This window comes from Camellia sinensis, chromosome 1 (genome assembly GCF_055761805.1).
Source record: "Camellia sinensis isolate YWXY chromosome 1, ASM5576180v1, whole genome shotgun sequence".
Taxonomy (NCBI): Eukaryota; Viridiplantae; Streptophyta; class Magnoliopsida; order Ericales; family Theaceae; genus Camellia; species Camellia sinensis.
In genome coordinates this window covers 99,937,867-100,082,045 of record NC_138961.1, presented here as the reverse complement: position 1 = coordinate 100,082,045, position 144,179 = coordinate 99,937,867, and the positions used below count along the sequence as shown (strand labels likewise).

Genomic DNA, 144,179 nt, shown 5'->3' with positions numbered 1-144,179 from the left:
AATCAGTTTTCCAAAATGATTTGCCGGATTTGGACTCTTTGGTGATTTATCAATCTCACATCGCACATTGTGAGATCAGATTAAGAACCATGACAATTTGAGTCCGAACTATAGCATAAGGCCCTCGGGGCGCGTCTACACCAGCGACCTTCGAAAGAACACTCACCACCGACTTGGCAATCATACGGACTAAGCAAATAAACTAACCGAAGCAAAGCAGCATTTCGGCAACCCACATCGGCGCACTCTGAACCCACCACGAAAATGATGAACACAGAATCGCTGGTCAAAACCTGCAAAACCGAAACAGTGGCAACCACCCCTCGAACCAGCAAAGTTTAGATTCGCCCAATGACGCAACCCAATAACTTTCCTAGTAACCAACCAAAAACCAACAAATAGCAAAAACCACATGAACAAACCACAAGGAACAGCCCTTGAACACGCAACAGTTACCCAAACTTCAACCAGAAAAACAAACGACGACCCACACTGCGACAAACCAAAGGGTTAGATCACTGATAGATCAGCACCACTAGACCAATACTATGGATGGCGATACCACAACCTGGAACAACGGAACCTGAACTCTCCCTATCTCTTGGAAATCCAGTCCAGAACCAAGGCACACCAGCCTCACCGGTGGTGTCCAAGAAATTAAAACACAACGCCGGCAATGCACCAGTGTCCAACCATTGTAACGAACCAGCGATACACCACCAATCTGCAACAAAATCAGCCGCCGAAAACATGGTCTACCAACAAGAAACCAATAAACCAGTAGACCAGAAGAACCAAGGCAACCATCTCGTAGCACCCTGCTGGACGGCCACCAAGCTTTCCAAAAACCAAAAGAAAAAACAACCAAACCACAAAACATGCCAACAATGACCATGGCAGTTTGACCATCAGGAGCAGACATGGGGTACCCCTCGTCGATGAGACAAACATCACCAGTCATGGCAAACCACAACTCACATAAGCTATGGAGGACGGAAATCAACTGGGACATAAATGCAACCAAGAAATAATAGGGGACTCCCAAACAACTAAAAAAAAAAACACAACAAAGATCAGTACCACCCCTCAATGGGGCTTAACAGACTTCATACCTACTCACTCACCCACAGATTCTGGGTAAAGGAACTAAACAAACTGGCCAGACCTACACCAGACCTTCACCACCATGATACACCACCGGGGGGAGCTTTCTCTCTCTAGAATTTAGAGAGAGAAGCTCTGCTTTCTTTCCCTCCTAGTACTTGATCCTCCATCCTTTTGGACTTGAGAATTGAGAGGTAGGATCATTTCTATGAATAATGTGATGAAATCTACAGGTGATAGCTGGTACTTGTCACAATGGAACCTGCCATCAACCATCATGAAATTGCCCCCACATTCAACTGTTGGGAGAGGCTTTAGAGATGTGAGCGCACCTATATTGAAGGTTGAGTGAAGAGAGCATATACTGAGTGTTATCTAAATGTTTGTTCTTTTGCAGGTTCTAAAGTTTGTCATATATTTGATGTTGATAAATCTAAAGACTAGAGCGGGAAAGTCTCATTATGGGTTGAGTGATGTGAGCCAGTACATGATTCACTATATCTGTGGGTTGAGAGATGTGAGTCTTACCAAAAATGGTTTTCTAATGTTTCTTTATATATGTTATCTCTTTTCTCTTTTGCAGGATAGGAATGCACTCAACATTTTGTTACTAATCCAGATTGTATCTAAATGTGTGAGTTGTGGGTTAAGTGATGTGAGACACTATATGGAGAAAAGAGACATATTTGATTGTGGGCTGAGTGTTGTGAGATCTTATATAAAATATGTCCTTTTTCTGCTTCTATTTAATATAATATACAGTCTAAATTTTTGTATTTGGCTGGATATGGTTCGGGTTCACCTTACCAAGTATAGGTGGAGAAGTCGTGGCTGCAATTTGCGCGCCTCTGGGAGACGAAGCAGTGTCTCGTGTATTTTTTCAGCAATGGCTGCAAGCTGCGCCTTGCCAAATTATTTGCAAGTGATTACTATGAGTCTTAATTACATTTTGTACATATCTATTGTAATATTTTTGTCAACCTCTATGTATTGCAACGTCTATAATCCCTATGGTCACTGTAAGGGGGTTATAAGTAATTGGTTTTTGATAGCTTGGAATGCCCACAAGATGAATACTCTCTACATGTGTGGTGTGACTGCTGGGACTGAAGTAATTTCAGTATGGCCTCCCATTCCGTTACAGTTGGCAGATCACAGTGATCTTGCTCCTGTCCTCCTCGGGTTTTAGGCTTTGTACATCTTATGATCATTGTGGTTCATAGGGTTGTTGTTTGTAATATTTCCTTTGTTTCTTTTGGTTCTTGAGGTTGTTTAGTGGTGGCTGGTTGTTAGATCCTAGGGTTTGCCCCTTGTAATCCTATAAATTCTTTTGTTTTATTTTATTTCTTATTCACCCAAAAAAAACTTGGCCACTTTAGCAAATGAAACAATTAGGGGCGCAAGCTAATTTGTTCCCGGAACAAAAAAGAGAAAGATGGAGAGGGACAGAGAAAGATAGAAACTTTCTACTTTGAGAGCCAGAAGAGAAAGTAAGAGAAAAGAAAGAGGAATTGGAGGATAGTCAAAGGGAATTCAAATTCATCCTTCTGGGCTTGAGAATTTAACACTTAAATGATTTAAGAAACCATAAATGTGGTGCTTATGTTAAACTGATATCGTTAAGCTACAAATATTCAGTAAATTCTTTTTCTCACTGGCTATCCAAGATTAGATTGAGTTAAACTTGGCCACTTAAGCGAATGACACATTTACGGGACCCAAGCTAATTAGTTTCTAGAACAGAATGGAGAAGCATGGAGAAGCACAGATAAAGTTAGAGAGAAACTTTCTTCTTGAGAGCTAGAAGACAAAGTTAGAGAAAATGAAAGAGAAATACGAAGAAAATTACAGGGAATTCAAATTCATCCTTTTGGACTTGAGAATTGAACACTTAGGTGATTTTGAAAACCTCAGATGAGATGTTTAAATTGAACGAATATCTTTAAGCTGCAGTTACTCCGTAAATTCGTTTTCTTAGAGGCTAAGCAAGATTAGTTTGATTTAAACCTGGCCACTTAAGCTAATGAAACAATTAGGGGCTCGAGCTAATTAGTTCCCAGAATGAAATAGAGAAGGATGGAGAAGCACAAAGAAAGTTAGAGAGAAACCATCTTCTTGAGAGCTAGACAAGAAGTTGGAGAAAAGAAAGAGAAATAAGAAGAAAATCTTTGTATTGGCTATGGAGATCCTTGCTAGAATTTTTGCTGGAAAAGCTAGGAGCCCATTATTCAAGTTTCATTGGCGATGTGAGAAAACTAAAATTGTTAATCTTTGTTTTGCTGATGACTTGATGATATTTTGTAAAGGGGATCCTGGTACTATTAGCCTCATTATGCAGGGTTTGGAGGAGTTTAGGGATTTGTCTGGCCTCACCCCGAGCCCTAGTAGGAGTAACATCTATTTCTCGGATTGCAATGGGAGCTCAAAGAGAGCATTCTTCGTATTGTCAATTTTACTGAGGGTGCTCTCCCTGTGAAATATTTGGGTGTGCCTTTGATTACTACTAAGCTTAAAGCCTCTGATTGCCAAATTCTAGTTGATAGGATAACTAAGAGGATTAAAAGTTGGATAATAAACTTCTGTCGTGTGCGGGTAGAGCCCAACTCATCCAGTCTATTCTCTTTTCGATGCAAGTTTGTTGGTCCTCCCTTTTTATTCTTCCTAAAAAGGTTATTCGTGATATTGAGAGCCTTCTTAGATCTTTCCTTTGGTCTGGTGTTGATTTGAAGAAGCACAGTGCCAAGATTGCTTGGGAGAAAATTTGTAAAAATAAGAATGAAGGTGGGCTTGGTTTTAAGAATATGCGGGTTTGGAACAAGGCTGCTATAGCCAAGCATGTTTGGTTCCTGTTCTCGGGTGGGGAATGTTCGATGTGGTGTCAATGGGTCAAGTCCTATTTGCTTAAAGGTAAAAGTTTTTGGAGTATTAAGATGCCTAATGAGCCGTCATGGGTTTGGAGGAAACTCTTGTCCGTTAGGCATCTTATATTCCCTCTTATTAAATTCAAAATTGGTCATGGGGAGAGAGTGTTTCTTTGGTTTGATAATTGGCACCCTCTTGGGTCGCTGTGGCATAGGTTTGGGCAGAGGATTTTGTATGATGCGAACCTTCCGGATATTACAAAAGTTAGTTCCATTGTCTCCAATGATTCTTGGAAGTGGCCCATATCTAATTCATGGGAGATAAAGGAGTGGATTTCATCTACCCCCCAGTCTCTTAAGCCCTCCAAAGATTCTTTGGATACCCCTATCTAGAACTTGACTTCTGATGGGATGTTCTCTATCCAATCTACCTGGGACTATTGGAGGGATAAGGGACCCAAAATCCCTTGGTCTAATCTTATCTGGGGTACTCCTTCAATCCCTAGGGTTAGTTTTGTGGTGTGGTTGGCCATTAATGAGAGGTTGAACACCGGTGATAGATTGCAGAAGTTTGGTCTTGTCCCTAATCCTAGTTGCCCTCTCTGTCATGCCCCTGAGGAAAACCACTCCCAACTCTTTTTTAGGTGTGTTTTTTCTTCTAGGATCTGGGATGCTATTCTGACTAAGTGCAATTCTAGTTGGCCTGTTTTGCCTTGGGTGGAAATTGTTGACTTTGCTACCAAATTTACGAAGGGCAAATCATTGAAATCTATGATTCTCAAACTCTCCTTTTTGTGCACTGTCTACCATATTTGGATTGAGAGAAATAGTAGAACCTTTAGCAAGGTGTGCAAACCTGAAGAGATTGTTACTAAATCTATTATCCAAATGGTTAGAGGCAGAATTCTCTCTATGGGAAATGTGATTTCTTCTGTGGGGGATAACTGGTTTTTGTCGCAGTGGAACCTTTCTCCCAAGATTATGAAGCTGGCCCAAGCTAATGTTGCTGGTACGAGAATGAGTGATGCGAGTTCTCCCATATTGAGGGTTAAGTGAAGGGAAGCATATAATGTGGGTTTATCTAATATGTTTGTTTTAAGTTGCAGGTGGTTTTTGTATGTTCTTCTCTTATTCATACAGTTAATGATGGTCTGCTATTTCTCACCAAGAATGGATTAGCTGTACGGAGGGTTGAGTGATGTGAGCCAAGATATGTTCTTCCATATGTGGGCTGAGTGATGTGAGGAAATACATATTTGTTTCCCTAACAATTATTATATACTATTTATGTTTTGTGCAGGGTAAGGAAGCTATCACGAACATATTCTCAGGGTGGATTCTGAGAGATTTTGAGAGATGTGGGCCGAGTGTTGTGAGGAATTATATGAAGAGGATTGATTTATTATGGTGTGGGTTGAGTGATGTGAGGTCCCAAAAAATGTGTGTGCTTTTTCTACTTCTCTATGATTTTACATATAGGTTCGGTACTCATTGGTTACTATATCTTGAACAGGTATGCTTAGTTATGGTTTGGTGGAGTGGTGGTGGCAGCAAGTTACGCCCGTCCAGGAGGCACCTAATTGTTTGGAATTGTACTGGGTCGATGGCTGCTCTCAGCGCCTTGTCTAGCTACAGGAGAGTGCTAATCAGTTGTCTTATTTCCTGTTTATATTTTGTTCTTTCTGGTTTTGTATATTTAAGTAGTTGGGTTAGAGATGCCTACTCCTACGGGCTGTATAGGAGGGATTTTGTTTGGGCTGGTTTAATATTGATTTTAACTGGGCTGCTGATTTGGTTCGTGGAAAAAGCTGAATTGTGGAATGTGTTAGGCTATTTCTTAGACTACTTCCAGTGCTATTCAATGCAATATACTGTAGGGTGCTGCCCTTTTTGGGATGCTGATTGTCATGGTGTACAAGCCCCCTATTCCTTGCAAGACATGGTTTTTGTACACATTAACTAGCTAGGCTCCAAGTTTTGGGTACTCCAGCTAGTGCCGTAGTTTGGGTTGGTTTTGTTTGTGTTTTCTCTTAGGTTGTTATTTTGGGCTATGCCTTGGTGTTCTTGCCAAGGTGCTGCTTTTGTATCTATGTTAGGGCCTGGGGAATGCCCCTTGTAATCTTGTAAATCCTTTGTTTTTTTTTTATATATTTCTTATTCACCCAAAAAAAAAAAAGAGGAAGAAAATCAAACAGAATTCAAATTCAACCTTTTGGACTTGAGAATTGAACATTTAGGAGATTTCGAAAACCTTAAATGAGGTGTTGAAGTTAAACTAATGTTGTTAAGTTACAATTACTCAATAAATTCTCTATGTTAGAGGCTAAGCAAGATTAGTTTGATTAAAACTTCGCCACTTGAACAAATAAAATAATTAGAGGCCCAAGGCTAATTAGTTTCTAGAACGAAAAGGAGAGAAGGATGGAGAAGCGTCGAGAAATTAGAGAGAAACCTTTTTCTTGAGAGCTAGAAGAGACAGTTAAAGAAATGAAACAGAAAGAGGAAGAAAATCAATGGGAATTCAAATTCATCCTTTTGGATTTGAGAATTGAACACTTAGGTGATTTAGAAAACCTTAAATAATATCGATAATTACTCAGTAAATTCTCTATCTTTGAGGCTAAGCAAGATTAGTTTGACTTAAACTCTGCCACTTAAGCTAATGGAACAATTAGGGTCCCAAGCTAATTAGTTCCTTGAACGAAAGAGAGAAGGATGGAGAAGCATAGAGAAAGTTAGAGAGAAACTTTTATCTTGAGAGCTAGAAAAGAGAAAGTTCGAGAAAAGAAAGAGAAGTAGGAAGAAAATCAAAGGGAATTCACATTCATCCTTTTGGAGTTGAGAATTGAACACTTAGGTGATTTCAAAAATCATAAATGAGGTGTTTAAGTAAACTAATATCGTTCAGCTATAGTTATTAGTTTGAGTTAAACTTGGCCACTTAAACTAATGGAACAATTAGGGGCCCAAGCTAGTTAGTTCCTAGAACAAAAGATAGAAGGACGGAGAAGCACAGACAAAGTTAGAGAGAAACTTTTTTCTTTAGAGTCATAAGAGATAGTTAGAGAAAAGAAAGAGAAATAGGAAAAAAAAATCATTTTCGATTTGAGACTTGAACACTTAGGTGATTTCGAAAATCATAAATGACGTGTTTATGTTAAACTAATATTGTTCAGCTACAATTACTCAATAACTTCTCTTTCTTAGAGGCTAAGCAAGATTTGTTCGAGTTAAACTTGGCCACTTAAACTTTTTTGGGTGAGTAAGTCATAAAATAAAGACAATGAAATTTACAAGTTTACAAGGGGTATACCCCAGGCACGCCTAACAACAAATAAAAAAAAACGATAACCGAACAAATCGTAACTAACCATTGCACCCCCCTAAGAAGGGAGGGAAAATACAAGAAACATAAGACAAAAAAAAAAAACCCCGACTTTGCCCTTATATTCTTTTTGTCCCCAAGTAACCCCTACCATCAGAGACAGTAGATGGAAACTTGGGGTGAATATATGGGCAAAGGTACAAAAAAACACCACAAAGCTTATAAACATAACAAACATACTCACAAAGCAGCAACCCACAAGCCAAATCAAAAATAATAACCAACCCCACAAGCCCCCAGTCTCCAACACAAATAAACACGTAGAATCCAATAAGCATCCCACTCCTCACAGTCGTAACAGAGGAAAAAATCTACCCCACGAGAAATCTCGGCAGAGTCACATGAGGCTCGCAAGATCAGTCACCATAATCAACAGTCTCGGGAGTTGTAGCTAAAAGTGATAGCCCCTCAACAACAAACAAATTTATAGCCAAAAATATCATGAGACCAATCATCACATCCCCCAGTCCCTACCTTGGTAGTGTGCCCTTCACTCCACATCAGGCGTAGCAATAAGATCAATTAGGATGCGTCACATAAAGACAAGAAGCACCAAAAAACTGGTAGCTATCCTCCCGCTCATCTCCCAGTCTCTAACTCGGCTAGTTATCAAACCACTATTCCCCATAGCAGTGACCCCTCAATCACTCTTGGCAGAAATGGCTCAAAACTAACCTTATAACGAGTCACGTGAGGATCACACAATCAATCATCATGAGAAAATCGACAATAAATAGTCCGCTGCATTGTGGCTAAACAAAAAATACTCACAAAACAATCCACCTTCACAAAAGTGGTCCCCATCAGCCCAAGATCAAACAAGGTGAAATTCACAAACGCCTACCAAATCCTAAACAAATAGTCATGGATCAAAAACCCACGGTCGATCACTAAAAGCACATAGTGGGCCCACCCTATATGATGAAGGGGAACTTACTGATAAGTCCCATGTACCAAGTTCAAAACCCAGCTAATCCCAAAACAAAATACTTGCACCAATTAATCCAATACATTTTTAATTGTTACCAAAAAATCCTTTTTTTTTTTTTTAATTTACAGACACTGTTCACATCTTACTACCGTAGGACTTCCGTCAAACGGTCGCCGGAGACTCGTCGGAATGTTCAACATCGCAGGGAAGTCGCCGGAGTATCACCGGGAAGTCGTCGGAGTTTCGCCGGAAGTTCGCCGGAGTGTTAAGAACGTTAATGGAAGTCGCTGGAATGTTCAGAACGTTCACTGGACGTTAAGAACATCACTGGAGACTCACCGGAATGTCTAGAATATTGCCGGAAAAAAAAAAAAAAGAATAAATGGATAAATTATAGCAAAAAAAACATAGCAAAATGTGCTAAATATTGATAAACTAAAAGGAAAAAAATGAAACGACAAAAAACAACAACAATGGGGAAAACATATGTTATTTTTCAATTTTTGTAAGGTTCAAGCAAATAATCTCTAAATAGTGATCAAACTGAAAAGTAAGTTTTGAAACTGTAAAATGTTACAGTTTCAAAACAAAAATCTATTAAGCATTTATCCTTCTTAATCAAACTGAAAAACATGTTATGAAACTGTAAAATTTTACAGTTTTATACCATGATTCATTCCAGCACCAAAAAAATTTGAAACTGCAAAATTTTACAGTTTTCACCGCCTGTAACTAAAACTCGAAAACTACTTGTTCAGAATTCGAAAATTTTCTCCATTAGAACAGAAAAACAGAAGTGTATAGCAGAGAAAAAAAAAAGAGATCGAAGGAGAAAGGCGCATGTAGAGAGAGGATTGTACTCCGGCAACTTTTTTTGTTTAGATCTAGCCAAATCTGATGTAGATCTACTCAGATCTGATGTAGATCTACATCAGAGTTGATCTATATTAGATCTAAGTAGATCCACTCATCTTCTTCGTCGGAAATATATCATCTTCTTCGTCGGAAATATATTATCTTCGTCGTCGGTGAGAGTGAAGTCACGAGTTGATTTCGATGGTTGGCGGTTATCAGTGAACCCCGATCAATGGAGAAAGACATGATCACCGGTCGTCGTCCATGACAAAGACGATGAGAGAAAAATGCAGAAAAAAAAAAATGAGAGAGGAAGGGAAGCAAAAAACAGAGAGAGAGAGAGAGAGAGGAAAGGACTTTTGGGTGTACTCAAAAAGTTATGGGATTAAATGGTGTCCACATGTTCCACATGGGACCTGTGGGTAATTTCCCCCTATAATGAATAACCGTAGACCAAACCAGTGGTAATAAAACCCATTAATTAAGCCCAAAACCCGTATTACACCCACGAAGTGAGCCCACTTACTTGAAGTCCCTACAAACCAAACACAAGCCCATGTAGACCAACCACGTGCTTCTAGAAGGAAGCTCAGAAATATAAACAATATATAAATTCAAACCCACAAATCAGCCCCTTGTTTATTGTAAAACTGACTCCAAATTGAAGCGAAAAAACTGGGGGCAAGCAAAACAGATGTAACGTGGTGACAGAACACCTAAATGCTACCTACCCAAAAAAACACCTACACGCCAAAACCGACGTGCACTCCACCCGCCTCTGGCATGGCTATTATTCTCTGCAACCGGGGCCTGAGAAACACCGAAAAAGAAGCACAACAACACAGCAGGAGGTAAACCATAATAACCCAGCAGCAACGAGTACGTTGATCATAACGCCAGCAACACAATATTGACCACCCAACGGCACCGACGGTAGACCACTACCAGCAGAATGCCAAACAAAGTCCCAACGCTTTACCAAACCTCATCGATGAACTACAACAACCTTTCCACAGACACGACAGCACTGGATAGCAACCCAAGGCCGGGTAACACAGAATCGGCTCACCGACGGCAAGAACCCAGGAACACAATATTGACCACTTAAACTAACGGAACAATTAGGGGCCCAAGCTAATTAGTTCCTAGAACAAAAGAGAGAAGGACGGAGAAGCGTGGACAAAGTTAGAGAGAAACTTTTTTCTTGAGAAATAGAAGAGATAGTTAGAGAAAAGAAAGAGAAATAGGAAAAAAAATCATAGGGGATTCACATTCGTCCTTTTGGACTTGAGAGTTGAACACTTGGGCAATTTGGAAAACCTTAAATGCGGTGCTTATGTTAAACTAATATCGTTAAGTTGCAATTACTCAGTAAATTCTCTTTCTTAGATGCTAAGCAAGATTTGTTTGAGTTAAACTTGGCCACTTAAGCTAATGGAACAATTAGGGTCCCAAGTGAATTAGTTTCCTTGAACAAAAGATAGAAGGATGGAGAAGCACAGAGAGAATTGGAGAGAAACTATCATCTTAAGAGCTAGACAAGAAAGTTAAAGAAAAGAAAGAGAAATAGGAAGAAAATTAAAGGGAATTCAAATTCATCATTTTAGACTTAAGTATTGAACGCTTGAGTGATTTCAGAAAACTTAAATGAGGTGGTTTTTTTTTGGGGGTAATTATTAAACGAGGTGTTTAATGTTACACTAAGATCATTATGCTACAATGACTCAGCAAATTCTCTTTCTGAGAGGCTAAGCCAGATTAGTTTAAGTTAAACTTGGCAACTTTAGCAAATGAAATAATTAGGGGCGCAAGCTAATTTGTTCCCGAAACAAAAGAGAGAAGGATGCAGAGGCACAGAGAAAGATAGAAACTTTCTACTTTGAGAGCCAGAAGAGAAAGTAAGAGAAAAGAAAGAGGAATTAGAAGAAAGTCAAAGGAAATTCAAATTCATCCTTCTGGGCTTGAGAATTTAACACTTAAATGATTTAAGAAACCATAAATGTGGTGCTTATGTTAAACTGATATCGTTAAGCTACAAATATTCAGTAAATTCTTTTTCTCAGTGACTATGCAAGATTAGGTTGAGTTAAACTTGGCCAGTTAAGCGAATGACACATTTACGGGACCCAAGCTAATTAGTTTCTAGAACAGAATGGAGAAGCATGGAGAGGCACAGATAAAGTTAGAGAGAAACTTTATTCTTGAGAGCTAAATGACAAAGTTAGAGAAAATGAAAGAGAAATACGAAGAAAATTACAGGGAATTCAAATTCATCCTTTTGGACTTGAGAATTGAACACTTAGGTGATTTTGAAAACCTCAGATGAGATGTTTAAATTGAACGAATATCTTTAAGCTACAGTTACTCCGTAAATTCGTTTTCTTAGAGGCTAAGCAAGATTAGTTTGATTTAAACCTGGCCACTTAAGCTAATGAAACAATTAGGGGCTCGAGCTAATTAGTTCCCAGAATGAAATAGAGAAGGATGGAGAAGCACAAAGAAAGTTAGAGAGAAACCATCTTCTTGAGAGCTAGACAAGAAGTTAGAGAAAAGAAAGAGAAATAAGAAGAAAATCAAACGGAATTCAAATTCAACCTTTTGGACTTGAGAACTTGTAACGCCCTCAAAAAAAATACATAAAACCCATTACTTTAAACATGCATTGATATAAAAGAAACCAACCATTTCTATTCATCAGAGCAATTCCTACAACTGTATTACATGTTAACAACAAAAGCAAATGCCCTATGAGCTTATAGCTTTCCAAGTTAACACTTGGTTACACAAAAGAAGAGTACTAGCTCTATACAAAATAAGCCCTTGGCTTGCTATACATGTAATACAACAAAATAAACAAAAAAAAAAAAGAGAGTCTTCACTCTCATCATCGTCCAAGCTATGTCCTTGGAGGTGGCATACTACCTGTACCTAAAAATAATGTCCCATATAGGGTGAGCCAACGCCCCGTAGAGATATGCTAAACACAGTATGAGCAATAACTAAGATATTAGCAATTGATAAATGTTCAATTTTCCATAAACCAATTCATAACCCATTTCCATTTCATGACCACTATGTTCATGTTTCATTTCAGTTTCCATTTCTTATCAATTTCACAGTTTACATCAATGGCTCAGAACCTGGCCAACCACTTATATGAGACAAGGACTCATATTAAACACTTCCCATTTTACAATAGATAAACATATTAGTTGTATCAACATCTCAACAGATAAGCATACAAGCTGTATCCACATTTCAACAGATATGCATATTAGTTATATCAACACTTCCAATGATAAGCATATGAGCTGTATCAACACTTCCAAGATAAGCATACGAGCTATATCAACACAATATCTGACAAGCATATGAGCTGTATCAGTGGAGTCCATCCCCTATCTCCTCCCAAACAACATCCGGTTTAGAGGTCCATCCCCTATCTTCCCCTAAACGGTGGAGTACATCCCCTATCTCCTCCCACATACACAACGTATATACACAAAGGTCATATACACAATCAATCAATACATAACGTTAATGTATTCTATCTACCGTCATACTCTATGACACATCCAATTGATTAGTTTTAGTTTGCCTAATCATCATGCATTGTCTACAACAATCAAAGCTACCCTCCACCGGTAGCCCAAGCAATTATTTCTAAACAGATAATAAAAGCTCCAACAGATAAAATATCAATATTTTCAAAAGTGAGCGATTAATAAATCTAACTCCATTATTCAACCAAATAATGAACCAATTTCATTATTTTCAACTCTATTCCATATAACCACAATTTTCCCAAATTAATCATACCAATTAATTTACGGCGCTGCTTGAGGGCCCGAATTTCGGGGCTCGAATTCCCCGAAATTTCCACTTTAGGTAAAAAAAAAAAAAAAGGAAAAAAGAAAGAAAAAAAGAAAACAGTTTCTAAAAATGGAAATTAGGGGCATTAGGGGCAAATTTTTTAGGGCCACCAATCATTTTCCATTAATTTATACAACCAATTAGGGTTTTCTACCCCATTTCCCAATATTGACCCAATGGTCTATATATCAACAACCAACATCAATAACACCATTTTGAAACCCAAATTACATGTTATGAGCCCAAAATCACAAAACCCTCTTTAACACATTTTGAAACCCTAAGTCCCAAAATCAACCATTTAAACAATAAGCTCAAAATCTATGTTAAAACCCATAAGAGTGAGTAGGAATCCCTATCTCAAATTCGGAGCTCAAGGAAAGAAGGTGAGGAAACCCAACATGCTCCAAAACCCAATATTTTCGGATCAATGTGTAGCCCTCGACGATCCACCCAACTTATACAAAGGCCGAAGGAAAAGGAAACACTCTAACTAGATCAAACCCTAGAGAGAAGGGAGTTTCGAGAGAGTGGAACTCTCAAAAAGGCTTTTTAGAAAGTAAGAGAGAGAGAGAGAGAATGTAAAAAGTGATTTTAAAATTCCCAACTGCCAACTGATATACGACATTCCCGCTCGAGCGGAGAACACAACGCTCGAGCGTCAAGAACAAAAAACTAGGTCCGCTCGAGCGCAATAAGTCCCGCTCGAGCGCCAAGACACAGGAATAACGTACATCCGCTCGAGCGCGAAAACCAGTCCGCTCGAGCGTAGATTTCTCCCTCCCAAAACCTACGCCCAAAGGTACTACCCGCTCAAGCGCCAAAGTACCCGCTCGAGCGCCACCGCTCGAGCGTAAAGAAACCCGCTCGATCGTAAAAATCACACCTGCAGAAGTTTTGCAGGGACACGAAAAACTGGGAGCGTGCAATCTCCGCTCGAGCGCAAGAAGACCCGCTCGAGCGGACCTCCTAAAAACTGGGCAGCAAAGAATTGCAACCAAAGCCTAACCAACCTGTAAAAACTCTGCCCAACACATCCTAAAACTCAATCAAGTGGAATTAAAGGCTGACAACAAGGTATACCACCACCAACATCACGGAACCGAGTCCGGAATACAACAGAACAGTAAAGGGACAACCGGGATCGCTATAACCTCCATCCCTTAAAGAATTTCGTCCCCGAAATTAAATAAAAGTTTTTCAAAAACAAAATTTTCTCAATTCCCAACATTATCACAACATAATATTAAACGACCCGACCCATTACCGGTCAATCCCATCTCTTTTCAAGAGGCATAATACATTATTCATAACAACCTGCATTATCAACATGCATTCCTTTGAAATTTACTAATTTCAACTCATTTTCCACAATTCCATAATACATGCAGCATTATCATTATGCTTGCATTTCCACAATACATTTAACATAAGCAATGTTAAAACAAACTTCCATTAACCAAAACATTCACAATGTTTAACAACTTAAGACACAAACAATGTTCTTAAAGTTCAACGATGTTACAAAATTACCAACACATGGTTACATATCAACAAACAAGTCCAGATATTTCTCGCGGACTTCCAACTCACGTTCCCAAGTGGCTTCCTCCACTCCGTGATGTTTCCACAAAACCTTCACCAAAGGAATGGTCTTGCTACGCAGGACTTGATCCCGCCTATCCAAGACCCGAACCGATCTCTCCTCATACGAGGCATCCTCATCTACCTCCAATTCGGTCCAATCTAACACGTGGGACGGATCCGGCTCCTACTTCCGAAGCATACTCACATGAAACACGTCATGCACTCCGGACAACTGCGGCGGTAAGGCTAAACGATAAGCAACCTCGCCAATCCTCTCAAGGATCTCAAAGGGACCAATAAACCGAGGGGACAACTTCCCACTCTTCCCAAACCTCATCAAACCTTGCCTAGGTGATATTTTCAAGAAGACATGATCACCTACCTCAAACGCCAAAGGCCTCCTCCTACGGTCGGCATAACTCTTTTGGCGACTCTAGGCTGTAACAAGCCTCCTACAGATAAGCTCAACTTTCTCCGTCGTCTCTCTAACCAACTCTGGACCCAACAAAGGTGCATCACCCACCTCGGCCCAACACACTGGAGACCTACACGGTCGGCCATACAAGGCCTCAAACGGTGCCATACCGATGCTAGATTGAAAACTGTTGTTGTAGGCAAACTCCACCAAGGGCAAGTGCCTCTCCCACGTCCCACTAAAGTCAAGGACACAACCTCGAAAGTCAAGGACACAACCTCGAAGCATATCCTCAAGGATCTGAATAGTACACTTGGACTGCCCGTCAGTCTGAGGATGATAAGCCGTACTAAAAGTCAACCTAATGCCCAAGGCACTCTGCAAACTCTGCCACAACCTAGCAGTAAAACGAAGATCTCTATCTGAGACGATCGTCACTGGGACCCCGTGCAATCTCACTATGTCCCGAATATACAAGTTGGCGAGATGATCTACCGAATCTCTCACGCGCATAGGAATAAAGTGCGCCGACTTAGTCAACCGGTCTACAACCACCCAAATGGCATCACTACCCCGCTGAGTCCTCGGAAGACCTACAACGAAGTCCATAGTGACATGCTCCCACTTCCACTCGGCAATAGGCCAGGGTTGCAACAAACCCGCTGGCCTCTGATGCTCGGCTTTCACCTGCTGGAAAGTAAGGCACTTCGATATGAAAACAGCCACATCTCTCTTCATACCTCGCCACCAAAACTGGCGACCCAAATCTCGATACATCTTAGTGCCTCCCGGATGCACCGCAAGACGTGAATGATGGAACTCTCGGAGTACTTCCTCTCGGCACGACTCCGGCACAAACAAACGGTCTCGGTATCTCACACTCAGGTCGGGATACACCGTCAAACCCTGCTCAACCTTCCCATTTGAGATCTTCTCTCGGAGGGATTCTACCTCAAGGTCACCTCTCTGTGCCTCTAACACTCGGGCCACAAGTGTAGGCTGCGCAATAACAGAAAACAAGGCCGCAACCTCAGCTGATTCACTCATAAGCAAGTCAAACTCGCCAAGTGCACCCAACATCTCCCATTCCCGGATGGCTATACAAGCTACATCACTAATGGATTTCCTACTAAGGGCATCGGCCATAACATTGGCCTTTCCCGGGTGATAATGCAACTCAAAATCATAGTCCTCAATGAACTCCATCCACCTTCTCTGCCTCAAATTCAAGTCTCTTTGTGTAAACAGATACTTCAAACTCTTGTGGTCCGAGAATACCTCGAACCTCTCACCATAAAGGTAGTGCCTCCAAATCTTCAAGGCAAAGATCACTGCTGCTAACTCTAGGTCGTGTGTAGGGTAATTCTTCTCGTGTACTTTCAACTGACGTGAGCCATAAGCTACCACTTTCCCCTCTTGCATCAACACACAACCCAAACCCTCTCGTGAGGCATCACAGTAAACCGCATAACCCAACCCTCTCTCCAGAATAATCAAAACCGGAGTGGTGGTCAATCTAACCTTCAACTCTTGGAATGACTTTTCGCAAGTCTCACTCCACACAAACTTGACTCCTTTTCACGTCAATCTAGTCAACGGCGAAGCTAGCCTGGAGAAATCTTTCACAAACCGACAGTAGTACCCAGCTAATCCCAGAAAACTGCGGATCTCAAACACACTCTTAGGTTGTGCCCAATCTTGCACTGCCTCTACCTTGGATGTATCAACAGACACTCCTTCCCCGGATACCACATGGCCTAAGAATTTGACCTCTCCTAGCCAGAACTCACACTTCCCAAACTTGGCGTACAGCCTATGGGCTCTAAGCAACTCAAGCACCACTCTCAAGTGTTCCTCGTGCTCCTCCTCAGAAGGCGAATAGATAAGAATGTCGTCCACGAAAACGACTACAAATCGATCCAAGAATTCCCGGAAGATTCGGTTCATCAAATCCATAAAGACTGCCGGTGCATTGGTAAGCCCGAATGGCATCACCAGAAACTCATAATGCCCATACCGCGTACGGAATGCCGTCTTAGGAATATCCTCCTCCCTGACCCTCAACTGGTGGTAACCCGATCTCAAGTCTATCTTAGAGAAACAACGGGAACCCTTCAACTGGTCAAACAGATCATCAATACGGGGCATAGGGTACTTATTCTTAACCGTAGCCCGATTTAACTTCCGGTAGTCTATACACAATCTCAAGGCACCATCTTTCTTTTTAGCAAAGAGGGCCGGTGCTCCCCACAGCGAGACACTAGGGCGAACAAAACCCTTATCTAGCAATTCCTGGAGCTGAATCTTCAACTCACTCAACTCGGCTGGGGCAAAACGATAAGGTGCCATAGAAATCGGCGCTGTGCCGGGCACTAAATCAATAGAGAACTCTATCTCTTGGTGAGGTGGCAAACTAACAAGATCCTCGGGAAAAACGTCCGAGTACTTACAAACCACCCTCGGCAATACAATCTGGGTCTCGTCACACTCACCACTCATAAAGCTAGCAAGTAGACCACTAAGCTTATTCCGCCCTCGCAGATCATATATCGGTGGCAACACACTACCAACCCGATCCCCCAAGAAATGGAAACACTCCCCGCTCAAGGTACAAACCGTGACCCTCTGGCAGTAGCAATCAATAACAGCCCAGTATGACGATAGCCAGTCCATACCCAAAATAACATCAAAACCCTTCATGGGCATGACAACAAAAGGAAAATGAAGCCTATGGTCGGCGACCTCTATATCACAACCTCTAACACCTTGTTTCAAGATCAACTCACCACCAACAGGCGATACTACACATATAGGAGATGCCAACTGTGCCAACTCCAATTCCAAAACAGATGCAAATGCAGCAGACACAAAAGAATGAGATGCACCCGTATCAATCAATACATTAACAACCGAGTTGCAAAACAAGAAGGTACCTCTCACAACTGATGGAGCCGGTACTAGATCCTGCGCGGTAACAGCATACACGCGCCCTGTAGGCCCCTGATCCACCTGCTCACCTCTAGGAGCAAAAGACTGCTGCACTGACTGGGATAACGAAGCTCCTGGATTGGCCCTCGAGGCCTGCACAGACTGAGCTGGCGGATAACTCTGCGTCTGCCTAGAACCAGACGCTCCTAAAGTGGCACTCAACTGTGGGAAAAACCTCTTCAGGTGCCCAGGCTAACCACACTGATAGCAAGACAAAGGCTGGCCCCTGCCCTGACTTTGGCCCTGAGGTCTAGCTGAAGAAGAAGTAGCTCGCTGACCCCCTCCCTTCTGCGGGCAAACCGAAGACTTGTGACCCAGCTGGCCACATGCAAAACAAGTCAAACCTCCCTGACTACCTCTCCCAGAGCCCGCACTCGGCACTGGAAAGGTCGATCTAACCAAACCACCCTGAGACTGCTGAGGGTTAGAACCCCTCTGTCTCCTGCCGTCACCCTGACCATCTTGGCTCTTCTTGGAGCCTCTCTGCCCCTCGTCTTCCTCCTGCATCATAATCTCCATATGAGTAGTAGCATCAACCAAATGTCTGTACTCTCGGATAAAGGACCCTCCAACCCTCAACTTGAGTCCACGCCTCAACTTTCGCTCAAACTCAAAACAATGGCATTCCTCGGACGCCACCAGTTCAGGTGCAAACCTGGACAGACTAGTAAAGGTAGCCTCAAACTCGGCCACTGAGAAGCCCTGCTGTCTAAGCTGGCAAAACTGCTCTCTCAGCTTCTCCCTAGCAGCTGAAGATAAAAACTTCTCCTGGAAAGCATTCACAAACGCCTCCCATGCACCGCCAACACTACCCTTCTCGTCCTTCCACCATTGACCCGCATCTCCCTTCAGTTGGAAGGATGCCAAGGTCACCTTTAAAGCCCCGTCCTCGATGCCAAGCATCTCGAACGTCTTCTCCATCTGTTCCAACCACTCGTCAGCCTTAAGTGGCTCCTTCGGATCCCCAACAAACTCGTCCGGATTGGACCGGAAGAATTCCCTCTTCAAGAAAGAAGGCCCTGCCTCAACAACCTAGGCCTGAACTGGATTCTCAGCTCAGAAAATACCCACAGACTCCCTCAAAGCGTCGGCTATCCCTCGGGCTAAAGCATCCATAGCCTCCTGACCTGCTGGCTCGGCCACATTGGCCTAGCCAACCCCCTCCTGTTGTGCCGGAATATCATCCGGTAAAGGCATCTCCTACCTACCACGTCTGCCTCGTCTACCACGTCCTCGTCCTGACATCCTAATAAAGGTAACAAAGAACGTTAGCACATTCATAAATGTGCCAAAACTAAACACTCGCGTCCTAATACATGGACAACTGTAATTCACTCCACGTAAGCACATAAACACATAAGCACTTACGAATTTCGTTTCCGGATAATGATAGTCCCAAGGCGTTACTAGAGTTCCGATTAGAAACAGCATTGATCAAGTGCTTTTCCAACAAGACTCATAGAAACCCAAGGATCCAATCAACATCCTAGAAACTAAATCCCATACCCACATAGTCACATAAGCATGTTATCAATTTGGCACATAACATATGACACTACATCTAAGTCTCTATCAAGCGAGACAAACCCATTGTGATCCTAATCACTTCCCACGTACCCAAAGTATTCCAACCCGGTACGCTCTGATACCAAGTTGTAACGCCCTCAAAAAAAATACATAAAACCCATTACTTTAAACATGCATTGATATAAAAGAAACCAACCATTTCTATTCATCAGAGCAATTCCTACAACTGTATTACATGTTAACAACAAAAGCAAATGCCCTATGGGCTTACAGCTTTCCAAGTTAACACTTGGTTACACAAAAGAAGAGTACTAGCTCTATACAAAATAAGCCCTTAGCTTGCTATACATGTAATACAACAAAATAAACAAAAAAAAAAAAAGAGAGTCTTCACTCTCATCATCGTCCAAGCTATGTCCTTGGAGGTGGCATACTACCTATACCTGAAAATAATGTCCCATATAGGGTGAGCCAACGCCCAGTAGAGAGATGCTAAACACAATATGAGCAATAACTAAGATATTAGCAATTGATAAATGTTCAATTTTCCATAAACCAATTCATAACCCATTTCCATTTCATGACCACTATGTTCATGTTTCATTTCAGTTTCCATTTCTTATCAATTTGACAATTTACATCAATGGCTCAGAACCTGGCCAACCACTTATATGAGACAATGACTCATATTAAACACTTCCCATTTTACAATAGATAAACATATTAGTTGTATCAACATCTCAACAGATAAGCATACAAGTTGTATCCACATTTCAACAGATATGCATATTAGTTATATCAACACTTCCAATGATAAGCATATGAGCTGTATCAACACTTCCAAGATAAGCATACGAGCTATATCAACACAATATCTGACAAGCATATGAGCTGTATCAGTGGAGTCCATCCCCTATCTCCTCCCAAACAACATCCGGTTTAGAGGTCCATCCCCTATCTTCCCCTAAACGGTGGAGTACATCCCCTATCTCCTCCCACATACACAACGTATATACACAAAGGTCATATACACAATCAATCAATACATAACGTTAATGTATTCTATCTACCGTCATACTCTATGACACATCCAATTGATTAGTTTTAGTTTGCCTAATCATCATGCATTGTCTACAACAATCAAAGCTACCCTCCACCGGTAGCCCAAGCAATTATTTCTAAACAGGTAATAAAAGCTCCAACAGATAAGATATCAATATTTTCAAAAGTGAGCGATTAATAAATCTAACTCCATTATTCAACCAAATAATGAACCAATTTCATTATTTTCAACTCCATTCCATATAACCACAATTTTCCCAAATTAATCATACCAATTAATTTATACAACCAATTAGGGTTTGTTACCCCATTTCCCAATATTGACCCAATGGTCTATATATCAACAACCAACATCAATAACACCATTTTGAAACCCAAATTACATGTTATGAGCCCAAAATCACAAAACCCTCTTTAACACATTTTGAAACCCTAAGTCCCAAAATCAACCATTTAAACAATAAGCTCAAAATCTATGTTAAAACCCATAAGGGTGAGTAGGAATCCCTACCTCAAATTCGGAGCTCAAGGAAAGAATGTGAGGAAACCCAACGTGCTCCAAAACCCAATATTTTCGGATCAATGTGTAGCCCTCGACGATCCACCCAACTTATACAAAGGCCGAAGGAAAAGAAAACACTCTAACTAGATCAAACCCTAAAGAGAAGGGAGTTTCTAGAGAGAGGAACAATCAAAAAGGCTTTTTAGAAAGTAAGAGAGAGAAAGAGAATGTAAAAAGTGATTTTAAAATACCCAGCTGCCAACTGATATACGACATTCCCGCTCGAGCGGATAACACAACGCTCGAGCGTCAAGAACAAAAAAACTAGGTCCGCTCGAGCGCAATAAGTCCCGCTCGAGCGCCAAGACACAGGAATAAAGTACATCCGCTCGAGCGCGAAAACCAGTCCGCTCGAGCGTAGATTTCCCCCTCCCAGAACCTACGCCCAAAGGTACTACCCGCTCGAGCGCCAAAGTACCCTCTCAAGCGCCACCGCTCGAGCGTAAAGAAACCCGCTCGAGCGTAAAAATCACACCTGCAGAAGTTTTGCAGGGACACGAAAAACTGGGAGCGTGCAATCTCCGCTCAAGCGCAAGAAGACCCGCTCGAGCGGACCTCCTAAAAACTGGGTAGCAAAGAATTGCAACCAAAGCCTAACCAACCTGTAACAACTCTGCCCAACATATCCTAAAACTCAATCAAGTGGAATTAAAGGATGACAACAAGGTATACCACCACCAACATCACGGAACTGAGTCCGGAATACAACAGAACAGTAAATTGACAACCGGGATCGCTATTGAATTGAACACTTAGGAGATTTCGAAAATCTTAAATGAGATGTTGAAGTAAAACTAATGTTATTAAGGTACAATTACTCAGTAAATTCTCTTTGTTAGAGGCTAAGCAAGATTAGTTTGATTTAAACTTCGCCACTTGAACAAATGAAACAATTAGGGGGCCACGGCTAATTAGTTTCTAGAACGAAAAAGAGAGAAGGATGGAGAAGCGCTGAGAAGTTAGAAAGAAACCGTTTTCTTGAGAGCTAGAAGAGACAGTTAAAGAAATGAAACAGAAAGAGGAAGAAAATCAATTGGAATTCAATTTCATCCTTTTGGATTTGAGAATTGAACACTTAGGTGATTTAGAAAACCTTAAATGACAAGTCAAACTAATATCGATAATTACACAGTAAATTCTCTATCTTTGAGGCTAAGCAAGATTAGTTTGACTTAAACTGTGCCACTTAAGCTAATAGAACAATTAGGGTCCCAAGCTAATTAGTTCATTGAACGAAAGAGAGAAGGATGGAGAAGCACAGAGAAAGTTAGAGAGAAACTTTTATCTTGAGAGCTAGAATAAGAGAAAGTTCGAGAAAAGAAAGAGAAGTAGGAAGAAAATCAAAGGGAATTCACATTCATCCTTTTGGAGTTGAGAGTTGAACACTTAGGTGATTTAAAAAATCATAAATGAGGTGTTTAAGTAAACTAATATCGTTCAGCTACAGTTACCTCTCTTTCTTAGAGGCTAAGCAAGATTAGTTTGAGTTAAACTTGGCCACTTAAACTAATGGAACAATTAGTGGCCCAAGCTAGTTAGTTCCTAGAACAAAAGAGAGAAGGACGGAGAAGCACAGACAAAGTTAGAGAGAAACTTTTTTCTTTAGAGTCATAAGAGATAGTTAGAGAAAAGAAAGAGAAATAGGAAAAAAAATTTATTTTCGATTTGAGACTTGAACACTTAGGTGATTTCGAAAATCATAAATGAGGTGTTTATGTTAAACTAATATCGTTCAGCTTCAATTGCTCAATGACTTCTCTTTCTTAAAGGCTAAGCAAGAGTTTTTTGAGTTAGACTTGGCCACTTAAACTAACGGAACAATTAGGGGCCCAAGCTAATTAGTTCCTAGAACAAAAGAGAGAAGGATGGAGAAGCACAAGAAAGTTAGAGAGAAACTTTTTTCTTCAGAGATAGAAGAGATAGTTAGAGAAAAGAAAGAGAAATAGGAAAAAAAATCATAGGGAATTCACATTCGTCCTTTTGGACTTGAGAGTTGAACACTTGGGCAATTTGGAAAACCTTAAATGCGGTGCTTATGTTAAACTATTATCGTTAAGTTGCAATTACTCAGTAAATTCTCTTTCTTAGATGCTAAGCAAGATTTGTTTGAGTTAAACTTGGCCACTTAAGCTAATGGAACAATTAGGGTCCCAAGTGAATTAGTTTCCTTGAGCAAAAGATAGAAGGATGGAGAAGCACAGATAGAATTGAAGAGAAACTATCATCTTGAGAGCTAGACAAGAAAGTTAAAGAAAAGAAAGAGAAATAGGAAGAAAATTAAAGGGAATTCAAATTCATCATTTTAGACTTGAGTATGGAACGCTCAAGCGATTTCAGAAAACTTAAATGAGGTGGTTTTTTGGGGGGTAATTATTAAACGAGGTGTTTAATGTTAAACTAAGATCGTTACGCTACAATGACTCAATAAATTCTCTTTTTGAGAGGCTAAGCAAGATTAGTTTAAGTTAAACTTGACCACATTAGCAAATGAAACAATTAGGGGCGCAAGCTAATTTGTTCCCGAAACAAAAAAGAGATAGATGGAGAGGCACAGAGAAAGATAGAAACTTTCTACTTTGAGAGCCAGAAGAAAAAGTAAGAGAAAAGAAGAGGAATATGAAGAAAGTCAAAGGGAATTCAAATTCATCCTTCTGGGCTTGAGAATTTGACACTTAAATGATTTAAGAAACCATAAATGTGGTGCTTATGTTAAACTGATATCGTTAAGCTACAAATATTCAGTAAATTCTTTTTCTCAGTGGCTATGCAAGATTAGGTTGAGTTAAACTTGGCCAGTTAAGCGAATAACACATTTACAGGACCCAAGTTAATTAGTTTCTAGAACAGAATGGAGAAGCATGAAGAAGCACGGATAAAGTTAGAGAGAAACTTTCTTCTTGAGAGCTAGAAGACAAAGTTAGAGAAAATGAAAGAGAAATACGAAGAAAATTACAGGGAATTCAAATTCATCCTTTTGGACTTGAGAATTGAACACTTAGGTGATTTTGAAAACCTCAGATGAGATGTTTTCATTGAATTAATATCTTTAAGCTACAGTTACTCCGTAAATTCGTTTTCTTAGACGCTAAGCAAAATTAGTTTGATTTAAACCTGGCCACTTAAGCTAATGAAACAATTAGGGGCCCAAGTTAATTGGTTCCCAAAACGAAAGAGGGAAGGATGGGGAAGCACAGAGAAAGTTAGAGAGAAACTATCTTCTTGAGAGCTAGACAAGAATTTAGAGAAAAGAAAGAGAAATAGGAAGAAAATCAAATGGAATTCAAATTCAACCTTTTGGACTTGAGAATTGAACACTTAGGAGATTTTGAAAACCTTAATTGAGGTGTTGAAGTTAAACCAATGTTGTTAAGCTACAATTACTCAGTAAATTCTATTTGTTAGATGCTAAGCAAGATAAGTTTGATTTAAACTTCGCCACTTGAACAAATGAAACAATTAGGGGGCCACGGCTAATTAGTTTCTAGAACAAAAAAGACAGAAGGATGGAGAAGCGCCAAGAAGTTAGAGAGAAACATTTTTCTTGAGAGCTAGAAGAGACAGTTAAAGAAATGAAATAGAAAGAGGAAGAAAATCATTGGGAATTCAAATTCATCCTTTTGGATTTGAGAATACTTAGGTGATTTAGAAAACCTTAAATGACAAGTCAAACTAATATCGATAATTACTCAGTAAATTCTCTATCTTTGAGGCTAAGTAAGATTAGTTTGACTTAAACTCTGCCACTTAAGCTAATAGAAAAATTAGGGTCCCAAGCTAATTAGTAACTTGAACGAAAGAGAGAAGGATGGAGAAGCACAGAGAAAGTTGGGGAGAAACTTTTATCTTGAGAGCTAGAAGAAGGGAAAGTTCGAGAAAAGAAAGAGAAGTAGGAAGAAAATCAAAGGGAATTCACATTCATCCTTTTGGAGTTGAGAATTGAACACTTAGGTGATTTCAAAAATCATAAATGAGGTGTTTAAGTAAACTAATATCGTTCAGCTATAGTTACTTCTCTTTCTTAGAGGCTAAGCAAGATTAGTTTGAGTTAAACTTGACCACTTAAACTAATGGAACAATTAGGAGCCCAAGCTAATTAGTTCCTAGAACAAAAGAGAGAAGGATGGAGAAACACAGACAAAGTTAGAGAGAAAATTTTTTCTTTAGAGTCATAAGAGATAGTTAGAGAAAAGAAAGAGAAATAGGAAAAAAAAATCATTTTCGATTTGAGACTTGAACACTTGGGTGATTTCGAAAATCATAAATGAGGTGTTTATGTTAAACTAATATCGTTCAGCTACAATTACTCAATAACTTCTCTTTCTTAGAGGCTAATCAAGATTTGTTCGAGTTAAACTTGGCCACTTAAACTAACGGAACAATTAGGGGCCCAAGCTAATTAGTTCCTAGAACAAAAGAGAGAAGGACGGAGAAGCACAGAGAAAGTTAGAGATAAACTTTTTTCTTGAGAGATAGTTAGAGAAAAGAAAGAGAAATAGGAAAAAAAAATCATAGGGAATTTCACATTCGTCCTTTTGGACTTAAGAGTTAAACACTTGGGCAATTTGGAAAACCTTAAATGCGGTGCCTATGTTAAACTAATATCGTTAAGTTGCAATTACTCAGTAAATTATCTTTCTTAGATGCTAAGCAAGACTTTTTTGAGTTAAACTTAGCCATTTAAGCTAATGGAACAATTAGGGTCCCAAGTGAATTAGTCTCCTTGAGCAAAAGATAGAAGGATGGAGAAGCACAGAGAGAATTGGAGAGAAACTATCATCTTGAGAGCTAGACAAGAAAGTTAAAGAAAAGAAAGAGAAATAGGAAGAAAATTAAAGGGAATTCAAATTCAAAATTTTAGACTTGAGTATTGAACACTCAAGCAATTTCAGAAAACTTAAATGAGGTGGTTTTTTTTTGGGTAATTATTAAACGAGGTGTTTAATGTTAAACTAAGATCGTTATGCTACAATGACTCAGTAAATTCTCTTTCTAAGAGACGACCATGAGGAGTCTTACTCCTCCCCCTTGTTTTGCTTTGGCCTCTCACAACAAATACATCCGAATGAGAAGAATCCGCTAATTTTCTTCTAGTTTCCTCATTCAACAAGCTACTAGTGACTTGCTCATTGTGACAATTCCATCGGGTGCCGAATTACTAACCGTCACAACCAAAGTCTCCCAACTTTTGGACAAAGAACTAAGTAGCATCAAAGCCTGCAACTCATCATCAAAAACAACTTTCATAGATGCAAGTTGGTTAACAATACTTTTAATTTCATTCAAATGTTCCGGAATAGAGCTGTCATCTTTATATTTTAAATTAACCAACTTTTGAAACAAAAAGCTTTATTTGTGGCTGATTTTCTATCATAAAGACTTTCTAATTTTTTTCATAAATCATGTGCCGAAGTTTCAGTAGCAACATGATGAAACACACTGTCAGCAATACATTGACGGATAACACCAACAGCTTTTCGATTAAGCCTCTTCCATTCATCATCTTTCATACTCTCTGGTTTGCCACTATATGGGTCCATACAAATCTTTACAAAATAATAGGTCCTCCATTTTAGTTTTTCAAGTTATCCAATTATTTCTGTTGAAACTAGACATATGACTCACATTCCCCTCCATTGATTTACACAAATAAATAAACCCAAATAAACCATAAGCTCTAATACCAGTTGTTAAGGAAAATAAATGATTTCCCACAAGTAAATCAATCAATGGAAATAAAAACTAATGCGAAAAAATTAAATCAACAATGACACAAGAATTTTACGTGGTTCCCTCAATGTGAGGTACGTCTACGGGATCAAAATCTGATTCCATTATCAACCAATAGTTTTCAAACGATTACAAACGAGACACGAATGGTCTCACAAAGCCACCCTTAGGTGAATTATAAATAATCATAAATAAATAAGAGGAAAGACATCACCAAATAAATGAACAAAAGTCTTCAAAACAGATTGTAGAAGACCCAAAATAACAACTCAAATCAGCCATACAGTTACTGCCGAAATAAACCCACCAAATTGAATTCCACCAAGCATTATATCAATTTGTTGTTGCCATACAAAATCAAAACCCACCGAAGATGAATCACCAAGCACTAACTCCCAGAAAAAGGATATATCAGTCGCTATACCTCATACAAACTAAAAAACACTTTTTAGGCTTTTTATCAAAGCCCTTGCTGTTACCAAACAGATTATTAAATACCCATTGGGCCTCCAAAAGTCAGATATAATATATAAGATATATTATAACTAACACCAAACCAAATTAAATTCTTAATGAACCAATTAGGTCCCATACTCCACAAAGAAGGTATACCCAACAAGACAAGCTCTAATACTAACAAAAACAAATATAAAATCAGCCATCGAGAATTCTTTGAACTCCTTAGTTTTGTCCAAGATGTTATCTAGAATGATTTCCCAATCCGAATTCTTGTTGTTAAATACCAAATTATTCCACACTACAGTATTGAAGAAGATTTTTTACGATTCAAAGGAATGCTCGGCAGAAATTCAATTACATACCACAAAACAAGTTAAATTCTATTAATATCAATACATAATTCTTTTGTGTTACAACATATGTAAAATTCTCAATTAACCAATAATAAATTTCAGAGCTATCAAAAGCTAATAATTAATTACATATATGTTACACCAAACAAGAGTCAATGCAAGAGAGCAATGAACAAGAAATCATAGAGAGAAAAACAACAATGTCAATGTAAGTAATTCTCTTTCTTTTTTCTCATAATTAATTCTTTCTTTCACTTTCAATCCCTTCAATCCGAACAAAGCGTAAAAGTATTCTAAGAATTTCATTTTATTCACATCCATTTTAGCTAGTAGTGCCTAAACCTCTTCTACTACCTAAGTCCTGCACAGAATAATTTTTTATCCTAATTGAGTAAGACATACTTTTGAGGGTAAAAAGAAGCCCTATTTTGTAGCGATCCTAATTTTCTTAAGTCATTATTTATTATTATTATGATTATTATGATCTTATTTTATTTTTGGCTTTATTAATGGTGTGGTCACATGAGAATTTAATGTGTTATTTAATTAATTTAATGTGTAATTTAATTAATTTAATGTGTTATTTAATTATAGGTAATTAATCCGAATATTGATATATTTATATTGTTTATAAAAAAAAAGATGTTTATATATTGATAAAATATATATCATATTTATATTTATATATATTATATTTAAGTTCTATTTTTATAATATAAATATAATAGTCAAATAGGTTATATGTATTATAAAATAAAATATAATCCTAAGTTAGGTTAAGCATATACATAAGAAAAAGAAACAGAACAAAAGAAAGAAAGGAGAAGTGCATGGTGTGCAGAGTGTGGCGGCAACCCGTGTGTGTGTGTGTGTGTGTGTGTGTGAGAGAGAGAGAGAGAGAGAGAGAGAGAGAGAGAGTAATCAAAGAAAGAAAAAGAGAGGGTCTGCTGTGTGTGAGAAAGAGAAAATGAAAGGAAGAAAGGGTTAGGGTTTTGTTTTGATAGCTCCATTAATTCTCTAAATATTTCTTTGATCTTCAAAAATAATATTGTGAGTATAAAACTCACTTCCCTTGATTTATGTTTAATTCGTTGTTTTTATTTATTTATTTGATGTTAGTTTGATTTTGTATTTATATAAAGATAATAGATTGATTTTAATTATTTTGATTAGTTGTGTATGTAAGGTTTAGGATTTTTAGATGATTGATTGATTTTAATTATTTTGATTAGTTGTGTATGTACGGTTTAGGGGTTTTTTGATGATTGATTGATTTTAATTATTTTGATTAGTTGTGTATGTAAGGTTTAGGATTTTTTTGATGATTGATTGATTTTAATTATTTTGATTAGTTGTGTATGCAAGGTTTAGGATTGTTATATGAATTTATTTTATGGATGTAATCACACTCATGGTTATATGAAATTAAAATAAATTTAGAACCCATAAATAAATTTCTTATACTCCACCATGACTCCATGGATTGTTGTTTTATTTGAGTGTTGGTGAGAAAGAGTGTATAAAAAAAAAGTGAGGATTATGAGATTTATTTGAATGCCTTAGGCTTGGCATTGTTATGTTTATTCTCATGAGTGAGATGTCGTGTATATATATATGGTTGCCTCGTTCTCATGAGTAGACGAGTGCTTTGATTTATGTGCGTACGTATATGTTAACCATCCGGGGAGTGTGGGTCAAACTCGAGACGATATCCCTATGCAAGTTTGGCTTCGGAGTGGTGTTAGGTATACGGGAGACATATGGGATATATGTGTAGGCCAGAAGTGAAGGCCGAAGTGGTGGAGTTAAGGTACAAAGAATTTAATTATGAGTTTATTAGTATAGTATTAATTGTATTGATTTGTCCATGTTCAAAAATAGTAAATGACCTCAATAAATTATGAAATTTGAGAAGAGACGTGTATACGTGATTCTAGACAATTTTTATATTTTAACTTTTTATTAAAAAGATCGATTAGAACTTATAATCAGATGATCTTGATTATAGTAGTTTTAATTCATTTTGGCAATGCAGATTTTAGAGGCTGTTTTAACCCACGAAGCGAGCTCATTTTTATTGGTTTCGTGTAAGCTGAAGTAAAACGTTATTCTGCACACTTTTCATGTTTTGAACTTTTCCGAAAAAAATCATCTTAGGGAAGTTTTTGTTCGTTTTCAGCTTCAGATTTTTCGATTGAATTCCGTCTAGGTTTTCTATCAAGTTTTTCTCTCAACCTGTTCAGTTTTTGTTAAATTCGTCCACATTACCTTTTAGGAAATTTGATTCTGTACAACTTTTGTTTTTTGAGTTTTGGTCAATTTGAATTATTTAAGCATGAAACGGTACATTTTTATACTTCTTAAGCAAGTTACTTATTACTAAATTATATTAACTTTATTTTTTTGCAGGATGGTGGGTTTTAGGAATTTTTTATGCAGGGCTAACCCACCATATTTTTATTTCTAGTTTGTTTATTTTATAATCAATTTATATTTCGTTGTGTACGGACAAGAAACTAAATGCCACCGTATCTCAAGAAACTACCCATTCGTCTCGGTGCGGTTGGAACTACTTGTCTTGTCCCGTAACAAGAATTAAATGTATTTTTATTTGTGTCTAGTGGATACGTGGGTGTTAAATCTTGTACTCATACCAGTGTACCTGTATACTGACCCGTTTTCTCTCTTGGCAACTTGGGTGCGCTCTGTTTGAACGCAATCGAGTTTCCTTTGCAGGATTAGTGGAGGCTACGGTGGTGACATGGAATTACTATAGTTGTTGGATTTGTCATTTGGACTTCTTTTGTTTTCTTGAGCTTAGGGTTGATATTAGTTTATGTATTTATTATTTTTTTTTTATGACTTTGGTATTGGGATAATTTGGCATGGTTTGTAACCGTACATTATTTAAGTTTATTTTGACTATTTATTATTACTTTAATGTTGGTGGTATTAGTTAGTTATGAATTTATGGTGGATGGTTTGGTTGGCGTTTAGTTTTTTTTATTTTACCCCTAGGATTTGGATGATGTAATATTGATTGGGGTTAGTCCTAATTTAATATTTAATTGTCTGAATTTTGGGGCGTGACATATTCTATCTTGCCTATGCCTCAAGTAGCTTTTGATTGAAAGCTAGTTGTTTGTAGCTTCAAAGCCAAAGAGAAAGTAATTGACTAATTAGACTATAAATACTTTTAAATAAGGGAAAGAAAGAATAAACATCAATAATTAATAAGACAACGAGGGGAAGTTTAATGGAGTACAAGAGCAAAGAATCCACTGAATGTGAAAGAAAGACGAGCTGGGACATTAGCATGGTTGATTGAACTTTAATAGTCACCCTAACAGAAAGAAGAGAACTTCAAATGGCAGATTGATAGGCCAGCATTTAGCATGTTAGATCATAAACTGAAAAGATGCAGCTCCGTCACTAACAAGAATAAGGAGTGAAGCCAAATCAAGAACAAATCTAATAAAAAGAGACCAATGGAATACCCTAGACAGCAAGCAATTCATGAGAAAACCCCTCACCCGTAACTCCAAGTAAAAATGTGAGACAGACCGTGAGTTCTCTAAAGTTGAGAGAAACACATTCATAGAAGTATCCAAAACGTACACTTGACAATGTGAACGGATCAGATATAGTGATAAATAACTTAAGGGAAGAAACCAAATCACCTTCAGAGAAAGTTCATTTCATAATTTCAAACATAAAACACCATAAATATGAGCACAAACAGTGAATTAGAAATATATATATATTGAGTACAAAGGTTCTCCGACAGTTGGTACAGATTGAATCAATCCTTTAGAATAATTTGGGGCAACCTACCAGTTGAATTGTCACAACTAGTAATCATTATTTGCCAAATTCCAGAACTTAACTAAATGAAACTCCACATTGCTGATCGGAGTTTTTTTGGGTAATTAATTGCTGATTGGAGTTGACAGCAATTAAATTTAAATTTCTTTGGAGGGGACTGTGTTTCAGTGAAACGAACTCAAAATAATGGCTACTTGTACTAGAGCACATATGTTATTTGGATAATAAATTTATTATGTGAAGTAGAACTTCTAAATGCCATGATAGCTAAATAACAATTTAAATGACACAAAGTGTTATGCAATCCCAACAAATTAAAATTAAAATTAAACACCAACCAATGCTTTGCAATTCTAAAAAATTAAATTAAATTAAAAACTACACACTAAACAATCCATTCCAAAATAATAAAATTAAATATTAAATAAGTAGTACATCAAATTATCAAGAGCACTTCAAAAACCTGTGAGTGTTATGCTGACTTTCAGACATAATTAATTAAGTGAAGAAACAACTAACATGCCTATGCAGTTCAATACAAAGCTAGACATTTGGTCATTGAAGGTCCATTAATGTGTAAATTTTGTTAAATTATCCATCTTTATAAATCCCAATGATAGAGATTATAAATCCCAATGACGGTTCATTAATGTGTAAATTTCAGTTGTGTGTAGCATTTTCAAAACCACAAAATCACACCTGAAAAAATAAATCAAAATCTTCAATAAAAAATTAAAACTTAAGAGTAGGGGCAAAAATGTCTGCATTTGATAAGTGAAATGGAAGATCCAAAGTCTCCCCCATGTAAAATTGTGCTTTCAAACCTTGAAAAACCCAGATTATTTCAAATATTATTACACCTCTAAAGTCTTTAAACAAACTAAACTACTAAAAGAATTTCCCAATTATGCTTGATTTTATCAAGTGAACAAAATGTGCGTGTTTTGTTAGGATTGTATGCCTAATGGGTGATCATAGTTTGTGTCACCTGGAAAGCTTTGTTAACCAAGGGGAAAAAAACACTCAATATGATTGTGTGCCTAATGAGTATGTAATTATGTTCAGACGAAAGAACACGCAACACAAAGCGCTCACTCACAAAAATATATTCAACACAACAATGTTTACAATAAAATCATAAAATTCAAGCAAATCAAATAATCCAAAGCCTTGACAATGAAATTATTGAACAAATACCTCAAGTAATACCATTTTTAGATTTCTTTTTAACAAAAATAATTTAAAACCAATACAGTTAAAAAGAAAACTCAAAACGAACCTAATCTGTTCATGCATTACCTGCATATATCCAATAATTGGTTACAAAAGCATAATGAAAAAGAATTTAAGGTTATTACATTTCACATAAACATTGATCTGTAGAAATGAATGTAGCAAATAAAAATTAATGAGCAGCACAATGCTTTCCCCAACCAATGTGCTAGGTTTTGAATGAGCTGAAATTGAAAAAATTTCAATAAGATATATTTGATCATTGGATACCTAAGATATATTTGATCTATTTCAGTAAGCTAGATTTTAACCATTTTTAGTAGCCAAAATAATTTGAAAGATCTCATACTTAACACTAATTTACCAAAAAGATTTATTTATCTTCTTTCTAAGAAGCACGGACACGTGACACGACACGGATATGACACGAACACGCCGACAAGCCAATTTTTAAAAAATATAAGACACAACACGTAGAGGACATAAAATCTATAATTTTATATATTTGTTATATTTTATATACATGAATATATCATTTAAAGATTATAAAAAATTGCAATATGACTCTAATTCCTATAAATTTATATGATTTTTGTTTTATTATTATATCTTAAGTTGTTTTTTTTTCAAACTTATAATTAGTTTCACCTGTGTCTAATCTATAGATACGTGTGTTTAAGTGATAGACACATGTGTCCTTCAAGTGTCCAAAGAGTATCCGGCCCTTAAAAAAAATTAAAAAATAGGACATATTTTGAAGAATGTCAGACACGTGTCGGGGAAGTGTCCAAAGAATGTCAATGTCCGACAAGGACACGACATGGGTACGTCACATTCTTAGAAGTGTCCGTGCTTTTTATTTTTCCTTCTAGTAAGTAAAAAGGGCAGCACATTCAAATTTCTCTCCAAATGCTCTTCACTAGAGTTTTTTTTTTTTTTTTGATTCAAAAAAAACACTAATGCATTTTTACAAACATCTTAAATGCAATCAAAATCCAAAGAATAGTTTGAAAACAATCATTAAAATCCAATTTGGAATAGTTTCGAACAGCCTCTTATTCTTCAAATTATCTTAGCTGCAATCAAAAAATCGTTTAGAATAGTTTAGAACAACTTAAATCCAATCAAATTCAAACATCTTAAACACTAGAGAGAAAAATAGTTTAAAATCGTTAACAAGTTTGGAAAAAAACCCTTAAGTTGTAGTTTCAGTAGCCCTAGTTCAAAATTCTGAGACATCTGAGATAATTCGAAGAATGAGAGAAAAAATCAGATAAAAATCAAAGTGAATAGAGTTTTCCAAGAAGTAAAAAATCAACAAGCAAAGAAGAGTTCACAAAATGGACCATAACACAATAATGAGAGAAAGAGAGAATATATCAGCAGAAGAACACAAGAAGATGCATAGACTTCAACTGCTTCTATATATTAACACAGAACCGGAATAAGGCTCACAAAATGGACCCACATATATACTAGATTTTAGGGAAGAGAGAGAGAGCTCTGACCTAAGGCTTCGACGACAAAGTACAAAGGATTCTGCAGCAAGAACAAATGCATCAAAATCCTCATGCCACTGAGAGAGAGAGAGAGAGAGAGAGAGAGAGAGAGAGATGATGGAGTGGGAGCAGAAGAGGGAGAGCCGACAAGAGAAGAGACGAAAGAGTAAAGAGGAAAGGGGTTTTTGGCCTTCACGGTGTGTTGATTAACTGGTGTAGCTAGTTGCCTATTTTCCACCCGTAAACAATTGAATGGTTCAGATCAAATTTAAGTAATCCAAAGGTCTAGAATTACGGTGCAAAGCTCCCATGTATATTTTGCAAGAAATTGAAAAGTAACTTACTATGTTGCTATGGGTTATAAACAAAATTTAACAATCTTATATTTCCAACATTATCATTTATCAAACCAAACAAACAAGGAAAAAAAAATTCAAAATTCTCCCTTTCTCACACTTTTCACTACTTCAATCCTAAAGTTTCACACTAATATATCATGGTTGCTAGGAAAGCCTCCACGCTTAGAAGGAAGACACTTTGAAAAAATTAGCATCAATACACTCTGAAAAAAGTATGCAGAGGAAAGTCATTTTATTAAACATAAGCTTCATGTGAATTGAAAATTAAAATTAAAAGAAATTCATTTTATTAAACATAAGCTTCATGTCGACTACTTTGTAGCTAAAATTAAAATCAAATAATTCAATTATTTTTAGCTTTTCACACTTTTTTGTTGGTTGGAGTCTGTTCCCCATTATCTTGTCAACTGCTCATGCTTAAACAAGGATGCAAGTGAAGTTCAAACACTATTTGGTTAGCATTTTTGGAAGTATTTCTATTATATGTGAACTACGTTCACTTATATATATATATATATATATTTTAAAAACCAATCAAACAAATGATTTACTTGAGATGGCTATTTAATTCAACTAAAACAAGAAGTACTAAACATTACCAAAAACACTTGGAATAACTATTTGCCTAGCTTACAAATTGAGAGGTCCCAACCACAAGTTATAGTTGCTTCATGTGAATATCACTAAATATATTTTGGGATAAATTTTTCGAAGAACATATTAAGTCAATCACAAGTTTTCAACATCTAAATGCAATGACAATATAGTTCCAAAATATATTTGATTAAAACTAGGCATTTTTACAAACATCTTAAATGCAATCAAAATTCAAATAAGACAAATAGACCTATAATTTTAACACTAAAATTTCTCAAGAAATATTTTGCAACAACTCAAGAACAAGTCATGGAAGCAACAATATGGTTACAAAATACTATATTAATTAATGTAAGAATGGTTATTTCATTACGAATGTCAACCGCGATATATAAATAGCAAAATAGAACAAAATCCTTACCAAGTCTTGCTTCAGTACAAATTTAGAATCAGTGTGAGCCAAAAGAGATTGGAATAGAAATTCAGATAGAACACTAGAGACAAAAAATAGGGCAAAAATCAAAGAGTAGTTTTAGAAGAGGGAGGATTTAAAAAATATCCACAGAGAGTAAAAAATGGGGAAGAAGAGAGTTTTAGAAGAGGGTTTAAGGTTTCAAAAATAATTAGAGGGAGGCATGCCTTGTTGATTGCTCTTAAAAAAAAAAAAAAAAAAAAAAAAAAAAAAAAAAAAAATCCCTTGTTTTCTCAAAAACCAAACAGAGGCTCACTAGATTAGATTAGTGTTTTAAACCGAACAACCACTTAGAACCTCCAGTCAGTCGAACCAGAGAAAGAGAGACGAATGAGCGCAGTAGAGAGAGAAGAGAGAGAGAGAGAGAGGAGCAGGGAAAGAGATCACTCGAAGGAGGGAGATGGTCAACCGGTTGCTCCAGTGTCCAATTTTTCAAAATTAAAGAATTCAATGGTTAGGATGTATTTGTGTAATCCAATCGATGTCCAATTTTTCAAAATTAAAGAATTCAATGGTTAGGATGTGTTTGTGTAATCCAATGGCCAATAATGAAGTTGTGCAAACTCTTAAGGAGTTGCACACTGTAACAGCTCCCTATATTTGGTGATAGACCCTTCAGTGTCTAACTTGTTCTTCAAAATGACAAGAATTATATAGATTCTTTCAAAACGCCCTAGTATTTTAAAACTTATGTCTTTTACTATAATGCTCTCATATATGTGTGTGTGTGTGTGTGTGTGTGTATCAACTTGTAATCATCCTCTCTCATCTCTATCTCTCTTCTTTCTATCTCGTACTTATCACTATTCTCTTCATCGGTGCCATCGTTGTTCTCTATCGGTACCACCGCTGCTCACCATGAAACTCTTTCTCTACTGTCTTCATCACCACCATCATTTGTTGCATCCACAGCTTCAGATCTGAGATCATTCACAATTGTTGTCACTGGAAAATGACGATTTGCGATGGTTTGCAAACCTCAAATCTGAGATCCTTCACTCTCTCTCTGTCTTTGGTTTTGATGGTTCATGCCCTCTCTCTCTCTCTCTCTCTCTCTCTCTCTCTCTCTCTTTCTTTTTATGATGCTCTGTTCTTTCAACAGTAAAATTTTACTCTGGTTCATGACACAAAACTCTTCTATAAAGCCATCATCACAGCTTATTTCAAAGTAAAATTTTACTTTGAATTATAATAAACTTTACTCTGATTCAGAGTAAAATTTTACTCTGTAATTAAAAAAAAAAAAAAAAAAAAAAAAAAAAAAGAGTAAAATTTTACTCTAAATCACAATAAAATTTACTATAATTTAAATTAAAATTTTACTGTCATTAAGCAAATCAGTAGGTTGTTAAACAAAGTAAAATTTTACTGTTACAAAAACAGAATACATATTAAATGAACGAACCATAGTCAAAATTTACTTTTAGATCTATGAACAAACAAACAAAAAAACTCTTAATTTTTCATTTCAATATCTCGATTTTTCATTTTTCTATCAAATCTAAGTTTTTTTTTTTTTTTATCTCTGATCTGAAGTTATTGATCTCAAATATGAGTTAATAGGTATCAAATCTAAGATGGTGGTGGTTTAACGGTAAAAATAGCGGTTGCAGGCTGACGGTGAGGATGAGCGACGCTGATAGACGATGAAGATTGTGGAAACGATGAACAACCATCGAGTTGGTGAAAAGAGAGAGAGAGAGAGAGAGAGAGAGAGAGAGAGAGCTATAAAAGAAATGTAAGAGAGGATATAATGGTCAAATAAAATATTCAAATAACAAATTGTCCTTTATACGAAATTTTATAATTATAAAAGGGTTTTGAAAGTATTAATTTTTTTTTTTTTTTGTCCTTCTAACGAGAAAAGGAAACTAAGAGGGATTTATGATCAAATTTCCCATAAATTATATATATATATTTTTTTTTTTCACCTTAAAAACAAATATATATATATATATATATATTGTAACAACCCTCACTCCATCTTAGTCATGCTCTCATACATTTATATGATTTTGTCTTATTAAGCTTGCATTTCAAATCTTGTCTTTGTCTTGCTTAAGTGTTACTGCATGCTTTATTCCTTGCTTGGTGTGAGTTTAGCCGAGGTCATCCTAAGCCTGGGTCGCACCTTTGAATCTCTTCTACTTAGCACTATCTCGGAATCTTTTGGTTAACCTCCACCCGCACCTTGGCATATTGGCTGAGATGTTACCTTGCACCTAGTGATCTTGTTCCTGGAATGGTATGACCTAGACCGAGGTGTGGCACATCTAGGCCGAGGTGTGGCACAGCTAGGTCAAGTGTTATCCTTCCCTAGCCGAGATCATTACTTGCCGGAGTGCCTATGCCATCTTGCTTGTTGAACACACTTTGTCATAGTCTTGTCTTTTCACTCAGTCACCTTTATGAGTAGAGCCAACCAGTAGTTGCCACATGTCCGAGCTGAGTGTTAAATCAGCCGGTAGAGAGAGGAATGTATCATTTTGTTGTATGTCCTTGTTCTTGAGGAGAGAGAAGCTCTAGAAGAGGGAGAAGGAATTCTTAGAGAGGAAATAGATTTCCAAGCTTGCTCCTTAGAGTTCAAACCGTTTGATTCGTGTTTCGAGGTTAGAATCTTAATCTACTCTTGTTGTTCTTATTGTTCATCTAGCTGCATTGCATGATCGAGCACGATTTGTAAGCCATGCATCGATTTAAAGTTTAGTTTAGAAAGAGAAAATGCCATTCATGTGTTCTTGAATAAAAAGCCTTGTTTGATGCGAAAGCTTGCATCAAAATTCATGTTTTTGTGTTTGTTTTCATAAGATCTTCGAGTATGGGTATCTAGGTCCATGATTTTGAATTCACATCATGAAATCTCAGATTTTGTAATGACAAGTTATGATCTTTGCATCCATGTTCTTCATGTTCATGTTCTTCAAGAAATGGAAACCCAGATTTTCCGGACTTCATTTCCTTGAATGTGGCCATCGGGTGCCAAACCTCGGCAAGGAGGTGTGGGACCTCGGCCAAGACCTGGTTGGTGCCTAGCAAGTTTTCCTGAGATGAGAAACAGTGTTTTGTTTCGGTTCGACTTAGTTTTGAAGGAATGCCGAGATCATTTGCATTCATGTAAAGCTTGTTTGAAAGTACATTCAATAGACTTTGCCATGTGTTTGTCAGGACTTGGACTCTCGCTTGACCCCGACGTTGAAGAACTATGTGAGTGGTATTTTTAATAAAGCTATGTTATAAAGTTTTGATAAAGCTTTGCTTTGTTTTGAAAGTATTTGTCAAGCATGAATGATTATCCCTATTTTGTATATCAAGTATTATCTTGTTTTGATGACATTCTTGGAAAAGTCCGTACGTGCTAGGGGACTATAAGCATTTGTAGTACAACCTTTGAAAGTCCGTACATGCTAGGGGGCTATAAGCACTTGTAGCACAACCTTTGAAAGTCCGTACGTGCTAGGGGACTATAAGAATTTGTAGCACAATCTTTGAAAGTCCGTACGTGCTAGGGGACTATAAGCACTTGTAGCACAACCTTTGAAAGTCCGTACGTGCTAGGGGACTATAAGCATTTGTAGCACAATCTTTGAAAGTCCGTACGTGCTAGGGGACTATAAACACTTGTGGCACAACCTTTGAAAGTCCGTACGTGCTAGGGGACTATAAACACTTGTAGCACAACCTTTGTTAGTGTCATCCCTTGAAACTTGAAAGCCTTGAAAGACTTGTTAGATGAACTTGTTTTGTCTTTGATTTTGTACAAGATATAATGTATATCGCTTTGATAAAGATCTCGGATATTATTCATGCAAACCTTTTATTACTAGTATCATTCACTGAGTATCCAAGCTCACCATCTCTATATATATGTAGATGATGAGCAGGACGGCGGCGACGCCTAGATGTACTTTGTAACTTGTTTCGGATTTGCATTTTGTAGCTTCTTGAAGATCATGCTACTTAGCTTGCATTTCACTGTATTTTGTATATGATGGTTCGAGAAGCCTTTTGGTCAAGATGTATTTTTGTACTTCATTTTATTTATATTCAAGTTGTAAAGCTAAGTAAAGATGTATGCCATTTCATTTGACTTCTGCACAGCTCTTATGGACTAATTAGTTTTGTATATATTGCTTCCGCACATGTTAGCCCCATATGTAATACTCTGATTGTGTGTGAATTTTGGAAGTTGGCCTTCGGTAATCTCAGATTACTGGCCATCACGGCACCATTCTACTAGAGGCGGAATGGGGTCGTGACAGATTGGTATCAGAGCGCAAGTTTCTTGTAGTACGTCACTCTCACACTTCGAGTCCTAAAGAGCATAGGATTTCCTTAGAATTGATGTTAGGATTGCATCATAATGCTTGCTACTTGACAATGTGTGCATCATCTTGGCGTGACTTTTTGTTATTTGCATGCATATTATTTGATCGTTTTGTTTCAAAGTCACATTTTGCATATTCTTAGCATCATGAGAAGGGGTAGGCCACCAGTTGGCCGAGATCATTCTGAAGACAGATTGGACAGATTAGAGAGATTGGTGGAAGGTTTGGTCCGTGATTTGAGACAACCTAGGCCACAAGACACTAGTACTACTTCTACCCAAGCCGAGCAGACAAACGGCCGACATGCAGTTCCACCTCCACCTCCTCCAGCGCCGCAAGTGCCTCCACAGCAAGCTTTATATAGGGACGGCACCATAGCCCTGATCCCAGAGTTTAAGAAAATGAAACCGCCATGATTCTCTGGGGATATAGAGCCAATGACAGCCGAAGCATGGGTCTTGGAAATGGAGAAACTGTTTGAGATTTTCCCCAGCACCGACATCCAAAAGGTGTCATTGGTCGCGTTCACCCTAGACGACGATGCACGAAGATGGTGGATGATGACCCGAGAAAGCAACCCAGGTTTGACTTGGGCAAGATTTTTGGAGTTGTTTTATAACAAACACTTTTCCCTTAGCGTTCGAGACCGCAAGACTACAGAGTTCCAGACTCTAACACAAGGCAGCAGGACAGTGGCAGAATATGACCGTGCTTTCACCGAGTTGGCGAGATATACGCCTCATATGGTCGATGATGAATATAGAAAAGCCAGGAAGTTTGAAAGTGGGCTTCGTAGGCCGATACAAGATCGAGTTAACATGCTCAACATGCCGACTTACGCCGGAGTATTGGACAAGGCCATCCTTGCAAAAGCTAACTTGAACCGATATCAGAATTCAGGAGAGAGCCAGAGGAAAAGACAGAACTATGATAGTCGCAGAGTTCCGTTTAACGCCAAGAAGAAAGCGAATGTGGATAGCTCCAGCAACTCGAACTAGGAAGGTAATGCTAAGCCGACGTGTGCAAGTTGTGGGAAACCGTATTCCGGAGTTTGCCGTTGGGCATCAGGAGCCTATTTTGAATGTGGCGAAATGGGTCACCGCGTGAAAGACTGTCCGAAGGCAAGGACGAATGATGGTAAGAAGAATGGGAGTACCTCGGGCTTCGCACAGAGAAATAACATCGGAAGGGCCCAGACGAGATAGGGCAGAGTTTTTGCATTGATACTAGGAGACACTCAGAATACTGAGACAGTCGTGTCAGGTATACTCCCAATCTGCTCTCAAGATGCATACATATTGATTGATTCGGGTTCTACACATTCATTTGTATCTATTAAGTTTGCCGAGAAGTTAAATAGAGAACAAGAACCCCTTGATTATGTGTTATATGTGTCTACTCCATCTGGGAGAACTATGATTGTTGCATCCATTTATAGGGCGTGTGTCGTTATGATTGAGGGTGTAGAATTACTAGTTGATTTAATGCTGTTAAGCATGACTCACTTTGATGTCATATTGGGAATGGACTGGTTAGTAACGAATCAAGCATCCATTAATTGTGTTTCAAAGAATGTCACACTAAAACCCCCAAACCAAGCCGAGGTTATTTTCCAGGGTAAAGGAGTAGTACCCCCACCTTATTTAATCTCATCCATGAAAGCCTATAAGTTGATCCAAAAGGGGTGTCAAGGTTATCTATGTAGTATACTAAGTGATTTGAATGGCAATGTTGAGTTAGCCGACGTCCTAGTGGTTAGAGAATTCTCCGATGTCTTTCCAAATGAATTGCCTGGCCAGTTAGTGGATAGGGAGATAGAATTTACAGTTGATGTTATGTCGGGAACCCAACCTATCTCCAAAACACCCTATAGAATGGCCCCAGCCGAACTCGAGGAACTAAAACTACAATTACAAGAATTGTTGGACAAGGGATTTATTAGGCCGAGCACTTCACCTTGGGGAGCACCAGTTCTATTTGTCAAGAAAAATGATGGTACACTTCGTCTTTGTATCGACTACCGGGAACTAAATAAGGTGACCATTAAGAATAAATATCCATTGTCGAGGATTGATGATTTACTTGACCAACTACAAGGGGCACAGGTCTTTTCTAAGATTGATCTGAGGTCGGGCTACCATCAGCTGAAGGTTAAGGCTGAGGATGTCGAGAAGACTGCTTTTCGGACAAGGTATGACCACTACGAATTTTTGGTAATGCCTTTCGGAGTGACCAATGCTCCTGCAGCATTCATGGATTTGATGAACAGAGTTTTTAAGCCGTACCTAGACGAGTTCGTGGTTGTTTTCATCGACGACATATTGATCTATTCCAAGAGTGGTGATGAGCATGAGAAACATTTGAGGCTAGCCTTACAAATCCTAAGAGACAGGAAATTATATGCCAAGCTTAGCAAGTGTGAATTTTGGCTTTCCAGCATTTCATTCTTGGGCCATGTAATTAATGAAGAAGGAATCTCTGTTGATCCAAGTAAGATTGAAGCTATCGCGAATTGGCCGACGCCGACTAATGTGTCCGAGATTCGTAGTTTTCTGGGTTTGGCCGACTATTACAGGAAGTTTGTGAAGGATTTCTCAAGGATTGCAGTACCACTGACACAACTAACTCAGAAAGGAGTGGCGTATGAATAGACCGAGGATAGGGAATCAGCTTTTCGGGAGTTAAAGACGAGGTTGGTTACAGCGCCGATATTTATACTACCGTCAGACAAAGAAGAATTTCAAATTTATAGTGATACTTCACATAAGGGATTGGGTTGCGTGTTAATGCAAGGAGGTAAGGTTATAGCGTATGCCTCCCGTCAGTTAAAACCTCACGAAAAGAACTACCCTACCCATGATTTAAAGCTAGCAGCCGTGGTGTTTGCTTTGAAAATTTGGCATCATTACTTGTATGGGGCTTCTTGCCAAGTTTTCACAGATCATCAGAGCTTAAAGTACTTATTCACTCAGAAGGAGCTAAATTTGAGGCAAAGAAGGTGGCTTGAGCTATTGAAAGACTACGACATGCCAATTCAGTATCACCCAGGTAAAGCAAACTCAGTAGCCGACGCATTGAGCAGAAAATCAGTTGGAAGTCTGGCATGCTTAGCCATGATTTCAGTAGAGCCGACCGCCATAGAGGAAGTGAAGGCCAGACAAATGGAAGACGGATTCTTCAAGAAAGTTGCCAATGAGATCCTCACTAAGCCGAGGTTGGGGAACACTATTGAAAATCAGATACTTAAGTTCGAAGGAAGATTGTGCGTGGCCGACGTTCCAGAATTGAAAAGAAAGATTCTGCAAGAATCTCATGGTTCCAGATTTGCTGTTCATCCAGGGAACACTAAGATGTATCAAGATGTGAAACAAACTTTTTGGTGGCCGAATATGAAAAGAGAAATAGCCGAGTTCGTATCTCAGTGTTTGCAATGTCAACAAGTAAAAGCAGAACACCAGAGGCCAGTAGGACTATTTCGACCTTTGCCGATTCCTGAGTGGAAATGGGAACACATCTCCATGGACTTTGTGGTTGGTTTTCCGAGGACACAAAAAGGCATGAATTCAATTTGGGTTATTGTTGACAGATTAACTAAGTCAGCACACTTCTTGCATGTTCAGACTACATTCAATGCGGACCGACTTGCTGTACTGTATATGAATGAGATTGTGAGACTTTATGGAGTGCCGATGTCCATTGTGTCAGACCGAGATCCGAAGTTTGTTTCTAGATTTTGGCAAAGTTTACAAAGAGCCTTGGGAACCGAGTTGAAGTTTAGCACAGCTTTTCATCCCCAGACCGATGGACAAACAGAAAGAACGATTCAGACACTCGAAGATATGCTCAGACTATGTGTGTTAGATTTCAAGGGAAGTTGGGAAGTACATCTACCGTTAGTAGAATTCGCTTATAACAACAGTTATCAAGCTAGCATTGGCGTGGCGTCGTACGAAGCTTTGTATGGAAGGAAGTGCAGATCACCGATATGTTGGACTGAAGTGGGAGATAAAGCTTTGATTGGTCCCGAGCTAGTTCAAGTTACAACCGAGAAGATTAAGCTCATTCGACAAAGGATCAAAACTGCTCAAAGTCGACAGAAGAGCTATGTCGACCAGAGAAGAAGAGAGTTGGAGTTTGAAGTTGGAGATTATGTATTCCTGAAGGTTTCACCCATGAAAGGAATTTCCAGATTTGGGAAGAAAGATAAGTTAGCACCTCGTTACATTGGGCCGTTTGAAATACTTGAGAAAGTTAACCCAGCTGCCTATGGACTGGCTTTACCACCAGAACTAAGTCAAGTTCACAATGTGTTCCATATTTCGATGTTGAGGAAGTATATTCGGGATCCACTGCATGTAATTGATTATTCTGGGATTGTGGTTAATGAAGATTTAGGCTACGAGAAAAAGCCAATGAGAATTATTGATAGACAAGTGACACAATTGAGGAACAAGTCGATACCGATGGTGAAAATCGAATGGAAAGAGCATTACGGCATGGATGCTACATGGGAGATGGAAAAAGAGATGGAAGTCCGATATCTGGAATTGTTTTCGAATCAAGGTAACTCAAGTTTGGGGTCCAAACTTCTTTAAGGGGGTTAGGATGTAACAACCCTCACTCCATCTTAGTCATGCTCTCATGCATTTATATGATTTTGTCTTGTTAAGCTTGCATTTCAAATCTTGTCTTTGTCTTGCTTAAGTGTTACTGCATGCTTTGTTCCTTGCTTGGTGTGAGTTTAGCCGAGGTCATCCTAAGCCTAGGTTGCACCTTTGAATCTCTTCTACCTAGGACTATCTTGGAATCTTTTGGTTAACCTCCACCCGCACCTTGGCATATTGGCCAAGATGTTACCCTTGCACCTAGTGATCTTGTTCCTGGAATGGTATGACCTAGACCGAGGTGTGGCACATCAAGGCCAAGGTGTGGCACAGCTAGGTCAAGTGTTATCCTTCCTTAGCCGAGATCATTACTTGCCAAAGTGCCTATGCCATCTTGCTTGTTGAACATACTTTGTCATAGTCTTGTCTTTTCACTCAATCACCTTTCTGAGTAGAGCCAACCAGCCGTTGTCACGTGTCCGAGCTAAGTGTTAAATCAGCCAGCAGAGAGAGGAATGTATCATTTTGTTGTATGTCCTTGTTCTTGAGGAGAGAGAAGCTCTAGAAGAGGGAGAAGAAATTCTTAGAGAGGAAATAGATTTTCAAGCTTGCTCCTTAGAGTTCAAACCGTTTGATTCGTGTTTCGAGGTTAGAATCTTAATCTACTCTTGTTGTTCTTATTGTTCATCTAGCTGCATTGCATGATCGAGCACGATTTGTAAGCCATGCATCGATTTAAAGTTTAGTTTAGAAAGAAAAAGTGTCATTCATGTGTTCTTGAATAAAAAGCCTTGTTTGATCCGAAAGCTTGCATCAAGATTCATATTTTTGTGTTTGTTTTCATAAAATCTTCGAGTATGGGTATCCAGGTCCATGATTTTGAATTCACAGCATGAAATCTCAGATTTTGTAATGACAAGTTATGATCTTTGCATCCATGTTCTTCATGTTCATGTTCTTCAAGAAAAGGAAACCCAGATTTTCTGGACTTCATTTCCTTGAATGTGGCCATCGGGGGCCAAACCTCGGCAAGGAGGTGTGGGACCTCGGCCAAGACCTTGTTGGTGCCCGGCAAGTTTTCCCAAGATGAGAAACAGTGTTTTGTTTCGGTTCGACTTAGTTTTGAAGGAATGCCGAGATCATTTGCATTCATGTAAAGCTTGTTTGATCATTTGCATTCATGTAAAGTTTGTTTGAAAGTACATTCAATAGACTTTGCCATGTGTTTGTCAGGACTTGGACTCTCGCTTGACCCCGACGTTGAAGAACTATATGAGTGGTATTTTTAATAAAGCTATGTTATAATGTTTTGATAAAGTTTTGCTTTGTTTTGAAAGTATTTGTCAAGCATGAACGATTATCCCTATTTTGTATATCAAGTATTATCTTGTTTTGATGACATTCTTGAAAAAGTCCGTACGTGCTAGGGGACTATAAGCAGTTGTAGCACAACCTTTGAAAGTCCGTACATGCTAGGGGACTATAAGCACTTGTAGCACAACCTTTGAAAGTCCGTACGTGCTAGGGGACTATAAGCATTTGTAGCACAATCTTTGAAAGTCCGTACGTGCTAGGGGACTATAAACACTTGTAGCACAACCTTTGTTAGTGTCATCCCTTGAAACTTGAAAGCCTTGAAAGACTTGTTAGATGAACTTGTTTTGTCTTTGATTTTGTACAAGATATAATGCATATCGCTTTGATAAAGATCTCAGATATTATTCATGCAAACCCTTTATTACTAGTACCATTCATGAGCAGGACGGCGGCGACGCCTAGATGTACTTTGCAACTTGTTTCGGATTCGCATTTTGTAGCATCTTGAAGATCATGCTTCTTAGCTTGCATTTCACTGTATTTTGTATATGATGGTTCGAGAAGCCTTTTGGTCAAGATATATTTTTGTAATTCATTTTATTTGTATTCAAGTTGTAAAGCTAAGTAAAGATGTATGCCATTTCATTTGACTTCTGCACAGCTCTTATGGACTAATTAGTTTTGTATATATTGCTTCCGCACATGTTAGCCCCATATGTAATACTCTGATTGTGTGTGAATTTTGGAAGTTGGCCTTCGGTAATCTCAGATTACTGGCCATCACGGCACCATGCTACTAAGGGCGGAATGGAGTCGTGACATATATATAATGTCTGTATTTAATTCATTTCCTTTACAGCACATGGGATCCCCCTTCCGCAAGGAGTCACTTCCCTCTTGAAAATGCAAGACGATGGCAGGACTAAAATCTAATCCTCTAATATAGAACTATATTATGGTGAATTCCAAATTGTGTATCTTTATTGTTTGTTGGTTGTGCTTAATATATTCACATTCCTCTAAAAAGAAATTTAATCAAAAAAAAATTCGATCGTAATAATAATAATAACAATAAATCATAACCAATACTAAATCATAACAAATATCTCAAAAGTCACGACTGATACACCAAAAGTTTGTATTATAAAATTTCTCTTGTTGGAGCTCGTTTTCATTGTTCATTGCCATTCTAAGTTTCTGATTTCATTTTTTCATAATAAAAATAATGAAAAATAAAATAATGGTAAAGTTCAAAAACAAACTCATTTTCATTTTCTTATAAAATTGATTTTTGACAACTCAGAATACTAGCAGTTTTATAAAAATGGTTTCATCCTATAACAGCATGGATTTCAATTTGTTTTTATTTAAAAAAAAAAAAAAAGAGAAAGGGATTTAGTCAAATCTCTCTCCTAACAAAGTTTTAACGCATTAAAGACAAGGATAAAAAATCTTCTTTGAAAAATCTAACATATACCACTATTATTAAAATATTATATTTTAAAATAATATAATATTTAATTTAGATGTCAGTTTTTAATAAAATTAATATTTTTAAAATTCTTTCATCAAAATTTATTAAAAGATCCTATCAATAACGTTTGAGAGCTCTAATACAACTCTAATGATGTGGAGAGTACCCATGTGAATGTGGAACCCACACTCCTCTCTATCTCTCTCTACTCTCTCTCTCTTCCACCTCATTAGTGCTCCATTTAGAGTTCTTAAATTAGAGGTATGTATCATTACTCTATTGTGAATCAAAATAGCATGTTATTGTGAGACAGAGTAACATGTTACTGTTAAATAGAAGAGGAGTAATGACATGTTATTCTGATTCATAATAACATGTTACTATGACAATATTGTCCAAGAAAAAAAATATATATATTTTACTTTGTCCTTGTTCAATTATGTACCAAACAAAGGTCCAGGGTTTTGACTAAATTTTCCTTATAAAAAAAAAGGGGGGGGGGGGGGGGGGGGGTTTGACGCAACAGCACAGGGAAAAAAGAAAAAGAAAAAAGGTTATAGTACCTAATTGGCATCAGGGAAATGATTTCCATAGGAAACCAGCACAGGGAAAAAAATTCAAATTGCAGAATCAATAATAGTTGTTTCCACCACTCCTTGTGAAATGATCTAATTGGCATCAGGGAAATTGACGCAACAATGATCACAAAGCACCGGAAAAAGAAGAGGGAAAAAAGAATAAAGGTTATATTATCTAGTTATGCAATCTCATTTGTATTTTGAAATTATCCTTGCAAAAATCAATCTAAAACAAAAAGATTTCCATAGGAAACCAGGTTACACAAGATAATGCCCCCGACCTTGTAAAACAATGCACAATCTTAAAAAAGCGGTAGACTTGCTGGGAATCTAACATGCATCCATTGCCGCTCATATGACACCAAATGACCCCATCCAATCTGATCAAGCAACGACAGTTTCAATTCATATGACTTTAATTAGAAGTTGTTAATCTGTTTGGTGTAACTGTTGGATTATAGATTCAAGTTGTTGAGTAATATTTGTTAAATAAACTGTGAAGTAACTTTTTCAATTAACTTTTATTTTTTATTATTCACTATTTGTCTACATTTCTCATAAAAAATAATAATAATATTCATTTGGGTCTTTCTATTTTTAAAAAAAAATAAAAAATAAAAAAAATCTATGAGTATAACCGTGAATTAACATGTCCATAGCAAAAGCTAATAATCAGAAACAAGGAGTGAGCAGCTTCTCAGAATCAGCTTTTTTGACTTAAAATAAGTTATTGGAATCAAAAGCTGTTTAAAATAAGTTTAACCAAACAGTCCAAAATAACTTTTTGAAAGTTAGAAGCCATAAATTGGCTCAAAAAAGTCCTACCAAACACCCCCACACAAGATTATGAGGATGAAGGTAAAGCACAAAATATCTCAAGAAGCCCAGGAGAAAATCCTTTAGGCAGATCTAATGGATAATAAGCCAAGACTACAAAGCAGTAAGATCTAATATCAAAATTTGGGAGAAGGAAAACTAACATGACATTAGCATGAAAATCAGGAATTCCAAACTAAGACATCAAGATAGTACTCAGAACTGTAACAAACAGAAAGTAACAGAGAAGCTCATAAGTATCTTTTCAATAGATTCTAACCCATAATCGAATCTGCAACTATACTTTGTATTGCATCAGAAGATCAAAAAAGGAATCAGACGATTCTATTCTACCACAAATTGAATTGAGATTTAAAATATTACTTTGCTAAAGAAGAGATGACCAAGTCAACAATTTAACAACTGCATATCTCACATATGGCATTTATAAATCATGAGTATGAAAATAGGCATATAATGATGCCCAAAATTACAGGTAAGCATGCATTAAGCAATTACTTGATCCACGCTACTAAAGCAGTTCTTCTTTATGAAAACCATCACCACATCTAGATATAAGACGCTTGATAGACCCTACCTTGTCCTCCAAATTTCTTTCAATGAACAACACCAATTGCTTCATCTTCTCCAAGTATTGCACGTTGTCATGCCTGAAACATGACAAGCATGTTCACTAATTAGCCGCAACCTAAAGTTAAAACACATATTGATTGAAGTTAAAGGTTATTCAAAAGTTGTCATCAACAATTAAAAATAAATTAATTAATTAAATAAGAGATACATCTATACAATGTCTATTAGCTTTCTTCAAATATGACCATGTATGCGTGAAGTTGTCCATGCTAATTGGGAAAATAAGGATCATACCTCAGATAAAGCTGTAACTTGTATTCACCCTTGGGAAGTTTAGTAGAATTAGGGTAGACATCCCCCATTGTATATACACGCTGCAATTTGTAAAGAAAATACATGAAGAAAAACTGAGGAGAGAGAAATCCACTCAAACAGGAGTAAGTAATCTACTACTTGATTAGCTAAAGCATGATTTCAAAATAAAACAGCCCAATGTCCAGCACATTCGTGCAAGCCGAAGGTGCATGGAGGTAGATAGAACAAAACAGAAAATAAAAACTTTTATGTTAACAAATGACACTTCTTAAAAAGTTTATGTAACAATCCATAATTTTCAATTCATTTTAATTATGATTTTGACATTACTCTTGTAATTTACTTTTTTGGAGTCCTGTTTTGGCATTTGTAGGTTGACCGTGTCAACAATTGAACCATCTACTTCGAACTTTAGGGACTATATTAGGACTTGGGCGTTGAGTTTTGACATTGGTCAAGCATTCGCTTCAGTTTTGTTGGATTTTGACCTTGGGAACCACTCGAATGAAAAAGGGCTCGAGCTACCTTTTCATACACATGAAATATTGACAGTTTTAATTAATCGCTCTAACAAGGGAGTGTTTGCGCAAGCAGTCATGTAGGGGAAAGAGCAGCTTTCTATGCATTTTGACCACAAAAAGTGACCTATTTGACCACCCGGTATATAAAGGATGAACAAGATATCTATCTCATTTCCACCCACACACACTCTAAAACTGACCCAAAGCACACACTCCATTTTCTCTATCTAAGATTTGAGCTACCAAGATTGAGTTTCAACCTTCAAGTGAAGGACAAACATTTGTAGATCGATTCGACAACTTCACATCCACCCGAATGGTTTTGCATTTTGGCACACTTTCAAATTTTGGATTTCTCACCTCTTTGATTTTGGTAGGGGATTTCAATTCTCTTCTATGCACATCTTGTTCTAGTATGGTAAGAAGCTATGCTACATAAACTCTTCGAAATAAATTAAATACCCATGCCGGACACCTAACGCTTGGACAAGGATATGGGACGTGTGTTAGATACTTTTCATCGAACACTTCTTATACATTTCTATTTAACACTATTATTACAAGTACATATTGTTGTATAATTGTTATAAATGTAATTTTGACACTCAATGTTACATGTAACAACATTTTATCTCACATAACATATTAACAACATAAAAAAATGACATTTTTTTGCCGAGCTCACGTACCCTTAAATGTAAGGTTTGATTGCACCCGGCACCCATGCCCGTACTCATACCCGTGTCCATATAACATAGGTAAGAAGTAGAAATGATATGAGCATGTTAGAAATGTACTTTTTGCATTTATATAGTGTGGCTAAGTCTCATAATCTTTCCATTTCTTCTTTGGTATGCACTAGTTTTGTACCGATTTCTTGGAATTTTAATTTCTTTAGAAATCTTAATGATAGCGAGACTAATGAGTTAGCTTCATTGTGTTTTGAATTGATCATCTCTCTTTGGATCCAAATGTGTGTCATAAGCAGGTATGGTCATTAATTCTTCCAGCTTCGTTTCTGGTATATCTTTTTTGACAAGACCATTGACAAACCGAGTGTGCCTATCTTTCCATTCCACAAGCTTCGTTTTTGGTAGATCTTTATTTGACAAGATCATTGACAAACCCAGTGTGCCTATCTTTCCATTCCACACAAGAATTTGAAAATCTTTCGTGCCTCTCAAGGTGTAGTTTTTTATGTGGTTGTTGGTGTAAAGGATAACAACTATCCACCTTAGAGTGATAATACTTATCACCTTAGAGTCTTTGTTCTTGTGCTCTACATATGTTTGATTAGATTAGATTGTATTAGTTCTTATCACAATTTGTAACTACACATGTCAATTTGTAACCATACATCTTATGTATAAATCCATGGACTCTCCACCATGTGTTGTGTGAGAGAATTTATTCTTGGGATTACTTCTATATGGTATCAAAGCTTCGTGTGCTCACTTGAGATTTTTTATTACCGATCATTTTTTTTTTTCCCCGCAACATGACTGAATTCACTGCCACAGTTGCTGCATGCACCCGCCCCAAAACCACGGCTAAATCCAGTCAACCATCTTTACTTACTATTAATGCTGCTCCTCATCTTCCGCACAAGTACACAGCAAAATTAACCATTGTGGCCTGTTCAACTCCTCTCATTCTTACGTGGTTGTGGTCTCAAAGGCTATATCATGGCAGCTATCCTTGTCCTCCAGAGGGGTCTAATCATTTAACTTGGTCTCGACAAGATCAACTTATTCCGAGTTGGATTTTTTTATCCCTTTCAGAAACCATTTTTTCTGCTGTCGCATGGTCTAGCAAATCCAAGGAAGCATGGGACACTTTGGCTCATGTTCTTGCCCTGTCTTCTCGTTCTAGCATCCTTCATCTTAAGGATCGTTTGTCTAATCTCAAACGTGGCACTGATTCCAATTCCACCTACTTGCAAGCTATTAAAGCAATTGCTGATGACCTTGCCACTATTAATCGACCATTAGTCGATGAAGACCTTGTTCTTGCAATTCTCAAAGGCTTAGGCCCTGACTAAAAGGATTTTTGCAACTCCATTAAGACACGGGCAGATCATATCTCATTTGATGATCTTCATGGTCTCTTACTCAAGAACTTCATCTTGCTGACAGTGCTAGTTCCGATATGCTCCCTCCCATGGCCAATAATGCAACTTGCGAACCATCTACTAGGTTTCACTCTAACCACAATGATCGTGGCAATCATCATGGTCATGGTTGCAACAACTATAATGGCCATCGCAATCCCAACCCTAAAGGTGGTCAATCCTATCATTTTCTATGTCAACCATGTAGCCAATCAGGCCACTCCGCCAAAGTTTGTCCTCAAACAGTTTAATCATGCCTTCATAGGTGAACACCCCTCCTATATTGCTGCTAATCCGCATACGAATTCATGGACCGTTGATTCTGGTTGTACCAATCACCTCACTGCAGACTTAAACAATCTTCATCTCCATTCGGAATATTCTGGCCTAGATCAGATTGTGTTAGGTGACGGTTCAGGTTTGACCATTTCTGGTGTTTGGTCCTCTACTTTAAATTCCTCATCTCGTTCCTTTGTTTTATCTAATATTTTACACGTTCCTAACATCAATCACAACCTGCTTTCTGTTCATCAATTTTGTCTTTATAATAATGTCTTCTTTGAATTTCATTCTTCTTTTTTTGTTGTTAAGTATTGTCACACGATGGTGGAACGTCATAGTCATAACCAAGTAACTTCATGATCCATTTTTATTGACATAGGGTTGCTACCCTTTGCTCCAGCAGGTATTTCAGACTTTGGTGATCAGTTCTGACTATAAAATGCCTCCATCAGAGGTAAGCCTCCATTACAAGACTACCAAGACTACTGCCATCAACTCATTCTCATATGTAGATAATGCTTGATTTCTTTCAGATAAGCCTTTACTCCAAAAAGGAATAGGGTGTCCCTCTTGCATGAGCACTGCTCCCAATCCCTTTCCAGATGCATCTGTTTCTATTCTTTGGTATAGTTTGACAAAGCCAAAACTGGGATGGTGGTCATTGTGGTTTTGAGCTAGGAAAAGGCTGATGATGTTTCCTCAGTCCATTGGAAAGAATCCTTTCTCAACAACTGGTTTAATGGAGCAGCCATTTTACCATAATCTTGAACAAACCATCTGCAGTATCCTATAAGTCCTAGGAAGCCTCTAAATTCCTTGATTGTTTTGGGAAGTGGCCAATTGGTCATGGCAGAGATCTTGGTAGATTCTGCTGAAACACCTTTATCTGTAACCAAGTGACCCAAGTATTCCACTTCTTGTTTGCCAAATACACACTTGGACCTTTTAGCAAATAGTTGATGAGCTCTTACAAGCTGTAATTTCTTTGGTATAGTTTGACAAAGCCAAAACTGGAATGGTGGTCATTGTGGTTTTGAGCTATGAAAAGGCTGATGATGTTTCCTTAGTCCATTGGAAAGAATCCTTTCTCAACAACTGGTCTAATGGAGCAGCCATTTTACCATAATCTTGAACAAACGATCTGTAATATCCTATAAGTCCTAGGAAGCCTCTAAATTCCTTGATTGTTTTGGGAAGTGGCCAATTGGTCATGGCGGAGATCTTTGTAGATTCTGCTGAAACACCTTTATCTGTAACCAAGTGACCCAAGTATTCCACTTCTTGTTTGCCAAATACACACTTGGACCTTTTAGCAAATAGTTGATGAGCTCTTACAAGCTGTAATGTCACTTGCAAATGTTGCAAATGTTGCAAATGTTGCAAATGTTCTGTCCATGAACTGCTATAAACAAGTATGTAATCAAAAAATATCAGTATAAACCTTCTTAAATGAGGTCTAAAAACTTCAGTCATGAGACTCTAGAAGGTAAAAGGAGCATTGGCCCATCATGAGTTCTAAATATTGTTTTTGGAATATCTGGGGAATGAACTCTAATTTGGTGATACCCAGCCCGTAGATCCAATTTAGAGAAATATTTGGCCCCCCACAATTCATCCAAAAGTCCATCTATTGCTGAAATTGGGAATTCATCCTTTACAGTAGCTTTGTTCAATGCCTATAATCCACACACATTCTCCAACTTCCATCCTTTTTCTTGACCAACAACACAGGATATGAATAAGGACTCACTGGCTTTGATAACCCCTGATTGAAGCATTTCTTTAACTTGCTTTTCTATCTAAGATTTCTGAAAATAAGGGTAACTATAAGGTCTTGTATTGGTTGGTTCAATTTCAGGTTTGAGTGGTATATGATGGTCATGAGATCTCACTGGAGGTAGGCCTTTAGGATCTTGGAATACATCACTATACCGGCCCAAGATTTCCTCCGATATTGGGTTAATTGTTGCTTCATGGCTGTCCACTTACAAAGAGAAAACTTGTGCCACAACTCCTTGAGCCTGTTTTTTGAGAAGTTGCTGCATTTTCTTAGGGCCAATGACTGTCAATTCCTCCTCCTTACCACCCCTCAATGCATGTTTTCTTCCATTCAAGCAAAATTCCATGCTCGAGTTCTTGAAATCCCACTTGACTGGTCCCAACATTGCCAACCACCGAACGCCTAAGACCATGTCACACCCTTTGAGTGGCAATACCCACATATCAGTTTGAAAACTAGTACCCTGCATTTCCCAATTGAATCCCCTGCATACAGCTGTGCTCAACAACTTAGTTCCATCAGCTACTGAAACTGGAAGAGGATCTGTAACTGTAACATCTATTCCTGCCCTCTTAACCACATCTGGACTCAAAAAATAATGGGTGCTACCTGAATCTATAAGGATCATGATTAATCTTTTCTTTACATTCCCTCTTACCCTCATAGTTCCGTAGGAGACTGAACCAGATAAAGCATTAATTGAAGTCTACAGCTCCTCTTCTGGAATCTGTACTCCTTCCTCCCCCTCCTCATCTTGTTCTTGTTCTTGGTCTTCTATTTCTCCTTCCATAGCATACAGTTGCTTTCTCTTGCAGAGATGGCCTCTTGTATACCTTTCATTACATTTGAAACACAAGCCTTTTGCCCTCTTTTCTTCCAACTCCTTGGGTAATTCTCTTCAATTAGGAGCAACGGAACTCACCATCAGGTTAGGCCTAGACATAGACATACTAGATGATGGAGTTTTTGCGACCCTAAACCCTTGTCTAGATCTCTTGGTGATTGCTTCAATACTGCTCTCTTGTAACTTGGCCAATCCAATAGCCTGGTTGATGCAACTGGATTTAAACATCAGTACCCCAGCCTAGATATCATCCCTTAAGCCACTGATGAAACAACTGATGAAGAAAGTTTCTGGCAAATTCCGGGTTTGATTGGCTAGTTCTTCAAACTGTTCTTGGTAAGCCCTAACAGATGTGACTTGCCTCAATTTGGTTAAATCCCCCATTGCATCTTCATGGGAATTAGGGCCAAATCTGGAAACTACTCCTTTGAATGTGTTCCAATTGATTTGATTGTGACATTTCTCAAACCATTGGAACCATTGAAGGGCTTTGTTTTCCAAATTCAGTGAAGCCAATTTTACCCTATTTCCATTTTCAGTTGCATTATAATCAAAGAATCTCTCACATTTGTAAATCCAACCCATTGGATCTTCTCCACAGAATTTGGGGAACTCAATTGTAGTATAACAGGTTTGAAATTGATTGAATGATTAAGGGTTTTGAACCCATACCTGAGATGTTTCCTTAATCTCTTGATGAGACCCATAAACCCTAGATGCCACCTGATCGTATTTGATGCTCATTGCTGTGATCATTTCTTTGATTTCATTCATATCCTTCACTGATTTCTTGATATCCCTAATATCCTGTGCTTGCTTTTCGCCATTCTCTTTGAGAGATTGAATTGCCTCCTCCATTCTTTTTTATTCCTGCTGTCTATTCCCATCTGCCATTTCTTTGGTTACTTTCACAGGCTGACAACGCCAGCCCTGATACTAAATGCTACAGCCATGGAAGAAGAAGGCTAAAATGGAAAATAGAAAGAAACAGGATCAAGCAGAGCTACCTCTCTTATTCAAAACCAAGAAAATATCATATTACAATGAACACCCTTCTCTCTAACACAGCTATTTGTAACTAGAATCAACTCCTAATCGTCTAACTGAACTAACAAACTCTCCCTCCAAAACAATATCAAATTTACAACTGAATTACAATGAGCTAAAGAATGACTAATTTCTTTCTAGAACATTACACAAAAATGGATTCACAACCATATCAACTAATATCTTGGCAATTCAAGAACAGCTTCGCTCAAGAACCTTCTACCAGTTGAGTTTACGTGCTTCAATGAGATGATTCTAAGTTTGACTGATTGCGATATGAGATTCGATCCAGAGTCAAAGTTCAAACCGTGATTAAACCAGGATTCGAAGTTGTGAACAAAAATTGCACCTCATTCAATTTGGAATCGTAGTAGTGAATCCTAATTTGATCCACAAATTCAAGAATGAAGGCCTTCACAGCCAACCTTGACAATCATTACAGTAGGGCACTTGATTCTCCATCGAAGGTCAAAATTGGATTTCAAATTAGCATTGGAGGGTTATGTGAAGTCTGATCGACTAACAACGGACATATTACGATGCCAAAGTCAAATTTAACTGGGATGACACGAACAGTAGAACAGGTACGGTTTCTTTCTTTTATCTGATTGAGGAACTTAGCTTCAATTAAGAACAATTTGGATATAAAACCTATGTTCTAATACCAAAATGATGGAACCAATTTAGGAAAGATATTTCATTAGAGAGAAAATATCTAAACAGAGATACAAGAGCTCAAAGCTTTGAAATACAATTAAAAATATCAACTGAATACTAGAGAGGCCGCCTAACCACCTAGTTATAGGATAAAAGAAACAACTAACTCTTATGGTACTAGAAACGTAACAACCATACTAATTCTAACTACATTAGTACATGCACCATCTGCTGCATTTGAAGGATGGCAAATAAATATAAGTTCTTCCACACACACACACACACACACCCCCCCCCCCCCCCCCCCCCCGGGTTTCTTTTTACAATCAGTAGAAGGGCAATAGGAGAAGGGATGTTGCACTTGTAGTAGTAAGACTCAAACCCAAGCATCACACCTCATAAAACATATATGGTCAAACTTTATCCTAGTGAGTATAATATTGTTGAACTTGACATGCTAGTGGTAATCTAACATGGTATCAAAGCTCAGATTAGGAGATGCCATCGGTTCATGTCTCTCTATTTGTATTTTGTTTCCCCATTTGCATTCTATTTCTCTACATGTTTGAATATTTAAATCTCCACGTGCAAGAGGGGAGTGAGGAAGGATGTCGGAGAGCTTTAAATATGTTGTTGGACTCATTTCCTAACAGCTTAAGCTTTAGACTAATGGTGATCTAACAAATACGACTTGATAAAAATGGAAGTGCATTTGACTTATGTGGGAACCTTCTAATAACAAGCATAGTAAGACACATACAAGAAGCACATTAAAATCTCATGATACATTTAACAATGAATATCAATGATTACCTTGTTTGAATCAGAAATCATATAAAATTGAGACTCGAATTTGTTATCATATATGTGATTGTTAAGTAAGGGGATTTGAGGTTTTACTTCAGCTCCATCTTCTAATTTGAACTTGTAACTGCAGCACAACAACACGAGTGAATCTACATGGTATTTGAGGTGTCTTTAGATGAAGCAAAAAAAAAAAAAAAAAAAAGAGGAGTAAAAGCATAACCCACGCTAATGTTAATGCTAGAATCTGTTTGCCTGAGGGCAATTTGTCACGATCTGTTGGAAGGGTACACAGTTTAGTATCAATAGGACAGTATGGGATTCGTATCTGCAAAATAAATGAACCCCCAAAAATTTACACCATCTTGTATAAATAAAAATACATGACAACTCACACCACCATATGTAAATATATTTTAAAAGAATACATGAGCCCCCAAAAATATTGTACTACAGGTAATAACTTCACCTTGCTTAGAATTGCAGCTGGGGCAAGTTTCTCAGAGGATAGAAGAGCTTCAGCATCCATTCTGACAGGGGCATCACTTCCATCTAGTACCACTTCCTCTTTGTTGATATTAATCCCATGAAACCCAATCTAAAAAATGATGATATAAGAAGCACAGAAAAAGGCTTTAAGAAGAACAAAGGAATAAGGCCACTTACCACAATATAAAACATAATAAAAGACAATAAAATAAAATAATAAGATCTCAAACTACAGGGGAGTGGCATTAGATTGACAAAGATGAGCACCTAATATGACATAGCCAAATTCACAAAATAAAAAAGGCACTCGGGCCATAAGTCCATTTCTAAATCTTTTGGGCCATTAGGCCCAAGCTCTATTCTCTTTAGGTCAAAATGACACAATTTGTCTAAAAAGACAACTACTTGTTGAAATCAACCTATCACCTTATTTCTTGAAATCACCTAATTTGTCTATCTGTTGAAATTTACCAAGCTTATTTTCCTATATGTTGAAATTCACCAAACAACCTATCTATTGAAATGTGACACATGTCACTCATTCAACAACCTATCCGTTGAATATCACACATTTCTCTACCTCACGACGACCACCTCCTCCTGCCACCGCCGACTTTTCCGGTGCTGGCGACTTTTCTTTTTTTTTTTTTCTTTGAGCAACAACAAATTTTATTAAAAAAGAAAGAGAGAGAAAGAGGACAAGAAGTCCTCGCACAAAGGATGAGAAAGAACAAAACAAAAGCACAAAGCTACTAGCATTAGAGATGGCAAACAACAGCCTAATCCCTAAAGGAGGGGATACAAATGCCCAAAACGAAGCCACATATTCCACCCTATCCCACAAAACCTCTTCATTTGATTCCTTGCCATCAAAGAGTCTTACATTTCTCTCCAGTCATATAATCCAGAAAATAGCAAACACAATGCATGACCACAGTGATTTGGCTCTTTTGGTACTCCCAAACCCTTTGAACCTAACAAGAATCATTTGAATGCATTCTCGCGGAGCAACCCACTGATCATCTCCTAAGCTGAATAGATGCTGCCATAATCCATAAGCAACCGGGCAATGAAGGAATAGATGATCCGCTACCTTCAAATTCCTCTTGCACATCACACACTATTGAGGGCAAAGAGAGTGATTTGGCCGCCTTCTTTGAAAAACATCATTAGTTGTGACACCCTTTTGAGCTAACGACCACATGAAAAACTTCACTTTAAAAGGGACGACTGCTTTTCAAATTTTCTTACGAATGGGAAACAAAGGAACAAAGGGATTATCAAATAAGCTTATGAAAAAAGGACTTATAGGAAAAGACCCCTGAAGAAACAAGATTCCAAACCCTAATGTCACAAGAGGAAGAGAGAGAGAAACCCCATCAAGTAATACCAACAAAGATGCCAACTCAGCAGCCTCCCTATCGTTTAAGTTTCTAAAGAAGTCAAAATTCCAAGGGATGGGTGCCATAGAAGAGTATGCCACCGTCGCTATTGAAACATTCCGAGAACGAACCAACCGATAAAGAAGAGGAAAAGCTCCATCAAACAAACATATCCCTCAACCAAACATCCTCCCAAAAACAGATAACTCTTCCCATTTCCCACTTTGAATGAAAAAAAGTTAGACACAAGTGGATACAAACGAGAAATGTACTTCCACGGTGAACAACAATTGTTTCTATTAACCGCGTTAAAATCTCTACCATTGGGATGAACTACATACTTACTTTTAACAACTGAACACCATACCGATTCACTTTCAACAGGGAATCTCCACAATCACTTGCCCAATAGAGCAATATTCCTAGCAATGATATTCCCTATAGCTAGGCCCCCTTTATCTCTAGGGAGAGAAACAGTCTCCCACGTAACCAAATGAACCCTTTTTCTCTCATCACACCCTTCCCAAAGAAAATCTCTCATCAATTTCTCAATGTTCCTCACAATGCTAACTGAAATTTTGAATATGGACAAGAAATAAGTAGGAACATAACGTAATACAAACGGTACCAAAGTATATCGTCTCCCCTAGGCAACAAAGCTCGCTTCTATCCCTCCATTCTTTCCCGAATTTTGACAAGAGCAAGCTCCCAAAAAGACGTCAATCTAGGATCTCCTCCCAATGGAAGCCCCAAGTATTTGAGAGGAAAGGATTCAATGGAACATCCCAACATATCTGCCACCCTTTGTACTTTGCACAAAGCTATCTCCCAAATTAATACCCAAAACATTACTCTTGCTAAGATTGACCTTGAGGCCCGACACAATTTCAAAAATTCTCAAAATCTTTAGCAAACTACCCACCTACTTTCCTCCTTTGATGAGAAAAATATAGTATCATCCACAAATTGCAAATGAGTGACTCCAATCCAATCCCTCCCCACCACAAAACCCTCAATGACACCCTTATCCCCAGCTATATCAATAATCCAACCCAACACATCAGCGACTAGATTAAACAAAAATGGTGATAAAGGATCACCCTGCCTTAGATCCCTAGATGCTCTAAAAGAATCCCCGGCCTTGCCAATCACAATGACCGACATAATGCATGATGACAAACACCCCCAAATCCACCTTTTCCACCTAGATCCGAACCCCTTCCTTTACAAAACGACATCTACAAAGTCCCAATTAACATGGTCGTATGCTTTTTCAAAATCAACCTTAAAAACAACACCCTCCTTACGTAATCCCCTATACTCCTCAACTACTTCGTTAGCTACTAAGACTACATCCACTATCTACCTTCCTCGCACAAAGGCATTCTATGTAGAAGAAATGGTTTCCCCAAGGACCACCCTAAATCTCTTAGAAAGCACCTTTGCTAGAATTTTGTAGAGTGATGTAACCAAGCTGATTGGTCAAAAATCCCCAATCTTGACCGACTTCTCCTTTTTGGGAATTAGACAAATGAAGGATGTATTGGTGCATAAATTAACCTCCCCACTTTCGAAGAACTCACCAAACACTCTCATAAGATCCCCTTGCACAATATCCCAACAATCTTGAAATATAGCCATTGAAATATCATCCAGACCTGGAGCCTTATCTCTCTCACACTCAAATACAGCCTGTCTCACCTCACATTCATCAAAGGGTCTCTCAAGCCAACTAGTTATCGCCGCCTCCACAAGAGCCCAACTAAGACCTTCGATCCCTGGATGATCCACTCTTTCGTCAGAATAGAGATTTGAATAAAAATTGAAAATCTCTTTAACAATAAGCTCCTCCTATGAAAAAATCTCTTTAACAATAAACCCTAAAATCTCTTTAACAATAAGCTCCTCCTTACTCACCACCACACCCTGCCCCACCTCCAAATTTTTGATGAAATTCTTCTTCCTCTTGCCCGACACAACTCTATGAAAAAATCTAGAGTTGGTATCACCCTCTTTAACCCATTTCAATTTAGCTCTTTGTCCCCAAAAAATCTGCTCTCTAAAAACAAGCTTTTCTAATTTCATCCTGAGCAATGATTTCTTATCCCTTAAATCCCTAGATAAACCCCCAACAATTCCTTCACATCCAATTCCTCAAATATCCCGAACTAACTCTGCTTTCACTTAATTTAAATCCCCAAAAACTTCACGCTCCCAAATCTTTAATTTATCCTTGACTCCTCTCAACTTCCGCATAAACTTAAAACCCTCCCACCCATGGACGGTACCACTATCCCACCAATCCTTAAAATACGCCTTAAAATATCGATTTTCCAACCACATGTTCTCAAAAAGGGGTGGGAACCCATTTAAAAGGACAACTCTCAAGAATCACCGGGCAATGGTCTAACACAACTCTTAGCCCTGCCTCTTGCCTTATATCCAGAAACAACTCCTCTCACCCTTAAGTATGAAGAAATCTATCCAACCTACAACACACAAGATTCTCTTGAAGATTTGACCATGTGAACCGAGCATTACTCAAGGAAAAATCAATCAAATCACTCCCCCTTATAAAAGAATCAAAGTTCCGCATACTCCTATTTGTGGAAACCCTATTGAGTTTTTCCGAACTAAGCCGAACCACATTGAAATCCCCATCCACACACCAATTAGGAGAACACAACCCAAATAAAACCGCTAACTCCTCCCACCATGCCTGACGACTACTAGGCCTGTTGGGACCATAAATCCCTGTCAACCACCATTCCTTGTTATCCTGGTTCCTAAATCTAATAGACAATGAAAAAACCCCAACAACTATCTCACACTCCGATGCAACTGAAAGTCCCACATAATCAAAATTCCCCCTGATCTCCCACTAGAATGTAAAACAGCCCATATCTTAAATCAGATCACCCAAACACTCCTAATGAAAACCCTATCACAATTCTCACACTGCGTCTCTTGAAACATCACTATATCTAGCTGATGAACTTTCAAAAACTCTTTAATTACCCCTTTTCCTACAGGACTGCAGTCCTCCAACATTCCAACTCAAAATCTTCATCGACAACCAACATCACTTCTTGTCTCTTTCCCCCGACCCTCATAATTGATGCCACTTTCAAGATTCCTTAGTTCCCTCATCCCTTTTCTGAGGCCTGAACTTCTATGACTACTACCCCCCTGAGACGCACACCCCACACTCCTAGACCTAGGCTTATTTCCATTGTTCCTAACTAGTGACAGACCAAGAGTGTCACGCAATTGTACAAAGTGAGGCACTTCTCCCTCCTCCAAAGGGAAAGACCCATATTTGCTCATTTTCCTCAACCAAATCTCAGATTCATCATCACCATTCCCAAGAACATTGCTCTCTTGAAGCCTATGATTAGTAGATACTTCCATCTGAAGATCATTCCTATGGTTATCCATGTTAATCGCCTGTGGGTTCGACCTATCAATGGTAGAGGACCTACTCGTAAATAACTGAGGCAAATTGTCATTCTTGGTAGAAACCACTCTACTAGGATGTGAGAAAAAGAACCCAAAAGTGACTCCCCCTCCCCCCCAGAACTGACTCAGATTGAATACACTGCAAATGATTAGGAAGTGAAGAATCCATATTGTCCCTGTCAAAAGAGTCACATACTTTTTGACTTCCTCACCCTCAGGCCTCATAGTGTGCTTAGAACCAGAATAATGTGAATCTCCAAACCTTCTCTCTGCTTGATCAATCTTTTCGGAGTCTAAGGCCTTCTCACTGTCTAGGACCTCAGTGAACCTTGCACAAGAAGATGACAGAACCTCATCATCTTGGAAAAGCCAAATCAATTTGGGATCAAAATCTTCCTCTAACAGTTCATTATTATCATCTTCATCCTCTGGAAATGTCAACTCATCTGAGCTATCCATTGACCCGTAGCCTTCAAGAGCTTGTAACACCTCATGGGTATTGTACTTTCCTTCCTCCACATCATCCACCAATTGATCTCTCCCAATGACCTCATCATTAAGTATCACAACCTCTCCTCCTACCTCCTACTCAGCCATCAAGATTCCTCATAACAGAGCATCATCCTTCAATCTGTCGACAATGTCTGTTAAGCCCAAATGAATTTTAGACTCGTTGAGGATTGATTTGGGACCTCATAGATCTTTTGCCTATCACCCAGGGCTTCGCTAGGCCTCACACCACCATCAAGCTTCTTCCTCCTCCATCAAGTGCATCGGGCGAACAAGAAGAAACCCTAACCCGTGAAATATCATGATCCAACCCATTTTCCCTTTGGTTGAAAGCATGGGTTTGAGAAGATTGACCCTCTTTGTCTTAATAATGGGCAATTGTGCTGATCCCCTTCTTCTATAATAGCAAAAATATCATGATCCAACCCATTTTCCCTTTGGTTGAAAGCATGGGTTTGAGAAGATTGACCCTCTTTGTCTTAATAATGGGCAATTGTGCTGATCCCCTTCTTCTATAATAGCAAATGGGCTCATTTCTAATCTTGGCCCAACTTCTAACTGTAGCCCCTATGCAAAGCCATGGGCTGAAAATTTGCCAAGCCCATTTAACATTCGAAGATCATCTGGGCTCTGACCCTGAGACTTATTCAGCCCAACAAAATCCTCTTCCTCCCTTCTAACCTCTTCCGCATTCTCAGAGAACATCTCGTTCAATTCAAGTTCCTTTGACGCTTCGATTCCACCTCGATCTCTGATCCTCTGACATCGTAACTGTTTCCCTTTATGTATATGCCACGTGTCCTGCCCATCCCCTCCAACGTTTCGTCTTCCCCACCTCCACTGTTGGATCTGCCTAAGAAATCTTGCTAGAAAATCCATTGTCATTGGTCCACCTTCTTCCTAACAAGTCTTGACAATGGCTTAATGTGAATTTAAACAGAGATCCCAACAATCTCCAACTCCATTCTCGCTGGCAAAAAGCCACAATCAGAGCCTCGTACCTTCAGTCTTGCTTCAAAAAGGTTATCGAATGCTTTGGTTCATCGATCAATCACCAATAAACCTCCACACTTTTTTCCAATCAACTCGAAAGTCCCTTGGTTCCACAAATTGAAAGGTAGATCACAAACAGCAATCCAACCTCCATACGATGCAATAACCTCCGAAGAACTGTGCTTATCTCCCATCCATTTCTCCAATGTCACCGCAATCCCTTTATCAAAGAAGCGCAAACCATATTGGCCAAAGGATTCCGCATCCTCACTGTTTTTAGCAAAGAACAAAGCTCGATTTAACTGGAATGGATGAAGAACGATAATTTGCTTAAGATATTTGCTCAATTCCTTCTCAATTTGATCCAGGCTGATGAAAAAATCACTTCTAGTACAGACCACAACTCGACCTATATCCAAATCATTAGATAATCTCTCTTGTTTTGATGATTTAGCTTTGAATAAGTCAACATACAATCATGCTCTGTTTATCCCTGTTTTCTGACATTCATCGTGATCAACATGAGAAGAACCTCCTTGAGCCCTATTCATCAAACTCCCTCTCTGACTCTCCCGTTCCCTAATCATTTTCCTCATATCCTCCTCCTTCGTCTTATCATTGAAATCTCTATTAATAATTCTTCCAAGCATCTGAGCAGTTTTTGCCCAACCAAAACTATTATTTCCTGCCAAAATCACAATGTTACTGCATTTTCCCCCTGAAATCCATTTGGATCTATGAAAATTCCTCTCTTCTTGTTGAACCTCTGTAAACAAAACACTGCTGATTTACTATTGTATTTGCTGAAAAATCTTTTGTCCTTGATTTTCCCCCATGCTTCTCTCAGAGATTGCATTGCCCAAAAAACTCCTCCCATATCAATCTTCAGAGAGAAACTTCGTATTCGGTTCCTTTCAATGATCTCCACTAGCTCTCCTCTTGACGCTTCATCAATCTGAATTATAATAATCATGTGCTCAATTTTCACCTCTAACTAATTTCCCCTGTAAACTCTCATCCTCTCCTGTGTATCCATTAAATGCCTTTGCACATATTCATGTATTGATACGACATTCCCCGCATGTACTTATCACCAAATAAGATTTTACCTTGGATCTAATGCCTTGTACCCACTTTTTAAAATGGACTTTTCACCAATTTTCTCAAAGAAAAAAGAAAGAAATACAACTAGCCAATATAAGCATATAGGAAGGTAAACAAAATGAAGACCATGGAAAGAAGAAAAAGGGAAAATTTGGAATTTCATGTGGAGCATATATATGACATCATGGACTGAAATTTTGGAATAAATTTGAGTCTTTGATAGTGCCTATTTTTAATTAGTGGTGGACAATTTTATGTCACCATATTAGGTTCAAGTACATGGGAGGTGCTATGGTAATTTCAATAATTGTTGGACATGAGTAGTAGTTAGTCATAGTCCATGGGCTGTCTTGCAAGTCAATTAATGTTCTTTGAATTTTATTTGGAGTCCTAGTTGGTCTACAATATTAGTAATTGTCAAAAATTCTTAGTTTCTAAATTTGATAGTCCTTGTAGGATTAGGAGTCTCTAGCATGTAAATACATGTGTAATCTCAACAATTCAAAAACGAGTCGATATTATGAGAATTTGAAATAGTGTTTGTGGTTGACCTAACCCTTGTGAGGGTGAAGCACCTCTCTCTCTCTGTCTTTTACTTCTCTTTCTTCTTCTTTGCGCATAGACCCAAGTTACTATTCTTGGGCTACTATTCACAATCCTCTAAAAGTGCACTTTTCAACATCAAAACTCTATCCTGTCACCCCCAAATCAACCCTAATCCCTTATGTTACCTATCAGCCTTCAATTTAACCATTAAAACCTTACTCACTGTTTGAGCCTTCAAATAGCTTCTGTTTTAAAAATTCAGCAAGCTGTCCTACATCACATCAATTTTAACTGGTGTGTCCCTTCCGTCTAGTACCACTTCCTCTTTGTTGATATTAATCCCATGAAACTCAATCTAAAAATTGATATAAAAAACACAGAAAAGGCTTTAAGATGAATAAAGGAATAAGGCCACTTCCTATCACAATATTAGAAATAATAAATGAAAATAAAAGACAATAAAATAAATAAAATAAACAACAGCTTCTGCCTTTATAAAACCTCAAACTACAAGGGAGTGACATTAGATTGACAAGGATTAGCACCTAATTTGACATAGCCAAATTCACAAAGAAAAAACAAGCAAATACAGCTGGCCAACATAAATATATAGGAAGGTAAACAACAAAAAAATTGGCACTCACAGAAATTCCAGGCATTATAGACACAAAATATATATATATATATGTGACAATGCCAGGGCAACGCTTTTACTTCTGTACCCGCTATCAAATTGACTCATATTTAAAAAAGAGAATATAAAATTCACGACCACTACTTTGGTGAAGCAAATCATAAAAATAGAAGGGTTCATACAGAAAATAACTGGCTGCTGCCAATGTCATAAAACTCTCCCTGCTAAGCTAGTTATAAAGATCCACACAAAAACAGAAATTAAATTTATGGGATGTATGTCTCTTGTAGTTGCTGCATAAAAAATATTAAGAAAATTTTCGAGGAAGAGATTTTTTCTTTATCTTCTATTTTATTTTATTTTTTATTTTCTTTTTCATAATTTTAAACAAGGTAAAATGAAATGCTTATAAAAATTACTAAGTAAAAATATTATGAAATTTTGCATTTCACTGTTTGCGTGATTGCCATTGTTACACCTAAGTGCTTAGGTATTGTCGTCAAGCTGCGAGTTTATAATTTGTAGTTTGTTCAATAATTTGCTGGTTCTCTAGATCCCTGTTTTTGACAATAAAGTTTTACTGAAGGGAAATCAGCAAGGCTAAACTTTCTATCAGGGCCATTTTAACAGAAAACAAATGCTTATATGTAACAGTACCCCCACAAAGCTAACCTGCTGACACACCAAAAATATGAGTGCAGAATGCACATCAGAACTCAATTATCTGAGTATAATTTTCCGAATAGCCAATACTATAACATGTGACTGCGTCCCCAAAGAGTTATTGGAACATCTGAATTGTTACCTCCAAAGTCAAATTGAAACTCAAGACAATGTTGCACAACAAGTTTTTTTTTCAATAAAAAATAAATAAATAAATAGTAATAATAACATAAAAAACATAAGAAAATTTACATCTAGCAGTAATGATGCTAAGCCCATACCCTCCACTGCCATAAAAACATGATAAATTTACACAATTCTAACAATTCAGAAATGTAAGTAATATAACAACATCCAGTCACACAGCATTTTCAGATATCTAATACAAAAGATGTCACCTCAAACTCTACAACAGTGGCTTCATGACTTCCAATGCCACTTGACCAAAATTGAGCTATCGCCAATTCCATTGTCCGACCACCCTCCACCGGAAATGCAAAGCTTTTGGTAGAAGGACACGAGAATGTAATGACACTTTCCCACTTCATAGGCCTTTGCAACGGACTGATCTGTATATTGTAGGTATATGTCAAAGAAGGTCTAGACAATGTAACAAAAGCTTTGATTGCATATTGTACCTGAACAGTGTCAACGAAAAATCTTCTAGCAGTATCAAACCCTGATGTCCGCATGGTAGCCTCAACCCAAGAAGCACCAATTGGTACCTTGATATATTTCCTTTCAATATGGCCTAAGCAATACATTCAGTAGGAAGCAAACCCAAAATAAATAAATAAAGGAAAGAGAATGGTTATATCCTTCACTCACAGAACATCAGAACATGCTTATAAGCTGTATCTGTGCACACACACACACAAAAATGGTAACTACCTAGTCGCTAGTGCAAATTGAAAACAAAATTCAGAGAGACATCACATAGATTTTTAATTTTTACAAAAATAGATACAATCTCACGTTTTATGAATAAGAGGATGATTGTCAAAAAAAACAATTGTTACATAGATATGCACCTTAATCCATGTCTAATGTGATAATGTAAAAGTGATTATGGATTAAAATTCCCCACACGCTTATTTTTTTCGCAAATGCTAAAAACAGCCCTTCGGGCTCAAAAAATTTGTAAAATGTGTGAAAGTATTTTGGAATATGTGAAAAATGTATTGAGATTATAAATATTTTGGCATTTGGCTCTTCTTATTGATAGCCCTTAAGGTTGTCACTAGCAGAACCCCATTTTTATTAAAGACGTTAAATTTAATAAGACAAAGTTTAATAACAAAGGTATCCAATTGATAGAAACATGCAAATGCTAGGCACACCAAAGTTAGATCATCTATATAATAAACCATGGCAGATTAGCATTCTCAGAGCATGGAGAGAGAGAGAGAGAGAGAGAGAGAGAGAGAGAGAGCATGAGCATGGAATTAGTTAGTAAGAATAGCAATGATACTAGTCGTAGAGTAAAAAGACACTATGAAAGAGGCAAATGAGATGGCAAATCAAAAAAGCTTCAAAAATAATAATGATAAATAGAACAAAATAAATAATGACATCCAGTCCAAGGAGTGATTCACAGAAAACCCAAAGAAACCAGAAAATATTTGAGAAGCAACTAAAGATGATCAACTTCATTTTTTATGGCCCAATGGATGCTTGCTTGGGTTGCAAACTACTTCTAAAGATTTTGGTTGGCGAAAGTTGAAAGGCAAGGCCTTTGAGTAAATATGGGCTACCAAAAAAGCCCAATATTTCTATTCTCTCCTCATCCTCTCCCTCTTGTCTGGAACAAAGGGATGTGGGTGGTGGAGTCTTTCAAGCGGGAGAGGATGTTGGGTTGGTGGTTACTTCAATTGGAGGGAATGACTCAACAAGGTCTCGAGGGTAATGAGGAGGGAGCACCAAAAGGAGGAGTCGAGGCATGGAGGCAGTTAGAAACAGAGATGGATAAGTACTAGGTTCAGTAAGGTAAAACTATGTGAGCAGTATTAGTAAAAGGTAAGAATGTGAGCAGCCTGTCAAGGAAATTGGAGTTAAAAGCAGGGGACTTTTGGGATGCTGGGAGTAAGCAAACTCATAGGAGTCTTTCCAAGGCGAGAGAGGGTGTTGGGTTGGTGGTTACTTCAATTGGAAGGAGCGGCTCACAAGGTCTCGGGGGGTAATGAGGAGGGAGCAACAAAAGAAGGAGTAGAGGCATGGAGGCAGTCAGATACAGAGGTGGATAAGTTTGAGGTTCAGGAAGGTAAAACTATGTGGGCAGTATTAGTAAAAGGTAACAATGTGAGCAGTTTGTCAAGGCAATTGGAGTTAAAAGCAGCGAACTTGTGGGATGCTAGGAGCAAGCAAACTAATAGGAGTCTTTCCGAGGATGGTACTTTCTGATTACTTGAGGATGGGTACTGGTCAAAATTTTCTGGAGTTGCGGAAGGGGAAGTTAAGAAGGTTTAGCTGGTTTGGGATACCATAGGTGACGGTGGGACGGTGAATTTGGAGGTGTCATCTTCAGTTTTCTGCCCTCCTATGGATGTGCTACCTCTAAGTGGAGTAGAACAGGGTGATGTTTAAAAGGATCCGTTGGATTTTTTAATTTTTTTTAGATCTCTTTGGTGATATAGAAAAGGTGTGGTCTGAATGGATGAAACAAAATATGAGAAATTTCAGTGGTTTTCTGGGGGCTTCTGACAAAGGTTTTGTCTCAGAAGCAGAACAATTATTTGAGGAAACTGACAAAAGATGGTGGTAGAAAACTTGAAAGGAAAGAAGAAAGAGGGAGGCGACTCTCTTCTTCTAGGAAACATGGGAAATGTAAAAGGTTTGCTCAATTCGATATGAAGGACAGGAGAGAGAGGATTCCACTGGGTATTGTGGCGGAAACAGTAATGGGAAGCGTCTATGCATCGTGTACTAGGGGTGTGTACTAGGGGTGCTGCTGGGAGTTTTTCTGTTGGTTTTATTTTATTTTTGTGGTTTTTTTCATCTCTCACTTTGCTTTTGTATGATGGAGGTGCCCCCTTGGCACCTTCTCTACTACAATTGTACATATTGAGGGTAGAATGAAGGCAAGGAAAAAAAACGTAAAAAATAAGAAAGACTCCCAACCTAAAATGATTTTCAGGTGATTTGTTTTTATTGGGCACTGCAATCCTTCATAAAGCTGTCATGTATTCTCAATTATATAAACTTGAGAATACATGACCATTGACAAAAGAAAATTTGAAACTGTGATGAATTCGATCTGTAAGCCGTTCAAGTATTCACAATTGAGAACCTTCAAATAACAACTAATAAAATAAATAAATAAATTGAATCTAATATGAACCTCTACAAAGAATTCAATCAATTTGATTCCATATCCAACATACTGACAATTTTTGTTAAATTCTCTGAAGAAAGTCTCATAACCTACAAATGTGACACTTGGAAAGAGCTTCTTTTTATGGAAAACCATAAACAACCACCAAAGGATTTCTGGTCCATTAGGTTTGTCTCCATGTGAAACACTAAACTAAAACTTGCTCAAATATAATTTTCCAATCAGAGAAGTGCCAATGACAAACAAGGGTGCCAATCGATTGATCATAGTCTAAGCAGCTAGTTCAATTTGACAATGAATAACTCAAATAAATAAATAAATAATCAGCAGATAAAACATATAACACAAACATTAGATATTCAATCTCTGAAACACTAATTGCAGATTTCATCTTCATCACTTTCTATATCATAATTGGATTTATCAAACAAAAGAAACAAGCCAAAAAAAGAGAGTTCAATTACGTCAAACGAAGCAATTGACGTTCAAGGGAAATACAATCATTAATTTGTGTTTGACATAGCATTCATTAACATTCCATCTTGCTTTTCACTGACATTTGAATTTATACCATGGCCCATATCAGTTTTTCAACTTCCCAGACATCATATTGACTTTCTAGTGTAATTTGGGCTAACAAAACAATATGATTCACACAAACAGATTACCTACAAGTTGATTACCTTCAATAAGTATTTTCGCATACAAGACATTTTAGCATGACCATGACATAGAATGCAAGAACAATGTTAAGTTGTTGAGAAGTGCAAGTTGTCATGGAGGATAAATGATTGCTAGAATAATTAATATTAATTTGCAAATTGACACCACAATAATCACTTGGAAGAAATGTCATCCCTGAAAATGAAAGTAGTGCAGGTCGATTTTTCACAGCCATCGCCTTTGTTATAGTAACAGGGATTCTGAAAACGGGACCACGCCATGGGGCTTTGCAATCAATCCCACACAGTTCATAATAGTGTAAACCATCACTCAGATTGGTAGGATCTACAACTATGCTGAAAAAGAAGGGGAAATAATTTGTTAATATTCACTAACATCAGCAGGTGATAACAAATAATGTCTGGTACAGAAATAATATCAATAATAATAATAATAATATAGCAGTAATAAAACAAGAAGAAATATCCAAACATTGATGAGTCATCACAGTATAATGGTGGCCAATTGCCATGAACAATTTGAAGAAATTCCTTCATCACACTACACAATGGCTTTGGTTCTCATTGGAGAGAACATACCCCAAAGAATCATCCAAGCCAATGTTCTCAAACACAGGGACATGAAGGTGTATTGCAGCCTCATGGCAAGGCCCACCAATCCTGAGAATTTAGACCAAACAATCCAAGATGTGGCCCTCAGTGCCTGATTCAGCCTAACCAAATTGTGGGCTGTCTTTTCACGAGCTTGATAGCATACCCATCTTTAAGGCACACATGAGTGCACAGGTATGCACACAATGGCATCTATTGTTATTAAAATATCATTGTTCAGTCAATGCTCAAGTGACATTTGAAAGTAAGATTACAAAAATAACAAATACCAGCATGCGTCACAAGTCTCCCGTTAACCTTACGAATTATTGACATTTCCTAAACTCGACATCAACACATGGTACGGCCTATCTTCTGGCATTTCCACTTCCAACCATCACCGTAACAGTATATGAGTGCTTACGCAGAAGATTAGTCAAGTTGATGCTGACATACCTGAAGCTGCGGCCGTTATGAGTGAAGGAGATACTCAGGAGCTTTCACAAATTCCTTTCCACTAGAATGCAACTCAATACACTCTTCAAAGGGAACCAATTGCTCTAAGTTGCTAGCATCATCATGGAACTTTGGTTCAACTTGCACCGTCCACTGCAAGTAGTCACATTAGGTGCTAAAAGATACAAGTCAACAACAAAGAAAATATGGACAACAGAAATACTTTTACCTACAGGTCGAAGACCATAATTTTAGCAGAAATGATGGCTAGGCAAGTCTTAATGAACATTCCATTTATGCATATACAACAAATGCCACACCACACCATTGGCATCCTATATGGCTTTCTTTCCATGTGTAACCTCACTAACATGCATAGCAATTGCAATTACCAAATTCACTGATGAATTAAAAGAAAATATAGGTAATAGGGAAAAAAGTGGTGTAGCACAACATAAACCAAACCAAGGCTTAAGTCCCCATCAAATAGGGTCGACTACATGAATTCTTCTTCCCCATTCGGCTCTATCAAGGGCTACTTGGTTAGTCAAATTAAGGAAATTCATATCTCTATTTACTACACTATCCCACATCAATCTAGGTCTGCCCCTTCCCCTACCATTTCCATCTACTATAACTGTGTCGCATCTCCTTACTACTACCTATGTTGGTCTCCGTTGTATATAACCAAACTATCTCAACATATTCTCTCTCAACTTATCTTTTATCGGTCCTACCCATTCACGAATATACTCATTCCTACCTCGATCTTTTCTAGTCTTCCCACACATTCATTTTAGCAACCTCATCTCAACAATACTCATCTCATCTATATGTTGTTTCATAGTTGCTCAACATTCCATCTCATACAACATTGCTAGTATAACACAACATATTCTACAAATATTTGTACTTGAGAAAATTATTTGAAACGGGTAAAATCACTAACAAGCTAACAAGGGTATACCTATATGGCCTTATTTTGCAAATGGCATCCACAAAATGATACTAGTTGACACTTGAGAAAAAGTAATTAAAACAAAAAAAGTCATCAATTAGTAAGATAGATTCTTAATTATTTGAATTTTGACAAATACTATTATGTTAGATTGCCAACAAGTCATACTTGCAAAGTATCAATGATGCAACATAAACACAACCACAACTCCACAAGGAATAATCCCAGTTAATTGGGTTCAGCTACATGGACACATGTTCTTCAGGTGGCTCTATTGAAAGCCATATTTTCAACTAAAATTAAGTCAATCGCATCCTTTTCACCGCCTCAGTCTATATCCTCAGCTTTCCCCATCCTTTTGGGCTTCCATTTCAATAACATCACCGCTCCTTGCCAACATGTAGTTAAAGTCTACACTTCCCATGGCCAAATTATCTTTTGGTTGACCTCTTGTAACAACCCTCGCCTTACCCTTGTCTTACTTGCATACATTCCTGCATGATCTTGCCTTGTTTTAATAATTGGAAGGATTTGTTTGCCTTGTTTTGTTAGTATTACTTGCGTGATCTTGTCCCTTGTTCGGTGTGTGCGTAGCCGAGGACATCTTGAGCTTAGTCCGCCTTTGAACCTTGTACTTAGATTTGTTTTGAGATCTTGTTCAACCCCATCTTCACCTCGGGCATTCATTGCCGAGATGTTTTGCACTTAGTGAACCTTGTCCGCAGGCAGGTATGGCCTAGGCCGAGATGTGGCACACCCCGGCCAAGGTGTGGCACAGCTTAGTCAAGCGTCGTCCTCCCTAGCCGATGCCTTTGTTATCCTGTTGCCGGATCCTTGATTTGAGCCGATGTCATCTTATTGCCGATGTGTCTTGCCCGAGCTTGCTGCATACGCTTTGTCAGAGACTTGTCTTGTCTATCAATCACCTTTTCGAGTTGAACCAACCCGGCAGCGCCACGTGTCCGAGCTGATTGTTAAGACAGCCGGCAGACTTAGAAACAAGTCATTTTTGGTCTCAAATCTTTGTTTTAGAGAGAAAAGCTCTAGAGAGGAGGAAGAAGGGTTCTTGAGTGAGAATAGTCTTCCAAGCTTGATCTTCGTGGCTTGAACCGTTAGATTCGAGCTTTGGGGTAAGATTCTTGATCTACTTTGAATGTTGTTATGGATTATCTAGCTGCATTGCATGATCGGATCTGTTTTGCATGTCATGCATCGTTTTGAAGTTAGTTTTGGAAAGAGAAAATGGTTTTCATGTGTTCTTGAAGAAAGTCTCGTTTTGATCCGAAAGTTAGAACGAAAACCATGTTTTTGTGTTTGTTCTTGCATGACCTTCTTGCATGGGTATCCAGGTCCATATTTTGAACTCTTGGCATGAAAACTCAGATTTTTGTAACAAGTTGTGAACTTGTATCCATCTTTCAAATGATCATGTTCTTCATGTTCTTCAAAGGGAAACCCAGGTTTTTCCTGACTTCGTTTAACGGGACCTCGGCATAGTCCTGGACGGTACCCAGTGTGTTTTCATGAAACGGGAGCAGTGATTAAGCTTCCAGCTTGTTTTGCTTTGTCTTTGACTTGGATCTGGCAAGAATGCCAAGATCATTTGCATGTATATAGAGCTTGCTTTGAGAATGCGACTTGCCATGTGATTGTAGGTCCTTGATATTTGCTTTGAGTCTACACCTGAAGAACTAGGTGAGTGGTATTTCTAATAAAGCTATGTTACACTTGCTTTTGATAAATCTTGTTTTGTTTGTTTTGACGTGGGTATTTGCTAAGCATGAATAAATAGCCTTGTTTTGATTGTTATCCACGGAAAATCCCTTGTGCTGGAGGACTCTAAACTTTCGCAGTACTAAGTATAAAAGGATACGGTCCTTGTTAAATCGGGCTACGGGCCTAAGTAACGCAAGTCCCTTGTGCTGGAGGACTCTAAACTTTCGCAGTACTAAGTATAAAAGGATACGGTCCTTGTTAAATCGGGCTACGGGCCTAAGTAACACAAGTCCCTTGTGCTGGAGGACTCTAAACTTTCGCAGTACCACTTGATTGATGAATACGGTTCATCCCTTGCTTCGCCGATGTTGTGACACTTGATTGATGAATACGGTTCATCCCTTGCTTCGCCGATGTTGTGACACTTGATTGATGAATACGGTTCATCCCTTGCTTCGCCGATGTTATGATACTTGATTGATGAATACGGTTCATCCCTTGCTTCGCCGACGTTGTGATACTTGATTGATGAATACGGTTCATCCCCTGTTCGACAAAGTTTTGACTTGTGTTGTTTTGAAAGGACTCCGGCTTTATTCATGCAAACCTTTATTATTAGTACCATTCACTGAGTATTTGTACTCACCCCTCTATATATACGTAGGTGATGAGCAGGACGGCGGCGACGCCTAGATTGTTTTGGAAGCTTGTTTTGGATTCGGACTTGTGTCGGCTTTGCTTTTGTATTTACGTCGGCGATGCCCTTCACTGCATGTCGGCAAATCTTGAAAATCATGCTTCTTGACTTGTATTTTATTGTATTTTGTATATGCCGGCTCGAGAAGCCTTTTGATCAAAATGTAACATGTATTTTGCTTGGCTGTATTCAAATTGTAAGATGAATGACATTGCATTTGATCTATGCACAGCTCTTATGGACCACTTGTATTTTGATTTACTTCTTCCGCATTTGTGAGCCCGTTCATTATCACTCTGATTGTGTTAAGTTTTTGAAAGATGGCCTTCGGTAATTACGGATTACTGGCCATCACGGCACCAAACTACTAGGGACGGTTTGGGGTCGTGACACCTCTGCTCAATTTATCTTCACATCTAGCATCTCAAAATGCATTCATGACTTGTCACACTACTCATCCATCTCAACATACTTATTTCGAACTTCTCTCAGTTTTTCGATAATATTATTCCTTTACAGCTCAACATTTTATACCATACAACATAGTTGATCTTATAACTATCACACATAACTATCCCTTCAACTTAGCAAAAATTTCACTACAACAAAAAATCCCAACACACTTTCCACTAGAAAACAAAACAATTTCACTTCAGGTCCTATTTTTCTCCTTTTCATTTTTCTCCTAATTCCAAATTCATGTAATATGATGCTAGGTTGAATCCCTAGTGCTTGTCTCCGTTGATTTTTCTTAATCTAGTTTACTTGTCTTCAGGTATAGTGCATTATAATCACTTGCTCCACTTTCTAGTGGAACAAATTCACTGTTTTTATTTTGGGCAAATTACAAACACCCCCCTCGAGGTTTGGTGAAAATACAGATTCCCCCTGAGGTTTGAGAAATTACAAATTGCCCCTTGAGGGTCAAATTTTCATAACAAATTAGGAGAAATTAGGGGGAAATCTGTATGAAAATAAAACCTCAGGGGGTAATTTGTTATGGAAATATAAACCTCAGGAGGGGGATGTAATTTTTCAAACCTCAGGGGGGAATCTGTATTTTCACCAAATCTCGAGGGGGGTGTTCGTAATTTGCCCTTTTATTTTCTACACACTAATAGGAATTATACATAGTGTTAAAATCCACCTACTCTCCACCTACTTCACCCACTTAAACCTACTCCACTAAACCTAACCCACTACACCACTACCACCTCACCTACTCCACTAAACCTAACCCACTACACCACTACCACCTCACCTACTCCACTAAACCTAACCCACTACACCACTACCACCTCCACTTCACCTATTCCTTACCTACTACACACTCACCCTCTTCTATATATAGGAATCATGAATCATTGTAATAGATATCAATATATCAATCAATAATAATACATACAATTTATTCTCTCTCTTTCTCTATACATTATTTCTTACATGGTATCAGAGCTGGTTTAAAACCTAGTATTTTCGCTTCCCCGGCGGGCGGCAACCTCACCTTAGCCGCCCGCCGGACCTCAACCTATTCCGCTGATAAAATCAACAAAGATTTGTGCAACTGTAGTCATGTGTGAGGCTGATGGAGAAGAATTCTTCACCTCATATGACGAGACAGTCTGGAACTGGAAACACTGCAACATTCTGCTCTGGAATTCTGCAGCAGCTAGATTATAGCTTGGTTGAGTGCCAAGCTTTGGTTCTTCCACCCACTCTTGAACTTGCCCAGCAAAGTGTGAAGGTTCATGCTTGTGTTGGAGGGACTAGTGTGCGCGAAGATCAGCGCATTCTCTCCAGTGGGGTTCATGTTGTTGTTGGTACTCCTGGTCGTGTGTTTGACATGTTGCGGAGACAATCACTTCGCCCTGTTTACATCAAAATGTTTGTCTTGGATGAAGCTGATGAAATGCTGTCACGAGGTTTTTAAAAATCAGATCTATGATATTTTCCAGTTGCTGCCACCCAAAATCCAGGTTGGGGTGTTCTCAGTTGCTGCCACCCAAAATCCAGGTTGGGGTGTTCTCTGCCACAATGCCACCAGAGGCTCTTGAAATCACCAGGAAATTCATGAATAAGCCTAGAAAGAGAAAAAACTCATGCTAGGATTTGCGAAGTGATTCGCTGCAGAAATTTTGGCTTTGGATGAAACCCTTACCATACTCCACTCATTCTCTCCAACTGTTCTAACTTTTTATTTTTATTATTATTATTATTATATCAAATAATCAATGCACTCATGTTCCCCACTAACAGTGTCCACTTTTGACCCAAACCATTTTCAATCCATCATTTCTCCTTCACCTTTTGCACCCCACTCACCGACTCTCTCTCCACTTTATCACATGGATTTGTCCCTCTCTCTTCTCCATTTGATTTCAAAAATCACTTATTTTTATTTATTTTTTCCAAGTCACTTTTCCTCTTTTTTAAATACCCCACTTTATTTTGAAACAATCGCACTGATGTTTTTCATATAATCCATCTATAAATATTTTTTTATCTATTTTCTTTCTCCCTTGTTTTCTTTCATTTTATTTTTATTTTTTCAACAAAACACTCCCAAAAACAAAAACAAAAAAAAAAAAAAAAAAAAAACAACATTTTACAAACTTGTCATTTCTTCATGCCGGGGATCAACCCCGATCAGCATTTTACACCATAAAAAAAAAAATAAAAATAAAAATAAAAATAAAAATAAAAAAACACAAAACAAAACAAAACACAACCAACACAAATCGGAACAGTGGGATTTTTCTTCTCGCCTATTCTGCCGGTCTTTTCTTCTTGCCACCGTCTTGGGCGGCCCTTGCCGGTGTTGCCTCCGTGTTTCCTTGTCCACCGAGCACGTTCACTCCCCCATACTCCTCCACTGCAGCATATGGAGGACCTCCAAATCGGAACATCACGGTGGCCTTCCGCTTCAGCTCCTTATTTTCTGTCTTTAGCACACTTATCTCTGCTCGCGCATCCTTATACATGCGTTGGAGCAGAGCCAGCTGGGAGTTTAACTGTTGCACCTCATTTGTCCTGCTCTGCAGCCGGTGCGACAAGTTTGTGACCGCCGTCATGGTTTCCACACATGACTTCAGAGTATACTGATTGGCTTCAATATCAGTTTGCACCGCCATTTTTTGCTCCACCGACCGCATCGGAAAGTTCAATGGAGCAAAACCAGAGGTGTTTGGTTGAGGTTCACTGGCCATCGCACCAGTTATTTCTCTTGTGGACTCGTTCAGTTCTGGAAAGAGCGTGAGCAAACCACGGGAAGAGGAGGCCATGTTCTGGGTAGCTGGACGGGAAGAAGAGGCCATGTTGCTGAGTGTTTCAGAGACGGGTTGGTTACAGAGTATTACAGAGTTTCTCAGCAAAGGAAGAGTTTGTTTCAGAGGTTTTTCGCAGCTTTTCTCTGCCTCAGCCTCAGCCTCCGTCTTATAGCCGAGGTAGCCACGCGCATCGCGCGCCTCTTGCCACCAGCCGACAAACGGGCACGCCAACCAAGACACTCACGTGTCTCGCCATCATGTCCGGCACACCTTTTGATAAATTGGGCACGCCTTTTGATGGCACGCCTTTTGAAAAATTGGGCGCACCTTTTGAGGGTGTGACTTTTTTAATGGGTCCGACAAGACTCTGTAAACTGTCCCGACATTGATTCCGGTTAGCTCCTTTATGGGTCCGACAAGACTCTGTAAACTGTCCCGACATAGATTCCGGTTAGTTTCTACAAGGGTCCGACAAGACTCTGTAAACTGTCCCGACATAGATTCCGGTTAATTTCTACAAGGGTCCGACAAGACTCTGTAAACTGTCCCGACATTGATTCCGGTTAGTTTCTACAAGGGTCCGACAAGACTCTGTAAACTGTCCCGACATTGATTCCGGTTAGTTTCTACAAGGGTCCAGCAAGACTCCGTAAACTGTCACAACAACTGTCACCACATTGTCTGCTACAACGGTCCGACATGACCCCATAAACTGTCTTCTACAACGGTCCGACATGACCCCATAAACTGTCTTCTACAGCGGTCTGACACCGCCATCCAGTGTCCTCTACACCATTATGACACCACCATACAGTGTCTTCACCAATGGTCTGACACGACCATACAGTGTCACCTATCCTCTTTTATTTTTATGTATTTTCTTGTTTTGTTACTCTCTCCAAACTCAAGTTGGTTAGTTCCTATCCCCCTTGAGTTTGCGGGGGGCTGTTAAAATCCACCTACTCTCCACCTACTTCACCCACTTAAACCTACTCCACTAAACCTAACCCACTACACCACTACCACCTCACCTACTCCACTAAACCTAACCCACTACACCACTACCACCTCACCTACTCCACTAAACCTAACCCACTACACCACTACCACCTCCACTTCACCTACTCCTTACCTACTACACACTCACCCTCTTCTATATATAGGAATCATGAATCATTGTAATAGATATCAATATATCAATCAATAATAATACATACAATTTATTCTCTCTCTTTCTCTATACATTATTTCTTACACATAGCGTCAACCATTCCATGTGGTTTGACCTTGGATTCACCAAGAAATTATTACTTATGATAACCTGCACTTGGGGTTTGCAATCATTTTGTTGTAATATATAGACATAAAGAAAACAGTATAAATCTTTTTTTGTCTTTCTTTTTTCCTTTTAATAAGCTTTTGGCCTGAGTCAAAGCGATGCAGAACGTGATATGGAGATTATATTTATGTGTAATTTTATATTTATGTTTATTTATTTTCTATTCATATTTTAATTAGGATCTTACTATATTTAGTTTATTTATTTTATTAGAGAATAGGTTTCCCAATAATGTTATGATTTAGTTTCCTATTTGTAATTAGGGTTTCCTACGTTACCTATATATATGGCTTTATGTAATACTTTTTAAGTTAGCTTAGAGAATAATAATATTGAGTTAAGGTTGTGGCCCATTTTTTATATTAGGATTTTGACCCTTCTTCTTCTTTTTTCTCTATTCTTACTCTTCTTGATAAATTTGATCTTTTCTTTTGGATCAATTATTATCCATAATTTATGATTATGGAATCAATTATTTTGTCAAACAGATTTCTTGATAGCCGTTCTACATCACTAAGGTTTGGTCTCATGGGTCATGACATCTATCCCAACAGCAAACATAAATATGATGCAAGACAAGAATGCATAATGATGAAGAAAAGGGGGAAAAAATGCATTCTTGAGAAATTAAAGATAGCAAAAATGAACTATAAACAAGATTGATCTTAATTGAATAGTGAAAATTCAAAAAGTGACTCAAAGTATACAAGTTAAGCATATCCACAAAGTAAAATCATTTTAAGAGTATTTGGAAACTCACTAAGGCCATTTTTGCATCATGAATTTAGGTAGAATTTCAAAAAAGAAAGGAACAGCATGTAAATGAAATATAAGCTGGTTTTTTTTCTCCATTTCCCTCTCCTTTTTCTTCCCTACCCAAATCCATGATCCAAACACAACCTAAGAAACATGATAATTACATCAAAGTCCCCACATGTTCATGTTCTCACCTCCGTTGATTGTTGGCAAGCACTAGCCTCCCGTAGATAGATGCCACGTGATGTAGGGGCTGAACAAAAAATGCATTATGACCAAAAGGTTAATTTCATTCAAGAAAGACCACACACAATTAATTGAAGCGACTAGAAAAGCCTCGGTCACTAATGAATCAATTGCAGAATCCTTCGTGTACCCATAAAATATGGACTTGACTCTAGTCATTAGAAAGCTATAATATATTCAAAATCCCTAAATTTCCACATATGTATGTGTTAAAAGAAAGAAAAGAACAAGCAAAAAATAAAATAAAAAAGACACTCTACCCACATGTATTTTTTTGGTAAGATTTGCGTTTGCATGTATAATGCACAAACATTCTTCCATAACTTTATCACTAACATGCAACACAGAGTATAATTAATGGATGCATAATGATCAGAATACAGATGTGTGCGTGCAAGATAGATTGAGAAATACTTCACTCACTTGATTTACCAGCTTGATTTATCTTTATTTGATATCTAACACATGGGACTTTATGCAACTTCTGAATATATTCATGTGCCCTGTCATGCAATTAATTATAAACATAAATCTCAGCTTACAAGGTCCATTCTATTTTCAATTAAAAGACAAAGGCCAAGATTAGCAAATCTAACTTGTCAACTTGCATAAGCCCCTGCCCGGTGGTTAGTTTATCTTCTGGCAAAACACCAACAGGGATAGATGAATTCTCAAGAGCTTCCCTTACAATGTATGGACTCACTGGAATGCCCTCAGCCTGATCCAGCAAACATTCTATGCTTATATGTTGTCGATGATAAAAAGGAACAATGTAGATGACACTAAGAGAGGGAGTTAAAAGAAACAAAAGCAAAGGAAAGAAAATCATACTAACCTTCATGGCACTAACGAGCAAAGCAACTCCACCATAAGCAGAGGGAGATGCCATTGAAGTTCCATTCATAAGCATACATCGTTGAAGCGTCCATGTAGGGACAGGAGCCACTACCCCACCAGGAGCGCTTATACAGACTCCAAGATACCCATCACCAGTCGGTCCTCTGCTAGACCTGTATTCAGCAAATTATAGTGCGATTCAAATGCCAATTTTTAAAATAACTACAATAACAGCAAGTACAATAATAATATCCTGAATGAACAACCTCGAGAAAGGACTCCACTTATAAGCTAAAAATACAAAACAAAACATTAACTGCTCACTGATCAGAAAATTCAAAAAATTGCCTTCATAAATGAAGTTACCATACCAGGTGTATTCAAGCCCTTCAGAAGGAGGTTCAACTACACAGTGAGCTCCAGCAGCCATAGCTGGAGAGACATATGCACCAACTCCTATTATGCTTGAAGTGGTACCACCAGGTGCACCCACAGTACTCAATGCCAGGCCACTGTTGCCAGCACTACTGACAAATATTAGACGATGCTTGTTCACCACCTAAATGTTCAACCACGGTGTTATCTATAGAATCAAACCAAACCAAACCAAACGAAGCCTTAAGTCCCATCAAATGGGGTCGGCTACATGAATCCTTCTTCTCCACGCGGCCCTATCAAAGGTCATTTCATTAGTCAAATTAAGTAGATTCATATCTCTATTTATAACGCTAGTCAACGTTAATCTAGGCCTACCCCGTCCCCTAACACTTCTATCTACCGTTACAGCATCGCATCTCTTCACTACTGCCTCTGTTGGTCTCCGTTGAATATGACCAAACCATCTCAAACGATTCTCTCTCAACTTATCTTCTATCGGTGCTACTCCTACCCATTCCCGAATACACTCATTCCTAATCCTGTCCTGTCTAGTCTTACCACACATCCACCTTAGCATCCTCATCTCAGCCACACTCATCTTATCTACATGTTGTTTCTTAGTTGCCCAACACTCCGTCCCATACAACATAGCTGGTCTAATAGCCGTTCTATAAAACTTACCTTTTAGTCTAGTGGGTATTCGTTTATCGCACAATACCCCAGACGCACTTCTCCACTTACACCATCCCGCCTTAATCCTATGGGCCACATCTGCATCAATCTCTCCCGCTGTTGTGATAATCGACCCTAAATAACGAAAATGTTCACTCTTAGGCAGTTCTTGGTTCTCAATCTTCACTTCTCCTCTGCTTTCATTGTTACTGTTACTAAATTTACACTCCATGTACTCTGTCTTAGTTCTGCTTATTCGAAACCCTTTAGATTCAAGAGCTTTTCTCCAGATCTCCAACTTTGTGTTAACTCCTTCTCTAGTCTCATCCACTAACACAATATCGTCTGCAAAAAGCATACACCATGGCACGTCATCCTGAATATTTATCGTCAACTCGTCCATAACTAAAGCAAAAAGATAAGGACTTAAGGTAGATCCTTGGTGTAACCCTACAGTGATAGGAAATTCATTTGTTTCTCCAGCTGGCGATCTAATAGTGGTCACCACCCCTTCATACATGTCCCTAATCACGTCAATGTAGCCTTTTGTCACCCCTTTCTTCTCTAACGCCCACCATATTATATCTCGGGGCACTCTGTCATATGCTTTCTCAAGGTCGATAAACACCATATGAATGTCTCTTTTCTTTTCTTTATACTTTTCTATTACTCTCCTCAAAAGATAGATCGCTTCCATTGTTGACCTACCAGGCATAAACCCAAATTGATTCTCTGACACCTCTGTTATGTCTCGCAATCGATGTTCCATCACCCTCTCCCACACTTTCATTATATGACACATTAGCTTAATTCCTCTATAGTTGTTACAATTCTGGACATCACCTTTATTCTTATAGATTGGTACTAAAATACTCTTCCTCCACTCATCTGGCATGTTCCTAGTCAACAAAATTTTGCTAAACAACCTAGTCAACCAAGCAACTCCCTTTTTACCCAAACACTTCCAAGCTTCAATAGGGATATCATCAGGTCCTAAAGCCTTATTTGATTTCATCTTCTTAAGTGCAATCTCCACTTCAAAATTTCTAATCCTGCGATAGAACCTATAGTCTTGGTTTATCGTATTACTGATTATTTCTTCCCCTATTGTCGTACTTCCATGTTCCTCATTTAACAGTTTCTCAAAATAATTCTTCCATCTTTCCTTAATCTCATCGTCCTTCACCAATACCTTAGAATCCTCACTCTTGATGCACTTTACTTGATTAAAATCTCTTGTTTTCCTCTCCCGTATCTTAGCAAGTTGGTATACCCTCTTCTCTCCCTCCTTACTATCTAGTCTAGTGTATAGGTCATCATAAACTTTCAACTTAATCTCTCTCACTACTTTCTTGACCTCCTTATTAGCCAATCTATAGCTCTTAAGGTTTTCCTCAGTTCTATCCTTCTGCCACTTTTTAAAGCACTCTTTTTTTGCCTTAACTACCGCTTGGACCTCTTCCCTCCACCACCAAGTTTCCCTAGAGCTGGGTCCCGTTCCTTTCGACTCTCCAAGCACTTCCCTTGAGATTCTCCTCATACAATTGGCCATCGAATTCCACATAGTGTTAGCATCACCTTCTAAATCCCAAGTACCTTCCTTATCCATTCGATTCTTAAATATTTCTAGTTTATCCCCTTTTAAGTCCCACCATCTCGTCCTACGACGCCCACCATCCTTCCTAGCTTGGTATTGCCCTCTAAAACATAAATCTAGTATCAAAATCCTATGTTGAGAGACCAGACTCTCTCCAGGAATCACCTTACAATCATTGCATTTTAGGCAGTCTACTTTTCTCACTAAGAAATAATCTATTTGGCTCTTAACTAATCCACTCTTAAAGGTTATCAAATGCTCCTCCCTCTTCTTATACATAGTATTGGCCACCACCAGGTTAGAAGCCAACGCAAAATCTAAGATTCTCTCTCCAGCCTCATTTTTGTCACCAAAACCGTATCCACCATGCACCATTTCATAACCTACTTTATCTATGCCCACATGGCCATTAAAATCTCCACCTATAACCAGGTTCTCTCCTATGGGTATCTCCTGTAAGATCTCATCCATGTGCTCCCAAAAATCCCTCTTAGTCTGATCATCTAACCCTACTTGAGGGGCATAAGCGCTAATAATGTTCACTATATTCCCTCCAATAACTAATTTAACTAGCATAATCCTATCTCCTTTCCTAATGACCGCCACCACACTTTCCACAAGACCCTTGGCAATTATGATTCCTACCCCATTCCTGCGTCTATCCTTACCACTATAATAAAGTTTAAAACCAGTATCCTCAATTTCCCTAGCTTTCTCTCCCGTCCACTTAGTTTCTTGTATGCAAGCTATACTAACTCTCCTCCTAATCATAACATCTACCAATTCCATCGTCTTACCAGTTAAGGTTCCTATGTTCCAAGTGGCTATCCTAAACCTATAGTCTTGGACTAGCTTCTTTACCCGCGCTCGTCCAGATAAACGCGGAAACCTTTGCCCATTTTTCACCGCACCCAGGCGTCGATGCGGCGCCCCTTGCTCACTTTTCGAAACACCCGGAGGCAGGCGCAACGCGTCACTTGAGGGGAACGACCTAGCATTTAAACGATTCAAAGTAGGATTCATTTTCATAAGGGATCCGAGCGGCTTTTTTTTACGTGTTGGCTGTCGGCTACCTAACACACAACCCTCCTCCTTAACCCGGGCTTGGGACCGGCGGAGTTGTTAACAACCCCGGCGGAGTTATCTATAGAATCAATAGCGCATAAAATATAAAACGAAAAGATATAGAGCAATCACACCAAAATTGCAAGGGTAGTATTGTTACTTCATCAACGAGGTCAACAAAACGTCCATAATCAGGCAACAATGTTGGTTCACCATAACTCATGTTGATGAGGTTGCATTAAACCAACTGGCATCGTTAAGAAATAATGGATATCCCCTTAAGTTCCCAGTAATCAAATTTTAACATCCTCATTTAGGCTTAACTAATATCACACATATGCCGATTTCCATTAATTTACTTAACATGTGATTGTGTTGCATGAAACAACACATTATATGATCCAAATAAAAGACAAAATATAAAAATAATCACAAAGCACAAAAAAGGAAAACAAGAAAACCATAAAGAACATCTCGAAAGAATATAACAAATGCCAATTCCAAGCATTCATTTGATGCTTGTGAGGAAGCATAATTAATGCCTCACTAAAATGTTCAGTACTGAACTTCAATCATTTCCAAAAACCTTTGAAATATACAAACAGAACCCACTTTCTATCAGAATGACATCTGAGGATAGGCTACTTGAATAAGCCAATTTCTTATGCCATATCTTGATTGCCAAGATTAGGCTGTTAAGCACAAATTTCAGTTTAAGTTCGAGGGAACCCTCGTTGTGCAAATAAAAACTAGAGGTCAAGTGAAGCAACCTAGTTGATGCAAGATTCAAATCAAGCTGTCAACGAAGTTGTAAAATTTTTATTAAGAGTGTTTTCTTGATTATATTGCTGTATTTTCTTATTTTCAGATATTTTTTGGTGTTCTAGTGATGGAATCTTAGGATAAAATTGTTGACGCAATGAATAGATGACGAATTAGGGTTTCGTACAGCTAATAATCAAGTTCAAAATTCAGATTTAATGAACTAAAAGTTTGATTCAATCAAATCAAAGTACAGGAAACTAGATCAACATTTTACAAAAATTTCAGTGTCAAATACAATTTTCAATCATTGGGTATGTTTCTTAATAAATTGCATTTTCTACAAATTCTCTGATTCCTTAGTTAATAGAAGGCTGAGGGAACTGACTACAAAGATTCTCTTATGAAGTACTAAATATTGGAGGAGTGTGGTGGCATCTTAAAAAGATATTAAATTTATTAGAGAATTTGAAAAACTAGAAAGTAGAAGATGAGAGATAGAAAGGAGAAGATTACTTTTCTTCTTTTTTTCATCCTTACTACTAAAATTTTGCATTTCTTAATGTTTTTTCTTACAATGGCAAACCTGTTCCCCAACTAAACTTTTAAACATTTTGTTTATAAGTTTCAAATATTCATAAACCTCAACATGTTCAATTATTTAATTATTGAGAATGTATTAGCATTATTTAGCTTTTTTTCAAAATAATTTTCAATTTTCCCTTTTTTCAAAAAAAAAATCCTTTATTTACCAAAATGTTTCCTTTTCCAAGCTAACCAAAACAACATTCTGAAACAAAATTTTGATCCTTGATAAAAACCTAGAATTAACCACCTACCTATCACAAACTTAAATGCATGCCAACTTATTGAAAAGAAATAGATGAGACAGTACAAAAGAAAATAGGGGAAATCACATGTCAAAGGTATTTTTAAAAATTAATTACAAATTCATGAAAAAAACGTTTATGATTATACTTGTTAAATGTTTGTAAGGTTTACCACTAATCTGAAAATATTTTTCCAAACATACAGAAAGATGTGAAATTATTACCAAATTCAAAGAATTCATCAGTGTGATTTACCTTGTTTGTCAGCGGAGCAGAAACAATGTCGCAGAAAAATCAGAGCCTGAGAAACACCAAATTTACTCATTTACGAAATTCGCATATTTTGAATTAGTCAGTTCTGAATGGAATAATTTCAATACACAAAAAAAAAAACAAAAACACTCACAGGTACAGCAGTCGCAAGAGCGATGACTTCAAGCATGGAAGATCCAGTCAAATTGCTCACAAATCTGATCACATAAACATCAAACAAGTAAATGAGAGAGAAGAAACAATTACATACATTACATACATATATATAAGGAGATATGTATAGAGAAAGAATGGAGGAATTGAAGAAATTGTTATTGTTACTGTTCTTTTAAGTGCTTGTTTGGATTGAAGAACTTCACAGGAGTCTCCATTGCTGTGTAGAATGTGAAGAAAACCCAAAGTTCGCGATTCTCTGTCCTCCGCTAGAGAGAGAGAGAGAGAGAGAGAGAGAGAGAGATTGCAGAAGAGTGAGGAAGCAAATGCTGGCGATTAATTGCAGAGATCGGTATTTATAGTCGGCGGCGTACCTGATTCTTTTAGTTCATTTTCGTTACCAACCCGTTTAAGGGGCCCAGCACAAATAGATGAGACTTTTTTTTTAGCCAATGTAAATTTTTTTTTTTTTTTTTTTAAATTTTCTACTTAAATAATGAGTAATGCTATAGATTCACATTTTTAATTCACAAATTCACCTATAATGAGTAATGCTTGCTCTTAAATGCTCTCTCTTGTACACTACTTGCACCCCTATTTATACACCAAAATGTAGAGACAAAAAAATATTTTTCCAAGACTTCAACAACTTGCGAACTTGCTTGCAAGTTGACGTTGCAGGTTCAGGTTCTAGAAATGCAACTTGTCCACTTATTCTTCCAGAATTTAGGTCAACCCACGGAGTTGATTCAATGAGCCACTCAATATATCAATCTGAAAGAGTGTTACAATATAATACAGCAAGATGCTACATTTTAACTAAAAGATTCAAAGTGATTTTACTTACACCACTAATCTATCTCTTTACACCATCTATCTCATTATATCACTAAAAAAATGTGATTCTCATTACACTCATTATACTATCAAAACTAATCCTAAACTAAAAACTCTTCAAAAAATTTTTAGTTTTGTATCTTTACACCAATAGTTTTTGGTAATGCAATGCTAAAGAACTTTAATTACTCCAGTGTCGTGTTACCAGACAAACTAATCTTTTCCAATCATTTGTTATCGTTCAATTGAATGATTTTACGTTACTTTAACAAGAAATTAGTTAGAGCCCATTTGTGTAGTGCATGTTCGGTGATACATTACTATACAAATTAGATTATTCTAATGTCATGTTGCCGAACTAAAATAAATTTGTCCAGTCACCTGTCGTTTTACATGCGTTGTAGATTGACTGTCTTCATTGTTGTCACATTAAAGGCACCCCTTTGTTTCAATGTAATAAATATCTCTTTTGGTATTATATTCTTTGACATGTCAACTAACAATGATATTTCCTCAAATAATCTACCAACAAATGAGTGCCCTTTAAGATGTTCAGCAGCCAGATGATTATATGCATTGCTACAATGAATAGAAGCATAAACTTTCCAAGCAAAATATATATATATATATATATAATTGAAACTGAAAATGCACGATAGTGAGTAACCGAACAAATTAAAAACGTTCAACCTTAGATTACTGAAAGTGTATCTTTTATTTGCCATTGAGTCACCGGACATATATTTTTTATTCAGCAATGTAATTCAAGACTATTTTATTTTGTTCGATTTTGACACACCAAACAAAAATCAAAGAACTATCTCAAAAAACGAAACAAAAACCTACCAAACAAATTTTAAAAAAAAAAAAAAAAAAACCTCACCATTTCACTTTTTTTTATAATTACTCATCATCGTTTCTTCATCCATTACTTTCTTCTATGATCAAAAACTATGATTCTCACTTTTTGATAAAAAGAGATGTACCAAAAAAAAAACTAAGAAGGAAAAAAGAGCAGTAAGAATTGAAGAACAATGGATGTAAGGAAATAATAAAATATATTTTAGTCTTTTGTCCCTAAAAGTAATTTAAGACATGGGTAAAATTGAAAAAAAAATAAAAAAAAATAAAAAAAATCTCATATGGAAGGTGTAAAGAGATAAGCTAGTAGTATAAGTAGAATCACTCAAAAATTCATAGGATTAAGACAATAGGGCAGAATTGTAGAATACCAAAAATACCATGGCTAGTGTTCAGTTATCAATATCTACACTACCCAACAGTTTTATACATATTTGTATAGTAAACTCAAACTACCTGAAAATGAGGTATGAATTTATGTCAAGTGTATGTATTCACGTTACATGATTCATACATCCCAGGGAACCAAAAATAGAACGGAGGAGAAAAGTATACTGCCCTCTATAGAACATTCAGACAGATTGCAGCTACCTACCTCATTTTCAGGGTAGAGATCTTCCATGAACACTATTGCTGAATGCTGAGCACATGAATATTCATGGAAAGTAAAGTAGAAAATTTGTTTCCCTTTGATTTCTAAACATTAAAAGTAAAACACATGACCAACAATAGGCCCACTCTACCAAAATTTGAATCTTGTTGAATCGAAAGGAAAGTTATATACAATAGATAAAAGGCCCACTTTACCAAAATTTCAACTTAATGCCATAAAAGTCGGCAAAACCAACAAGAAGGGATAGAATAAACGTATATACAACCAATATAGCGAGGGCTGAGACTGATGAAGCAAACAAGGTATCAACAAACAAGTTTACCAACCCTGTGAGCAAATTTGCCTGCACGGATGAATATCAATATATTATTAGTTTACCATCTTTACCTTGACAGAGGATGAAAGGTATTCACAAACAGGAAAATTATTTTGCAGACATGATCCTATAAAAAATACCTATCTAGAATGGAATGGTAGTGGCAGTTTTAAAATACAGTGTCGGTCAGTAATTTTCACATGATAAGCAAGTCATTTACCACACCATTCTACATGTTTATTTATATGGTCTAAGAAGCATAGACCCCTCTAAAAAGGTAAAATGTTGTGTCATACACATGTCAGACACCAAAACTCCACTCATTAGACACTTCCCAACACTTCGATACATGAAATACATTACAAGTTTGAATAAAATAATTTGGAAACCAACCATAAAACAAAAAACAACATAAATGTGTATATATTCTCCTCTTTCAGACTTGAAAAATTATTATATTTTATACATGACATATAATAATTATTTATCCTTATATATTACATATAACAACTATATAAAAGTATTTATATTGCACGTGTCGCCCACGCATCATATCCCATATTTTTTGAAATTTCTCATGTTGTTGTGTCTGTGTAGTGTCACTTATCCGTGTACATGTTTCTTAAGATATAGTTCTATTTGTATTATAGCACTAGCCTTACAAATAATAAAAGAAGAGGATATATCTTTCACCAGAAGAAATGATGCCAGTTGATTTCGGTTGAATGCTTCTTCCAGCACAGAAATCTTATGTCCGGGGATGTAATAAGACAGCATTAGGATTGCTAAGACCTGAAAAATTGCAAAATTTTAGAGGGATGCATATCAATAATTTAAATAACAAAGTGCACTCCATAATCATTATAATACTACTCTGATTATTGACTAACATGGACAATCCAAATATATAAAATTATATATTTTGCACGTGTCCTACATTTTTTTAAAATTACATGTTACGTTTCCATGTCGTGTTCGTGTCCGTGCTTCTTAGATAGAAAATATAAACATTGGGTCTTTGATGCAACCTATATAAACTTGGAAATTTGGAATATAGTAAGCATGGATATCTTGTATCGAACACAATGCGTCGAACATGTGGATACATTTCAATACATATCCTTAAATATTATTTAATTAATATTTTTTTTTTTTAGATACATTTCTGATACATGGGATAAAGTGGGTGTACAGGAGTAGATTCATGGCCAGAAAAATGAAAACTTACTGGAGTATTGGTCTTGAAAAAACAACTTACTTTATTTACAGAGACACCCTATGCATTCAAACACAAATCAAATGAACATAAAAGACAAAAAATCAAAATGAGTCATGGTAATGGAAGTGTCTACAATTGTCACATAACCATAGTCTCTTCCAAAAGTTGTCCATTCCATGTCGTTAAGTATACTACACCATGGTAGTGGGCCTTTTCTTGACTTACTCATAACACATTCATCAAAACCATCAAAAAAATTCCCTCGTAAACCAAGAAAAAATTATCCAACTTATGAATCTCTGCCAATTGCCTAATGGGCAATTCAATGCCAAATGATCCAACAAAGAAAATAGTCCTACTATACAAACACTATTGTAAATGACAAGAATTGATAATATATACTATAAAAACCAAAGAGTTAATAACTTGTAAAAGGAAAGCAGTCCCAATCAGCCAGATTAACTTTCAGATAAGCTACCATAATGAATCATTGACACTGGAAATACAAGTCAACAGAAGCAAAACCATCAAATATGCTGACCACTAAACAGCATCAAAAATAGATAAAACCATCATATTTCAGATGTTATTTGCAGAAGAACGGAAAAATTATAATAACCTGGAGATTTTGAGCCAGTACAAAAGTGACATAAGCCATATTGCACTGCAAAAGAATTTTCCATTAGTTTTGATAATTTTATGCTTATAATTGAGAATGGATCTTTCCTTTTTATAAATAATAACATTGTTATCATTAGAAGTCCAATTTATTAGAGAAGTTAACAGTGAATATGCCCTACCGTTCGGCGTGAAACTCTTTCCACATTCCTGTCTAGAAGCATAGTTAATAACCTGCACCATTCAGAATGAATCAAAATCCAAAATAAATTAATTATAACAGGAGAAGAAGCTATTGAGATGACAAACAACACAGCAATAAAGGCATACCAAAACAAAAGAGAGAGAATCCAGACTCTGATTCTTGCCCATTCATTGGATCTCGACACTTGCCTAGAGTTTCCAAAGAAAAGATAGCTGCCCAATTGGACACCAACAAGATACATACCCCAATATCCTGAGAAGAAAGACAATCACTTTCTTGGCAAGAATTTAGTATCAAGTACAATTAACAACTGAAGTGTAAAATATACCCATACAAGTCTTGCCTAAATATTATACATACTGCATTTAACGTTCTTAGTTACTAATTAAGGTGGCAAGTTGGGCCTGATTGAATATAGGGCTAATATATACAAGAACATTTTTTTAAATGAGTTATTTTATCAGTAAAGGCGCCAAAAGAAGGAGACGTCGTCCCAAGTATAAACATTGTATAGAAAAACAAAGCTATTCAAAAGTATCCATACCATCTTCAGAGTTAAAAAAAAACTCTCAAAGATGGATTAACCCTCCCCAAAGCCCAACCATGTATAAGACTCAAAAAATTGCTTCTTAATCTATACATCAGTTCTTCATCTTCTCACCCTTACTTCTATTTGCATCCTCTAAATGCATACAAGAAAGGCAAAGAGAGCCAATATTTCACACCTTCCTTCCTCCTAGCCTCTAAGAAAATCTAATACAGTACTTGAAAACACTGAAGGAACTCCAATCGATTGATATACCTCGTTGGGCCCATTTCCTAATTGCTTGGGCTTTTGGCATAAGTGGTGACTTAACATGTATTAGAGCTCAGGTTGAGAGAGGTCTTGGATTCAAGTCTCTCCGTTGGCATTTCGTATTCTTTCCCTGTTGGTTTCTTCTTATCTGCTTGGTTGTTTGCTTCTCTTTCTGTTTGGTTCTCTATTTTTCTTTCCTCATGCAAGACGGGATTGCACATGAGGGATGGTGTTAGATAGCTTGATATAAATTTTTGGGCCCATTTCCTAACTACTTAGGCTTTTGGGAAAAGTGGTGACTTAACAGTATCACCCAAGCCACCCGCATATAAATGATCAACTAACTCTATTGCCTCTTTCCACATATAACACCAGTTGGGGAAATAATTTTCTCTTCTTGTTTTTTTTTAATCAAATAATACATTCTTAAGATCTTCCCAAGTGCTACCAATAATGCCAAAGAAACTACCTTTGATAGAGATCCAATGTCTCAATTCCAAGGGATAGATCTCCTAGCTATGCATCAAAAATTTCCAACATGATTTCAAATATGTTCAACATCAAAGCATTTCATTTCATCTCAAGTCATTACAGTCCACCTTCTTCATACCTTCCATGCATTTCAACAAGCATGATTTCAACAGCCATCAAATCATGCATTTCCCTCCTGAAAGTAGTGTCCCAACTGATTTCCGCTGTAAATACTATGACATAATGTACAACATCTGTATCAACTGCAAACCCATGCAAGATAGGAAAAATTATTGTACATAGGCCATTGCCACACCAAATGTCATGCATCCCACAGAAAGAATGAAAAAAAGACCTCTCTTCTATCAAAGCTGGATGTGCTCGTGATTATAGGATTATGCCTATCCTCGGTTAATAATCTTCCATTCTTTGCATTTCCAAAGCCATCTAATCACACATCAAACAGCCATACTGGACAGTAACCACCCATTTACAGAACTTATCTCTCTCCACTTCATATCTCCATAAACACTATAGCTTTTCTACTTTATATTACCCTCTTATAGGAAAATCCTTTAACCTCTTATGTATTACCCTCTTCTAGGAAAATCCAACAACCCTAAACCTCTTAACACAAGCGATGACATCTCAAATGATCAAATAAAATTAAAAAAGAAGAAGAAGAAGAAGAAGAAGAAGTAAAGCTTCAAAGCTTTCCATTGCAAAATTAAAACCACACAGAGGAAAAACAGCAATATCTAGTATAATATCACAATAAAGTTCCTAAATGAGCAAAAGTAACTGCGAAAACACTAAATAGTTCCTCAATACAACAACATAAATCCAATACAAAGACCAAACAAGAAAGTATCTAAGAAACCACTAAATTAATCCAAGTAGCCCTCACCAAATATGCTAAAAATTCCCTCCTTGTTTTGGCTAATTATGTCTGTTCCCCTTTCATTAGAAAGCAAATAGACATTTAAACCATACATCAAGCCAGCTTGGTATCCTAAAAATTGAAATCAAATCAAATCAAAAAGTGAGTTAAAAATAAATAACATAAAAAAGGAAATATGGTTTCTAAAGAATAAATGTAAACAAATAAAACAAACGGAAGTATACCTACAAGAATCAATGAACCAAGAACGCCAGAATATTTTGGGGGAACGTTAATTATTGATGTTAGGATTGATACAGCAGCAAGTGTGAAAAAGAAATTCCAGTGCACTCCATATTCACCCACGTGGACCTGCAAGGAAAAAGTGAAGACTAGCCTCACATACAAGAATCATAACTAGGTAACAATTTAACTTCTAAAGTGCAGTGAATAAGTACTTTATGCTCCATAAAACAAACTTTCAGAAGGAAAAGTATGTTTAGTCATTTGTCGATCTCCTACAAGAAATTTTTGTTGTCAGAAAAGGAATGAACGAAAATGGAAGGATTTTAATGAGTTTTGGTGCATTTTGTTATGTTTTGATTGAAACATCGGAATTAGGGATGGCAATGGGGGGCAATGGGGTGGATATTAATTCCCCATCCCCATTCCCCTATAATAAATTTTCCCCATTCCCCATTCCCCATGGGTACCACCCTCCCCATTTTTTAATGAGTATGGATTTTCCCCAACCCACTTTAATCCCCATTTTTATTTTTTATATTTAATGTTAACAACCACTTCTTTTTTTTTCTTTTTTTTTTTTTTTAAGGTTCACAACAAAAACTAAATATACCTTCAATCTTTTTTCTTTCTTTTTAATATATTTAATGTTAACATTTTTTTATTTTTTTTTTTTAAGGTTCACAACAAAAGTTAAATATACCTTCAATCTTTTTTCTTTCTTTTTTTAATATATTTAATGTTAACAACCTTCTTTTTTTTTCTTTTTTTTTTATAAAGGTTTTAGTTATATACCTTCAATCTCTTTTCTTTCTTTTTTAATATATTTAATGTTAACAACTTATTTTTTTATTTATTTTTTATTTTTTTAAGGTTCACAACAAAAGCTAAATATACATTCAATCTTATTTTATTTTATTTGGTTCAACAACAAAATCAAATACACATTAATTAATTAATTAAAAAGTTTGTTTTATAATAATCAAATATATAATTTTGAGACAATCAAAAAGTTTGTTTGAAGAAAGTGTTATAAGACTCATATTAAATTGCATCAGGGCATAAATAAGGAATTGTTTGTTGATCTCTTAGCCACGGACATTTTAGACATTAAACCATCTTTCTCTTAACAAATTTGAACCATTCATTTTAATTTATCCAAAATCTAATTATACCTTTAACAAATCTGAACCACTCATTTTAAGATATCTATGCATTACCACACCCAATCCATCCTCCATCTTCTTCCTTTAGTCCCCCACGAATTTTGTTGTTTGTTACTTTTAAAAAACAAAAAATGATTTTTCAATTAAATTTTTACTAATTTCACAACACCATCACCACTATTTTCACTTTCACTATCACACTACCATCACCATAGCCACTACCATCATTACTGCCGCCATCACCCCACCACTATGTAACAATCTCTACTTTCACCTTCGTTCCATCACCACCACCACCAAATATAAAAATATATATTTTGAATTTTTTTTATAAAAAATATTTTTTATTAAAAAATATTTTCTATCTAAATAAATGAAGCATAACATTGGGAAACAAGCTGATTTCAGTTAAAAAAAATATATATTTTTAACTTTGGTTGTGAATCTTAAAAAAAAAAAAAATGGTTGTGAACCTTAAAAAAAAAATTAAAAAAAGAAAAAAAATTAAATGTATATTTAGCTTTGGTTGTGAATCTTAAAAATTTAAAAAAAAAAATGGTTGTAAACCTTCAAAATAAAAAATAAAAAGATTGGAGGTATATTTAGCTTTGGTTGTGGATCTTAAAATAAAAATAAAAAATAAAAAAATAAAAAATAAAAATTTGTGAACCTGAAAAAATAAATAAATAAATAAATAAAGATTGAATGTATATTTAATTTTGGTTGTGAATCTTAAAAAAAATATATGTATATATATATGGGGAAATTAGTGGGTACCCATCCCCAACCCATCCCCTGTGGATATTTAAAGAATATCACTTACCATACCCAATGGATAAGAAAAAGAGGAGAAAATCCATGTATTTGGGTTGGGTCTCCATGGATACCCACGGGGTAGGTTATCCATTGCCATCCCTAATCGGAATTTCAGTTTTCCACTAATTGTTCCTATCAGTTTCTTAGGAAGCAGAATCGTTCCACCTAGTTTGATAGAAAGTAACGATTTTTTTTATATTTTTTTTTATTAGAGTAGAGGGAATTGAAGTTGGATCAAAGGCAATTGAAGTTGGATCGAATGATTTTTCAATTGCCTTTGCACCAATATCACCTCCAACACCATCATCCAAAAAGACTATGGCCTCCAATTCTAGTTCATCAAGAGAGAGTGGTGCAATTTCAAGCTCTCCAACATCCTCAAATGAATCAAATGCATCGTCTACTATATCCCACATCTTGGTTTGTCTTTGCATATATTGTGGAATCTTCTCAATAGAAAGGGGAGATTGCTATGAATGAAAACCAAACATTTCGGTGTCATCTTATTTCTTCTCAATTAATGCACTAAAGAATATGTACTCAAATGCCTCTCATAACATGACGAGGAAGAAAATTTCACAAGTAGCTGTGCAGTCGCACCAATCTCACTTGCAACAATCCCACATTGGTAACAGATAAAAGCGAGAGGCCTATTAGTTAATGCCTCAACAATGTTCTTTCACATTGATAGTAATGAGCTTCCATATAGCATTTTTTGTGCCACATAGGCACTAGTAATTATTGCACTTAACTGCTCAGTTGCAGAAGAGTGTGCAGCTTATTCCGCGCATTAGAACTTCCAAAGTTGTTTACAAGTGACAGTAAATGGGTGGTAACAATAAAATTCACATAGAATTCGCGAATTTGAGCATTTATTTTCAGACTTGACCCACTAAATTCCCAGAATTGACACAATTTGGTACACAATTCGTGAATCCATGCACTAGAGTGCAGTTCGCCACCTTGTCAAGCAAATTAGGTGACTTAAATTCCAAAAAACACCCAATAAAAATCAGCTTTTATAAAAAAAATGAATAACTTCATTGTGCTTTGCTTCTCAATAAACAGCAATGGAAGTATACCATTTACAACCAACGAATAGAGATAAACTAAGGATTATTTTACCTGATAGTCTACACGTGCTGTGGAAACAAGTCGAGCAATCCCTAGAATAATAAGAGGACTAGTTGATTGAAGTGCGTTTCTCAATTTCCTGAAGGGTACAAGCAGGGACCTCATCGTCAACATAAAAATAATCGAAGGATATGAAAGTCAGCATAGTTCATTATAGAAAGCATTATCTTAGAAATTGTAATAGTTAATGCTAAACATTCTATTTTAACAAACAAAATGAGAATAAATAAGTGAATGGCAAACAAGAACATGACATTTATTTTATTTATTTTTGGATTAAATTTGGATTTCCTTAGGGATGCCAAAAGAAGCGAGATACTGTAGACGGGAGAATACACAAAATCTATAGACCCACCACAACATTTAGAACTCCTAAAAAATCTACAAATAAATAATCACAATTTTTTTTCCTTTAGGTACTCTGAGTTTTGATAAAATTAGCAGTCAACAAAGTCTAAGTTGGCACTGCCATAATTGGTGGCCTCATTATTTATTTTTTATTTTTTATTTTTTATTTTTTTGGATAAATAAAATGGCGGCCTCATTATTTGGGCTTAGACATTCTAGTGACTACCACACCAGCCATCAACATAGTCCTCACGCGTATTCTTGCACTATCTGCTCTAACGTGACAGATTCAAAGATACTAATTATATTCAAACAAATTAACTTCATTTCCAAAAAAAAAATACAAGCAGGTACACAATCATATATCTAAAGGGAGAAAAGAACACAAAGGCAAGTGGACAAAAATCTAACATTTACTTGCAGGGTTCATAAAAATGGTCAGGAGGAAAAGGCATTCAATGTCTAATAACTGTAAGCCAGCAATTTTCATATTTGAATTAATAAATTTCTCATGAAAGAAGAGTTAGGTTTGTTATTTTAATTCATAAGATGAAGTCAAACACAATAATTAAAAGACAAAAGAGCATAAATGACTCACAATGTTGAGAAGCCCCGAGCTTGTCGTGAAACTAATGAATTTGCCAGTACAAATGAGCCTACCCCAAGATCCATCTGAAGCAGTTAGAAATGAAAATAAAAAATAAAAATAAATAAAGGATGGCATTTTATGAGTTCAATTTCCAAAGTCACATCATGAGCACATAAAGTGAGTACAAATGAGTTTACCACAATTGTCAACAACAATGGATCTACTATTTACGGGCACGTGGGAAAAAATTACGAACAAATAATATGAATCATACATGGAAAAGTCAAATGTTTCAAAACATCAACAATTTTCAGAGAAATATAAGAGCTAAAACTAATATATGCAAAGTGCACACTTATAGTTTCAGCCCATTTTGCAGTTGTTGTGATCAATGAATACCGGGCCTTTCAGATGATGAAACTTAGAGAGGAGGTTTTAATCCCATGTAGTAGGACCAGGGCTTGGAATAAACAGTGTTTCTTTTTTCTTTTTCTTTTTTTTTTGTAATTATTGTCTGGCTCTTTATAAATAAATAAAAGCTCCAATGGATTTTTTTTTTATAAAATTATATTACGTACCCATTTATTTACTTTTTCTATTTTGTCTCCGCTTGCTCTATTCATTTGTTAAATTTGGAATTGACCTTTATAATTGGCTAGTTGCAGCGTCTAAACCTCTGGGTACCAGGGTTGGGTCGTGACAGAAATGCTCCAGGGCCAAACCATGAAAGGGGTCAAATGGATTTTGCCCAAAATAATATAATGCAGAATCCAAGCAACATATGATTTAAGGCATACAATGTCTTTTCTTTTCTTTTTATCATCCAATAATATATAGTTCAAAGCATGGAAAGTTTAAAAAGAACAAATTTTCTAAAAGAAGGACATCCATTATTACAGAAACATTTACAAATATAATATCGAGCAGGTTGAGGGATCTTACCAAACTAGTACCATAAGTCTCAGTTTTTGCATGTCTTCTAGGAAATATTTTAAAGTCCACAGCCAAAATACACAAGCATGTTACAATCATCTGCAGCAATCATCCTTGTGAGAAGACAAAAAAAAACAAAACAAAACAAAAAGAAGTAAAAAATACAAGGAAAATAGGGTTTGGCCACAGATTGAAAGCATAATCATGTACTCAAAAGAGAGAATGCATAGTGCATATTGCATACTATAGAAACCCTGTACGACGAGATATTTGTCCTAAGAGAACCAAACTCGTCTTCCACATAAAGAGGAGCTCTATGTCTGTTTCAAAAGAAATATGTAAATTTCAATCAATACAGCAGAATGGAACTCGGATTTAATAAACAGTAACTTGTGCAATATTTCCGAGCATTCTATACATGTCCGTGAAACTTCATACATCAAAGCAATAACAGAAGAAAATTAATAATAAAATTATTTGACTTCCAGATCTTACCTTTTAGCCACAATAGAGAAAATCAGTAACAATATCAGCAATACTGCACATAAATAAGTCCATTCTGATAGAACCTGCCATTAAATAATTGTTCTTATCTATTACATCAGATTTTACCAGCTATATAAAACACAAGGTATATATAGGAAAAGATAATTAACCCCAATGTATATGAAGGAATAGATAATTAAACCCAAGACAAGAGCCAGTTAAGCTAGAATGCCAATGACAAGGCACCAGCAATAATCAAGCCCCGCTCAATCCCAATTTGTCTATATTTAAACAAGGGAAGAATTAAAATATCACCCAATGTCCCCAACATAAAACATACATAAACAAAACCTCAAATGAAATTTCACGACAACTTTTTTCCCCATTGATGACTAAATTTAATGATTTTAACAGCTTAAAATCGCTCACAAGATTCATAGAGGATGTGGAAATTATGATCTATGAACCTTGTCGAAAATTTCATAAGAACTAAGCAACACACTGTAAAGGCCTATGTTGCTTTACTCCAAGTCCCCAACCAAATTTTTAGATCAGACTGCAAACACTTACAGTGAAAAATAGAAGTATGGGAAGAACAATCGATAGAAAATCCATAATCATTAGTGCCATGTAGTCCCTCCAACTGTTGAAAGCAACAATTACGTCATCATTCTTTTTCAGTGAAATCTTCATGGTATTAGGATCTGAAGTGACAACAAATCATTCAGAAAATAAGCACACCACTAACAGTTCCTTGCCCATTCTGAGGAAAGAAGTAGCCAACCAATGATAATAAAGCAGCTGGCTCTATATTGTGAGCAATGGAGAAATAAAATGCCATGCAAGATCTGGTAGGAAGATTTGAAGAACCAAATAGAGATATTAAAACACAAACTAATGAAAAATTCAGCACTCTACCAGGAGAGATCCAGGAGTTTCACTAATATATGTTGGTGAATGGCTGGCACATGCCCTCAAGTTCAAAATTCAGATTTAATGAACTAAAAGTTTGATTCAATCAAATCAAAGCACAGGAAACTAGATCAACATTTTACAAAAATTTCAGTGTCAAACACAATTTTCAATCATTGGGTATGTTTCTTAATAAATTGCATTTTCTACAAATTCTCTGATTCCTTAGTTAATAGAAGGCTTAGGGAACTGACTACAAAGATTCTCTTATGAAGTACTAAATATTGGAGGAGTGTGGTGGCATCTTAAAAAGATATTAAATTTATTAGAGAATTTGAAAAATTAGAAAGTAGAAGATGAGAGATAGAAAGGAGAAGACTACTTTTCTTCTTTTTTTCATCCTTACTACTAAAATTTTGCATTTCTTAATGTTTTTTCTTACAATGGCAAACCTGTTCCCCAACTAAACTTTTAAACTTTTTGTTTATAAGTTTCAAATATTCATAAACCTCAACATGTTCAATTATTTAATTATTGAGAATGTATTAGCATTATTTAGCTTTTTTTCAAAATAATTTTCAATTTTCCCTTTTTTCAAAAAAAAATCCTTTATTTACCAAAATGTTTCCTTTTCCAAGCTAACCCAAACAACATTCTGAAACAAAATTTTGATCCTTGATAAAAACCTAGAATTAACCACCTCCCTATCACAAACTTAAATGCATGCCAACTTATTGAAAAGAAATAGATGAGACAGTACAAAAGAAAATAGGGGAAATCACATGTCAAAGGTATTTTTAAAAATTAATTACAAATTCATGAAAAAAAACGTTTATGATTATACTTGTTAAATGTTTGTAAAGTTTACCACTAATCTGAAAATATTTTTCCAAACATACAGAAAGATGTGAAATTATTACCAAATTCAAAGAATTCATCAGTGTGATTTACCTTGTTTGTCAGCGGAGCAGAAACAATGTCGCAGAAGAATCAGAGCCTGAGAAACACCAAATTTACTCATTTACGAAATTCGCATATTTTGAATTAGTCAGTTCTGATTCTGAATGGAATAATTTCAATACACAAAAAAAAACAAAAACAAAAACAAAAACACTCACAGGTACAGCAGTCGCAAGAGCGATGACTTCAAGCATGGAAGATCCAGTCAAATTGCTCACAAATCTGATCACATAAACATCAAACAAGTAAATGAGAGAGAAGAAACAATTACATACATTACATACATATATATAAGGAGATATGTATAGAGAAAGAATGGAGGAATTGAAGAAATTGTTATTGTTACTGTTCTTTTAAGTGCTTTTTTGGATTGAAGGACTTCACAGGAGTCTCCATTGCTGTGTAGAATGTGAAGAAAACCCAAAGTTCGCGATTCTCTGTCCTCCGCTAGAGAGAGAGAGAGAGAGAGAGAGAGAGAGATTGCAGAAGAGGGCCAATTTCCCGACTATGGCATTCTTAAAATTTAGGCTATGTTTGGATTGAGTGATTTGGGAAAAAAAAGGAAAAGAAATGAAAAGTCTCTGGCTTATTTGGTAATCTTAGGCGGGGAGAAATCATATCATTTATAATCTTCATTTTTAATCTTTTTAAAAATAAAAAGATTGAAAGAAAAACAAAATTAATAAACATTTATATAAAAGGGGTTTTTATTGATAAGTCCAATTTAGAAGTGTTTTAACCTAAGAAGTCCATGAAGGAATTTTTTAACCCATTTAGTCCCATGTATGTATAGTTTTATTCCATGAAGTCCATTTTCTTGATTTACACTATTTTCTTGGACACTTATGCCCTTATATTTAATTTTGATACCCTTATAAATATTTTTTCAACGATTAGCAATTTAATGATGTGAACATTTATATTTTAAAATTCACATTTATAGGAATGTAAATTGGCCCGTGAGCGGCTCGAAACCTGCCCGTGAGCCAAGGCGGGCCCGGCCCGTTGACAATGTGAATATTCACATTGACATGTTAAAATTCATATTAATAGGAGTGTAAAATTGGCCCCCGTCCCGTGGCGATGCGAAACCCACCCGCGGCCCATGGGCGGCCCGGGGCCGGCCCGGTTCTGCCCGTTGACAATGTGAATATTCACATTGACATGTTAACATTCAAATTAATAAGAGTATAAAATTGGGCCGCGGCCCATGGGCGACCAAAAGCTCGCCCGCAGCCCGGGGCGGGCCCGGCCCGGCCCGGCCCGTTGACAATGTGAATATTCACATTGACATGTTAACATTCACATTGATAGGAGTGTAAAATTAGCCCGCGCCTCGTAACTGCCCAAAACCCGCCCACGGCCCGTGGCGGGCCCGACCCGGCCTGTTGACAATGTGAATGTTCACATTGACATGTTAACATTCACATTGATGAGAGTATAAAACTAGACAGCAGCTCAGGGCGGGCTCGACTCGGCCCGGCCCGGCCCGTTGACAATGTGAATATTCACATTGACATGTTAACATTCACATTAATAGGAGTGCAAAATTGGCCCCCATCCCGTGGCGACGCGAAACCCGCCCGCCGCCCATGGACGGCCCGGGGCGGGTCCGGTCTGGCCCGTTGACAATGTGAATATTCACATTAACTTGTTAACATTCACATTGATAAGAGTATAAAATTGGCTCGCGGCCCATGGACAACCAAAAGACCGCCCGTTGCCGGGGCGGGCCCGGCCCGGCCCGACCCGGCCCGTGACAATGTGAATATTCACATTGACATGTTAACATTCACATTGATAAGAGTGTAAAATTGGCCCGCAGCCCGTGGACGGCCCGAAACCCGACCGCAGCCCGAGGCGGGCTTGGCCCGACCCGTGACAATGTGAATATTCACATTGACATGTTAACATGCACATTGATAGGAGTGTAAAATTAGCCCGCGCCCCGTGGTTGCTCGAAACCCGTCCACGGCCCGTGGGCGGCCCGGGACTGGCCCGGCTCGGCCTGTTGACAATGTGAATATTCACATTGACATGTTAACATTCACATTGATAAGAGTGTACAATTGGCCCGTGACCCGTGGGCAGCCCGTAGCCCGACCTCGGGCCAGGGCGGGCCCGACCCGTTGGTAATGTGAATATTCACATTGACATGTTAACATTCACATTGATAGGAGTGTAAAATTGGCTCGCAGTTCGTGGGCGGCCCGAAGCCCAATCGCAGCCCGAGGCAGGCTTGGCCCGACCCGTGACAATGTGAATATTCACATTGACATGTTAACATTAATATTGATAGGAGTGTAAAACTTGTCCGCTGCCCGAAACTCGCCCGCGGCCCGGGGTAGGCCCGGACCCAAACCCGGGCCACCCCGGGCCGCCCACGGGCTTCGGGCCGCCCATGGGACGCGAGTCAATTTTACACTCTTATCAATGTGAATGTTAACATGTCAATGTGAATATTCACATTGTCAACAGGCCGGGCCGGGCCCGCCTCGGGCTGCCCACGGGCCATGGGCGTGTTTCGGGCAGCCACGGGACACGGGCTAATGTTACACTCTTATCAATGTGAATGTTAACATGTCAATGTGAATATTCACGTTGTCAACGGGCCGGGCCCGCGTCGGCCCGGGGCCGGACTTCGGGCTGCCCACGGGTCACGGGCTAATTTTCACTCTTATCAATGTTAATATTAATATGTCAATGTGAATATTCACATTGTCAATGAGCCGAGCCAGGCCGGGCCCGCCTTGGTCAGCGGGCGAGCTTCGAGCCGCCCACGGGCCACGGGCCAATTTTATACTTCTATCAATGTGAATGTTAATATGTCAATGTGAATATTCACATTGTCAACGGGCCGGACCGGGCTCGCCCCGGGCCGCCCATGGGACGCGATTCAATTTTACACTCTTATCAATGTGAATGTTAATATGTCAATGTGAATATTCACATTGTCAATAGGCCGGGTCGGGCCCGCCCCGAGCCGCCCACGGGCCGTGGGCTAGTTTCGGGCAGCCACGGGGCGCGAGCTAATTTTATACTCTTATCAATGTGAATATTAACATGTCAATGTGAATATTTACATTATCAATGGATCGGGCCGGGCCCGCCCAAGGCAGCCCACGAGCCGCAGGCGAGTTTCAGGCAGGCCACAGGCCGCGGGCTAATTTTACACTCCTATCAATGTGAATGTTAACATGTCAATGTGAATATTCACATTGTCAACGGGCCGGGCCGGGCCCACCCCGACCCGGGCCCGGGCCTGGGCTTCGGGTTGCCCACGGGTCATGGGCCAATTTTACAGTCTTCTCAATGTTAATGTTAATATGTCAATGTGAATATTCATATTGTGAACGGGCCGGCCCGGGCCCGCCCCGGGCGACGGGCTGGTTTCGGGTCGCCCACGAGCCGCAGGCCAATTTTACACTCCTATCAATGTGAATGTTAACTTGTCAATGTGAATATTCATATTATCAACGGGCCAGGTCGGGCCTATTTTTTTTGGCTTGTGGGCCAGCCCGGCCCGACTCGAATTTTTCCGGGCATCCACGAGGATCGACATGAGCCGGGCCCCAACACATTAACGATATAAACATTTATATTGACGGTGTGAACATTCACATTAAGGGTATTTTGGTAATTATGTCACCCATAGGACTTATTAAAATATAAGAAAATAATGTGAACTAAATGGAATATAAGTAGATGAAAAGGGTATTTTGGTCTTCTTATCTCAAATTGGACCTAATGGAATAGTCAAAAAGAATATGGGTTGAATGGAATAAAACTCCTAGAAAATGGATTTATCAAAAAAGCTCCCTTTTATAATACTAATTTTATTTTTATAAAAATAAATAATTGACACTCATATTCTCAAGACTTTTCTTATCTAGATTTTTAACTGTCCATTTCTCCATCTCTCTCGCCACTATTCCAGCTCTCTCTACGGCTTCTTCTTCTTGCTGTGCAGGTAATCATCATCTTATTTTCATTCTTTATTCTGTTATGTGTATATTCACAATAAATATATATATATATATATATATTTTATTGTTATGTATAAAAATATCTACAATTGATGGCGTAATGGTTTGCTTATGTAGAATTCATATGTGTAATGCATTGCCCTGTTTCATATTTTTATCATGGGCGAGATATTTTTAAGAATGAGAATTTTACTAAAAATTATATTATATTATAAATAATGATTTATGATTAATAAGATTTAAAAGATATAATATTAGAATTAAATGAGTGAAAATAAATGTTAAGTGTAAAATTTTAACGTTTCAATTTTATTATATTAAAATATTAAATTATATATTTTTTATATATAAATAAATATAATTAGAATGAAAAGGGAGGAATAAATTGTCATTCCTACATTTGAATATGTACTGTAATCTACAAACAAGATCTTCCAAATTTTATCTTAATTGTAGCAATTAAAAATGTAGAAGTTTTCACATGCTTAGTTCAATTGCTGCCAAAGTGCCTCAAAACAGACAAATACATAAGAGATGCTTTGCTAAAATGCTTGCTTTGTTTGCTGGTTAATTAAGCATTTTCCTCTATAAAATGCTCTGTGGTTGGTGATTGTCACTCATACACTGAAATTACAGTGGCAGCATTTCATGGCTTAAATGCTCACTTTCTTTGTTGTTTAAATAATAGTGTTGTTCTTTACATTGTGATGGGGCACCCTGCACCCATGTCCATTGCTTAATAAGACATAGTTTGTGAATAGTATGAATGTTCTTTTTTTTCCCAAGTATTAAGATTATAAAAATTATGCATACCCATCAACTTATTTCCTTTTAAACAATTTTTGCTCTTTTGATTTTTGCAATTTGTAGTGCGGTAAAACTTTCAAAGCATGACACTTTTAATTTACAATCTAAAATTCTTGATTTGGCCATTATATGATTGATTTTATAACAAATTAGGAAAAACTTCTTAAATATTCTAATTATTCATTTGAAATCTATGTTGAAATGGAAAAAAATTATTCCTAACGATTATGGATCAGCAAGATGTATACAAAGAGCTAAGAAAAAATTTATTGCTTTTAGTTAATGTGTACTGATTTATTTTAATAAAAAATATAAGATAAATGGATCAGCAAGACAAAGAGCTAAGAAAGGACTTGATTATGTGGGATAGAAGATGAAAGTTAGCTGCTGTTCAAGTTGTTTGCCATGTGGTATATTAGTATATGCAGAGAAAATATCACCTTAGGAAGTACGTGGATCATCCTATTAATTACTTGAAGAGAGAAAAAGTAAGGATTGAACTAAGGACAAAACTTAAATGTATTAAGAATTGTCATAATATCATCTATATGGGGCCGCAGGCATTTCAAGATTTGTGTCATATACTTGAAAGAGACGGTGGTCTGAAACCTACAAAGCGTGCAACAGTTGAGGAACAAGTTGCAAAGTGTCTTTACATTTTGTCACATAGCGTGAAGAATAGAAATGTTTCATTTTTCTTTTGTCGCTCCGGTGAGACTGTAAGTCGGCATTTTCATAGTTTTTTGAGAGCTCTTATATCATTAGAAGATCGATTTCTTTGCCAACTTAATGGATCAGAAGTCCCTCTAGAAATACTCAATAATAATAGGCTTCATCCATATTTTAAGGTAAAAATTCGATATTACATTTCGCTTTAAATTTTTAGTTTTATTTCTATATGAAACTGCCACATGATACATTTATGTTAGGATTGTATTTGAGCACTTGATCGAACACATGTTCGTGTTCAAGTATCTAGCAAGGATGCGCAGAGATATTGTGGTGGAAAATGTTACCCTACACAAAATGTATTGGCAGCATGTTCATTTGACTTAAAATTCACTTATGTCTTACCTGGATGGAAGGGGATTGCATCTGACTCAAGGATCATAAAAAATGCACTCACTAGAGAAGATAAATTGAAAATACCCAACGACAATTCATGCTTAGATAATATGAAACTTTTGTTAAATTATGTAGATTTGGGGTTTAACATAGCGATGTGTTTTGTTTTAAATAGGCAAATTTTATCTTGTTAATGCGGGGTACATGTTAAGGAGTGCCCTTATCCCTCCTTACAGAGGTGTGCGTTATCACTTGAAAGAGTATTCCAACCATCCGCTGGAAAAATGCTAGAGAGTTGTTTAACCACCGACATGTTTTTTTACGCAATGCCATTGAGAAAGCTTTTGATGTGCTAAAGAAACGATTTCCCATCATAGCAAGCACAGCTGAGCCTACTTACTCGGTTAACACACAATCAAATATCGTAATAGCATGTTGCATCTTACATAACTTTTTAATGGGTGTTGATCTTGATGAAAACATTATTGCTGAAGTAGACAAAGAGCTTGAAAATCAATGTCAAACTCAACAAACAACTCGTGCACCAAGGGATACCGATGAGGATGCAAAACAAGGGAAACTCATTAGAAATGTGATAGCAGCTACAATGTGGTCTGATTACGTTGCTAATCAAGAGTGATATTTTAGTTTTCACATGTTTGGTAGCCATCTTGATTTTATGTGATAAGTACTTGAATATCGAATCAGATGTATCCATGACTTTACTATTATGATGACATTATTGTGGTTTATGATGTCATTTTGAATTTATTTTGTTATAGATTCGAATGTATCCATAACTTTGCTATTGTTATGACATTATTGTGGTTTATGATGTTACTTTGAATTTATTTTGATGTAGATTTTGTAAATGGGTAAAAAAAACACAAAAAATCTGAAGATTCTAAGAGAGAAAAACTTTCATGGACAAATCAAATGGATGATGCATTGATTGATGCATTGTATCACCAACACGTGGAAGGAAATATGGTCAATGGAACTTTCACTGCTTCAGCATATGACAAAGGCCTCGTTTGGGAAGTGGCTATTTTAGTAGGCTATTTTAGTTTTTGGCCATTTTAAGTATGCTAAAATTTTTGTGTTTGGGAAGATGATTGGATTTTTTTTGTGGTTGGATATGATGTTTGTGAGAGAAAAAGTGAAATGATTATGGGTTTGATGTCATATTTTGTCTTATTAGCTATTTTAGCCTATTTTGTCTTTTTGTGATTTTTAGCCTAAATTTGGCTATTTTTTTTCTTCCCGAACACCCCCAAAATAGTAAAGGAATTACATGAGATATACAACTTGGACTTAGATAAGGCCAAGGTCAAGAATAGGTTGAAAACTATCAAAAAGCATTTTGCTAAGTGCTATGATTTATTCAAACATACTAGTGGCTTTGCTTGGAGCCCGGTTACAAGGATGTTCACTGATGAACCTGAAGTTTAGGAGGCATTGATTGAGGTACTTCAATTAATTTCAGTTTATGTTGATTTTTTTTTTTAAATAATAGAAAAACATAACTTATATTTAACTATAATTTTTCTATTTTATTTTTATTTTTTTGGTAAAAGGTGAAACCACATGCTGAGAAATGGAAATGTACACCCATTGGCAACTATGAAAAGCTGGCTGAGATCTATGGAAAGGATGGGCAACTGGTGTAGGTGCTAAAACTGCTAAGGAAAAAGTATGACGATGGGCCAACTCATCAAATAATGGTCATGTAGATAGAATTGAAGTTATTGATGAACTAGTGCACCAAAATGAAGCAAACTTGGAAAGTTTTATTGTGGATGAAGATGATGTTGTACTGTCTCCTAAAAGTGGAACATTTTCGAAGGCAAAGAAAAGAAAGCTCTCAAATGATGGTGAGAGGCACGTTGACATACTGAAGACAGCATTGCAGGATATCGCATTAGCTATAAGAGAGGGAAATGCTTCTATGGAGAAATCCCAAGGATGTTTTCCAAGAGGAGAGTTACATAAAGCATTAGAGGAAATTGGAATTGCGCCACACTTATTTACTGAGGCGTATCTTTTTCTTACCGAGAAATCTGAGAGGATGATGCAATTCTTTGGTTGCCCAGTGGAGTATCGCAAGGAAACTTTAGAGAGCATGATGTATGACCCTGAGAATCGTTGGTAACTCTTCTATAGATGGGATCGTACTTTATTTGAAGGGGACATTAGAGATGTCTATCGTATTTTATACTTTACTCCATTTAGGATGTGGTATCTTTTGTGGATGACTTTGAACTTATTTTGGATTTTTTGTGATGATTTTAACTCTTTTTGGATCTTTTGTGGATGATGAATTCCTTGCTTTAGCGTTGGTAACTCTTCTATAGATGAGATTGTACTTTCTTTGAAGGGGACATTAGAGATGTCTATCGTATTTTGTACTTGACTCCATTTAGGATGTGGTGTCTTTTGTGGATGACTTTGAACTTATTTTGGATATTTTGTGGATGATTTTAACTCTTTTTGGATCTTTTGTGGATGATGAATTCCTTGCTTTAATATCCATTTTTCTTGACTCAATTTCGTGCTATTTGTTTGATTGGTCTCAAGATGTTGTGGACTTTTATTTCCCCACAAATGTATTAAGTCACTTTGCACTAGAGTTCTTCACAAAGCCAACCTGTAATAACAAAAAATATTGGTCATGCATTTGTTGGATTTTTTTGTCATGATATCAAAATTTTTGATCTAATGCTTACTTTTGGAAGATTACCTAATACACTCTCATTCCTACCCATGACATCTTCATTGTTGAAAATTCTCCTTATGACATCTTCATTGTTGAAAATTCTCCTTTGGTGTTATATTGTTACTTTGCCATGCCTTTTAAATTCCAATATGTTTGATCGTCCTGTAGTGGTGGAAGGATGAATTATTTGTGTAGGAAATAGCACCTGATAGAAAATAGTTATGTTGATTATATATGTGTTATTACTAAAGTTGAATGCAAAGTCATGATATCAGAAGTTTTGAATTATTAGTCATGCATCTATGAAAAATTATGATTTTTTTTTTTCAAAATTGAAAGAAAAAAAAAAGAAAAAAAAATGAAGATTGGAGATGCTCTTATATAGTGACAAAATATAAAAAGGTTATTTTGGTAATATAACATGAAACAGTTTCTTTTCTTTTCTCTTATGAAATCTAACCAAACAAGAAGGAGAGAAATCATAATCATTTCTTTTCTTTTATTTCTTACGTATCCAAACAAGAATGAGAGAATTACAATCATTTCTTTTCTTTTATAATTTAAGTAATCATTTCTTTTTTTTTCTCTCCTGAATTCCCAAACATAGTGTTAGTCCCACTCTAGGGTTAGGGTGTGTTTCTGACGGGAGTTTCTATTTACACACCACTATTTGACTTAATACACACCATCTTTATAATTTTTTTTACTACATTTATGTCCATTAAGCAAATTACCATTTTGGATAGAATTCTAATTACACACCAGCCATAACCAGCGTTGCCCTTTCGCTGGTTGCTCCCAACTCCGGCCGCCCCTTCTATGCTGCTGTCGTTGTAGCCACCTCTCGCATCGCATCGCCTCCAATCACTGCCCTACCATTGCATATCACTATACCTTCGGCGCTCACCTAAGCCCTCTTTACCTCCGCTACTAACACTTTCCACTTCGGCGAAGCACCTCCCACAACCTTGCCAATGTCCCCTTCGCAGCCTCGCAACCCACCTTCACCCCTTTGCAGTGCCGCCGCAACCCGACGACAAAGAGAGGGCAGATCGCAATCTCGCGATCGCAATTTCTAGAGAGAGAAAGAGAGAGCAGATCGCTATTTTGAGAGAGAGAGAGAGAGAGGATAGAGGCAACAACGGCAGTGACGATGGATGGTCACTAAGGTTAAGGTTAGGGTTGGGAAAGATGAAGGTATGTGTGACATCCCTGTCCTGTATTATGCTAATTGGTCCTTAAGTTGTTTATGGTTATGTGTTTAGCATGGTTTTGTATGCCATTATGTGAAAATATGTGGTTTTGAATTTCTATCTGTTCACCGTAGGAATATCTGTTTGATTTTACCGCTTCGAAAATTAAATTGAGGACCTTATCGGCCACAGAACCCGAAATTGATTGCGCCACTGTGGTTGGCATAATTTTTAGAGCCTACGGTGAAATTTAATTAGAAATTAATTATGGTCAGATTAAACTGATTAAATTGATGAATTAAGTGCCCAAATATTTTATATTAAAATATTATATTAGTGGGGCTTGTTGTATATTTGCATTGCACTCTCCTTTAGCTCTCTTAAGACTCAAAATCTGAGTTAGACAATTGAGAGTGAGAGAGAGGCCGGCTATAGAGAGAGGAAGGAAGAGACTTGAGCAATTTTTGGCTCTAGCTTGGGAATTTGAAGATTTAACTCAAGAATTGACTAGAATTTGGAAGATTAAAGCTCCTAGGTGAGTAACCAACCCCTAACTCATGAATTTGGGCTGTGATTTCGTGAATTGAAGATTAATTTGTGATCTAGAACATGAAAGGAGTTGGTTTTGATGAATTTGAAGACCATATATGCATGCATGTATGTATTGTTTTGAATTTGCATATTTGAGCTTGAATTACATGACTCATGTTGCAATTTTGGTTGAAATCCATGTATTTGACCATCTTTTCATCATATGAGATGAGAATGAAGGTTATATGTCACATGCATGTACAATCCATGGAAGTAGAAGCTTTGAATGCATGAAATGGTTACATTGGTAATGAGTTGGTGGAAAATGAGCCATGCATGTGGATAAATTATGAAATTGAGCTTCAATATGTTGTAATTCTATGTTTGTACCATGTTAATACATGATTATGTAAAGTTTGGACCGAAATCATGCATTTAGAGCCTTTGAATGTCGAGATGAAGCTCAAGAACTCAATCTGGAAAACCCAGATTTTCGATGTACGCTCGAGCGGGTGAAGTGCCGCTCGAGCGGAGAAATCGAGCTTCCAGCACTTTCTGCAGACATGGTTCCCGCTCGAGCGGGGAAGTTTACGCTCGAGCGGGGAGCTATGTAGACAGGCAGTCTGCTCGAGCGGCCGAGTTCACGCTCGAGCTGGAATTGAAGGCAACCAGTACTTTTGCAGACCTAAGGGTCCGCTCGAGCGGGGAAGTCCACGCTCGAGCGGGGACCCTATTTTCTGAAATCCTGTTTTTGTATTTTGTGTTATGTTTTCCGTTCTCTTTTACTTGCAAGCACTCTTAGGCATATGTTAAGCATTGTAAATGAGTTAATGAGATAATAATAAAGCCTAAAGAGGAATATGTGAATTAAAGAACGGATTGAACTGTTAGTGACCCTTTTGTGCTCATGAAATGTGTAGGGTCAAGTTCCAGGGCAAATCCACAAGCCGTTCACTGTGAGTAATATCAATATTTGAAAGCTTGTCAATGTCCAATTGTTTATTCCCTTATAAACTTTATGAGTTGTTAATTGGGATTGTGGACCAAAGATCGTTTTGATGTAAATGAATGGACCAAAGGTCGTTTTGATATAAATGAATGGACCGAAGGTCGTTTTGATATAAATGAATGGACCGAAGGTCGTTTGATATAAATGAATGGACCGAAGGTCGTTTGATATAAATGAATGGACCGAAGGTCGTTTTGATATAAATGAATGGACCGAAGGTCGTTTGATATAAATGAATGGACCGAAGGTCGTTTTGATATAAATGAATGGACCGAAGGTCGTTTGATATAAATGAATGAACCGAAGGTCGTTTTGATATAAATGAATGGACTGAAGGTCGTTTTGATATAAATGAATGGACCGAAGGTCGTTTGATATAAATGAATGGACCGAAGGTCGTTTTGATGAACATGAATGGACCAAAGGTCGTTTTGAATGGACCAAAGGTCGTTTGACATGAACGAGTAGGCCAAAGGAGCCGAAGGTCGTTTGACATGAACGAGTAGGCCAAAGGAACCGAAGGTCGTTTGACATGAACGAGTAGGCTAAAGGCCGTTTTGACATGAATGAGTAGGCCGAAGGTCGTTTGACATGAACGAGTAGGCCAAAGGCCGTTTTGACATGAATGAATGGGCCGAAGGCCATTTTGACATAAATGAATGGGCCGAAGGCCGTTTCGACATAAGTGAATGGCCGGAGGCCAGAATGTTTAGAACTACAGTTACTTGATTTGAATTTGTATAGTTATATATATTTGTTAAATAGAAGTATGAATTGGGCCCAAGGCCGTTTGGAGCATGTTGTTCTACATATTGTTATGTAACTGTCATATCCGATATTATTCACTGGGCTATCGCTCACGCTCATTCATGTGTTTGTAGGTGAGCCAAGAGAAGTCCAGACCCAGTCTCGGTGAAGTCTGTATGGAACAACTAAGGTTTTGAGAGAGTCAGCCCTTGTGTCTCACGCACGAGACCCGTCTTCGCCCTTTCGTTATGTATTTACATTTTGTCAGGTTGGCGAAGTTTTGTATATGTCTACTTATAGTTTTTATGGGTTGACTTAGTTTTGGATGATCCTGTCTGTACAAAACCTATGTCGCTATGTTTCTATTGTGAGTTATTAACGTACATATGTATGGTTTGTTTTGATGTGCCATGTAAGCACAGCTCTATGGACAAAGTTTTAAATTTTGCTTCCCTTTTGGCCCCTTTACTCTGATGTGTTAAGTCTGTTTTGGTTTGAGGCCGTAGGTAATCTTAGGATTACTGGCCGGTTACGTCCTTAACCCATGGGGGCGGGTTCGGGTCGTGACAGAGTGGTATCAGAGCACGAGTTAATAACTCACGCACTTGTCCAAAACAGCAATAAGCGTTTAGAAAAGATCTAGGACGCATTCATGTGATAAGTATGAATTTGAAAGCATCAGAAATACGCCTAAATGTTTAATGTGAACGATTATGGGCTATAAATTGTGGATTGCGTGCATTGTAAACCATCGAAATATGTATGCTTTCCGGTATATGCATACTCATGAATTTTTGTATAAAGTATAATGCAAGTTCAATCGGATGGTGAGTAAGAACTCTATAAAATTACGTTTAGTCTTAATTATGTTATGATGATATGAAATGAATTAATGATTGTCCAAATTTCCTGGAACGTAATTGTGGTATCCTTAGCAGAGGCCCTCGCCCAGGGGACATAATACTGTGGCTTATGGTCATGAGGCCCTAGCCCGGGGGAAATAATACCGTGGCCTATGTATGTGATATGTTACCTGGTATTAGAGGTTCCATCATGGAACTTGATATGCTTGACCAACATGATATGTTACGCTCAAGGAAATACCACACATGATTTGAATATGAAATATGAATTGTTACACTAATGTGTACAACAAGGTTGTTTTGATATAATGCACATACATGAATATATCAATCATGAAAAGTTGTCTATGTGCATTCAATTCTGCTTACGGGTGTCTATGTAAAATATGAACATGATTTGAGTATATGATTACTTAGTAAATATTCAGCATGCAATAACTAATAAGTATGCAATCATCTGTTATGTATGTGATTAATTGTGCCTTGTCAATGTATAAAATGAGAATATAATAATGTACGAATATACCCATGTATATCTGTGATTGTCTTTGTGTTGGGCATCCCAGTGTTTGGCAGGGCTTAGTAAGGATCTGTGTAAAGTATGAATAAGGTAAGGGCATGCGAGTTGGCAGACTCTTTTACAGCCCGACCTGATAGACTGGAAAGAATGGTACAAGAAATGGCAGAGATCTTAAGACAACAACGTCAGTTACTGTTATGATAAGAACTTTTGCCACCACCAGTGTGAGAAACACCGAAGAGTTTGTTATCAGACATCTGGGGCTCGTTATAGATATGGTAAAATGGACCATACGGCGAGGAACTGTCCCCGGATTGAACGAAATGTGAATGAATCCTCTGCCTTGGCTAAATCCGTACCAGTGGTAGGAATTGCTACTCAGGATGGAGTAATCACACTCATCCCAGAAAGCACTCAGAATGTTGTAACCATTATCCCAGGTATCTATACTGTTTACAAATGAATGTTTATGTGTTGATTGATTCTGAATTAGTACGTTTGTACATCTTCGCTTGGGATATTATTTGATTCGGATCGGCATATATTTTATATCTGCTGCATGTGTATCTAGATTGGTTAGACCCACATGATCAAGACTGTATTCATTGGAGGTATATGCCCCGTTTGGGAAATTTGTGAAATACGTTTTGGGATATTGATTGACTCTGTACATGCACATGTATATCTACACCTATGCTCAGGGTAATTTATTATGTTACCGCCTTCAATGACTAAACCACTGGAATTATGATTCTGTAATCGTGTGACCAAGTTGAGCGCCCTAAATGATGAACTCTATAATTGTGAGACCATATATTTTGATTGGTAGAAAGTTGACTGGGTGATATGACTAATTTGGAACTTTGCGTAACAATCCCATACTATGTGTACCCGAGGAACTTTGTATAATGTATTACTGTGCACCATGTTCTTGCATATAAGGCTTATTTGGGAACTGCTATACTGCTTATGATACATACCTCCTGATATGAACACTTGCATGCTTATGTAACTATACTTGAACTTATGTGGACAATATCGTATTGTACGTGATTTGAAGCACTTTGATATGAACAGTTGTGATGAATGATTCTGATACGACCTTGAGAACTGATAAGTTTAGGGCAGTTGTGAAACTATCAGCCATTTGCCTAAGCAAACGAAGTGAGCTTTACAGAATCAAATGTACCCTATTTGAGAAAACTTCTATCTGACTTGATCCAATAGAACCTTTGTCTGAATTGGCCCGATAGAACCCTCATTGGATATAATTTGACGGGACCTTTGTTTGATTTAATCTGACAAGACCTTTGCTTGGGTTGATTGATAAGAACCTCTATCTAAGTCGACTTTGTAAAAGGGGGTTAAGAATTGTCTATAAATAAATGACCGGATTATTATTGGTAGGAAAACTGATGGACCCAAAACTTGAATCCGTTTGGAGTGCTTGACTTATTTGAAAGACCTTTGTGGGCTATCAATAGATTGATCTACCTATGAACACCATTGAGAACCAACCTTCAACTATTGATGACATATGTGTTATAGATGAACTGAATTGTACAAATCCCGTGATTGGGTGTCGTAAGGAGTGTTGTTCCATTTTGTTTGTTTGACGCTATGGGAACCGATGACAGTAGACTGATTTCATTTTGAGCAGTACTGAACAGTTGTCCTTGACTGATCAGAATATGTTGTGTATGAGAGAGTGGTTGCTTCAGTGTTATCGGATTTTGGGAGATCAAGTTACGGTGAGTGGTACTATGTTTGTTTGATGACATTCTTGGGGCGTCCTTTTGTGCTAGGGGACGTTAAGCCTATGTAGCACTTTTGATTGAGATACCTTTTGCCACCGACGGTTTCGTACTGGTGGGTTTGACTAATCGATCTGGAATCGGCCACCGACGGTCGCGAACGGGTGTGCTTCGATTCCGAGACGATTATTCCTTTGTTTTGTTTGGAATGTCATCCTTTGGTATTATGTAAATGTTTTAACATCCAAGAAACTTTGAAAAACCCTGATTGTCTGAAAAGTGCGTAAATTCGGTACGCTTTGTATATAACCACCCAGTGTCATAATATTCTATGATTGAAACCCTGAGAATATGTGAATTGTGTTTGACATGCGATTGACTCCTTTGATAATGCCTGGACATCATGGGGATTTACGTATATGAATTGCCTTATGCTTTTAACGACTACCAGATAAAGTAGAAAGACTCGATGGAACAGAGAATTGAATACTGAACTGAATAGTGAATTGCAAACCGTAAACTGCTGAATGAACTGAGAATATGTGTATTCTATTAGAAGTCGATTGCCTCAATGTTGTTGTATTTTACAATTGGTACTATGGGGATATACGGACTATGTGTATTGTGTGGGTAATTACTTCGATGTTACCTTTGTTGTTTCGGGAATCAGTATCTGGATCCATCTTATGTTCCTGAAGACTGCTAATTGACCTTGGATAATTGTGATGAGTCACTAGACTAAATACCGAATCAGATCGTAAATTGGGGAATTATTAAAGGATGAATTGAACTTTTGTGACACGGAATAGACCGAACTTCTGTGATAAAGTTAACTGACATTGAAATAAATATGTTGGTGACCTGCCTTGAAGAGGGCAGTTAGTGAATTTGTGTTTGAATATTTTTCGGTACCAACAGGTCGAAGTCGAATATCAGTGGTGGCAGAACTGCTTCAATCTCTCCATTTTGGAATGGAAATGGGAATATGTGGCTACGAATTTCGTTGTGGGGCTACCTTGAGCACCCAAGGTATAAGTCCCATTTGGGCTATTGTAGGTAAAATTATTGAAGTTGCCCATTTCTCCCTATAAAATTTTGTAGGATGCTTGTAGACTAACCACTGTTTACATCGATAAGATCGCTCGTTTACATGGAGTCCCAGTATCTATTGTTTAGACAGAAATTCTAAATGTGTTTGAATTTTGAAAAGCCTTCAAGAGGCGATGGGGGCTCAGCTTCTGTTCTGTTATGTTACCCGGACCCGGAGGTTCCTTTATGGAACTGGTTATTCGTAACCTCACGTCTATATGTTCTGTTCTATTCTGTTCCGTTCTGATCTGTTAATGCTAATGGATGTATCACGTAAACTTAATCATGACTTATGATTTCTGTAAATGATCTGGACAAATTATGAATTTGTTACGAAACTGAATTATGATTCGGCGCTGTTTACCATCCGCAAATTGAAGTATGCTCAGAAAGAAATTTTTAGATTTTTTGGAGGAATGCTCCAAGGATATGCATTAGATTTTTTTTTTGGGAGTTGGAAAGGTCTATCCATCATTGGCAAACTTTGCTCCCAACAACAACCCACACTCTACTTTGGGCATGGCACCATACAAGCCTTGTATGGCGGAAAAAGGTAAATCTATGACTGATTGAGAATAGAGCGTTGCTTGATTTCAAGACTAAGCGAATGACTATTAAGAAGGGTTGGAACCGTTGAATGAAAAGTGTTCCGAATTGTTTCGACTGAAGGTAAAATAAGTTTGGAGGACCAAACTTCCTAAAGGGGGGAAGACTGTGACATCCCTGTCCTGTATTATGCTAATTGGTCCTTAAGTTGTTTATGGTTATGTGTTTAGCATGGTTTTGTATGCCATTATGTGAAAATATGTGGTTTTGAATTTCTATCTGTTCACCGTAGGAATATCTGTTTGATTTTACCGCTTCGAAAATTAAATTGAGGGCCTTATCGGCCACAGAACCCGAAATTGATTGCGCCACTGTGGTTGGCATAATTTTTAGAGCCTACGGTGAAATTTAATTAGAAATTAATTATGGTCAGATTAAACTGATTAAATTGATGAATTAAGTGCCCAAATATTTTATATTAAAATATTATATTAGTGGGGCTTGTTGTATATTTGCATTGCACTCTCCTTTAGCTCTCTTAAGACTCAAAATCTGAGTTAGACAATTGAGAGTGAGAGAGAGGCCGGCTATAGAGAGAGGAAGGAAGAGACTTGAGCAATTTTTGGCTCTAGCTTGGGAATTTGAAGATTTAACTCAAGAATTGACTAGAATTTGGAAGATTAAAGCTCCTAGGTGAGTAACCAACCCCTAACTCATGAATTTGGGCTGTGATTTCGTGAATTGAAGATTAATTTGTGATCTAGAACATGAAAGGAGTTGGTTTTGATGAATTTGAAGACCATATATGCATACATGTATGTATTGTTTTGAATTTGCATATTTGAGCTTGAATTACATGACTCATGTTGCAATTTTGGTTGAAATCCATGTATTTGACCATCTTTTCATCATATGAGATGAGAATGAAGGTTATATGTCACATGCATGTACAATCCATGGAAGTAGAAGCTTTGAATGCATGAAATGGTTACATTGGTAATGAGTTGGTGGAAAATGAGCCATGCATGTGGATAAATTATGAAATTGAGCTTCAATATGTTGTAATTCTATGTTTGTACCATGTTAATACATGATTATGTAAAGTTTGGACCGAAATCATGCATTTAGAGCCTTTGAATGTCGAGATGAAGCTCAAGAACTCAATCTGGAAAACCCAGATTTTCGATGTACGCTCAAGCGGGTGAAGTGCCGCTCGAGCGGAGAAATCGAGCTTCCAGCACTTTCTGCAGACATGGTTCCCGCTCGAGCAGGGAAGTTTACGCTCGAGCGGGGAGCTATGTAGACAGGCAGTCCGCTCGAGCGGCCGAGTTCACGCTCGAGCTGGAATTGAAGGTAACCAGTACTTTTGCAGACCTAAGGGTCCGCTCGAGCGGGGAAGTCCACGCTCGAGCGGGGACCCTATTTTCTGAAATCCTGTTTTTGCATTTTGTGTTCTGTTTTCCGTTCTCTTTTACTTGCAAGCACTCTTAGGCATATGTTAAGCATTGTAAATGAGTTAATGAGATAATAATAAAGCCTAAAGAGGAATATGTGAATTAAAGAACGGATTGAACTGTTAGTGACCCTTTTGTGCTCATGAAATGTGTAGGGTCAAGTTCCAGGGCAAATCCACAAGCCGTTCACTGTGAGTAATATCAATATTTGAAAGCTTGTCAATGTCCAATTGTTTATTCCCTTATAAACTTTATGAGTTGTTAATTGGGATTGTGGACCAAAGATCGTTTTGATGTAAATGAATGGACCGAAGGTCGTTTTGATATAAATGAATGGACCGAAGGTCATTTGATATAAATGAATGGACCGAAGGTCGTTTTGATATAAATGAATGGACCGAAGGTCGTTTGATGTAAATGAATGGACCGAAGGTCGTTTGATATAAATGAATGGACCGAAGGTCGTTTTGATATAAATGAATGGACCGAAGGTCGTTTGATATAAATGAATGGACCGAAGGTCGTTTTGATATAAATGAATGGACCGAAGGTCGTTTGATATAAATGAATGGACCGAAGGTCGTTTTGATATAAATGAATGGACCGAAGGTCATTTTGATATAAATGAATGGACCGAAGGTCGTTTGATATAAATGAATGGACCGAAGGTCGTTTTGATGAACATGAATGGACCAAAGGTCGTTTTGATAAACTTGAATGGACCAAAGGTCGTTTGACATGAACGAGTAGGCCAAAGGAGCCGAAGGTTGTTTGACATGAACGAGTAGGCTAAAGGCCGTTTTGACATGAATGAGTAGGCCGAAGGTCGTTTGACATGAACGAGTAGGCCAAAGGCCGTTTTGACATGAATGAATAGGCCGAAGGCCATTTTGACATAAATGAATGGGCCGAAGGCCGTTTCGACATAAGTGAATGGCCGAAGGCCAGAATGTTTAGAACTACAGTTACTTGATTTGAATTTGTATAGTTATATATATTTGTTAAATAGAAGTATGAATTGGGCCCAAGGCCGTTTGGAGCATGTTGTTCTACATATTGTTATGTAACTGTCATATCCGATATTATTCACTGGGCTATCGCTCACGCTCATTCATGTGTTTGTAGGTGAGCCAAGAGAAGTCCAGACCCAGTCTCGGTGAAGTCTGTATGGAACAACTAAGGTTTTGAGAGAGTCAGCCCTTGTGTCTCACGCACGAGACCCGTCTTCGCCCTTTCGTTATGTATTTACATTTTGTCAGGTTGGCGAAGTTTTGTATACGTCTGCTTATAGTTTTTATGGGTTGACTTAGTTTTGGATGATCCTGTCTGTACAAAACCTATGTCGCTATGTTTCTGTTGTGAGTTATTAACGTACATATGTATGGTTTGTTTTGATGTGCCATGTAAGCACAGCTCTATGGACAAAGTTTTAAATTTTGCTTCCCTTTTGGCCCCTTTACTCTGATGTGTTAAGTCTGTTTTGGTTTGAGGCCGTAGGTAATCTTAGGATTGCTGGCCGGTTACGTCCTTAACCCATGGGGGCGGGTTCGGGTCGTGACAGTATGTTTGTATCAACTGATGGGTGAGGGATGGGCTGTTAGAGTCGCCAGAGAATGAGAAGAAGAAGGAGGTTGGAAAAGGGGGCAGTGATGGAAGGGATGACAGTCGCTGGTGATGGTAGTAGTTAAGATTAGGCTTAGAATTTGGTAAAGGTTGGAAAGTTTGGAAGATTTAGGGTATTTTGGGTTTTTCAAAAAATTGTTGGTGTGAATTGAGAAAACATCAAATAATTCAAAATGGGTGTAGTGTGAACTAAGAAAGTGGTGTCCACTGAGTCAGATGGTGGTGTGTAAATAGAATCTCTTGTTTCTGACTTTATTCCCATTATAGGTAAATCGGCTTTAGCAAAGCCGTTTTCTAGAACACGGCTTTACCAATACCGTTTTTAGTGAATAAAAAAATAACAAAATTTTTTGTTCACCAAAATGATTTTTTAAAAATCATTTTTACTTAACGTTTAATTAATTTGACATTTACTTTGATTTTTAAAACTTTAAAATATAAACTTTCAAATTGAAAAAACAAAAAAAATAAAAATAAAAATTGAAAAAACTGATTTTTTTTTCTTCGAAAAACTGAAAATTTTGTATCTATAAAAAGCATGTTGATGAAACATTGATATGCAAAACTTAAAAAAAAAAAATCTTTAAAAATTAAAAAACTAGCTTGCTCGGTTTCATTTTTCCAAAAATACTTTTCAGAAAATTCTACTTTCTTATTTTTTATATTTTTTTTTGTTTTTACTGAATTTTTTAAATATTTTAAGTAATTTTTTTTTTACTTTTTAGATATACCTAACATAAATATACCTAAAAAGTAAAAAAATTGTTAAAAAACCTTTTAAAAATTCAGTAAATACCAAAAATATAAAATAAAAAAATACGAAAATTTAGTACATTTTTTGTATATTAATTTTTTAAAATATTTTTTCACAACTTTTTTACTTTTTAGATACATCTAAGTAAGGTGCATCTAAAAAAGTAAAAAAAATTGTTTAAAATTTTAAAAATATTCACTAAAAATAAAAAAAACATGAAAACTAAAAAATTCAGTTTTCAAAAAACTTAATCCAGAAAACTCAAATCAAACACAATGTTTTCAATTTTAAAATTGAAAAAAATTTATAATTTTGTCGGTTGTATTGGATAGTTGAATCAAACCAATAAGTAGAAGGATAAAAACGTTTAATCTGATGCTCTATTTGTTTTCATCAATTAGTGAAATAATTATCTAGAACACTACTATGTAAAATTGATAATGATATTAGTTTTTAAAAATTGAAAAAAACTGATAATATTTTCAGTTTTACTAAGTGCTTGTTTGGCATCTTCTATGAAAGACAAAAAGTCAAAAAATTACTAAAAAAATCAAAAAGTTATCACTATTCACAAAAAAATATATATAAAAAATCAAATGGCCACGTACAAGCCAATTGTGTATTGAAGTGATGGTACAAATTTACACAGGCGCACAAAAAATTTACACTAAATGGTACTGTTCGGCCGGTAGGGGCCTATCACGGGTCTCGTTTTAATAATATGAACCGTTCAATATGTAGAACTCGTCGAGTACTATACTATTATAAAAAATGACATTGATCGAATATCGATAGCTATATGATCAAATCAGTTTTGTATAAAAAAAATGGACGGTGAATAAATTAATGGTTGACAAACAATGATCCGATGAGATAGCTATCGATATCCGATCAACTTGATTTTTTACCAGCCTATAGTACTCGACGAGTTGTACATATTGAACGGTTCAGATTATCAAAACGGGACCCGTGGTAGACCCCCACAGGCCGAATAGTATCGTTCAATCCACCACACAACTTCAAAACAATGAGTACTATATGGCTTCCTAAACAATCACTGTTAGTACACGCATAGAGGAATTAGGGGTATTCTGGTAATTTTGTTATTTTATACAATATTTGAATACACAAAAAATCATCATAAACAATCATCTTTTTTTCCTCTACTTTTTTATCCAAATAGTTAAAAAGTGCACTTACATAGTTCATCCCAAACAACCCCTTATGACTTGTTGATTCAAAAAATCTTGGATAGGACATGAGCTACTATAACATTTGTGTTTGGTTTCAATTTTTGGATTCAATTTTTTGAAAATTGAGTTTTTTTATTTTTTGTATTTTTTTTAATGAATATTTTTTTAATTCTAAGCAATTTTTTTCTTTTTTAGATGCACCTTACTTAGATGTATCTAAAAAATAAATATTTATAAAAAAATATATTTTAAAAAATCAATAAGTACACAGGAATACAAAAATATGTATTGTATTTTTTTTGTTTGCATTTTTGGTATTTGGTATTTTTTTTAAAAAAAAATTCACAAATGTTATACCTTTAAAGTATATTTATGTTAGATGTATCTAAAAATAAAAATAAAAAATTTGCTTAAAATATTAAAAAAATTAAGTCAAAATAAAAATAAAATGAATTCAGAAAACTCGAACCAAACAAACTAATTCAAATTCATTTTATATATAGATCCTACACTATACAAATTCAATCTCAACCGTACAATCTCTTTCGAAATAAATTCAAAGTAATTAAGATGAGATACATAGAATTATTCTTTTTTTTTTTATTTGAAAGAAATAATTTTAACTAAATTGTTTTTGAGTGTGAATCTCCATTACCACCACCTATCTTAAAAAAATCTCTATTACCACAAAATCTGTAGATTATTTTAAATTCATTAATAAGTACCATATGTCATGTTTTGGAAAAGAAAATTGGAGTATGAATTAATAGTTTATCCAGACATACTATTTTTTGTAAATGAGAAAAGAATATTAGAGTATGAATTAATGGTTTATTCTACTATAGTATTTTTTTTCTAAATGAGAAATTATTGAATCTCAAAACAATGGTGAGATACAAAATAAGAGATTAAAAGAATAAAAATGCTACATAATAACTCGGAAAAAGAAAAAAAAAAAACTTATGCTCCCTTTGGTTTAATTTTTGAATCATGATTTGAGTTTTGAGTTTTTTAAATTAGTTTTGAAAAGAAAAAAAACTATTTAGTTATGAGTTTTGAAATGAGTTTTGATTTGTATTTTGAGTTTTGAGTTGTATTTTGAAATTTTTTAGGTTTATATTTTTTAAATATTTAAAGATTTTCTTAATTTTATTTTTTTAGGGTAAATATTTTATTTAATGTGTGTTGTATTTATTACATTTGTACATTGTATTTTTCAAAATATTTCAAATATATATTTTTAAGTATTTAGAAATTTAAAAAAAATTATTTTTTATTTTAAATATATAATTTTTATGTTAAGTATTTTATTTTATTTTGAAATATTTTTTATTTACTTTTTAAATATTTAATTTTCTTAATTTTTTTTAAATTTTTAAAATTTTGGATTACCAATATATATCTAAATCATAACAAATTATTTGGCTAATATTTAAGAAAATTAAAAAATGAAATATATTTTTCTTCATAAATAAAATAAAAATTAATTTTTTTCTAAAAAATTAAAACAATTTTAAAGAATAAAATAAAAAATATTTTATTTGAATTTTTTTTTAAATAGAGTTTTAAAAAGAGTTTAATTATAAATTTTGAAAAGAGTTTTAAATTTTTTTAATCTAAGTCATGATTTGAGTTTTAAACCAAACACTACCTTAATTGTAAAATTAAATAAAATAATATTCATGCATATATATGTATATATATTATCTTCCTGTTTTTTGTTTTTTGTTTTTCTGGCACATTTGCAAGCCGTACATTGGTGCGTCTCACTTTTGAAAAATTATTAATTTGCCAAGGTATCACGTCACTATATTATTGATAAATTATAAAATATTATGTCTTTTCATATTATTTAATTATTTAACATAAAACTATAAATTTTACTTTATTCACTAATCATAGTACACACAGAGCATCACATGGCACTACTTCTAAACTAATCAATAACTATTCTCTACTTTCACAATTTAATTAGTATTAATACAATAATTAATAAACTAATTAATGTATATTGCACAACTCAATTAAAAAACTCAAACTGCACACTGCACCTGATCATCTTTCCATCTTTTGGACTACGATCGCCTGCTACCCAGGGAATGCCTCTCGGTCGGCTAATGCTCGCATGCACCCGTACACGTGTTCTTCAATGATAGGCCCACTACTCAATAAAAGTCCCCAAATCTTTTTTTAGTAATGATTTAGACTCCGCAAAACATCATTTCCACAACCTACACTAAGAAAAAGAAAAAAAATATATAAATACATCTTTAATCCACGTGACAATAAAGTCAAGTTTGGAAAGACTAAATAAGTGTACTTTTTGACTTTTCTTGTATTATGTGTAAAAAAAGTAGAGAGGAAATATTGATTGATGTGACCTAAAAAAGATAAAAATATGAAATAAGTGCACTTAATTTAGCCAAACTTGACCTCAGAATAGTGGGTGGCTCAAATATTTTCCCTTTTTCTTAACTAAAAGTCACCAAATATACTTTAAGGGTGTCTCTCACTGTCCTTTACTTCTACTCCTCGAAAAGTTAAAAAAATTATTAATCTCTTTATTTCTTTATTTTTTAAATCGTGTCATAAAACGTTAAAAAAATATTAAAATAATATATTTCTAAACCACATTTCATTTTAGCTTCAGAGACCTTGAAACTGAGTAATCAAATGGAATTATGATTTTAAGGGGTTGTTTGGGGTGTCCTAAATAAGTGTACATTTTGTCTTTTTGAACTAAAAAATTGAGAAAGAAAATATAGATGTTTGGGTTAATTTTTTTACTTTTTATGGAAAAATATGTAATAAAAAATTATAAAAATTGGTTTGTAAGAGAAAATTAGAATTGGGAGTTGTGCAGCCGTAATTGTTGACTTTTGGTGAATAGTGTTAACTTTTTAACTTTTTGAGTAATTTTTTGACTTTTTGACTTATTCTAGACTTGCCAAACTTGACCTAAATAAGTTTTAATTATTTTTGAAGTCACTCGCATTGTCTATGCAAAATAATATTAATAATATTAACTGGAATAACGTGTCTTTAATCCTCCTGGAAGGTACAGGGGAGGGTTCTGGAAGATAAAGGGTTGTTTTGGCAATAGCCACTTTTTTTGATTAGTAGCAAAAGTTAAAAGTTAACTTTTTTTTTTTTTATTTGGGAAGTTGGTTTTTAGTCAACGGTGAAATTATAATTTTACCCCTCATGAGTCAAAATGTGTTACATAGGTGAAGTTGTAAATTTTTTAAATAAATGGGGGTAGTTTGATCATTTTATTATGATTTGACATCATAAACAAACATTAATAAAAAAAGTCAAAAGTCACTTTTTAGCAACTTCTCAAATCATTTGTCTAAAAAAGTCAAAAACTTGGTTAAAAGTCAAAAAATCACTTTTTACCATCTTCCCAAAACAACCCAAAGGAGAGGGAGAATAGAGAGAGGAATGTCTTCGTTTGTTTTGCCTCTCTCTCCTCTATGGTTTTTTTTTTTTTTTTTTGAATTCCCAAACTTTCAATTAAAGAGGAAATTGGGATACATCAGAGTTGAGTATGAAGACAAGAGCTGCAGGTGGGCATACAACCCAATTTACAGGTAAAGACTTAGAAAGACACGACTTTGCAACCCAGTGGGCTGCACCATTGTTGTTGCGTCTAGTCCAGGAAAACAAAATAGAATTTGGAGGAGCAAGAGCTCTAATATCCATGATAACAGCACTATACTCCCATGGTGGAACTGTTTTGGAAACGCAAAGAGAGATCACCCTTTTGTTATCACTTTCGATTTCCATTTGTGAGAGATTGAGGGCTTGAGCCATGAGACATGCCATACGCACTGCATGAGCCTCGGCTTGTGCTGCAGAGGAAGCCGCAATAAACTTAGCACAACCATCCAATAGGTTGCCCTTTGAATCTCAAAGAATCACAGCCAGTGCAGCTGATGAAGAGTGCTGACAGAAAGCTGCATCACAGTTGATTTTGACCAAACCATGGGAAGCTGGCTGCCAACTTAAACAGGGGTGAAGGTTGGGGACGGCTAAGTCCTGGTTGGGAGGGTTGGGATGGCTAGACAGAGCATCTAATTCCTTCCAAAAATGAGTGATTTTTTGCAAAGTGACATGAGGGTCCACCGGGTGATGGTTAAAGACAAAATCATTTCTGGATTTCCATATGAACCAGGCAACAATAGCAACAATATTGATGAGACGTTTGGATTCATTCTTCGGAGTACCGCCTTGCAACAGATCGTTGGTCCACTTGGTCACATTTGTTATCGAGCCTTGATCCATTCGCATATTTAAGGAGCTGCCAAACCACACAGCCTTGGTCCAGGGACAATCAAACAGAAGAAAAAATTTGATAACAAGGAGCCCCTATGTTGTATAGTCTAATTGTTCCTTGTGTAATTGAAGAAAAAAGCAAATTCTGTTTGGGTTACAATCTGATTACTTGTGTATGCTTTTGCATTATCTCTTAATGATCACGTGATTCGTAGATTTTGTAAAAACAATCAAAATATTCGAATTCGAGTTAATTTGTTAAAAGTTGATTTAAGATTAATTAATATATAATTAAGTTAAATTTTATTACAGCTTAAAATTTGTTAAATTTTTAATTTAAATTTGAATAATATAATACTCAACTTGATATATTTATATATTTTACGAGCTCAATTTTTGGTCGATTTTTTAAAAATTATCAAACTTATTATGTAAACAAGTCAAACTTAAATTTATTTTGAAATTGGTTAAATTTTAAGTATACTTCCAACAAATTATTATTTAATTTGACTTACCTCAGTTAATTTACAATGCTAAGTGATGTGCATATTCGTCAATGTCCAATAGCAAACATATTTTGACACAAAAAATGTAGAATGCAAAGACATGGGATTCACTGTCTTAAATCTATTCGTCCCTTATCTCGGAACATTTACATTTATTGAATTATGTTTCGAGATTAATGTAATTCAAAAGTTTCAATGATGCAATGGTATTGTAAGTGTTTTGAGGTAAGAGAACAGAAAAATTTGATAACAAGGAGCCCCTTGACCAAATGCAAAGTACACAAACATGAATATATATGATTGAAGATTGTTAAATCGTTGTTTATTTATTAATTGTTTGTTTGTGCAAAAAATAAAAACAGCCAATGCAGCTTATTCAAATCCAATTCTAAATGCAATGTTTGGATCTCACACTACTAATGCAACTCTTATTTACAGTCATCCATGTTTGATGGTGAATGGCCTAGGTTTGCTTTTTCCATCACAGAATACTCTTCACCTCATTGAGTACAAACATCTATTTTTCCTTCTTAATAATCCAAACTAGATCAACACAAAATGCTTCTTGTTCAAGAGAGATTAGCAGCCTTCAGAGTCCCTACCAAAAAAAAAAAACAAAAAAAAATGTAAAATATGCAGACAAATTGTCCATCTAGTCACTTTCGTAGCCATCATGGTTAAATAACTTAGACTAACGGGTACCATATAGCACTGCAAAATTGTTTTTTATTTTTTTTTATTTTTTTAATTTTGCGTTGAGTTTCATCATCTTTCTACATATTCACATTTCAGTTAAAGAATTCTCCAACTTCATTTGGGTTTATCCAAATAAATCCCATCTTTAGAGCCTATATAGAGAATTCTCAAGAATGGGCTGGCTTTATCATTGCACAGCTGCCTTCTATATGCTTCAGTTGAACATATCTGCTAGTATACCACTTCATTTCTGCCTTCATTTTATTTATTTTTTAATTCTTACTTAATCAAAAAAGTATGTACAAACCGGTCATAAAATCGATCACATAACACTCACAAGACAAGGAGTCAATCCCACACACTCCTTGTAAGTGCTTAGAACAATGCCATGGACATAGAATTGCTGCACAAAAAAATATTCAAAAGGTTTAATGTATGGTCCGGATTTATAAGGTATGGCTACTACAAAAAATAAACATCATTTTTCTAAGTTTATTTCTGTGTATGAATTCTGTGCACATATCTATACTGTCGTGTTTATCATGGCGGAGCCAACTGTATTCTATATACTATTTTTCACAAAATTCTATGCTTTTAGACAGATTTATACTTCATGTTCAATTTGTGCAAATCATGATTCGTCTTAATGCAGAAGCTGGAGTAATTGGAGTAAACTATGGCCTACTAGGAAACAACCTCCCACCACCAAACCAAGTCGTTGCACTTCTAAAATCAAGAAACATAATGAAAACACGCCTCTTCGCCCCAAACCTCGATGTACTCACAGCTCTGAAAAATTCAAGAATTGAAGTCATCCTCGGAACATTAGACCAAGACCTCCAAGACCTACCAACTAAGGTTTCACATGCCACAACTTGGATCAACACCGACATGCTTCCATACTCGGACACAATTCGATTCCTCTGCATATCTGCTGGCAACCAAGTCATCCCTGGTGACCTATCCGCATATGTTTTCCCAGCCATGGAAAATCTCAAAACAGCTTTAGAATCAGCTAATCTAAGAAACATCCAAGTAAGCACATCGGTTTCAACACAAATCCTTGGGATTTCGTACCCTCCTTCTAAAGGGGAATTCTCAGAGGATGTGAGCTATGAAATGGGACAAATCACTTCATTTTTAGCAGAAAATAAGAGCCCTTTGCTAGTCAATGTGTACCCTTACTTTGCATACATAGATAACCCAAATGAGATTCAATTGTCCTATGCATTGTTGAACAGTAGTGAGGTGGTTGTTGTTGGAACAATCTTCTGTGTAAATAAAATAAATTGAAACTGAATCAAACAAAATAAAATAAAAACTTATAGAATTTATTTTGTCGAACCAAACAAAAAATAAAAGATCAAGTCGAGTGTGTGACACTCTATCCTTAAGACAGATTCGCCCCGCTACGGTGCTTACGGTTATGTGGCGTCTAGCTCTGATGATACAATGATCTTCACAAATTTGTAGTAGCACTCCAAATAAATTTGTACGACGAACTAGAACCTTGTGTTCTTATACTCTCTTTATTTTTCTCTAAATAACTAATATGAAGAATAATGTAAATAAATAAAATCTGGACAGCAAGAACAATATTTCATATTGATTTTATGGATATAGAGACTACTGGAACAGATCTGTATTTATAGGAAAAAATTTTGATCCGAACGAGTGCTATTTTGAAACCAACAGGTGTGAAACTCAAACTGTCAAACAGTTTGAATCTGTTTGAACAAACTGAATCTATTCGTTGCTTCTTGGAACATTTTTTTCAAACAGTTTGAAAATATATCCATTGCTGGAACAATGTTTTAAACTGTTGAAACAGTTTTTTAAAACTGTTGGAATAGTTTTGGAAGAGGTACAACTTTAGGAAAACAAAAATTTAAATTTGAAATTTGAAAAATTCAAATAAATTTTTGTCCAAAAAATTAATATTAGAACCGACCCACCCCACACCCCACACCCGCGCCCGGCACGGCTCAGCTCGGATAAATTTTCAGTAAATTTCCAGTAAATTCTCATTAAATTACTCAGCAAATTTCAGTAAATTCTCATTAAATTACTTAGTAAATTTTCAGTAAATTCTTAGTAAATTACCTGTAAATTACTCAGTAAATTCCCAATAAATTCTTATTAAATTACTCAGTAAATTACCGGTAATTTCTCAGTAAATTACTGAGTAAATTCTCAATAAATTCTCAGTAAATTCCTAATAACTTCTCAGAAAATTACTGAGTAAATTCCCAGTAAATTCTCAGTAAATTCCCCGTAAATTCCTAGTAAATTCTCAGTAAATTACTCAGTAAATTCCCAGTAAATTACTGTGTAAATTTTCAATAAATTCTCATTAAATTACTCAGTAAATTCCCAGAAAATACTCAGTAAGTTACTCAGTAAATTCCCAGTAAATTCACATTAAATTCTCAGTAAATTACTCAGTAAATTCCAAGTAAATTGTCACGACCCGAACCCGCCCCTATGGATTAAGGTCATAACCGGCCAGTAATCGAGGAATTACCTATGGCCTCAAACCAAAACAAAAGATATAACTTATTAGAGTAAAAGGGCCAAACGGAAGCAAATTTAAAACTTTATCTATAGAGCTGTGCTTATATGCACATCATAACATTTCACATAAGTATTCGTTAATAGCTCACATCAAAAGGGAAGTTAACATATAAACTGTACATACAGGATCATTTAAGTCTAAGTCAGTCAAATCCAAAGTTTATATACAAAAGTAGTTCAATGTTTTCGCCAACGTAACAAAACTGTAACAAAAGAACAAAAGCGGCAAAGACAAGTCTCGTGCGTGAGACGTTGGGTTGACTCTTCAAAACCTTGACTATTTGTCACATATTTCACCGAGGTTGGGTTTGGACATCCCTTGGCTCACCTACATACACATGAATGAGCATGTGCGAAAGCCCAGTGAATAATATCAAATAAAGAAAGTACATGAATGAGAATCACATATGTCACGACCCCAAACCGCCCCTAGTAGTTTGGTGCCGTGATGGCCAGTAATCCGTAATTACCGAAGGCCAACTTTTCAAAACTTAACACAATCAGAGTATGAATATAGGGGGCTCACAAATGCGGAAGCAATAAATCAATATACAAGTGGTCCATAAGAGCTGTGCATAGATCAAAGCAATGCCAAACATTCCAATTAACTTCACAACTTAAATACAACAAGGTAAAAATACATGTTACATCTTGATCAAAAGGCTTCTCGAGCCGACATATACAAAATACAGCAATTACAAGTCAAGAAGCATGATTTTCAAGATTTGCCGACATGCAAAACAGGGCATCGCCGACGTAAATACAACAGTAAAGCCGACGTAAGTACAAATCCAAAACAAGCATCCAAAACGGTCTAGGCGTCGCCGCCATCCTGCTCATCACCTACATATATATAGAGGGGTGAGTACAAAACTCAGTGAATGGTACTAAAAATAAAGGTTTTGCATGAATAAAGCCGAGGTCCTTCAAAACGAAACACATCAGAACTTTAACAAGACAAGGGATGAACCGTATTCATCAATCAATTATTACAAGTATCCAGAGATGTTTACTGACATAGGCAAAGCAAGGGATGAACCGTATTCATCATTCAAGTATCATAACATCGGCGAAACAAGGAATGAACCGTATTCATCATTCAAGTATCATAACATCGGCGAAACAAGGAATGAACCGTATTCATCATTCAAGTATCATAAGCTGTACGATCCGTAATCGTTTGGTCAAAAGTATTGCGAAAGTTTAAAGTCCTCCAATACAAGGGACTTGTGTTACTTAGGCCCGTAGCCCGATTTAACAGGGACCGTATCCTTTACACATAGTACTGCGAAAGTTTAGAGTCCTCCAGCACAAGGGACTTGTGTTACTTAGGCCCGTAGCCCGATTTAACAAGGACCGTATCCTTTACACATAGTACTGCGAAAGTTTAGAGTCCTCCAGCACAAGGGACTTTCCGAGGTTAGCAATCAAATAAGGCCATTTATTCATGCTTAGCAAATACCACGTCAAAACAAACAAAACAAGATTTATCAAAGCAAGTGTAACATAGCTTTATTAGAAATACCACTCACCTAGTTCTTCAGGTGTAGACTCAAAGCAAAGATCAAGGTCCTACAAATCACACGGCAAACCACATCCTCAAAACAAGCTCTATTTATACATGCAAATGATCTCGGCATTCTTGCTAGATCCAAGTCAAAGGCAAAGCAAAACAAGCTGGGAGCTTAAACACTGCTCCCGTTCAAGAAAACACACTGGGTACCGTCCAGGACTACGCCGAGGTCCCGCTAAACAAAGTCAGAAAAACCTGGGTTTCCCTTTGAAGAATATGAAGAACATGATCATTTGAAAGATGGATGCAAGTTCACAACTTGTTATAAAAAAAAATCTGAGTTTTCATGCCAAGAGTTCAAAATATATGGACCTGGGTACCCATTCAAGGAAGTCATGCAAGAACAACCACAAAAACATGGTTTTCGTTCCAGACTTTTGGATCAAAACGAGATTTTCTTCAAGAACACATGGAAAACCATTTTCTCTTTCTAAAACCAACTTCAAAACGATGCATGACATGCAGAACAAATCCGATCATGCAATGCAGCTAGATATTCAGCAAGAACAACCAAAGGAGATCAAGATTCTAACCTCAAAACTCGAATCTAACGGTTCAAGCCTCAAGGATCAAGCTTGGAAGATTACTCTCACTCAAGAACTCTTCTTCCTCCTCTCTAAAGCTTCTCTCTCTAAGACAAAGATTTGAGACAAGGAAAATGATTTGTTTTCAAGATCTGCCGGCTGCCTTAACAAACAGCTCGGACACGTGGCATTATCGGGTTGGTTCAGCTCCAAAAAGGTGATTGATAGACAAGACAGCCTCTGACAAATCGTATGCAGCAAGCTCGGGTAAGACACATCGGCAAAGAGATGACATCGGTTCAAAACAAGGATCCAGCAACAGGATAGAAAAACATCGGCTAGGGAGGATGACACTTGACTAAGCTGTGCCACACCTTGGCCGGGGTGCGCCACATCTCGGCCTAGGCCATACCTGCCTGCGGACAAGGTTCAAGTGCAAAACATCTCGGCAAAGAATGCCCGAGGTGAAGATGGGGTTGAACAAGTTCTCAAGATAGTTCTAAGTACAAAGGGTCAAAGACGGACTAAGCTCAAGATGACCTCGACTACACACACACTAAGCAAGGAACAAAATCATGCAAGCAACTTAAGCAAATCAAGGCAAGATAAAACCTTTAAATTAACATAACAAGCTAGACCATGCAAGAATGTACGCAAATATGGCAAGAGTAAGGTGAGGGTTGTTACAACATATATCAAACCGCCTTGGGCCTATTTAGTATTCTACTTCATGTACTATTCAGTACATTAGGCGATTCAAGCCCGAACATATCAAACGGCCTCCGGCCCATTCATTGGCCCATTTATTCATATCTAACGGCCTCTGGCCCATTCATTCATATCCAACGGCCTCTGGCCCATTCATTCTTTCATTCATAGCAGACTGCCTTAGGCCCAACCATATGGCATAGCAACCATTTGTCCACAATTCAAATTAACAAGCTTATAAGACTTATAGGGAAATAAGGGATTGGACAAATGACATACTTCAAAATATCTTTATTAAGATATTACTTACAGTGTTCTACCGGTGGATTCACCCTTGAGCTCGACTCCACACATTACATAACACACATGGGTCACAAATGATTCAATCCGTTCTTAATTCATACACCCCTCTTAGGTTTCTTTCTTATCCTTTTTAATTCGTTCATAATGCTTAATGCATGCCTAAGAGTACTTAGAAGTGAAAGAGAACGGAAAATGAAACATAGAACACTTTTATAAAATTTCTGAAACAGGGGTCCCCGCTCGAGCGTGGACTTTCCCGCTCGAGCGGACCCATTAAGTCTGCAAAAGTACTGGTTGCCTCATTTTTATGCTCGAGCATGGATTCGGAAGCTCGAGCTGAAGGTCACTCTACATAGCTCCACGCTCGAGCGTGAACTTCCCCGTTCAAGCAGACATCCATGTCTGCAAAAGTTCTGGAGCTCGTATTTCCTGCTCGAGGACACTTTCCCCGCTCAAGCGGACATGCCAAATTCTGGAAAATCCAAAATTGTTCTTGAGGCTCAAACTTGATATTCAAAGGCTCCAAAGCTCGAATTTAGGTACCAAAAACATGAGAAATGCATACCTAGCATGAGATCATAGGAGGTTTGGGACCAATTATTTAAAACCATGATCAAATTCTCAAATTAACCAACATTTCTCTTCATAGTTTCAAAACATGTGTATTCAACTTCACATTACTCTATGTCTTCATTAATCAAACATGCATGTAATCTTTTAACTCCAATTTCGTTTCAAATGGCTCAAGTGATGCTTACACACATAAAACTCATCCAAATCATGCTTGCATGTATGATCCAATAACTCAATTCTTCATAATTAACAAGCTACATGATAGATTATACAATTCTTGCCAATTCATGATAATTCTATGCATGCATGCACATTCTAACTCCAATTTCAACTCAATCTTTGCCATGAGCTACCAAACCACTTGAATTCACAAAATCACAAGCTCAAACTCATGAATTTACTCACCTAGGAGCTTTAATCTTCCAAATTATGATTAATTTTTGAGTTGGTCTTCAATTTATTCAAGTTTCTTGCACAATCTTCAATTGCCTTCACCCTATCTCTCTCTAACTGACCCTCTCTCTCTCTCTAAAGTATAAAATCTGATTTTGAGCTCAAGCAAAGTGAATGAGGGTGTAAATTGGCCCTTATAAGCTCCCTCTCAAACACATTTCTTTAATATTAAATAATTGAGCACAATTTCATTAATTTAATCTATTTAATTTTATCCGAATCAAATTTCAATCAAATTTCACCGTAGGCTCTAAAAATTATGCCAATCACAAGAGCGTAGTTAATTTTGATTCCTGTGGCCGATAGGGCCTTCAATTTAAATTCCAAAGCAGAAAGTCAAACAGATTTTCCTAGGTGAACAGATATAAATTCAAAATCACATATATTCATATAAATGGCATTCAAGATCATATCAAACACATAATCACAATCACAATTAAGACTAATTAGCGTAATATGGAGCAGGGTTATCACATAAATTGTCAGTAAATTCCCAGTAAATTCTCATGAAATTACTCAATAAATTCCCAATAAATTGCTCAATAAATTCTCTGTAAATTACTCAGTAAATTCTCATTAAATTACTCAGTAAATTCCCAGTAAATTCTCTGCAAATTACTCAGTAAATTTCCAGTAAATTTCCGTTAAACTCTCTGTAAATTAATTTGTAAATTCCCAGTAAATTACTCAGTAAATTCCCAGTAAAGTCCTAGTAAATTACCTAGTAAATTCCCAAAAAATATTCAGTAAATTACTTGGTAAATTCTCAGTAAATTACTGAGAAAATTCACATTAAATTATCAGTAAATTACTTAGTAACTTCCTAGTAAATTTTGAATAAATTACTCAGCAAATTTCAGTAAATTCTACGTAAATTACTAAGTAAATTCCTAGTAAATACTCAGTAATTTCACAGTAGATTCAGAATAAATTACTCAGTAAATTCCCAGTAAAATCTCAGTAAATTACTAAGTAAATTCTCAGTAAATTACTGAGTAAATTCCCAATAAATCACTCACTAAATTTCCAGAAAATTCTCAATAAATTACTTAGTAAATTTACAGAAAATTACTCAGTAAATTCTCAGTAAATTCCTTGTCAAATCACTCACTAAATTCTTAGTAAATTCTCAGTAAATTCTTAGTAAATTCTCAGTAAATTCCTTGTAAATTCTCACAAATTACTTAGCAAATTCCCAGTAAATTCTCACTCAATTCCAAGTAAATTACTCAATAAATTCCCAATAAATTCTCAATAAAATTCCAGTAAATTCTCAGTAAATTACTCGGGAAATTACTCAGCAAATTTCCAGTAACTTCTCAGTAAATTACTGAGCAAATTCCCAATAAACTCTCAGTAAATTACTCAGTAAATTCCCACTAAATTCCCATTAAATTACTACGTAAATTTCTAATAAATTCTCAATAAATTACTTAGTAGATTCCCAGTAAATTCTCAGTAAATTCTTAAAAAATTAGTCAGTAAATTCGCAAAAAATTCTCAGTAAATTACTGAGGAAATTCCCATTATATTCTCAGTAAATTACTAAGTAAATTCCCAGTAAATTCTCTGTAAAATCCCCTAAATTCTTAGTAAATTCCAAGTATATTCTCAGTAGATTACTTAGTAAATTCCCAGTAAATTCTCTGTAAATTATTCAGTAAAGTCCCAGTCAATTCTCAGTAAATTGCTCAGTAAATTCTCAGTAAATTACTCAGTAAATTCTCATTAAATTACTCAGTAAATTCTAAGCAAATTCTCAGTAAATTACTCAGTAAATTTCCTGTAAATTCTCAGTAAATTAGCCAGTAAATTCCTAGAAAATTCTCAGCAAATTACTTAGTAAATTCCCAGTAACTTACTAAGTAAATTACCATTAAATTACTCAGCAAATTCCTAGTAATTTCTCATTAAATTACTAAGTAAATTCCTAGTAAATTCTCTGTAAATTCTCCTAAATTCTCATTAAATTATTCAGTAAATTACTCAGTAAATTCCCAGTAAATACTCAGTAAATTACTCCATAAATTCCCAGTAAATTCCAAATAAATTCTCAGTAGATTACTCAGTAAATTCCCAATAAATTATCAGTAAATTCCCAGTAAATTCTCTATAATTATTCAGTAAATTCCCTGCAAATTCTCAGTAAATTACTCAGTAAATTCATAGTAAATTCTCAGTTAATTCCCAGTAAATTACTTAGTAAATTCCTAGAAAATTCTCATTAAATTACTTAGTAAATTCCCAGAAAATTACTTCATAAATTCCCAGTAAATTACTCAGTAAATTCCAAGTAAATTCTCTGTAAATTACTCAGTAAAATCCCATTAAATTCTCAGTAATTTACTCATTAAATTTCCTGTAAATTCTCAGTAAATTAACAAGTCAATTCCTAGAAAATTCTCAGTAAATTATTCTTTAAATTCTCAGTAAATTACTAAGTAAATTCTCGGTAAATTACTCAGCAAATTCACAGTAAATTCTTATTAAATTACTCACTAAATTCTACGTAAATTACTCACTAATTCTCAGTAAATACTCAGTAAATTCCCAGTAAATTATTTAGTAAATTTTCATTAAATTCTCAGTAAATTTCCAGTAAATTAGCAGTAAATTTTCAGCAAATTACCGAGTAAATTCTCAGTAAATTCTCCGTAAATTACTTAGTAAATTTCCCTCAAATTCTCAGTAAATTCTCAATAAATTACGTAGTAAATTCCCAGTAAATTACTCAGTAAATTCCCAGTAAATTTCCTGCAAATTCTCAGTAAATTCCCAGTAAATTCTCAATAAATTACGCAGTAAATTCCCAGTAAATTACTCAGTAAATTCCGAGCAAATTCTCATTAAATTACTTAGTAAATTTCCAATAAATTCTCAGTAAAATTCACAGTAAATTCCCTATAAATTCTCAGTAAATTCCTAGCAAATTCTCCGTAAACTACTTAGTAAATTTGCAGTAAATTGTCATTAAATTACTCTGTAAATTTCCGATAAATTCTCAATAAATTACTGAGTAAATTCCCAATAAATTCTCAGTAAATTACTCAGTAAAATCCCAGTAAATTCTTTGTAAATTTCCCGTAAATTCTTAGAAAATTAATCAGTAAATTCCCAGTAAATACTCAATAAAATCCCAATAAATTACTGAGAAAAATCCCAGTAAATTACTGAGTAAATTCCCCGTAAATTCTCAACAAATTACACAGAAAATTCGCAGTAAACTCTTAGTAAATTACACAGTAAATTCCCAGTAAATACTCAATAAGTTCCCAATAAATTCTCTGTAAATTACTCAATAACTTCCTAGTAAATTCTCTGTAAATTACACGGTAAATTTTTAGTAAATTCCCAATAATTCTCAGTAAATTAATCATTAAATTCCCATTAAATTCTCAGTAAATTACTCTGTAAATTCCCAGTAAATTATCAGTAAATTCCCAGTAAATTACATAGTAAATTCCAAGTTAATATTTAGTAAATTACTCAGTAAATTCCTAATAAATTCTCAGTAAATTCTCTGTAAGTTACTCAGTAAATTCCCATAAAATACTCAGTAAATTACTTAGTAAATTCCCAATAAATTCCTAGTAAATTCTCAGTAAATTACTAAGTAAATTCCCATTAAATTCTCAGTAAATTCCAAATAAATTCTCAGTAAATTACTTAGTAAGTTCCCAGTAAATTCTCAGAAAATTATTCAGCAAACTTCCAGTAAATTGTCAATAAATTACTGAGTAAATTCTCAGTAAATCACTCAGTAAACTTCAAGTAAATTCTTAGTAAATTCCCAGAAAATTGTCATTAAATTACTTAGTAAATTTTCAGTAAATTCTCGGTAAATTACTCAGTAAATTCCCAATAAATGCTTACTAAATTTGCAGTAAATTCTCCTCACATTTCTAGTAAATTCTCTGTAAACTACTTAGTAAATTTTTAGTAAATGCTTACTAAATATGCAGTAAATTCTCCTCACATTTCCAGTAAATTCTCTGTAAACTACTTAAAAACTTCCCAGTAAATTCACAGCAAATCACACAGTAAATTCTTAATAAATTCCCAATAAATTCTCAATAAATTACTCAGAAAATTTCGAGTAAATTACTCAGTATATTCCCAGTAAATTACACAGCAAATTCTCAGTAAATTATCAGTAAATTACTTTGTAAAATCCCAGTAAATTCTCAATAAATTACTTAGTAAATTCCCAGTAAATACTCAGCAAATTACCCGTAAATTCTCTGTAAATACTCAGTAAATTCCCTGTAAATTATGAGTAAATTACTCAGTAAATTTCTAGTAAATTCTCAATAAGTTACTCAATAAATTCCTAGAAAATACTCTGTAAAATATTCAGTAAAATCCCAGTAAATTCTCAGTAAATTACTGAGTAAATTCCCATTAAATTCTCTATAAATTACTCAGTAAATTCGTAGTAAATTCTCGGTAAATTCCCAGTAAATTTTCATTAAATTACTCAGTAAATTCCTCGTAAATTCTTAGTAAATTACTCAGTAAATTCTCATTAAATACACATTAAATTCTAAGTAAATTCTCCGTAAATTACCCAGTAAATTCTCAGTAAATTACTTATTAAATTCTCAGTAAATTAATCAATAAATTCCCAGTAAATACACAGGACATTCCCAATAAAGTCTCAGTAAATTCACAGTAAATTACTCAGCAAATTCCTAATAAATTACTCAATAAATTCTCTGTAAATTCTCAGTAAATTATGAGTAAATTACTAAGTAAATTTCCAGTAAATTTTCTGTAAATTACTTAAAAAATTCCCAGTAAATTCTCAGCAAATTACTGAGTAAATTATCGGTAAATTACTGAGTAAAGTCTCAGTAAATTCTCATTAAATTACTCAGTAAATTCTCAGTAAATTACTCAACAAATTCCCAGTAAATTCTCAGTAAATTACTTTATAAAATCCCAGTAAATTCTCAATAAATTACTTAGTAAATTCCCAATAAATACGCAGTAAATTACCAGTAAATTCTCAGTAAATACTCAGTAAATTCCCAGTAAATTCTCAGCAAATTTTCAGTAAATTCTAAGTAAGTTACTCAGTAAATTCAAAGAAAATACTCTGTAAATTACTCAGTAAAATCCAGTAAATTCTCAGTAAATTACTCAGTAAATTCCCCGTAAATTCTCAGTAAATTCTCATTAAATTACTGAGTAAATTCTCAGTTAATTCTCAATAAATTACACAATAAATTCTTAGTAAATTACTCAATAAATTCCCAGTAAATTTTTAATAAATTACTTATTAAATTTCCAGTAAATTACTCAGTAAATTCCCAATAAATTACGGAGTAAATTACAAAGTAAATTCCTAGTAAATTTTCAATAAATTACTCAGTAAATTCTCATTAAATTAATCAGTAAATTCCTAGTAAATTCTCAGAAATTACTCAGTAAATTCCCAGAAAATTACTCGGTAAATTCCCGGTAAATTCTCAGTAAATTCTCCGTAAAGTACCGAGTAAATTTCCAGTAAATTTTTAATAAATTACTCAGTAAATTTCCATTAAATTACACAGTAAATCCCCAGTAAATTAGTGCGTAAATTCTTAGTAAATTACTCAGTAAATTCTAAGTAAATTACTCAGTAAATTCCAAGTAAATACTCAGTAAATTACTGTGTAAATTCCCAGTAAATTCCCAGAAAATTCTCAGTAAATTCTCAGAAAATTCTCATTAAAAAACTCAGTAAATTCCCAGTAAATTCTCAGTATGTTACTTATTAAATTTCCAGTAAATTCTTATTAATCACTTAGTAAATTCCCAGTAAATTCAAAGTAAATTACAGAGTAAATTCGTAGTAAATTATCAAAAAATTACTGAGTAAATTCAGAGTAAATTCTCAGTAAATTACTCAGTAAATTCCCAGTAAATTACTGAGTAAATTCCAAGCAAATTACTCTATAAATTCCCAGTAAATTCTCAGTAAATTACTCAGCAAATTCCTAGGAAATTCTTAGAAAATTAATCAGCAAGTTCCGAGTAAATTCTCAGTAAATTACAAGTAAATTCTCAATAAATTCCCAGCAAATTCTCATCAAATTACTCGGTAAATTCTCCGTAAATTCTGAATATATTACTTAGTAAATTCTCAGTAAATTACTTAGTAAATTTTCAGTAAATTACTCAGTAAATTCCCAATAAATTCTCATTATATTACTCAGTAAATTACTCTGTAAATTCCCGATAAATTCTCAGTAAATTACAGAGTAAATTCCCAATAAATTTCATTAAATTACTCAGTAAATTCCCAGTAAATTACCTGGAAATTACTCAGTAAATTCCTTATAAATTCTCAGTAAATTACCTCTAAATTAATCATTAAATTCCCAATAAATTCCTATTAAATTACATAGTAAATTCCTGGTAAATTACTCAGTAAATTCGTAGTACATTCAGAGTAAATTATAGAGTAAATTTTCAGTAAATTCTCCATCAATTACACAGTAAAATCCCAGTAAATTCTCAGCAAATTCTCAGTAAATTCGCAGTAAATACTCAGTAAATTTTTAGTAAATTAATCAGTAAATTATCTGTAAATTCTTTGTAAATTCCTAGTAAGTTACTTAGTAAATTCGTAGAAAATAGTTCGTAAATTACTCAATAAATTCTCAGAAAATTTTTAGTAAATTACGGAGTAAATTCCCATTAAATTCTCGATAAATTGCTCATTAAATTTCAAGTAAAATCTCAGTAAATTCCCAATAAATTACTTAGTAAATTCCTAGTAAATTCTCAGAAAAATACCCAGTAAATTTTCAGTAAATTACTCAGTACATTCCTAGTAAATTTCCATTAAATTCTAAATAAATTCTTAGTAAATTACTCAGTAAATTCTCAGCAAATTACTCACTAAATTCCCACTAAATTATCTATAAATTATTGAGTAAATACTATGTAAATTCTCAGTAAATTTCCAGTAAATTCTCAATAAATTACTCAGTAAATACTCTGTAAATTACTCAATAACATCCCAGTAAATTCTTAGTAAAATACTCAGTAAGTTTTTGGTAAATTCCCAGTAAATTCCCACTAAATACTTAGTAAATTACTCAGCAAATTCCAAGTAACTTCTCAGCAAATTGTGTAGTAAATTCCCAGTAAATTACTAAGTAAATTTCTAGTAAATTACTCAGTAAAATTTCAGTAAATTCTTTGGAAATTCTCAGTAAATTCCCAGTAAATTCTCATTAAATACTTAGTAAATTCCCAGTAAAGTCTTAGTAAATTACTCAGCAAATTCACAGTAAATTCTCAGTAAGTTACTCAGTAAATTCACAGAAAATACTCACTAAATTACTCAGTAAATTCCTAGTAAATTCTCTGTAAATTACTGAGTGAATTCCCATTAAATTCTATGTAAATTTACTCAGTAAATTCCCAGTAAATTCTCATTAAATTACTCAGTAAATTACCAATAAATATCCAGTAAATTCGCAGTAAATTCTCAACAAATTCTCAGCAAATTCCCAGTAAATTCTCAATAAATTCTCAGTAAATTATTGAGTAAATACCCAGTAAATTCTCAGTAAATTACCAGTAAATTCCCAGTAAATTCTCATTAAATTACTTAG

At 36.4% G+C, this 144,179-nt stretch overlaps 1 protein-coding gene and 2 pseudogenes across 3 annotated transcripts; 1 reads left to right on the top strand and 2 right to left on the bottom strand.

Moving 5' to 3' along the window:
- Positions 1 to 48,115: 48,115 nt before the first annotated feature.
- On the bottom strand, positions 48,116 to 88,346 carry LOC114292846 (tripeptidyl-peptidase 2-like; annotated as a pseudogene). The gene is made up of 19 exons (XR_014353223.1): positions 88,297 to 88,346; positions 88,109 to 88,172; positions 87,958 to 88,003; positions 86,271 to 86,350; positions 82,770 to 82,957; positions 82,397 to 82,571; positions 82,158 to 82,279; positions 81,985 to 82,064; positions 81,510 to 81,568; positions 72,584 to 72,736; positions 71,694 to 71,872; positions 68,161 to 68,273; positions 67,921 to 68,091; positions 58,212 to 58,340; positions 57,970 to 58,070; positions 57,752 to 57,869; positions 49,677 to 49,756; positions 49,387 to 49,459; positions 48,116 to 48,352 (listed from the first exon to the last, which is right to left on the bottom strand). The product of XR_014353223.1 is annotated as a tripeptidyl-peptidase 2-like (transcript).
- A 2,151-nt stretch (positions 88,347 to 90,497) lies between these two features.
- On the bottom strand, positions 90,498 to 103,126 carry LOC114292845 (transferases, transferring acyl groups). 2 transcript variants are annotated; one of them, XM_028236862.2, is made up of 16 exons: positions 102,878 to 103,126; positions 102,690 to 102,753; positions 102,523 to 102,568; positions 101,230 to 101,363; positions 100,669 to 100,742; positions 100,418 to 100,493; positions 100,183 to 100,272; positions 99,250 to 99,323; positions 98,295 to 98,382; positions 95,190 to 95,316; positions 94,972 to 95,076; positions 92,923 to 93,049; positions 92,775 to 92,826; positions 92,594 to 92,638; positions 91,449 to 91,547; positions 90,498 to 90,782 (listed from the first exon to the last, which is right to left on the bottom strand). In XM_028236862.2, the coding sequence occupies exons 1-16, from the start codon at positions 102,925 to 102,927 to the stop codon at positions 90,630 to 90,632; spliced, it is 1,404 nt and encodes a 467-aa protein (XP_028092663.2). In that variant the 5' UTR covers positions 102,928 to 103,126; the 3' UTR covers positions 90,498 to 90,629. The 2 variants fall into 2 exon arrangements, with proteins under 2 accessions (XP_028092663.2, XP_082737494.1); XM_082881368.1 differs by having other exon boundaries at positions 101,230 to 101,302; positions 102,878 to 103,034.
- Positions 103,127 to 130,494: 27,368 nt separating this feature from the next.
- Positions 130,495 to 131,737, top strand: LOC114292848 (putative glucan endo-1,3-beta-glucosidase GVI pseudogene; annotated as a pseudogene).
- Positions 131,738 to 144,179: the final 12,442 nt, after the last annotated feature.

Coding starts and splice junctions, on each gene's coding strand:
- LOC114292845 (XM_028236862.2), bottom strand. CDS start 102,927: ATGGAGACTCCTGTGAAGTCCTTCAATCCAAAAAAGCACTTAAAAGAA. Junction 102,754..102,877: donor AAAAAGCACTTAAAAGAACA/GTAACAATAACA, acceptor TTATGTGATCAG/ATTTGTGAGCAATTTGACTG. Junction 90,783..91,448: donor AACTGGCATCATTTCTTCTG/GTGAAAGATATA, acceptor TCATCCGTGCAG/GCAAATTTGCTCACAGGGTT.